At 49.8% G+C, this 140645-nt stretch overlaps 4 protein-coding genes and 1 non-coding gene across 7 annotated transcripts; 2 read left to right on the top strand and 3 right to left on the bottom strand.

Annotated features, from left to right (window-relative positions):
• Window positions 1–39070: 39070 nt before the first annotated feature.
• Window positions 39071–39143, bottom strand: TRNAR-UCG (transfer RNA arginine (anticodon UCG)). Its single transcript has one exon. It is a non-coding gene; the product is annotated as a tRNA-Arg (tRNA).
• A 75-nt stretch (window positions 39144–39218) lies between these two features.
• Window positions 39219–51260, top strand: POLG (DNA polymerase gamma, catalytic subunit). The gene is made up of 23 exons (XM_054214887.1): window positions 39219–39330; window positions 39610–40260; window positions 40580–40775; window positions 41110–41277; window positions 41539–41685; window positions 41909–41988; window positions 42454–42636; window positions 42769–42929; window positions 43149–43272; window positions 43343–43567; window positions 43708–43828; window positions 44019–44090; window positions 44203–44325; window positions 44581–44741; window positions 44861–44914; window positions 45012–45129; window positions 45646–45781; window positions 45885–46131; window positions 46806–46928; window positions 47218–47389; window positions 47660–47868; window positions 49239–49399; window positions 50452–51260. The coding sequence occupies exons 2-23, from the start codon at window positions 39668–39670 to the stop codon at window positions 50511–50513; spliced, it is 3636 nt and encodes a 1211-aa protein (XP_054070862.1). The 5' UTR covers window positions 39219–39330; window positions 39610–39667; the 3' UTR covers window positions 50514–51260.
• On the bottom strand, window positions 50836–75414 carry FANCI (FA complementation group I). 2 transcript variants are annotated; one of them, XM_054214885.1, is made up of 37 exons: window positions 75281–75414; window positions 75029–75101; window positions 74294–74424; window positions 73746–73902; window positions 73608–73665; window positions 73106–73147; window positions 72492–72615; window positions 71407–71492; window positions 71096–71228; window positions 70772–70864; window positions 70139–70275; window positions 69151–69331; window positions 68473–68560; window positions 67387–67517; window positions 66674–66744; window positions 65622–65736; window positions 65115–65237; window positions 63937–64005; window positions 62592–62693; window positions 61608–61787; window positions 61392–61513; window positions 60831–60995; window positions 60101–60280; window positions 58620–58783; window positions 58148–58224; window positions 57563–57679; window positions 56756–56807; window positions 56027–56154; window positions 55840–55908; window positions 55624–55711; window positions 55133–55317; window positions 54448–54504; window positions 54300–54359; window positions 53488–53574; window positions 52432–52527; window positions 51747–51872; window positions 50836–50962 (listed from the first exon to the last, which is right to left on the bottom strand). In XM_054214885.1, exons 1-37 carry the CDS (start codon window positions 75362–75364, stop codon window positions 50897–50899), a joined length of 4017 nt encoding a protein of 1338 aa, XP_054070860.1. In that variant the 5' UTR covers window positions 75365–75414; the 3' UTR covers window positions 50836–50896. The 2 variants fall into 2 exon arrangements, with proteins under 2 accessions (XP_054070860.1, XP_054070861.1); XM_054214886.1 differs by lacking the exons at window positions 73608–73665; window positions 73746–73902; window positions 74294–74424 and having other exon boundaries at window positions 75281–75306.
• Window positions 75415–79042: 3628 nt separating this feature from the next.
• RLBP1 (retinaldehyde binding protein 1) lies at window positions 79043–83068 on the top strand. Its single transcript, XM_054214963.1, has 7 exons — window positions 79043–79054; window positions 79327–79455; window positions 79755–79956; window positions 81068–81246; window positions 81913–82071; window positions 82689–82799; window positions 82910–83068. Exons 1-7 carry the CDS (start codon window positions 79043–79045, stop codon window positions 83066–83068), a joined length of 951 nt encoding a protein of 316 aa, XP_054070938.1.
• Window positions 83069–86762: 3694 nt separating this feature from the next.
• On the bottom strand, window positions 86763–128477 carry ABHD2 (abhydrolase domain containing 2, acylglycerol lipase). Of its 2 annotated transcripts, none has more exons than XM_054214243.1 (11): window positions 128399–128477; window positions 118056–118133; window positions 116994–117194; window positions 106354–106529; window positions 104726–104893; window positions 101654–101837; window positions 97875–97967; window positions 96073–96183; window positions 94766–94835; window positions 94000–94084; window positions 86763–92978 (listed from the first exon to the last, which is right to left on the bottom strand). In XM_054214243.1, the coding sequence occupies exons 3-11, from the start codon at window positions 117185–117187 to the stop codon at window positions 92782–92784; spliced, it is 1278 nt and encodes a 425-aa protein (XP_054070218.1). In that variant the 5' UTR covers window positions 117188–117194; window positions 118056–118133; window positions 128399–128477; the 3' UTR covers window positions 86763–92781. The 2 variants fall into 2 exon arrangements, with proteins under 2 accessions (XP_054070218.1, XP_054070219.1); XM_054214244.1 differs by lacking the exon at window positions 128399–128477 and adding an exon at window positions 128311–128329.
• Between the last annotated feature and the right edge of the window lie 12168 nt (window positions 128478–140645).

Genomic DNA, 140645 nt, shown 5'->3' with positions numbered 1-140645 from the left:
GAATAAGCTGTAGGCACTGAAGAGGATTCATCTAAGCAGCACACAAAGAAAAATAGCAAAAAATAAAGTTCACGGGGGCACAAGGAAAACAGAGCTTCCACCCACAGAGCAGCTGTGTGGGGCTCTGGGGACAGGCAGGCAACGTGGGAGATGTTTCAGAGCTTGCTCTCAAGATGATGTATTTGCAACCGCTTCCCTTCTGCAACCGGTGGGGGTAAACTGAGTTACCTGCTCTGCAGATACATGTTTCAATCCATATACCTTCGGGTACAGGTACGTGTCCTGGTCTGCTCTAAGGCTGGCAAGGCACCATGGCAGAATGATGCAAAAACTAGATGTGCCTTCATAGGATATGATATCTATCAGGGTATCCCTCGATATCCTGACAAAGGCAAGCAACTGCCCCTCCACAACTGAACCCAGGCGAAGGGGCTGCTCGGTGTTCTCACTGCAAATTCCCACCTGCTAAAGATGGGTGGTGTGGGGTGGGGATGTGGGGGAACACAAGGGCTTCAGGATGTCCTTTGGATCAGGCTGGCCTCAGCTGCCACGCTGGAAGCTGAACCGTTTCCAAGGAGGATACGGCAAGAACAGCGAGTCCTGCCCAAGTGACGGTCCAAAGCGTTGGCACTTTGTCCTGATTCAACCTCGCCCCAGATTCCCGCCCCGGCGTGCATCCAGGTTTCTTTCTCCTTGACCCATCTCCATCAAAAGCAGTGCTGTTACGAGTCTCCGCTCTGAGTTTCTAGTCTACAAATAGAAGCAAAGCAGCCCCTGCTAGAGAGCTGAATATTTCCACTAAACCCTATTTTGATGCCTGTCCCGGCGAAAGAAACCCTCAGGGACCGTGCCCCTTGTATGAGATGTTAAGTATTTCAGCCTCCAGCAATACAAGACACCGATATGATATTAAACTATACAATTGCTATATGTCCCTGCGTTCCCACCCCAGCTACAGAGCTGCACTGTGAAGGAGCACCTCCAGTAAACCTTCCTCCGGACGAGGCCAGGGAGGCGGCTGCCTCGAGCACTGGGGCACGGACGTGCTTATCAGGCAGCAGAGCTGGCTCTGCCACCCCACATGGAGAAGCTGTGCCATGGGAGCTGCTAAAAGAGCATTTCATTTCCAAACAGGGCCCCGGAGACCTCTTGTGTGAGGGTCTCCACGGAGTGATGCGGGGGAGCGCAGAACAAGGAGACGTGACCCCAGGCTAAAAACAAGCCGGACACCAGGTTTGTTGGACCTTATTGCTCTACACCAGGGCTCAGGCTGGCCTATCCGCTTGAATCAGTGCATCTCTCCTGTGCCACCGCTGATGGGGAAATGGTGAATTGGGATTTTTTCACCTCCCTCTTCCCCCCGTCTCCCTCCCCTAACTCTTTTTCCGCATCATAAGCAAAGTCCTAATAAAGCTCCCATCCCCACTGCCAGCCCTGCACCATGCTCCCAGCAGAAAAGAGATGCAAAGCCACGCTTGGAATCTGATTCCCCGGCTTTAAACGCTGCTCTGCCAGCAAAGTGCGACTTGAAAGCTCCCCTGTCACAGTTACAAAGCTCCGAACAGCCCTTCCTCGGATAATCACGCTTATCTCCAGATTAAGAAAGAGAGACCTGCAGCTGAGGCTGGTCACATGGGCTGGGATGTGGGCAAATCTCTTTTAAACAATCCCCATATAGCTGTGACCTCCACCGCAGCCCAAATACACCGTCCCCCGGTCCCACTCGAAAACCAGCTCTGGAGACATGACAGAGCATGCGAGAGGGACCATGCTGGAGAGAGCGGGGGCAGGAGGGAAACCAGGGGGAGGAGTGAGAAAGCGATGGAGAAGGGGAGGATGAGAAAGACGGAAGAAGAAATAAGTCAAGGGAGGATGTGGGAGAGGAATAGGATGCGGTGGAGAGGGAGGAAGAGTGCGTGGATGGAGGGGGATGATGATGAAGGACAGGGAGGTCTTTGCCACTCTTCCTGTTGGGGATTAGTTGTCCCTGCACTGTCCTCAGTTTAACTCTTCCCACTCTGTCCCCGGCTGGCAGCCTAGCCTGATTACGTGACTCCAGCTGTGCCAAGCAGCCTTGGCAAGGCGAGCGTGTTACCTACTTTGCTGCCACGGATTCATTAAGAGGCTTTTGCTTGTGTGGGAATAGTCATCCCAACGGGGAAAGAAAAAAAAACCCAACCCTTCTGCAGATCAACCTGGCGAAGAGCTCTGACAAAGCGGTTTCCATGGCCCTGCCTGGGGCTTGGGAGCAGAATTCAGGAGAGGCAGGGATGTGCAAACAGGAGAGGAGGGTGGAAGGGTGGGAGATCAGCGGGAAGGGGTCCCCAGCAAGGGCCCTGCTCAGGGACAAGGCACTGGCCAGGGAGGGAATTGCCAGCCCTTTGCAGGATGCTGGTACCTGGTTCTACTTTGTGATTAAGGGCCACCTTGCATCTGGGTCAGGGATGGACAATTCATTCACCCTGTGAGAAATGAAAGGTCCGAGCAACAGCAAAGTGTGCAGAGTGGCTTTTTCCAACAGCAGGTTCCCCTCTTATGTCCATGTGAGATTAACACAATTACTTTGCAACGGAGGAGCCCAAACAGCTCCAAAATGGGCACAGATGCAGAACACCGGGGCTGGACCTCTCTGAGGACACCCGCGATCTGCTGGCACCGACTCAGGCTTTCCAGACACGGGGCTTGGCCACCGGCTGCAGCTCGCCAGGAGGGACCGCAGTGCTGCCTCCCCGGCTGCTCATTATTCACCCTGCGCAATTAGGCATCGCTGATAAGTCACACGAAATTGCCTTTGTTCTCCAACTGGATGACCTGCGTTTCACGGTAGTCCCTTTTTCCTGCACATTACTCACGAGTTGTCCACCGTACCTACTGCTGGAACAGCAGCGAGGATTTTGGGGCACTCTTTGGGCTGGCCACAGCCAGATTCACAGATGCCTCATGCAGGTCGATGGGGAGGTGCAGCCTGGCCCTTGCTGGACTTCTCTGAGCACAAAGGAGAGCTGCTCCGCCCATAGGCCACCCTGCCTTGCTGGGGACATGTCTTCCAGGCAGGAGGCTTTGCTTGTCCCTGGCTACTCTATCATCTCTTTGTGTCACTCCCAGGACCCCTCCCAGCAGCAGAGGAAAGCTCAGTGCAGCTGCAGAGCTAGTGGGAGAAAAGGCATCAGCCCTTGCCCTACCCAAACCCCACTGATGCCAATGGCCAACTCACCTAGTTAATCATGACCTGTCCTTTCCTCCCTGGCCAGCCCACCAGAAGGAGTTAACCCCATGCTCTGCTGCTCAGACCAAGCCATTGCCCACCCAGGGTCCTTGCAGGACCATCCTCGCAGCATGGTATCTGCTCCTGTTCTCCGTCCCTTCACTGCCAGTGCCAGCACTTCATCAGGGAAGAGAAGGCAAAGCGGATGGGAGCCAGCATGAAGCTGGATGTCACCAAACTCCACAGCAGACAAGCTGTGCTGCCACAAAACTTCCTGAAATGAGCTCTGCTTCAGAGTAGCCTTGCCCCATGTAATTCCTTGCTCTTTCGGCATCTGGCAGCTGCTCAGAAGCAGACAGGAACACAGCGAGAAATGACATCTTGGCCCATTCTAGAGCTTCTCAGTCTGCTCAAGAAATGTATGTGGGCTCTCAAGTCTTGTTGATTTAAGGGAAAGGATGCAAAATTAATTTAGTTGGGAAATTAATTAGAAGTGAACTGGTATTTACATCCCTACATGTACAATGAATTCTTGTATGAACCTACAGAATGCAGATGGATGGATGGATGGATGGATGGATGGATGGATGGATGGATGGATGGATGGATGGATGATAACAGCACTCTGGGAATGACATTATGTGCTGGTCCATACGCTGGGGATGTAGAAAGACTCTTCTCTGCATTGGTAATTAATAACTCTATCCTGAGCAAATGTTGATAAATCCTTTATAGCGCACGTTATCTCTGCCTCTCCAACTCCTGTTCTGCATTTCCATTTGCCTGTTTCCACTGCTCCACCCCAGCACCCACACGCTTCACTTCCCTCCCATATTTTGTAACTGGTAGTGGATTTGACTCCCTTCCTGGAGAAGCAGGTGGAGGTTTTGTTGCTGGGGCTTTGTGTGAGTGATCGCATGTGTATGTGTATATACAAAGACGGCTACAAATCCATTGGAAATAAACACCTTTTAAGGGACTTGAGAGAGAGACACAGGGCAGAGGAGAAGAAAGAGCCTACAGACCCTCAGCCAGACAATCAACGAAAATGAAGGGAAAGACCCAGTGAACCAAAAAATGCCTCAGTTCTCTTTTAAACGCTCCATGATTTGCAACGAAAGCAGCAGATCCCATCGCTGGGAAGCCCAGCTCCGCCGAAGCACCAGAAGTCACAGCAACCCTCACCCCTTCTTCTCCCAGCTCCGCACAGCTCAATTACCCCAGGCTGCCAGGCTGCACTGAGCACACCCCCGCCGCCCCCCATCTCCCCCGCCGCCGAGACAGCTTTCGCCAATGGAAGGAGTACAAATATATTCATTGGCACCTTATCAGACATGCATGCAAAACTAATTAACATGGGGAGACATGCAAGCTGCCACCCAGCCACAAATACACACCCACGAGCATGCACACACACACGCACGCATGCACAAGGCAACCCTTGTCTAGGGGGGACATTCAAAAGGCTTTGTCACTAATTTAGGCATCTGTCTCAGTCTGGTCTGGTCCTCCTGGCTAGGCTGGAGTTGTGGTTTTTTTCCCACTCTGTTTGACAATGCTGGGAACATGCCCGGAGACCCCTCATTCAAATCACCCCTTGACAATGGTCTCATTGTGTGAGCATATAGAAAAGGGAAAGGATGGGGGAGAAGATGTGGAAGGGGGGTAAGGAATTAAAATGTGAACCCAAGGAAGTGTTTACTAACACAAGCCCCGCAGCTGCCCCGTCTCTCCTCCACCCCCTTCCGCCCCCGGCCGCTCCAGTGGCCCAGCTTGTCCCCAGCACGAGGCGGGCAGCGGGACAGCGGAGTGGGAGCAGGAGCAGCAGCATGGCAGACTGGACAGGATGAAGCCTCAGGGCATTCGAGTCTTTGGCATCGGGGGGCAGGTACGGGTTTGGGAAGAGAAGATGGAGCCAGAGATGCCTTGGCGAGGATTAGTGACTTAAAATGTCCTGGGAAGGACATCCTCATGAAGGAGTAAGGGATTTATTGGTATAACCACTCCAAGGCTTTCTAGGCAGGGACAAATAGTGTTTAAACCTGGCCTTGTGGATTAGAGCGAGCGAGCAGACTCGCTGCGCGCGGTTTGGACTGCTCTCTTTGGTGCTGCTGCCAGACACGCTACAGTGCGAGAAGAAAGGGAGGGAGCAGCAGGGTGTCGGGGCCGGGGGCTCAGGGAACAGACCAGACTCCCTTCAGGACCCGACTGTCTGCCTACTGCTAGTTATTAAATATCAGGAGAAAAAAAAATAAGAAAAAATGCCCCCAATGCCTTGACCACCCCCCAGCCACGCCTGGGGGAAGGAAATAGCGAAGATGCAGATGGGGGGTGTTAGCCCCCAGCCCCATCACGCTTGGCTGGCCTCGGCAGACACCGTTCAGCTGGAAATGCCCACGAGTCGGCAGAGCAAAGGGAACAGAAGCTGGGGAGGGGGAGAAGATGATGACAACGTTTTCCATATATGCAAATGCATCCGCACAAGATACCCAGAGGGAGACAAAACAAAGAGACCTCAAAGAGGCTGGCTCTGAGACCCGCACAAAGCCAGATACCTCCGTACACCTACGGTGTTTGCACGTGAAGACCTGCATAACACGAGATGTGATGCTGCCCAGAGGTTCCCCCCATGTGAGCAGAGCCCAAAGAAAGCCTGATTGAGAAGCCCAGTAAAAGCTGCAAACACAAATGCCACAATCCCACGTCCTCCTACACAAACAGATGCACCTCAGGAGTACAAAACTATTCCTGTCCATCAGCTTAGTCAGAGAAGAGGAAAGCTGCGATGCAAACCCAAAAGAGCTCTGCCTCTGTGTGGCAGAGGTGGCCCGGCTTCCCTGACATTGCTCCTGCAGCCAGATTCACCACCTGGACCTTTGTTTGGTTTCCCTAAGAGGAAAGCTAAGAGATTTCTGGAGATCGCTATAAACGAGGCAGAGCAAAACGTCACACAGAGACCCAAGAACATGCATGACAGCGAAACGTTTCCTTCCCACAACCACTGCGACAAAACGAAAGTCACTTGTGCAAACATTTCTGCTTAAAAAAGGGAAGCTCCTGCCAAGTAAGCAGATCTGTGCTTTTTATCCAAACAAGTGGTTGTGAGCAGTTTTATTGCCATATTCCTCTGCCCCAATACACAGGGATAAGCACTCGACATACAGGGACACGGAGGGACTTGGGGACAGAGCTGTGGTTTTAATAGGGCAGTGCAGACACCGAATGAAATAAAACCCTACAGAGATCAGCTTGCCAGGACTCAAGGCTGAGAAAAGCTATTTTGAAGGTAAAGAGAAACAAGGACACTCAGATTCTGCTCTCATTTCCACGCTGTAAATTTGGGAAGCTTTCACTGAACACAATTAAACCTTCACTTGGGATTTAACCCCGATGAAGCTGAGGGCTGACCTTAGTACAAGAGCCACCTCTGGGCTCTTCCCCACAATTTGCTCTGCAGAGGTCAGCAGGAGTTGTGAAAAAGTTGAGTGAAAAAGCAGTGGGATTCGTAGCACCCAGCCAATGTGGCCATTTCAAAGCCCCCTCCAGCTCTGTCTCAGCTGTTCCTTCCTTCACTGGTGATTTGCCGCTTCGCTCACCAAGCCCTGGCTGCAGGAGGAAGTCAGTACCATCCTCGTAAACACAGACACTCAAAGGGATTTGGGCATCTCTTTCCCTTTACCTCTAACAGGAGCTGAAGACCTCAGCAGCCCTTCAACACATCCATTCCCTGCCTCTGAGGGCTGATCCTTCTTTTCTATTACCCGAAAGGTCCCAGTGTGGATCCCATGCAAGAAACCACGCAAGACCCCGCATTATTAACAGCTATTTGACTATTCTTTACATTTTACTTTATTCTAAGACAGAGCATTTCAAAGGGTCTTTTGTTCACCAGCAGTTTAACACTCTGGGTTTCACAAGCAACAAGTGATAAAACTCAGCTACTTGCACCACATCGGTAAGGTCACTTCTGGGCTGTGACCTTAAATCTATACATGCTTTTTCCCTCAGATGTTGAGAGGTGTAAATCTCAACACCTCATTAAATAGCTCTGCAGATCACTCAGAACAGATTGCCTCACAACATAACTTTTCGGCTGGTCACTACCCACGAACGGATGATTTTACATGACATTTATTCATGCAAATTGCAGAGACTGTAGTCTGGTTACCCAGCAAGAGCGTAAAAAATTACAGTTTAGTGCATAAATGCTGGCACCATCATAGAAGGCACGACGAGACTGGAAACACATCCCTGGGTTTCAAATGCAGCGCAACAAAACCCAGAGCGAGTCCCCATCAGATGGGGGTTTATCAGGAATGCCCCCCCCCTCCCCCCCGCAAATGACCCAGGGGAGGCAGAGAAGGACATGTGCACGGCTGCAGGGGCTACGGAAAAATGAACTTCTCCTGCTGCATGTGCAGGAACCTGCCATGGGGAGAGCACACGCGACATTTTACGTCACTCACAAAGCCTACTCTGTCCAATAAAGTGTGGAAGTAAAACAAAGCATGAGATCCAGGCATAAATTAGCATCCCTCTAGTCTAGCTTTATTTGTGCTGCTGCTGCTCTGGATTAGCATCTAGCTGGCTGACAGGCTGATAGGCAGACAGAAACAGGGAGAAATAAAAAAAAATAATAATCAGTGGGTGTCTTTTTTTCCCTATGGTTCCTGGGATGTCTGCTGTCAAAGTGCAGACAGTGTTCATCCCTTTAGGACCAGAATTTTTCCATCTTTGTGGGAGAGCAATAGGCTCTGCAGGAAAGCAAATCCCCCTGAGATGTTTGTGCCTGCACCCTGCGAAGCTGGCACCCGTCGTCTGACTGCAAGCCCAGTGCAAACCCGTCACATCCTCAGCCGGCATCTCTCCGGCATCCTCAGCATCACTCCGCCAGTGTTTCCAGAGAGCCACAGAGCCCCAGGAGAAGTTACGGTGCGGGGCTGGGAGACCTTGAGGGTAGCAGCTCGCTGCAGGCATGTGTGGGGAGCAGACACCCCGGGATTAGCTCTGGATCATGTTCACCAGCGCTCGGGGCAGCTGCTTCCTTCACTGCTTGCAATCACAGCCGGGTTTGGTACCTGATCCCAGATGACATGACTGGGATCTCACGCCGGCATCTCTTCTCAGTTTGTGTCAGAAATGTGTCACCGCCAGCTCCTCAGGCAGGAGGACCTGCAGAGAGCTTCCATCGGGCTGTCACACAGCCTCCCTGCTCCTTAGGGCTGCGTGGCAAAATGAGTGGCCATCACCAGAGATGTTTCTTCTCCCCAGGCTCAGTGGCCTCACTCCCACCTGCCCTTTCTGAGCACAGCCACAAAGGGACAACGCTAAAGAGGTGCCAGTCCTGATGGCCACCACCCCAGTCCTTCCCAAACCAGACAGCCCTGCCAAAGGACATGTTGCTGTCCTAGCAGCTTCAGGCAGCAGAGAGGAGCTGGGATGCTCAGGGAGGATGATACCAACGTGGCACTCGTGCCCAAACTGTGGGAACAACAACAGCAGCAGCAAACTTGACTGTGTTCAAAACAAACTGCAAATCCCATTTCCACCCTCACTGAGCCATTCACAGCTTGGTTGGGACTCTCAGGTCACAGATCTCTAGTCCCTGCCTGTCACTTAAGGAGCCAAACAGAGAGCTCAGTTTTTAGGCTACGGAAAGCAAATTTTCAGCCACTTTCAAAGGTGGCCTAGAAAACATAGACTAATTCTGCACAGCCATAAAGCGAGTCCCTCAGGAGCACAGCACACAGTTCGAACACCCCGGTGTCCCTCTGCCTGCTAGCGTGACACTTACTCAGTGGGTCTGATCAGAGGATGCAGGTATGAAAATTCCCCAGAATGTAGTGAATCCCTCCTTGGCAGAGCCCATGCAGCTCCCGGCCCTGCAGCCAAGTGCACTGGCCCTGTTCAACACTGGTGCCAGCAACCCTGGGCAGACCCCAGCATCCAGGCTCTGCCTTTGCAGCAGGGAGAAGGCAAAGCCTTGCATGCAGCAGGCATCCATGGCAGGCTCTGCATGGCCCACACCCAAATGGGTCAACAAAGGCAACTCTCCCTGAAAGGAGGCATCTGCAAGGCCTTGAGACAGCCACAGCTGGGAATAGCCCAAGCAACGGGGATGTACCCTTGTTCATCCAGCCATGCCACTCCCAGCGTGCATGGCCCAAGGCTGGAATAAGGCACATCATCACCATCCTCATCCCACCGCACACAGCAAGACAGTCCCCTCCACACTCACGCACCCACAGAGACACCTATGGAAACATCCCGTGGTATCAGCAGGGCGGCTTCTTCTAGGGGCTAGGAAGGGAAGGAGAATGAAGACAGTGCAGAAACCCAAGCCTTTGTTTCCCAGCACTCAGCTATGTTGCATGCTGTTGATCAGGTACTGGAGACCAGGCACTTCGTACCACATCCTCAAGCTCTTGCAGCAACAGCAGGCACTCCTTTAACCTCTGGCATTTGGGGAGGGAAGGAGTCAGAAGTCAGTCAGAGCCTACAGAAATAAATGCAGCAAGCTGCAGGAAAGATCTTTCCTTTGCAAGGAAACAGGCCCCTAATGGGCTCCCCAGCCAGCTGTTATCTACATGAACCATTTGTTTCCTCCCCAAGCTCTCAGCTTGCTCTGACACATCACCCATCCACCTGATCACAAGCAAGATGAGTCTGATGGGTCCCAGCCTAGCACCCACTCATGAGCCCTCTGTATGTCTGCTCTGCTCTGTTCTACCACTGCCACACCATCAGAAGCCCAGCCTGGGGATGGTGCAGGACCACAACTGCTTTAAATGCTTGTACATGTCCAGGCTCATGCATGCAGTTTGCCCTTCACGTTGGAGAACTCCAGTACACTTCTGCGTAAGATATATTACAACGTACACTGGTTACAGCACATTCAGGCAAGTGGCCACTGGGGCCAGGGTGATGCCTATGAAATGTATCACAAATGGACTGAAGGAGCACATTCCCCTGAGACATGGGCCTGAATGGCAACGGGGGACATGTCTGCAGCAGCCTGGGGAGATCCTGCATAGTCCCATGAGGACACCAGAGAGACAGCATCTCCTCCTCTGGCTTTTAAGCAGAGCCTCCACAGCACTAAACACAGTACATGACCTCTCAGTTAAAGCAAGGACCAAATAAATTTAAAAAGGCATTTTTTTCCCTAGTCTCAGCAGTGGGGAAGTCAAATGCTGTTTTGCAAGCTGTCCCCAGAGCGAGACAGACCTGTACATGTCCACAGGCACAGCCAGCCTGCGTCCATACAGACTCGTCCCCACCGCCTCCACAAGCACATACACAGATGTGCATCCCTCACTTGGTCTCTACAGAATAGGGCACCAGGGACAAACATCACCAATTATTACCTTCCAGAGGCTGAAGCACACACAACACAGACATTCGCTTCCAAGTTTCTCTGTGCCCAGGGCCATATGACAGTGGCGGGGACCACTCCTGAGAGTCATCAGAATGCCACTAGGCTTAAACAGGACACAATCCAGCCACCATCCAACCCAATGTAATCCACGATACTTTGAGTTGTCAGGCTCCCTGTTCAGCATTACGCAGCATCCTAGACTGTTAGCCTTGAGCTTTGAATTCCAAGAGCCTGGATCTCCAAAATTACTAAGCCCCACTCCAAAAAATCAAGTATCTGGAGGGATTTCTTTCAGATCTGTAATGCCTAGCCCTATGAGATCTTTGATTTATTTCCAGAGTTTTCCCTGCAATGATGATGTCCCTAAATACATTCCTTGTTAGCATCATTTCATTACTTTTAAGTGAGAACTGAGACTTTCAAATTACAGTTGCTGGGGGTTTGCAACAGACACCCCAAATCCCAAGCCTTACGCTAAACCCCCTGTCAGTCATTCTGGTCCAGCCTTGGCAGCTGCTCTGCTACCCCAAAGGTGCCTGCCCTTGAGAGCAGGCTAGTAGAAGAAGGGAGAAAAGCAGGAAAACCACCATTTCTGGGACTATAAATCAGGAGGAACAGCGCCAGAAGCCTCTCCTAGCCTTGATCACCAGCAGCAGCTATCCGTGAAGCTCCCACCAAATTTGTCCAAGTGAGAGCCAGAGGAAGACACACATTGCTCCTGCCTTGCTAGATTTTCCACCAGGCTTGTCAGCAAGGCATGCTCAGCCGTGGCTGCCCAGCGTATGCAAACCTGGCCTGACACCCTCTCTTTTGCCTGGCTTTCTGGACACCTCCCTCTGCCCTCCCTAAATCACAAAGCCAGCAGCATCACTTGCAAGGTGCACGCCATGCCAGAGGCAGCAAAAGCGTGCTCCTCGCAGCTTGCCGACCCCAGGCCTTCTGCCAACACCATCCCAACATGGGGCACGTGGGCAAAAGAGCTGCCGGAGGAATCCACGCCAAGCAGCGCTGAGCACGACCTTTCTGCTTTACAATGGTAACCTGAATCCTAAATACTGGATTTCTAGGCATGCATTAAAGCCATGAGACAATGGAGACGGCAAAGCTGGGGCTGGCTGCAAGCCAGCTCCGCGCCGGCCCCGCCAGCGCCCAATGTTTCCCATTTCCTTCTTTTTTTTTGCCCTGGCAAATAAGCAAAATCCCCGTAAGCCAGGAGGCAGGTGCATCCACAAGCTCACCTGTGACTTGAGGACTGTGCATGACTCACCCCTTATGGAAGGTGGATGCCCGAGAAGACCTGGAGAGGTGGCTGTCTTCCTCCCTCACTCGCTCTCTCATACGAGCATTGCTTCTCCTTTAATTGGTTTCATTCATGGCGGCCCTTCGCTAAATGTAATTATGCCAGGCTCTCTCCATCTGTCTGCGTTCAGGAAGAGCCATTGCTCTCAGTGTTTTTATTTTCAATCTTTATTTCTGCATTAATCCCCCCGCTCTGCAGCTCACATGCACAACAATGTCCAGGACCTCCTGAGGACACCCAGGCACCAAATGAAGAGCAGGGTTTGTCCTTGGGTCTCTCCTGACTGGAGGACATCTTTTTTTCATGGGGAAAGCTCCATACCTCAGTCGCTCTTTGTAACCACCTCCACCTCTCAATGATACCTGCACAAGCCTGTAGACACTCAAAAGCTATCTGGGAGCCCAGGCAAGAGGAGATAGCTTGATTTTGTCTGCATCCACAGACACAGAGATTTCTCTGCCCTGTCTTCCCCAGCCCAGTACCTAAAGGTAGCAAGGAGATGTCTGCTCAACTTGACATGAACCGCTTTTCACATGAAGACAGCATTCAATCCTATACAAACTAATGTCCTAATTTTCCTACCCAGGAGTGCAGGCGGGGCGAACACAGCTGAGCACAGGGATTAACAAACTCATAGCTGCATGGCTGAGCCTGCAAGGTGCCCAACGCACCCAGAAGCATTTCGTTCCTTGGGGTACATTACCCATGGTCCTTACACCTTCCTCAGCTAAGGTAGGTAGATCTTGGGGGAAAACACAATGCAAAAAGGAGCTGTTGGTTTATCGAGAGACCAAACCCAGCGACACAGACCCTGGGCAACCAAGCACCATCTGGTGACCGCCGGCTCCCGACACAATAGCCCACGTTGGCATGTTTATGATAGAGACCAGAGGCGGATTCCCATTATCCCCATCAGATCCTGTGATGTGGTTTCAGGAGAAGGACCACGAGAAGCAGATGGGATGGCAGAAGAGAAAAGAACGCAGCGAGACAGACAGACAGGAGAGATTTATATGAAGCTAAAGCGCATACCCATAAACATGGGATAAGTAAATAGCATGTAAGTATGAAATTAAATGCGAGGAATCCATGGCATCCAGTAATCAGTCAAATATCTCCTTCACCTCTTTTTCAGTTTATCATCGGCATTTTAAAATGAGATATTTATGCCAATAAGTAACCCAATTGTATATTGTAACCCTGCAAACATTGGCTGGGATCTGAGAGATTCGTCCCGACAGACAATTCATTTTTACAGTTATTTTTGGAATCCCAGCTTTCGTGGAACACCGGCTCTCTGTGTTGGATTTTATGCCCCTGAAATGTATTTACAATGCATGGCATCTGTATTGTGCATTACACACTTAAATCATTGCTTTTCATTCATCGCTTATAAAAAAAAAATATTGCAATATCCTGGAGCTCCAAATACTCAAATTCAAAATATTACTGCTGCGTTTTCGGAGTAATACTATAAAATAACGTTGTGTTTTTCGATAAAGGAGGGAAAATTGATCACGAGGAACATGGATTCCCAAGATCTGGGAAGAAGGGGAGTTTGGATTTCACACCATGATAAATGAAAAAAAAAAAAAAAAAAAAAAAGCTGAAAACCCCACAAAGGTTTATTTTCTAAACAAGAACATAGAAACATTTTGTCACTTAAACAAAGGGAGGAGGGCGGGGGAGGCTCCGCATCCCTGGCTTGCTCTCTGCAACGGACAAATACTATCAGAAACAAAAAGCATGGCATAGTTAGCAGGAGCGGAGCTCAGCGCTTTAGATTTAATGATATGTATTTAAGTTCCTTTTAGGGGAAGCCTTCTGCAATCGTTGGGGGAAAAAAAAATAAAAAAATCATGGTTTTAAAGGCTTCTGTCATTGTTGCCTACGAGCCGAAGAGAAAGGCGCTTTCTTTGTCATCCGGGGGTTTATGGAAACACCTTAATGTGTCCTTTTCATAGGTGAAGCAAGGCGCACAAAGCAGCCGCGTGCCAACGCGTCCCCCCCGCCACCCGCAAAATAAATAAATGGAGGAACGCAGGGACGGCGGCCGTCATAATCCCCCGGCAAAGCGGCTGCGAGGATGGTCTGGTGGGGTAAATATCGCACGTCTCTTGCCAAACCCCGCGTGGGCTATTGTCCTGCCACCCTTTTTAGATGTCATTAAGGATTTTTCGCATACAACCAAACGAGCGGAGGGGACGAATGCGCTCGCTCATTCCCCACCAGTTGGAGAAGCCATGACGAGGCGGCTGGGAAGATGGTGCGGGGAAAACACAGGGCAAATTAGGAAGTATGTTAATTCAATTAATATCACAGAGGGGCTGGAGGGTGGGGGTGGTGGGGGGGGGGGGGAGGTGTGCGCGCAGATTTTCCGCCCTAGGAGGGAGGTGGCAGAGAAAGAACTGGGGCATGCCAGCTCCCGTTATTGTTCTGCCTTCATCGGTAATTAGCAAGATAAGGAGGGGATGGCGTGAGGGAGGCAGCGTGGCGAGGACGAGGCAGCGCTGCACCCCACCTCATGCCCATGCGGCCATCTTACAGGCGGCGCTTGCCTCCTGCAAAATGGCCGCCGGGGCCCATGCTGCCTCAGGCCCGCGGCCAGCCTGCCCCAGCAGGCTCCCCTCCACCCGGCCTGAGGTGGCTGAGGAGCAGCGGCAGCCATCCCACAGAACCACGGGGAAAAAGGGGCCCTGGGAGCAAGACAGTCGCCATGGTGGGCCAGTGTGCTCCCGAGGCCTGGCGAGCGGCCATCTTAGCCCGGGCCCTGCTCACGGTGCTGAGGCGCTGGGCGCGCAGCACTTCCACAGCTTTTACCCTGCCCCTCCTAACTGGAAAAATCAAAATACGCTTCTCCTTCACAAGGCAGCGCACATTGCCCAGGGCCTGCTCATGGCCATGGAGGCGGCTGCGCCCTTGCCATGGCTTCCCCCTCAGACGCGAACGGTGCGGGAGGAAAGGCAGGGTTAGCCCTGCACTGGCAGCCACTTTTGGGGCACAGCTGCCTGCCTGAACGTGCCCCAGTGAGTCCTGTAAGCTGCCAGGCACTGGGCTGGCACCCTGACTGGGGTCTGACCCTGGAAGGGTACAGCAATACAGGTTGGCAGCCCGAGAACTATGAGGGAAAACATCACCCGTCCAGCCACCAGTTGTGGGCAAATTCTGCCTTTCTCCTGACCGAAACAAAATAAATCCCAAACTAAAACTGCAGAGACACCAGTAAAGAAGATGAGAGCTTCCTAAATCTGCATTTAACGCACATTTAAAACAAGATCAATTAGAAAGGAAGAGGCACGGTTACACAGGAAGCATGGACAAAGCTACACCTGCATTTCCCACTCCACATGAGCTTCACAGTGGAAACATCAGTGTTGTTCAGTTCTCCAAATGAGTAGTACCAAATACCAACTAAGGAACCCTCATCCTTGGTCCCGAGCTGTCCTCAGGACAGTTACAGCAATTACTGACATTAAAGCAGTATTTGGGATGCCTTTCACGTGTCTTTAGCCATGATGGGGCTATTTCACATGGTGTGATGGGCACACAATGCACATTGAAAATTTAGCATCTGCTCCAGCACTCTGCGGAGAACCAGAGCACGAGGGTGATTGCAACCGCACGCAGACAGGGCCGTGTTATACATCTTGGTTAGACAGTGAAACATAAGGAATGGCAGGCTAGCTGCTCCGCTCCGGGGTTGTCTACATGGAAAACCACACCATTATAATGACAGCGCTATAGGTCAACTGCAAGTGCTCCTCACCATGCTGGTGCACATCTCTGCTCTTACACTGGCTTTCTCCAGTTTAGCTTAAACTGCTTCCAGCGTGACATACCCGGCGTACAGGAGAGTCCTGCCTTCTGCTAAAGTAAATATCCACAGAAGCTGTACGTGTACAGCTCCTTGCTTTAAAATCCGCCCCCCAACCGTACATCTGTAGCTAGACCTGCCCTTCGGCTAACCTTTCTGTACTCCGCACACTTCTGGGCTGTTCACAGTGCCCGTGAAACACTATTACACCCTGCTTCCCTTGGGTGCTAATCCTGCTTGTCAACCCAAAGGCAGAAGCAGACGGTGGCTTGGCATTTTGATTACGTTGTGATCTGTTTGAACCTTCCAGACTCTTTTGATGTCTGTGTAAATTTGAAAGGGGGAGCCTTCATCCTCCACAATGAAACTCCGCTATCGCGCAGCGAAACATCTCGGGACTCCTACGTCTGTAGCCATCGCTAGATTTGAAGCGGGGAGGGGAGTTATGGCTCCTCCAGGAAGAGTGAATTTCAGACTAACCAGTTCTGGCCCTGAGCGGAGAACACCACGGGGACAGCGCGTTGCTCTTCAAACAAATGCATGCGTAGGGGAGTATGCGCATGCACAGAGACACCATATTTATACAAATAGATGCATTCATAGGAAAATGCAAATAGCATCCTCTTCCGTCCCAGGCTCCCTTCGAGCTCCTGACATCCCAAGGTTTCAGAGGAGTACAACCGAGCTTCAGATCAAACATTAGCCCTGTGGGGGTTCCCTCAGGGAAGCAGCCATGCACCAGGGTCTTTTCCCCGCTTCCATGCAAGGTTTCCCGACCCGGCCTTCCTTGGGTGCTCTGTTCTGACACACGTACGACACACACGCGCGCATGCAGAGCCTTGCTAAAAGGCGTTCTGGGAATTGAGCTCCGCTTCCGCCTTCTTCTAAATCAATTGTCATAAACCAGCTTTTGTTTTATTTTTAACAAAGCGACAGAAATAATCCCCATGCACAGCCCTTGCCGCTCTCACAGCCCCGTCCTTTGGCACAACAAGCTGCCCGGGGCCCCCCGAGGACACAGTCACGGGAAGACAGCGGGGTAAGAAAGACCAGGAGAGGCTGCTTTCTGGTGCACAGAAATCCGCTCTTCCTCTCTTGAGCCCTGCAGCAGGATGGGAAGGGGACTGGGTGGCAAGTAAAGCATTCCCAATCTCCAGCTGGCCCCTTCATCCCCAGCCCACTGAGCTGCCTGCTTTCGACCTGCATTTTACCTTGTGCTCTGCAAACCACGGTTTCTCTCGCTCTTTGGTACCAGCAAGAGATGACCCCCGCAGCACCATTTCAGCAGTCGATGGGCTGATGTGCAAATTGCGACAGCCTGAGCTCTGCCTGCCTGAGGTGCACCCCTCTCTCCAGCATAGCCAAGGACCTGTCCCTCCTCCTTCTCCTCCCATCCCACTCGCCCAGGTCCAGGACTCAGACATCTGGAGACATTTCTTGATGAAACCTATCAGTGGGTGAGTGGCAGCTGAGCAGGTACCGAGCAAGACGTGGGGCCAGACAGCAGCCAGGGGGGAAGGCAGCGGGTAGAGGGAACGTGCCTCGGGAGGAATACTCACAAAGGGCTGCTTTCATTAATAAAACATTCCCCCCTCGGTCGCCTTTTGATTTGGGTGTAAGAATTAACCCCATCTGCCCAACAGCATGCTACCTACCAAGTCATCTCTGCTGAGGAAGGCTGTCTGACGCGTCTGCTCAATTGCTACGCTTCCCCCTGCCTGCGCTCCTCGGCTCTCCAGACCCCCTCGAAACAGCTCGCCAGCCTCGCTGGGTCTGCCCTATTGAAGAGATCCTCTTCCCACAACATAGATTAGACCCAGTGAAAATAGGCTTAGTGAAAATACCATTTCACTATTAATGCCCCCCCCGCCTTCACACCCTCTCACACCCAGAAAGATTATAACAAATCCCGGTCACCTTTTGCCCTTGCTAACTACTGCTCCAGTCTTTGCACTGCATGCTTTCTACAGCGAGTAGAGAGCCGGGCACAGGGTAGTACTTATACACACACATATATCTCTAGTCAGCATTGGAGATGTTCAGCCGCAGAACACAGACCTCCCTGCACAGCATCTCGCCTTGTCACAACACCCCAACCAGTCCCTCTCCGCTGCAATTGCAGCGCCTGGTCCTTGGGCATCAGCAGAAAGTTGCAGCAAATCCTGCGTTGGTTTAAGCACAATCTATCAGTTCAAAATTGGTGGGGGGTTGCTTTTACATCACTGAGACATTTCTATTCTCTTTCTGTTTCAAGTAAAACCGAGATGCAGAGATGCTTTCGAACAGACAGCCCCTTCATTTTTCCAGAGGTGTGTTTTAATGAGTGACTCGCCTTCCAAAAAGGGGCCGGCAGAGGGGAAAGACGGCAGATTCTCCACACAAATTCAATAGCTGGTAGGTTGCCATGGGCTAAAGCATTTCTTTGCACACATGAAGGGAAGGGACTCCAGAGCACTAAGGGTTTTGCCTCCCATGAGTTATAGCTCTACCCTTCAAGAGCGGAATAAATGCTTTATCCCATTGCAGCCTGCGATGTATTCTACATAGATGGATTGATTTCCCCTATTGTTCTTAATAAATCCTGGCGCATGAAGAAACTCACTGCACAGCCATTTTTCCTGCCTTGTTCTACCTTGCAGAAGTAATAAGGGTCAGATGTGACTGCGGTGGGAAGCAAAGGCCATACACGAGGCGGTACTTTGCTGGATACAGCGGGTGTTCTCGCAGGGGCTCGGTGGGTGCAGACAAGCAACACCCTTTTCTCTGTTTATTCCCTCTTCTAGTCTAAGCTGAGGAAAAGGAGAACCACGGCTGGGTACCGCAGCATCGGCATGGCTCCGAGAGGAGCAGCCCTTCTACAAGCTGAGCCTGCACAAGCCACCCTGCTCTGCACAGGGAGAGGCAAGGCTCTGGCCCTCTCTGACCAGAGCTCACACAATGTCTGGTAAATACAGGGCTGAGCCCTGTACCGCCGTAGAGCCTCCGCAGCACACACTGCTCTCTGCCATGCCCTGTCCACCAGAGCTGCCCCTGCCCATGTCCCAGCTTAGAGGAGCCCACATTGCCATCCTGGGGGCTCCTCTGATTTTTAAAAACCAAAAAAACCCACCAAAATGCCAAACCAACCCCCCTCTCAATGACTCCCAATTGCACAGTTCAAACACCCAGGTTGCTGAGAGGCTCTTTCCCTCGCTAACACCTTTTCTCCTTGCAAGGTTGACACCCATCCTCTTTCCCTGCTCCAGGAGGCTTTTTTGCTGGCCACAGCTTGGTTGGTGCCCAGCAAGGAGGCTGTGCTGGGCTCCAGGAAGCACGTGTTTTTGCACAGACCTGCCTTGGCCACCTGCTTCCAGCTCTGTCCAGGCTCCCTGGATTATCACTGCTGGCCTTCTCTAGCAGCAGCTAACAACTGGCCCCGTTACAAAAGCCTGGCTGGGGAACGTGGGAGGAAGAGAGGGATCAGGTAAAAGAGGTGGTCTCCCATGCACGAGTTGGACTCGATCCTTCAGCAAGACTCCCAGGGACTCACCTCTCCTTGCTCAGGTGCAGACGTCCCAGCCCTTCCCAAGGCATCCCACTCCGCGAACTCGCAGTCATGTCTGATTAAGGAAAAGAGAATTTGTCTCAATTAGAAAGAGGCTCCCATATGCACGGACGGATGTCAAGTAATTACTGAATGTCGCTCACGGCTGGAAAAGAGACCTTAAATTTGGGACCGTGCAAACTCGCACACACAATTGCGAGTGAGTTACGGACCTTGGCATGCTTCAGAGCATACCTTGTGTGGATGCTTTCAAGCCCGTCCCCTCGGCTGAAATACACCCAGCCCCGTAAAACACAGCCAGACACGACCCTGTTCTCTAATAAGGAAATAAAGCCGAGCGGACCTACGTTGCCAGAGCCCAGAGAGCAACACTGTCTCTTTAATTTTCTCCCTGGCTATCTCATCCTTTGCACAAACTCTTTCCTCCCCGTGGCTTCTTCCAGCCTGGTGGGCAAAGTGGGAAAACATCATTAGGGAGGAAAAATAATTTAGTTTGTTAATCAGTATCCAGTGGTGGGAAACAAGAAAGACAGAGAGCAGGGCTGGCGGTTAGGGCTTAGGAAGGGCCAGCACAAAGCCCACCATTCATGACATCTGGGGCTGGGATTCTCATTGAATTAAACAGACACAAAGAGCAGAGGCATTTCATGCTCTCTTCACAAGAATTATCATATCTCCCTGGCACTAGGAAACCTTCAGCACGGGAGAGGGGGAGAGAGAGAGAGAGGGGAAAGCGGGCAGGCTGGGTAGAAATATGGGGCAGGGTAGAGGAGGCTTTGTTCCAGGGTTGGATTTATGGATGGGATGCGGCGCGTTGCTTTGCGGGGAGAGACAGGGCACTGGCGCGCTGGGTCTAATAAGAATCAGCAAATGTGAAACAGGGGGCCCCTGTGTACCATGAAGCAGGGAAACCCGCGTTTGACAAGCCAACAGAATAACCGCTCGCGTCTCAAGGCTGTGGAAGGATGCTGACGTTTGTACGAGATGTGTCGTCTTGTGTGTGTGTCAGCGAGGAGGGGGGAGAAGGGGAGCGGCGAGGAGTATAAACAAGAGACCAGGCAGCATCGTTCAGTCATGAAAATTAATTAGCTAATGTGCAAACCATGGCTGCCTCTTCCCACTGCCCTGCAAGCATTCCCCATAAAGCTACGGTGTGCGCGGAGCCTGTGACTGGGAATGACAGGGGCAGATTAGGCAGCTCCTTGGGACACAAGCCTGGCAGCAAGAAACCCACAGCCCGTGAAAAAAAGTGAGGAGGGGACAATTAGGGTCCTTGGGGAAGGGGCAGAGCCCAGGGGCCAGAAGAAAGAGAAGCGGGAGAGACGGGGCACCAAGCTGAGACCAGGCATCGCGTTGCTGCAGCAGCATAAATTGGGGTGGACCTGAAAAACCAGCCATTAGCGGGGTCTGGTGGAGAGCAAAAGCATTTAGGGTTTAAACCACAAGCTCTCTGGGGCAGGACCTGTCATCTCCTACAGGCTCACACTGCAGAGGCCCATCCTACTTGGTCTCTGGGCATCACCAGCAGATCCGCTTTAAATACTAATTGTTCCATGACCAAGACCTGTGAGCTGCTGGGAGCCTCCCTACAGCATTACCTGTCGGAAGAGGGGACAGATCTCTGACCTCACGTCCCCAGGGTAATTTGACCCCGTGCTCTGGTGCCACAAGTGAATATTGCTACCCAGTGATGAAGATGAGAAACTCCTGACTGACTTTTTGTGCCTCATCCCCGAGCTTTTAGATCCCGCTACGTTATTGTGCTTATTCTTGGCTGGGAGCAACCACAGGAGAATGAGGGTGCAGGTGGCAATTACCCAGGGGAAAAGGGCACAAAAAGGGAATGAGGAGATGCAGAAAGCGATTGGTAGAGAAAAAAAAAAAATAGAGAAGCTTCTTCGACATGGGATGTGCACAGAGAACAAGGAGCGCACTGGAAACAAAGGGATGCAAGGAGAGAGGAGAGGCTGGGATGGGCATCTCGGCAGACATGTAGGTAAAAGTTGAAAAGGAAGCACTAATTAGCACCCAGACCATCACTTTCCATTAATAGCTTGTCACCGTTTCCTTGATGTTGCTGAGAGCAGGAAAGTTGGTATGTGTGATGCTTACCTGTCTCTATCTCATTAACAGAAGTCAGGGTGAGAACAGACGTTTATTGCCTGCATCCAGATAGACAGGCCCTTTGCTGAACTGAGATGCAGGAGAGAGGGGGAAAGTTAGGAAAAAGACGCTCGTGAAACACAAGCCCATACCCACACGACGGAAACCCAAACCTAGGACACTCAGATACCTGTGCCAACGTGGGAACACCCCCAAGCAGGTATCAGGCTCTAGAAGTCCACAAGGCAAAAACGCGAGGTTGTATATTATAATCCAGGGCAGATACACTGCTGGCCAGGGGAAAATGCTACAGTATCAGCACAAGGTACGTGCAAGGGGCCATGACGGCCAAATTTGCTCAACCAGAGTCCACTCTGCTAGAAACCAGAGACAGCCAAATGTCTTATAGCAAGCTAGAATGCAGAAACCCCCCCGTAAACAAAGAAAAAAAAAAAAAAGCCATTTCAAGCAAAGATAAATCTGCATTGCAAGTAATCACCTTTGAAGTAATTCTTCCAGCAGTTAAAAAAAAGAGATTACATCTCCTATGTAATACACAAAGGCCTCTCCTTTCCTTCCAACATGTGCCATGGCTCCCGTTAGCGACACTGGGAAGAGGGAGTGAGCAAGGCAAGGCAAGGCAAGGCAAGGACGCCAAGCAGCAAGTACCTGCAAGCTGGTAGCACACATCTGCTGGTGCGGTGACAGGAGCGTGCCTACACGTGCACGTTCCCAGGGACACCCTCATTTTCACAAGCACACAAATTCACTATGCGAGCCGAAGGTTCCTCAAGAGCAGGAGCCCAAACCTCCCTAGGAGTGAACGAGGCAAAACCAAAGGCACAGAAAACATCGAGGCTGGTGCTGAAGGAACAAAGGCTTCCCCCTCTCAGCTTGGGGACATCTTCTTGGCCATTTAGCTCAGATCAAGTGTAGGCTCTGTTGACTCCCCCCATCTATTCAAACGAGCGCTTTCAATAGTCTGATAGGTCTTTTCTGCTCTACGGCTTCTCTACCCCTGTATTTTCCATCCCCGACTGATGCAGTTAATGCCACATGCAGAAATACTGCCCTGAAGAGCCCTCGTTTAGATTGCGTGGTCAAGCACTTCAAAGTTAGGAAGTGTCCAATTTATGGCTGTCCGTGCAACCTTAATTCCACCTCGCTGTGCAGCCACCCTGGTCAGGGAAAGAAGGAGCGAGCTAAAAATAGGCTGTGACCGTGTCATTACAGCCTCGTAAGGGCACGGGCAGGGAGAGGCTGAATGAACGTCTCATGGTCAAACTGAAATCGGGTACCCCCCGACTTGCCAGTGCTTGCTTTGGTGCCTTCAACCGTGTACATTTTTAATATAGAGAAATCACGTGCATTCTAAACATACAGAAAAATGCATTATTTATAACTAATAAATAATAGATTGTTTATATAAGCAAAAAGAAAAACAATTGTAGGCAAGTGTAACAAATTCCCCTCCCTCCACCCCGCACCCATCCCTGCCTTCGTCCTGCATGGGCAGAGGGATTTCAAGCCCCGAGCCTCGGCACAGATTTCTGCCACTATGAAATACAGGACTAATGTTATCTGGCAGCGGCAGAAGGCTGCTCTCCCGGGGCCGGCGAGGAAGGGGGACCGCTGGGGCTGGCAGTGCCCAGGCCAACCCACCCACATCCCCTTACGTTTTTTCCTCACGGCGCCAGAACCCAGAGGAGTTTGTTCCCAGGAGATGGGGCCGTGCTGGAAGAATATGAGCGAGAGGTGGAAGGGGGTGGTGGAGTTGGCCGTGGCTGTCCCCCCACCTACCCTGGCTGGTCCAGAGCTCTGCAGCACGGCGGTGGGAGCCCAGGGCTTCACCCTGCTCATGGTTTGTTATTATTATTCCAGGGAAACAATAAATTTTAATATTTTTCCCCCCCTCCAAGAGGCAACCAAAGGGAAATCATGATTCCGAACAATTCATAATTCAGCTAAACCTGAAAGGAATTTAAGGGACAAAGAACAGGCATTTTTCCAGCCGAAGAGCTGCTCCCGGCCGAATTTCAAGGGCCCGCAGGGAACAATGAGAGTGTCAGAGGTGCTCAAAAAGAAAAAAAAGTTCAAGAATCTTTACAATAAAAAGTGTTAGGCAACACAGAGGTCAGAGCCAGCTCCTCCTATAATAAATAGCACGACTATCCTACATTAACTATAGCAGACATTTTAATGCAGTGCCTCGGCTTCGTGCTAATTATACTTTTTCACCATATTTTGAACCTAAGAAAAAATGTCATCAGTTAATTATAACAGATGAGGGAGTGTGAAGACTTCCTCAATAAATAATGCCTTGATATCTCATATCCAACAAGCTGCACGCACTGCTCTGAAGGTGCCCAGAAATATGTCCTCTCAGGAAATATATCAAGAAGTGATGGTTCCATAAGCTGGCTTTGTTTCCAAGCCTTGATTTTCGGCCCAATAATTAAGTGATTTTTATGGATCAGAGAGAGTAAAGGTCGTGGGACCGCTGGAACCGTGCCAGAGAGACTGAGTGTTTAAAAATAAATAAATTCCCAAATCAAAATGAGATACAAGAGACCTCGGCAAATTCCCCCCACGGCCACACACATGAACACACAGAAGCTATTTGGTTTCTAGACCTGGGTCCCATCCTTCCTTCGCTCTCGGCATCTCCCCGGGAGCCTGGCGTGCACAGAAAAAGTCTGGGTTTAATGAAACCAGGCCACCACTGCCAGCGTGCCACTGGCAGCCAGCCACCGCTGTCCACCTGCCCCAAGGAGGAGGGACCCCATCCCTTGCTACCGTACCACCCTGCAGACAGCCCCCTGCTTCACCCATCCCTGCCAAGGCCGGTGGGTGTCCGGGCCGTTACGAGGGTTCCTCGACTAAACCATCTTTCTTTCAGCTCCTTTCCCCACCCCGCACCCCTCACTTCCCCCTCTGAAGAGCCGGGATTTGGCGTGGGAAAGATGTCTTTGGGCTTTTCACAAATCCAGTATCCCCTTGAACCAAAACCAATTAGCCTGGCCCAAGGTCCTGCCATTGAGGGACTGTCCCTTCTTTTCAAACCCCTGCGGGCTCAATTGCTCTAAGGAGCCTGGATGTGAATGAGCAAAGCCCACTTAAAGTGGTACTTAAGGCCGGACCAGGGTGAAGGAAAAGAGAAAGCCTCTATAGGAACAGCAAGCGAGTTTCCAAGAGACAGCTAACTGGCGGAGATTGTGTTCTTTTGCTCCCCCCCATTTTCTTTTTTGTACCCCCACTCCTGATCTTTCAAGGCAAACGCTCCTAACCAAACCTGAGCCTCTGAATAAATATTAGACGGCACCTGAAAATGTGAAAGACAGAGCCCCATCCTGACTCTTTGCGGATGCCAGGAGCCCGGCGGCAGGCAGCGTGATGGCTCGGCCTCGTACCGGCACAAGCTCCGTCCCGAACACGTGTGCCCAGAGGGACGGAAGGAGGGAAGATAAGCAGCCTGAGACGATGCTTTTGCAGCTGGGCTCTTGGCAAATGCCTCCTTCAGGTGACTGGACTCATAGGCATGAAACACCAAAAGCCCCGACCTGGAAAGGGTGACTCCCGGCACCATGTGGCGGGGAAGCCAGCGTGGGCAGCCACGTAGCCATCTTACTCTCATGGCCCCTGAGGACTTCTGGAGGCTCAGGGCAACCGAGGGGCCATGATGTGGCAGTGCGGCTGGGAAGGGTGATATATGGTACCCACACCACGAACAGCAGGAGAAACTCGTGTCACCTGCACAGATGCCACTTTAGCACCTTCTTTCCACCGAGACATGAGAAAGCGTGTTTCCAGCATGCAGCCGCACATCCCTCCTGCAGCTACGGGCGGGATGGATCCTCTAAGCCCCCTGAGCTCTGCCCCTTCTCCAGTGGCACGGACAAAGCCAGGGCAGAACAGCAGGTAAAAGGAGGCACCCTCCACCCGCATCAAGGGTGCAGGGAGGGGGTGGGAGCCGAGAGAGACAAAAGAAATGGCCGAGCTCAGTCGAACCCGCCATTGCCAGGCGATTCTGCAAAAATGCCCATTGATGGGATTTCATCCATAACCAAGCGGGAGGGCTTGAATGGCCCAGCTCCCAAGGAGGATCCTTCGAATAGCGGGGACCGAACAGCCCCTTCTCCACCTACCCGCTAGCCTGGGCAGGTTTGGCTTGCCCGGGTATCTGGTACAAAGCCCCTTCACCTTGTGTCTCGAGCCAAACCCGCTGCACAGCAACCAAGTTTTAGGAAAAGATTGGAAATAATGAGTTGGAGCACACAATGTCCCAGGGCATCATTTCCCTGAGGTGAAACCCACAAATGATATTTTTCATTTATCCCCCAACGGCACATGCCAGTTCTTCCGTTTCTGGCTCCCTCTGCCCATCCCCAGCTCTGCCTGAAGAACAAAGACATCACGGCCCAGCTCCAGAAATCTCACCCACGTCTGGCCTATGCTGCATCCTATCGCTCTGCCGGGAGAGTCCCATCGAGAAGAGAAACCCACCGGCAAGGACCGCAAATGCCAGGACCTGGGCTCATCTTCCTGCACAGCCAAAAAAGCTGTCTTCCCTTCTGGGGTTGGGCTGTGGAGGGGGAAAGATCCATCCTAAGCCAACAGCCACGCAAACGCGGTGAGGGACTAAGACACAAAGGGACTCGTATGTAACCAAAATCCAGCCCTGACCCAAAGATGGACCTTTGGGAACCCTCCTTCCACCATGGCACTTCAAAAAAAAAAAAAAAAAAAAAAAAAAAAAAAAAAAAAAAAGAAAGCAGACACCTGACATCGGGCTGCCAGGCACTCTCTAAATGCAGCCGGTATTTCACAAGCAGAGATTTACCAGGGGGGCTTTATCCATCTCCTCACCCCCCAGCCACGCACGCACGAGCTGGCGATGCTCGTACCACCGTCCCCCATCACTCACTGCCACCTCCCTCATTAATGGGGGCGGGGGGGGGACACGACAACTCCACACCTCCCCCAAACACCCGCAGGTTTGTGCCAACAACAGGGACAAAAAGGAAGAATTTAAGCGCCGGGAAAAACTCAACTGCAGTTTCTCTCTCCTGGAAACTAAAGGCCAAATTGTTCAGTCTCTGTCTCAATCCCCTCTGGGGGGAACTGCTCTGGGATAAGCTAACCAAGCCCACGGCCTGAAAAAAATACATGAAAAATCAGCTCAGAACAGGCGATTTTGGGGGGAAAAAAAATTTAGGAGTCAAGGGTGGTTTCTGACCAGCAGATCCAATAGCAAGGTGAAAAAGCTTGCATCGATCCTTTGTAAGAGTTCACATGTAGGCACGGATTCCCACACTTCCATTTTATTTCATAAAATTATATATATATATGTATTTATATACACACAGAGACATTTATTATAGGTGTGTGTATATATATAAAAATTTTTTTTTTCCTTAGATTTTTTTTTTTTTTTATATTTTCACCTTTTGCAATTACAAAAGCCAGGGACAGAAATACCTCCTGGGTTCTGCCAGTGCAGAAACACTCCCACCAAAGAGATTTTCTCTAACACGCTGGTCGAATGATTCCTCCTGAATTATATTCATTAGGAATTTGAATGTTTCTTTCCTCCATCCCCCATCAAATCATTACTCCGGAATAAATGCATTCATCAACCACCTTGCTCAGCTCCCTCCTGCTTTGTTCGGTCTAGTTTTAAAGCACCTCCGCTGAAACTGTTTGCACCTGACTCGATGCGAGCGTACGGAAGGGGAAAAAATAAAATAAAATATAAATATGAGAAGAATTGAGTGCCACTCACAATATTGTGGAAATAATTGGAAAATTATTTCTTAAAAATAACCAACATAATAAAGGAGGGAAAGGACTACATTCCCTCCTCCCCACCTCCGATCTCTTCCACAATTTCTGGGATTGCATCGAGCATACATATTCCAGATGGGCTGGAGAGAAGGAGGTTGGTTCTTAATGACACGTCTTTCGCTGCCTTTGGAATGAATGATTCATTCGGATCTCGCCGAGACTCGGTGCCACAGTTGAGTTACATTTCTAGAAAATCCGTATCTTTAATTCTGGCGCTGCGTGTGGGACCCAGCAAATCATGGAATTACTGCTGTAACTTCGGATTAGTAACGCTTTCTAAATGATAGTCTAATTCCAGGCCTTCATGCTTTTCAGCGTTCACACTCACACAGCCTTTTCCCTGGGAGGCTTCCTGCGGAATTAGTGCTGGCGTCTTCGTCTTTCTCTGCCCTTTTTAATTTCTCCAATGACTTCTCATTAGAATATATAATAACAACAGCTCCTCAGAACTTTTCTTTCTCCCGGTATAGCCAAATTCAGGCTGAGATCCTTTTTCCTTACTGTGGTTATGGCAGTGCTTTGCTGGCCCTGGAAGGGTGCACAGGCGTATTTAGCTTTGCGGGCCTACGTGGCGTCTGACGCCATTACCCCGTGCAAGGGAAGGTGGAAACCTGCCTCCGAGGCGCGCGGGGCTCCCACCTCTCCCCATCCCTGCACAGCGGTGGGCACGGGCGGCTCGAGTCCTGCGGTGCTACCCTCTCCCCTCGGCAAGGGATGCCCAGCCGCAAGGGATGGAGCGAGTGTACCCGCGCCGCACCTCTCTGAGCAGCTGGGGAGAACGGCAGCATCTTCCCACCCCTCCGCATCTCCCGCAGCATCTCCCGGTGTGGGGGGGGACGGGGACACAGAGCCGGCAAAGAACCCACTCGCAACCCCAGCCACGGGAAGCTTTTTCCCTGTAGCCTCCCCGGCGCTGTCACGGCCCGCCCGGGTTGGCGGCAACGCGGGGATCGGCCCGGCGGGATGCGAAGGGCCAGCGCCGGACAGGGGGCTGCCGGCAGTGCCCCCACACCCTGCCCCGGGGTGCCGGGGCGGTCCGGGGGGGCCCGGCCCGGCCAGGGGCGCTCGCCCCACGCCAGCTGGGAAAACGTGCCGGGGAGGCTCGGCGGAGAACGCGGTGCTTTGTGTCGCCATGGGAACGGAATGCAGATTTGCCAATTGCTTTTTTCCCCCCCCTTCTTTCTTTTTTTTTTTTTTTTTTTTATTATTATTTGCCAGACATTGTAATACATATTATGTTTCAACTTCTGGGGCTTGCAGCGGAGGTGAGGGAGGCTTTGTGCTTGCCAACCCCTCGGCTCCCAAAGAAGCCCCAGGGTCGGAGGCTGCATGCCGGAGGGGTGCACCCAGCAGCAGGACCCCTTCCCTGGGCATCCCCCTCCCCGGAGACACCCACCCACCCCGGCTACGGGCAAAAGCAACAGCCACCGCACAAGAAAAGTGATCACATTATCACCAACTTGACCTTCCAAAGGGAGGCCGGGATCAAGCCCAAAGCCGAAAAAATAAAAAGACAGGAAGGGAGAGAGGAGAAGAGGGAAGACATCCAAAAGCTGGGGGGTTTCGAGGAGGGGACGGGGGAGCACGGGGATTCATTTGAGGAGGGCGCTCGCTGCCTCCGTCCTCCCCGACCTGCGGCACCCCGCAGCGCGGGAGTGAATTTCGAGCTGCGCTTAACCGAGTGTCAAACCCCGGATTCCTTTGGCAATGAAAGCATTCGCGCGGGGCTCGCCCGCCTTTCCCCGGCCCCCCTCCGGCCCCCACCACCACGCCCGCTGCCGCGGAGCCCCGGGCGGCCCGAGGGGGTGGGCGCGGAGCCGCATCCCTTACCTGGAGCCCCGAGGGCGGCGGGTCGGCTCGGGTCGGCTCTGCACCGCCGGTGCTGCTTTGCGGCCGCGTCCCCCTGGGCGAGCAGGTCTGGAAGTCATTTCTACTTTCGGTTATCTAGCTTTATGATGGCTCCACAACACTCATACAGCTAGATAACCAAAGACAGAAACATCCCTCCGTCGGGGATGCCGGCCATCCGTCCGTCCGTCCGTCCGTCCGCTTCAGGGTGCGGGCACGGCCGGGGCAGGGCGGCCGGGAGCTGCCACCGGGAACCACATACACACACACACACATATATAAAAAAAGAAAAACAAACAAAAAAAAAAAAAAAGAGAAAAAGATAAATAGGAGGCGGAGAGGGAGAGCCGGGGCAGATCCGCGGGCGCACAGCCGGTTGCGGAGCTGCCGCGGGGGGCTCGGGTCGGGCTGGGGAGAGCCGAACCGACCTGTACCGAGCCGGGCAGGGCTGTGCGGGGCCGCGCCGAGGCGTTGCCGTGCCCAGCCGCCGCGATACCGGCCGGGGCGAGCGGCACCCGCGCTCCCGCCCCGCTGCCCAACTTCTACTCCCCTCGCATGGTAATCGCCCCCTTTGGGAAGTGACGTCACGCCGCGCATAGCCAATCCCCGACCCCGCATTTAAATCAGCGCCTCCTTTCCCGCGCTTTCCCAGCCCCGGCCCGACCGGCGGGGTCGCGGCTGGACGGGGCGGACCGGCACCGGGCGGGACGGGCACGGCACGGCCCGGGCACGGCCCCCCCCGTCGCCCCCCGGCACCGGCCTCCCCCCACCCGCCGTGCCTCGCCCCCCCCCCCCCCCCGGCCTGTGTTGGAGCGGGGGGGCAGCGCTGCGGGTCGGCCTCCCCCCCCAACTCCGCCTCCTCCCGCCCCGCCGTGCCCCCGCGGCAGCTCCGCCGGGCCGGCAGCGAGGGGGGAGAGAGGCGGGCAGCAGCCCTGCACGGCCCGGCGCGGGGAGGGACACACCTGCAACTAACTTCCCTCTCCTTGGCACTCCCCTCTCTCCCTTTCCCCTCTCCCCTTCCCCGGCCTTTCCTTTTTCCCTTCCTTTTCCCTTTCCGTCCATTTTCCTTCCCTCTTCCCGACCACTTTCCCCCTGCCTTCCCCCGCTCCCCACCACGCCGTGCCCCCCCATCCAGCGTACCCCTCTCACACCTCCTCCCCCAGCAGCGCCCGCCCCGTCCGGGATCTGCCCCCGGGGGACGCCCGAAGGGCCTCTTTCCCCGCAGCCGGACGCGGGGCCCGCCCGTCCCGAGGCGCACCCAGGGTCTGCGGACGCACCCGCGATCCCGCACTGATCCTTTCTGCTTCGCTTTCCCCTTTATTTTAGTTATTTCCCCTCCAATTTTTAGCTATTTCCCGCACAGGTTCTTAACGCAATGTGCGTGTAGCGGAGAATCCGGCATGTACAAATAATAACAACAACAACAATAATAATAATAAAATGCCAGGAGATAAATATGATTATCTGGGGTGCTTATCTGACTTACTCCGCATTAAAAATAAAAATTAAAAAAATAAAAATTATAATCCCTCTCCGCTTCTAACCATCCCTTTGCCTTAAATCCGAGGCGAGGGTAAAATGTGACCTGCTGGAAAACGAGGGATCCGCGGAACGAAGCGATCGCGGCGGGAGCAGCCGCGGCTGAGCGCAGGCTGCCGCTCCCGCCGGCTCTCGGCGAGCTCCGCTCGGGTTATTTATTTCTTCCTCTCCTCGCCTCTCCCCTCCCCGCTATTCCCTTAAAAAAAAAAAAAAAAAAAAAAAAAATCTACGAGCTCAATTAGGCTAAAAGCTAAAGAATCAGCGCTGCCAGCCCCGCTGCCAACCGGCGCTGCTCTCCGCGCCCGGCCGAGCCCGGCCGCCCTGCCCGGCTCCCGCTCACCGCCGGTTCCCTTCTGCCTCCTGCCCAACGAGAAACGGGCCCGGGGGTGCTCCGGCCGCCCCGACGGGGCTGCGGAGGGTGGTGAAAAATCTTTGCTTCGTCCCCAGACCCTCGGTGCCTTCCCTGCGGCCCGCGGCCGCTCGGGAGGGCTCTTGGCTGGGGTTTATTTTAGTCTGCCCCAAAGAGAAGGGGAAAAAAAATATCGCCAGGAATCGGATCCCTTTAATTTTCCACCCCTGGATTTTCTCCTAATTTATCGCTATCGCTGTTAGGGTGATCGCTGCCGGTCAGGGCGGGGGAAGGCGCCCGCGATGCGGCCCCGCTCCGGCCCCGCCGTCCCTGTGGCGGCGGTGGCGAAGGGGCCGGGGCGGGCAGAGCCAGCCCCGCCGAGCCGCAGTTCTGCCCGGCTGCCGCCGTGCGAGGTCCCCGCCCGCCGTGCAGAGTCCCCGGGCCGCCGTGTCGGCTCGGGCGAGGATGCTGCGGGTGAGGCACCGCACCTCGCCGGGGTGCTCGGGGCTGGGGGCGGGGTTCCCCCCTCTCCGCCGGGCAAAGGAGGTGATTTTCTTGGCAGAAATATATATAATATGATTTTTTTTCCCTTGCTCCTTTTCGGCAATGCCTTGCTCTGCTCAGAGCCCCAGCTTCGATCCGCTCCGTGCAGGCAGAGCCGCAGCACCTGGGAAAAAATTGCACCTTGCTCTTGGGGTATTTCGGGGGGTTTTTAGGCTTTGGGGGTTTTTTTGGTTATTTTGATTTTTGGGGGTTTTGGGTTGGTGGGTTTTTTTGGTGCAATTTTAGCAGGATACGTACAAAATGGCTCCTTGGCACAGCGGCAGAGCACCAGCGAGCAGCGTGGGGAGGGATCGGCGGGGGTTTGCCGGGGCTCCGGCGGCCGCAGCGGGCAGCGCCCGGAGGCAACCCCCCCCTCCTGCCTCACCTGGGCTGCCCTCGGGGGAGGCGGGGGCAGTGGGACCGTCCTTCCCCTGCGTCCTACCCGGCAGAGAAACCACCCGGGGGCTGCAGGCGGCCCGACGGGACGGGGAGGGCCGGCGTTGTCGGCGCGGCTCTGGCCATGGTGCTGCACCGCCCGCGGACTTTCCGCGCCCACCCGCGGGTGGCACCGCGGTCCTGGCCGCCGCCCGCTCCCTCCCCGGCCGACTCCGGCGCCGGGCAGGGCGGGGGGTCCTTCGGGGAAGATCCGCGCTCGCCCAGCGCCCGTCCGGTCACCGGGCCGGCCCTGAATTATTTAACGTGATCGCCCTGTAACGAGTCCGCTGCCTTCCCCTCTTCTACGTCCTGCACGTCTGACGTCACTTTTCTTTAATTAGGAGAAGTTATTTTTAGCCAACCTGGAGTAACCCCCCGCGCCTCGCCACTTCGAGCTGCACCTTCTCATAATTGTTGTTTGTTTTTTTGTTTTTGTTTTTTTTTTTCTTTTTGGGTGGTTTTTGATTTTGGTTTTTTTTTGTTGTTTGGTTTGTTGGTTTTTTTTGGCTTTTCCTCCCACAATCGGGGCTTCGCACAGAAGCGGCAGCTCCCGACGGGCGTGAGGGAAACGCGTGGCTTTGTTTAGCAATTAAAAGCCGCCTCTGAGCAAACCCCGGCGCTGAAAAGGCAAAGCAGCGGCGTCCCAGCCCCCGGCTGCTCTTTTTTCTCTCCGGCCGTCGGGGGCCGGGACCCAGGCGGGGACGGTCCCGAACCCTCCTGGCTCGGCGGGGCGAGGCTCTGCCCGCCCGGCCGGGGGCCGGGGGTGGAGGCACGTCGAGGGGATCCGGCCAGGTGCGGGGTCTCAGGCCACCTGCACTGCTATGATTCGGGTTTCCTTAAGGCTGAGGCCTAAAACGCATTTCTCTTCCAGCGAGATACGGGGTGGTGGTGGGGAAACCAAACCAAACCCAACCAAACCCAACCCAACCCCCCAAAGCCCAAGGAAATAAGCGTTCGCGGGAAGGGGGGGAATAAAAGGGAAGAATGAATGGGAGAAAGAAAAAATGGAAGAGAAACAAAGAGATGAAAGAAAGAAAGAAAGAAAGAAAGAAAGAAAGAAAGAAAGAAAGAAAGAAAGAAAGAAAGAAAGAAAGAAAGAAAGAAAGAAAGAAAGAAAGAAATTAAATAAAAGAAAATATTTTTTTTAAAGCCAAGAAAAGAGATACAGCAAATGAAAAATAAAATAAATCCTCCACCACCAGACGGATTGGGGCACGGGCAGCCGTGGCCCCGCTGCTGCTCCTCGGCCGTAAATCCAAGCAGGGGGATCGGGGCCCCCCCCTCCCCCTCCACCGCAAAATAAGCCCCCGCTGCACCGGGAGGAAGAATTTCCCTGGGAGCCCGGGATTTCTCCCGCGGCCTAAAGCCTGGGTACCCCGGGAGGCTCGACCTCGCCAGGCGTTTTGTCCGGTGCCGACTTTCCGGCCGGCGAGCGGGGAGGTTTGGCGACAAGCCGGCAGCCCCCCGGCAGCGCTCGTCCCCTGCTCCCCGCCGCCCCGTCGGGGCTCAGCCCGCCCCACGTCCCGATGCCGAGCTGCAGCGTCCCGGGCAGCCGGGGAGACGCTGCCGGAGCAAATCCATCCCCGGCAGCAAAAGGTCCCCCGTGTCCCCCGCTCGTCCCCCGCCACGGGTGGGCCGGGGAGCGGCGCGGGGCTGTCCCTGTCCCCGTCCCGCGTGGTGCCGGCACCAACTTCCCGGTGGGGACCGGCCCAACTCCGTCTGCCCCCCTCCCTCCCTGCCTCCCCACCCCCCCGCGGCAGCCGGGGTGTGTGTGTGTGTGTGTGTGTGTGTGTGTGTGTCCCAGGGGAAAAGTCCCCCCCGCGCCCTCCCGCCTCCCCAGGGCCGCCCCGCCGAGGCGGGGATGCCCGGCCGCGACACTCACTCTTGCAGCCGTGCCGAGGGCAGGACGGCGGTCCCTGGGCGAAGCGGGCGGCGGGGGCCTTCACACCCCCCCTTCCCCATCCTCCCCGGGGGTGGGCAGAGGGGCGGGCAGGGCTGTCCCCGGCCCGAGCAGCGACCCCCAGCCCCGGGCCGGGGCGGCGGGGGCGGCTCTGCCCGGTTTCCTCGCATCTTCCCGGCGGCTGCCGGTGCCGGCTCTGGTTGCTGGCCGCGAGCTGCCGCCGGCGGCAGGCTCTGCCCGCACTGACGTCAGCCCGGCAGCCTCCTATTCACTCCAACCATGGCGGAGAGGAGGAGGAGGAGGAGGAGGAGGAGGAGGAGGGGGAGGGGAGGAGGCGGGGGGAAGGAGGGGGGGAGGACGGGAGGAAGGCGGCGGCGGCGGCGGCGGGGGTTGGTGGCTGGCAGGCTCCGCCGAGCAGAAAGCGCAGCCCCTCCGCCTCACCCCTTAATTACCCCCCGGGGATGGGGCTGAGCGGGGGAGGGAGCCCCAACACCCCCACCTCCCCCCCCCCCGCCAGTGAGACACCCCCCCACACACACCGCCCGCTCCCGCGGGGCCGCCGCCCCTCACCTGGGCGTCCCGCCGCACCGCTCTGCCCTCCCCCCCGGCCCCGGGGAGCGCTTCTCCTGGAGGACAACCACCCCCCCCCACCCCACCCCTGCAGTCCGGGAACCCCCTCGGCGATATCCCCGTGTCCCCGTCCCCCGCACATCGCGGCGAGCTGCGGCCCTCCGGTGCCCCGGGCAGCTCCCCGCCGCCCCCCGGCCGCCTTCCACCGGCACGGCACGGCACGGCACGGCACGGCACGGTCCGGCACGGCCCGGACCGTGCCGTGCCGGACCCTGCCGTGCCATCCTCCCCCTGACGTCCAGGCCGAGCCCCGGCGATGGCTTCGCCCCGACAGCCGCAGGCGAGCTGGAAGCGGGGTACGGGCACGGCAGGTACAGCCTGCGCTTCCCTCCTCCGCTCCCCCTCCATTTCCATCTTCCTTATCTCCTTTATAGAATTAACACACATATCACTTCGCCTGCAGCCTTTGCAGCAAGGGCAAAAAGTCCCGTCGCCCCCCACCCCAAAAAAAATAAAAATCCCCTCCACCACCATAACCCTCCTGGCACACCTTTACTCTGCTTCCTCCTCTTCCTTCCTGCGTGTAACCTGGCTCCTATTTTAATTTTTATTTTTTTTTTTAATCTCCGATTCATTCCACCGATGCCCCGGAGCGGCTCTGGGGAGTCTCTCGCCGCCCCGATGAATACACAGGGATCCCCAGACGGGTTTTCTATGTAGGAAAAAAACAAACCGATCGAGCCCGAGAGATCTGCAACAGCCGAACACGCCGCCTCGCCTTTACATTCGTGTTTTTAAATTCCCCCGTTATTTTCCTTTTTTGCATCTGCGAGTTGCCACGAAAGGAAATATAACCCCAAATGCCACCGCCAGCAGAAACCGGAGCTCGTTGCCAAATTCCGTAGTATTTTATTTTAAAAGCAATTAAGTAACACCATTAAAAAAAAAAAAAGGAAAAAAAAAAAAAAGCGTCTTCTCTTCCCGGGGAGTGTAAGAAATCCTTTTGCTCACCCAGAGTCGAAAACCTAATGGCATTGTCGTTAAACACGAAAAGGAGAATATTAAGAAATTGCAACACTCCCTCCCGAGCGCTCCCCCCCCCCCCCAGTTTATTTGCCCTAATAATTAATTCACAAGAGCTTAACTTCGGTGTAACCCTGGCGGTCTTTTCATTAAAAAATCCCCGCGTTTCCTATTGAATTAGCTCTGCTCCATTGTCGCTGAAATGAAGACGCCAAACCAACTTTTACCCTGAGCATTTTCTCACCAGCCCAAAGAAAAGTCTCTCTCCTTTTTCTTTTCTCCGATTTTTTTTCTTTCTTTCTTTTTTTTTCTTTTTTTTTTTTTTTTTTTTTTTTTTAATTCAAGCACCCAGGCGATGGACGTGTCCTGCAATTTAACTACTTTCAAATTCTTTGTTCGGGTCCCACCGGGGCTCTATTGTCACCCTATTGAGAGAGCTTATTGCCAAGTCAAGCCTGAGCGAATTGAGACACACACGGGAGGAGCCCCGGGGGCTGGGAGCGGGCTCCGGGGGCTGCTCCGCCCGGGGGGACCCCGGCCCAGCCCCGAGGGAGCGGGCAGGGAGCGGGGCAGCGGCTGCCTGCAGTCCCCGGGCCGGGATAACCGGCACCGATTTCTCCAGGAGCCGCCGCCGCCGCAAAAGCATCCCCGGCCCCGCAGGAGCTCGGCCCGGGGGTGGGAATGGGGCAGCACCGGGCCTGGGTACCCCCCAGGATCGGGCTCCTTTGCACCCCCAAGGCGTCTCCCCCCGTGCCTGCAGCTCCCGTGCTCCGGTACCACCGCTGCGGGCAGGAGGGCGACTTACCTCGGATGCCCGCCGTGCCGCCAGCCTCCCTCCCTCGCCGGTTCTCCCTTCATCCCGAAAAGGAGGGTGCCCTCCCTCTCCTTTCCATCCCACCCCCGACCCCTCCACCTCGGAGCCGGCTCCCGCTTGTCTCCCCTCGCTCTCTCCATCGTTCTCTTTCCCAGCTCCGGGGCTCGAAAAGAGAGGGATGTAAGGGGGCTGCTTTTTCTTTTCCCTTTTCCTCCCCTCCCTCTCAGCTTGGAAAAAGGGGTGCGAGCTGGAAAAAGGGGGCACGAGCTGCAGGGAAGTGTTATTTCAGGAGAAAAAAAAAAAAAAAAGCTGGAAGAGCGGTGCTGGGCATGGATTCCCACGTAAGCCCGTACGTCACCTATAAAAATTGCCCGTTTCTCCCGTTTCTTGGCTCCCGGGAGGTGTGTGGGGGGGGGCAGCTGAGATACCTCTGCCTGCGGAGTTGGGGTTAAAACCTCGTTAAAACCGGTGTCTCCGGTGATGGCGATTTGCAGGGTCCCACGCCGGTCGCACCGGGAGGGCCGCGGCGGGGAGGGGGGGGGGGGCGGCGGCCGCCGCCCCCCCCCCCCCCCTCCCCGCCGCGGCCCTCCCGGTGCGACCGGCGGCCTCTCCGGGGGAAGAGGAAGCCCTTGACCCCTGGCCCCGGGGGCAACGGGGTTAAACAAAGTCCCACCGCCCCGTTATCCGACCGATGGCATCGAGCTCCCGGCGGGGAGCGGGTTCTCCAAGCGATGAGGGATGGGGGGGGGTGAAGTCGCATCTCTCACCGCCCGTACCCCAGCCCCGACGGGGCGCACCGGGGTGGGGATGTTTCCCCAAGAGACAAAGGAAAAAAAAAACAACCCAAACCCTACGCACCCCATCCCGACTTATGCATTGCGACCAGCCCTGCTGAAACGGTGGGTTTTGGGGGTTATTTCGGGGTTTTTTATGATGGTGATTTATTTTTTTTTCTAGCCTTACCGAACCTCCCTGCCCGCACCCGGGTGAGGTACAGGCAGCCCCGGCCCGGTCCTCGCTGCGGGCAAAGCTCGTTGTCATCCACCCTTCTCAGTGCGCTGCCACCCGGGAGGACTTCAGAAATAAGCGTGGAGAATAATTTCGGGGAGAATTACATCTTTTTTCCCTCTTAAGGGAAGAGATTTTTTTTGGTGGGGCGAGTTTGCATTTTTTTTAAACACGCATTTCTTCGCCAAAACGTTAAAAAGAAGCAGATCAAAGCCCCTAAATAAGAGGAGACCGGCGTTAATGCAATGCATCGGAAGGAAGAACAAGTCCCCCGCACCCTGGTCCTTCCCCAGAGCCAACCCGTAGCAGAGGGTCCCCAAACCCTTCCCCGCTTCCCCCCAGCGCAGCTCAAGGCTCTTCCCTCCCACCCCAGAGCACCCGCAGCCCCGGAGCATCCCTCCCTGCCGGCTCCGCACTTCAAGAATCGGGGGTGGCCGTGCGTTCTTCACTGTCTGTTTGGATAGGAGGGGGCATAGCTGCCCCCCGCCCCATCCTGCACCCCCGAGGGGTGGGAGCTGTGGGGCCAGAGGCCGCACAGCTCCCACCCCTCGGGGGTGCAGGATGGAGGTGGGGGGGGAGAAGCACCTTGGGGTCCACCACGCTGCCGGCGGGTTTGGAGCTCCGCAGGGGTCGGGAGGGGCGCGGAGGGGTGTGTCTCAGTGCCCGGTGCCCCTCTTCCCGGTGCCCCAGCGGGAGGGCAAAGCGGGATGCGGTACCCGCGCCCCGACGGCCCCCGGTCCCCGTGGGAACCGGCCCGGCGCGGCCGGTAGCGGCGGGGCCGTAGCGCCACCTGGCGGCTCGATGAGGCACAGCACGGTTCGGTCTGGCACGGCTCGGCAAGGGCAAGATGCCAAGGTCAGGTTGGCCTCGGCCGGGAGGCCAGAAGAGCCCCTACGGGGGACAGGGAGCCCGCAGCCACATGCCCTGGCCTCGACACCTCCTTATCCCCTTCCCCGCACCCTGTAGCCCCTTCCTTACACCCTATGGCCCCTTCCCTGCACCCTTCAGATCTTTCCCTGCACCCTTCAGACCTTTCCTTACACCCTATAGCCTGTTCCTTACACCCTATGGCCCCTTCCCTGCACCCTATAGCCCCTGCCTTGCACCTTATGCCCCCTTCCCTGCACCCTGTAGCCCCTTCCTTACACCCTATAGCCATTCCTTACACCCTATGGCCCCGTCAGCCCTTTCCCTGCACGCTATAGCCCTTTTCTTACACCCTATGGCTCCTTCCTTGCACCCTATAGCCTTTTCCTTACACCCTGTAGCCCCTTCCTTGCAACCTGTAGCCCCTTCCCTGCACCCTATAGCCCCTTCCTTGCACCCTAGGGTGACCTTCTCTGCACCCTACAGACCCTTCCTTACACCCTATGGTCATCTTTGGCTCCCCAGCTGCTGCTCCATCCCCGCTGGCTGAGCTGTCCCCACCCGTGTCACACGCCCCAGCAGTGCAGTCTCCTGCTGTCCCCACACATGTCCCATGCCCAGCTCTCACCTCTGTGCCCACACACCACCCACCCTGGCTGGGCGAGGGTCCCTGGACCCCACCGCTGGTCCCGAGCCACCCTCAAGGCCTCGGAGTTTTAAGGTGTGAGGTTTTGGGGTGCGGGTCCTGGCTCCTGGTGTGCTGGCAACCCCCAACTTCATGCCCATGACGCTTGCCACGGGGTGACACGTACAGGGAGGAAGCTGGTCTGCCACTCCGTGCTCGCAGCCGCTCTCACCCTTTTTCCCCTCTTCGGTGAAAAAGACGAGCAAAACGCGGCCGTGGGTGCCATTGACCCCACCGCCCTCAGTCCCGGGCTACGGCCGCGAGGGGCAAAATAGCCAGCGCCACGACAGCGCGCTTCCGCCGACCGCGGCAGGACTCGAACCTGCAATCTTCTGATCCGAAGTCAGACGCCTTATCCATTAGGCCACGCGGCCGCCGCTAGCAATCATTTCCTCCGTGCACTACTGAGCCCACCGTCGGCGGACTGTACCACGCATATGGCGGGGGGGCGAATACATACACACACGGGACGGGACGTCAGCGCGGCCGGAAGCTCCCGCGGGCGCCCCGGTTTGGATCCGCCCTCCGGCCCAGGCCGCGGCGGTGCGGGCCTGGGAGCAGGTCAGTGAGGGGCGAGAGGGGTGGGGGGGCATGGTTGTGTGTGTGGGAGTACGGCCGTGTAAGGCTGGGGGGGGCATACTTGTGGAGGGTGTGCACGGCTGCGGGGGGGTGTACGTGGCTGCAGGGGTTGCATACGTGTGGGGGGGCGGTTGCAGTCCTTGGGGGGGTGCTTTCCTTGGGGGGGGTTGCATCCTGCAGGGGGTGTGTGCACGGCTGTGGGGGGGTTGCAGGGCTCCCGGGGGTGCAGCGCGGAGCTTCACCCTGTCTCTCTCCCTGCAGCTCTGGCCGCCCGGGGGGGGCAGCCCCTGCTGGAGGCGCACCCCCAGAGTAGGGGGAGATGAGGCGCCTGCCCTGGAGGAGATCAGTGAGGGGCTGCACTGCAGCCCACAGCTCCAGGCCCCGGAGATGCACCTCCAGCTCCTCCGCCAGCTGCCCGCTGCCGGAGAACCCAGCCCAGGAGCCGGCCAAGGGCCAGCGGCGCATGAACCCCCTCAACATCCAGATGCTGTCCAAGACCCTCCATGAGCAGATCTTCCGGGGGGCCCAGGTACACTATTCGGCGGCTGAGATCCAGAGAAGTGTAGAGCACCTGCAACGCCATGACCTGTGGGGCAAGGAGACCTCCACGCTCCCCGACGTGGACCTGCAGCTGCCCCGCATGTACGGGGACAACATCGACGAGCATTTTCGCATCCTGGCACAGAAGCAGAGCTTGCCCTACCTGGAGGCGGCCAACGAGCTGCTGCGGTGCGAGCTGCCCCCCGTCCCTGCTCAGTGGGCATGGCAGCTCGGCTGGACCCGCTACGGCCCTGACGGGCAAGCAGAAGCTGTCGATTTCCCTGAGGAGCGGGCGGTGGTGTTGGACGTGGAGGTGTGCGTGGCTGATGGCCACTGCCCGACGCTGGCTGTGGCGGTCTCGCCACACGCCTGGTGAGATGTGGTGCTGGCAGTGATGCTTAGGGTCGTGGTGGTGGGGGGAGACAGCTTCGGGAAGGATGGGGATGCTCCCAAACAGAGCCTCTTCCTGCAAACCACCACTGGCTTGCAGGGAAAACAGCAAAGCCATGAAGCCTGGCTCTGGGATGTGGGATGTCTGTCCTGGTTAGCAAGCACAGTGCACCCTGGCAGTCACCTCCCTCCCTCCCAGGGTGGGATCCTGCTCAGAACCCCATGTCACAGCAGGTGCTTTTGGTCCTGGGAGCCCCTACTTTATTTTTTATGGCTGTGGGGTGCTGTATGTCATCTGCAGGTACTCGTGGTGCAGCAAGCGGCTGCTGGAGCAGCGTTACTCCTGGTCCAGCCACCTCACCCTGGCTGACCTCATTCCCCTGGAGAGCCCGGCAGGCGCCAGCTGTGCTGGAAAGCAGGACTGGCCTGAGAGAGTGGTGGTGGGGCACAATGTGGCCTTCGACCGGGCATTCATCAAGGAGCAGTACCTTATCCAGGTAATCTGCAGTGCTGTTGCTTTGTGATAGTCATTTGTGCTGGCTTTTCAGGGTTATTGTGGCACATGCTTGCAGGCTCTCATCCTGCTGGGGGACTTCAGCCACCCCGATGTAGTTGCCAAGGCACTCTCCGTGATATTTGAAAAGTCATGGCAGTCAGGTGAAGTCCCTGGGAACTGGAAAAAGGGAAACATTGCACCCATTTTTAAAAAGGGTCAAAAGAAAGATTCTGGGAACTACGGAGCTGTCAGCCTCACCTCTGTGCCTGGAAAGATCATGGAACAGATCCTCCTAGAAGCTCTGCTAAGGCACTTTTTCCCCCAATGTGTCCCAGGGCTCCCGGGTGCGTTTCTTGGACACCATGAGCATGCACATGGCCATCTCGGGGCTGACGGGCTTCCAGCGCAGCCTCTGGATGGCTGCCAAGCATGGCAAAAGGCAAGGACTGCAGCAGGTCAAGGAGCACATGAAGAAAACGCGCAGCAAAACGGAGGGGCCAGCTGTGAGTAAGGGAGCTGTGGCCTGGGTGGCAGGGGACTGTTTGATCCTGTGATGGGACTGTTTGTTCTGGTACCGGGACCGTCTGCTCTGTACCAGCAGAGTAGGAGCTGTTGGAGCGTCTCTGCTGGGTGAATCTCTCCCAGCGCCTTCCAGATGACCTGGCCTTGGTTTAAAATGGAGCAGGGGGCATCCTTTACTCCTCCTGATCCCAGCTGCAGCCTGTCCTCATCCTGCACCATCTGACCCCTCTTCTCGTTCGCAGGTCACTTCGTGGGACTGGGTGCACGTCAGCAGCATCAACAACCTGGCGGACGTGCATGCACTGTATGTTGGGGGGGAGCCACTGGAGAAGGAAGCACGGGAGCTCTTTGTGAAGGGAACCATGGCCGACATCAGGAGTCACTTCCAGGTGCGAGCGGCTGTCCCAACATCCTGATGGGCAGCGGGAGCTGGAGGTGGGAGAGGGGCGGGAGCAGCTGCTGGGATAGTTTCCATTTTGCTGCCCTGTCTTGTGAAGGATTTGGGTGTGCGTGGGGCTGTGGTGTCCCCCATCCTCCTGCAGCCCCGGTGCCTTGCCCTGTGCTGGCAGAAGGGTGGCTGCTTTGCCTACTCTCACCTGCCTCTGCCCCCAGGACCTGATGTCGTATTGTGCCCGTGATGTCCAGGCCACCCACGAGGTGTTTCAGGAGCAGCTGCCACTCTTCATGGAGAGGTGAGAGCCACCAAGCTCTGCCTGGCATTGGCTGTGGTCTTGGCTGGCAGCGGGGAGAATTGTGGTTCCTCTGGGGACGGGATGCGGCTACTCTTGTCCTTGGGGTGGCAGTGGGAGGTTGGGGAGCCCTGAAATCCATTTCAGGGGGGACCTCAGACCCCCCCCTTTTGCAGGTCAGAAGGAATAAATGTCAGCACAGTGTGACTGGAGGAGGAGGTGAGCAGACAATGAGGCAGATGAGTGATGCAGCTTTGGGGTTAGTTCATGGGGTTGTTTTTAGGGGAGCAATTTATGTGCAAGGCAGGCAGAAGATGCAGGGATCCGTACAGGTTTAGAGGAAGAGCATCAAGAGGTGTGTGGGGCTGGGAAACGAGGTGAAGACACGTTTGTGTCTGTTGTAGTCTGGCACTTCCAGGGCAAATGCCCTCCAGCAGTTACCTAATTCCTCGCTGCTTCGGGTTCTAGGTGTCCCCACCCTGTGACGTTTGCAGGGATGCTGGAGATGGGGGTGTCCTACCTGCCTGTCAATGGGAACTGGAAAAGGTACCTGGATGATGCTCAGGGCATCTACGAGGAGCTGCAGAAGGAGATGAAGAAGTCCCTGATGAACCTGGCCAACGAGGCCTGCCAGCTGCTGCACGAGGAAAGGTACCCGCGGGCTTGGGGAGCAGGTCCTGCCTCTTTCAGGGTGGAGGCCAGATCTTGAGTGGTCCCTGGGAGGCTATGGACGGGTGCTGGAGAAGGGAACAAAGCTGCAGTGTGACAGCGGTGTGTTGGCAGGTACAGGGATGACCCCTGGCTCTGGGATCTTGAGTGGGACACGCAGGAGTTTAAGCAGAAGAAGAATCCAGGAAAGAAGAAGAAGAAGGGTCAGGACGAGAACAACAAAGATTCTGCGGCAGTGGCAGGCACAGATGGGTCCGTGGAGGAGTGTCAGGAAGGTGAGCAGAGGTGGTCCCTGGGGACAAGGGATGCTCAAGAGATGCCTTCTCTTGGGCACCCAGACAAAGGGATTTGGCTTGTTGGCACTGGCAGGGTGAAGCATTGCTGCCCTGTGTCTCTTGCTGGGGTGTGTGGTGGGGGAGGCTATCTCAAGGTCCCCGTCCCCAGCAGGGTGGCATGGAGGGCTCTTTGTCAGCCAGTCCTCCTTGCCCCACCAGACCCTGGCCCCCCTGGGGAGGATGAGGAGCTGAAAGCCCCCGCAAGCCAGGTTTGCCTGGAGCGTCTGAAGGAGACAGTTGTGCTGCAACCCAAGAGACTCCAGCACTTGCCGGGCCACCCGGGGTGAGTTGGGGACCCTGGGTGTCCCCAGGGGTTGCCTTGCGCTCTCTGACCCATCCCTGCTGCTCCCCAGCTGGTACCGCAAGCTGTGCCCGCGCCTGGAGGAGGCGGGATGGGTGCCGGGACCCAGCCTCATCAGCCTGCAGATGAGGGTGACCCCGAAGCTGATGCGCCTGGCCTGGGACGGCTTCCCCCTCCATTACTCGGAGAAGCATGGCTGGGGCTACCTGGTGCCGGGGCGGCAGGACAATGTGCCGGAAGGCCCCTTGGAGTTGGAGGGTCCTCCCTGCCCGCACAGGTGAGGGGGATGTAGTGAGGTTCTGAGCCAGGGGCTGCCCCATGGAGGGGTTCGGGAGCTTCCCAGGACCCTGCCCAGGTGCTGCCCCTGAGCCTCGGTCCTTGTTGTGGATGCGGGAACCCTGCCCTCTCCCCTGCCAGGGTGATCGAGTACCTGTACAGGCAGCACTGCCTGGAGAAAGGCAAGGAGCAGCCCCCGGGGCCGGACGCCGCCATGGAGGATGAGCTGCTGGTGATGGATGGCAGCACGATGTGGGAGAAGGTGAAGGAAGGGATGGAGCGTCCTTCGGTGGGAAGGAGGTGTGGGGCTGGGCTTATTCCCATGCGCCTGTGAAAACCAGCCCTGTGCTTGGCTGTGGGGACTGAAAGTGAGAAATTTTCTTTAATAAACATTAAATCACTGTAGAAGTGGTGTTTTATCCGGTTTCCCCTGTGGTCCCTCTGTCTCGCAGGTGGAGGAGCTGAGCCAGCTGGAGGTGGATGTGGAGGAGAAAATGGGCAGAGCAGACCAGAGCCTGGCACAGGTAGAGGAGGTTTACAGTGCTATGGGGTGGCAGATTGGTCCTTCTTCCCTCGATTTCCCCTTCCTCCTGTGCCAGGGGGGTTCCTGACATCACTTTGCATTGCTGGTTGCAGGAGGAGTTGGATGTGCTGTGTGAGCCAGTGGAGGCGAGGAACCAGCCTTCGTACCACCATGGCAACGGTCCCTACAACGATGTCAACATCACTGGGTGCTGGTTCTTCAAGCTGCCTCACAAGGCAAGTTGGGTGTTCCTGGGGTTCTTCCTGGGGGCTTCCCAGCCACCCTGCATCCCAATTCCCGTGGTCCTGCTGGACAACCATGTCATCTTGTCTGTCACCCCAGTGCTGCCAGGACTCCTGGGACCCCTGTGATCTTGTCCCATGGGGTATAGGGGTGGAAAGGCATCTCTAGCTGGGGCAGGAGAATGCACAGCGCTTTATTGATGTTGAGTGGTGGTGTGCTGAGCCCTGGCGCCTCTTTTGCTGCTAAAGGATGGGAACAATAACAACGTGGGAAGCCCTTTTGCCAAGGATTTCCTGCCCCAGATGGAGGACGGCACCCTGCGGGCTGCTGTGGGCCGCACCCATGGGACCAGAGCCCTCGAAATTAACAAAATGATCTCATTTTGGAGGAACGCTCACAAGCGGATCAGGTAAGCAGCTGTCTTCAGCTGAATCGTGATGTTTCTGCGGGTGGAGGCGGTGTGGTGGCCGAGGGAGGTTGTGTGGATGCAGGGGGGCTCAGCATCTCGCCTGCCGTGTGTCCTTCCAGTTCCCAGATGGTGGTGTGGCTGAAGAAAGGGGAGCTGCCTCGTGTGGTGACCAGGTACGGTGAGGAATGGCCCCAGCTGGGACCACGATCCCTTCCACACTGCGCCGGGAGGGCTCTTGCAGCATGATACTCACCTTCACTTCTGTCCCAGGCACCCTGACTATAATGAGGAGGATGATTATGGAGCCATCCTGCCACAGGTGGTGACTGCGGGCACCATCACACGCCGGGCAGTGGAGCCCACGTGGCTGACAGCCAGCAATGCCCGGGTATGGCCGCGCTTGGGTCCTTGTGGGGGTGTTTTGGGGAACCCTCTGTGCGTTTCGGACTCCTATTTCCAACCCAGGTGGGAGCAGCCTGGGTTAGAAATAGGAGTTGGGGCTGGATGCTGGGATTTGAGGTGGCAGGGCTGGTGCTGCGGCCCTTCTCTTGCTGATGTGCTGCGGCCCTTCTCTTGCTGATGTGCTTTGACTCTGGGAGAGGGGAAAGAGCCAGCAGAGGCTCCTGAGCTTCAAAACTTGGTGAAAAGAGAAGAAAACAGCGAAGCACCGTTTTCTGTCCTTCCCCAAACTCCCCTTCTGTGCTGGAGGAGCGCGGGGCAAGTGACCAAGTGATTGATGCCCCACGCGTGTGTTAAACCCGGTTTTTACTTCCAGAGCAGAGTTTAGGGCATGGGGGAGCGCCGTGCCAGCACGCCACGGCTGCAGGAGGAAGGCTGCTCCTGTGCTGCTGAGGAGGAGAGGGAGGTACAGGGCTTGTACTGAGCTGGGCATTGTGTCCCACAGGCCGACCGTGTGGGCAGCGAGCTGAAAGCCATGGTCCAGGTGCCACCTGGCTACTCGCTGGTGGGCGCGGATGTGGATTCCCAGGAGCTCTGGATAGCTGCTGTCCTCGGCGAGGCTCACTTCGCTGGCATGCACGGTGAGCCGGGGCTGCACCGTGGGGAATGGGTTTGCTGGGTTAGCGGGGTGATCCCCTGAGTCCGGTTCTGTGTGGTGTCCAACCCCTGCTCCCTTCCCGGCAGGCTGCACGGCCTTTGGCTGGATGACTCTGCAGGGGAAGAAGAGCAACGCCACAGACCTGCACAGCAAGACGGCCGCCACGGTGGGCATCAGCCGGGAGCACGCCAAAGTCTTCAACTACGGGCGCATCTACGGGGCCGGGCAGCCCTTTGCTGAGCGGCTGCTGATGCAGTTCAACCATCGGCTGACACAGCAGCAGGCGCGTGAGAAGGCTCAGCAGATGTATGCTGTCACCAAGGGCGTCCGGAGGTGGGTGCCGTCTGGGGAGGTGGAGGGTGAGTGGGGACGGGGATGGTGGCCATGTCCCATGGGACCTGGGAGGTGATTCTCCCCCTCTACTCTGCTCTGGTGAGACCCCACCTGGAGTACTGTATCCAGCTCTGGAGTCCTCAGCACAAGAATGACATGGACCTGTTGGAACGGGTCCAGCGGAGGGTCACAAAGATCATCAGAGGGCTGGAGCACCTCTGCTATGAGGACAGGCTGAGAGAGTTGGGGTTGTTCAGCCTGGAGAAGAGAAGGCTCCAGGGAGACCTTATAGCAGCCTTCCAGTACCTAAAGGGGGACACAGGAAGGATGGGGAGGGACTCTTTACCAGGGAGTGTAGTGATAGGACAAGGGTTAACGGTGTCAAAACTAAAGGAGGGTAGATTTAGATTGGATATTAGGAAGAAATTCTTTACTGTGAGGGTGGTGAGACACTGGAACAGGTTGCCCAGGGAGGTTGTACCCAGGGAAGCTGTGGCTGCCCCATCCCTGGAGGTGTTCAAGGCCAGGCTGGATGGGGCGTTGAGCAGCCTGGTCTAGTGGGAGGTGTCCCTGCCCAGGGCAGGGGGGTTGGAACTGGATGATCTTCAAGGTCCCTTCCAACCTGAACCATCCTATGATTCTATGACCTGGGTGTGGGTCACTGTCCCCTCCAGGTTTCATCTTTCCAAGGACGGGGAGTGGCTGGTGAGGGAGCTGAACCTGGCTGTGGACAGGGCGAAGGACGGATCGGTATCGGCCCAGGATGTCCAGCGGCTCCAGAGAGAAGCCATGAAAAGGTGAGATGCTCCGACCTTGCATGGCTCTGGTGGCACTGGGGTGTGAGGAGGAGGGAGCTGGAGCCCTGCAGGCGGAGAAGGGAGACGGGGTTGGATGGTCCTGATCCTCCCTCCCTGCTCTCCCAGGGCTGAGTCTGTTTGATTTGGGGGCTGCCAGTCTCTCCCAGTGAGCAATTAGCAGCAGGAGGCTGCAGGGGCTCATCTGGCCGCCCCAAAGCATTTGAGGCTCTCAAACAGGGCTCATAGCCCCGTCCCTTGCTTCCAGCAAACCTCCCCTCTGCCCCACCAGGTCCCGGAGGAAGAAGAAGTGGGATGTGGTGCAGCACCGAGTGTGGGCTGGAGGCACTGAGTCCGAAATGTTCAACAAGCTGGAGAGCATCGCCTTATCCCCGTCCCCGCAGACCCCGGTGCTGGGCTGTCACATCAGCAGGGCCCTGGAGCCCGCTGTGGCCAAGGGGGAGGTAAGGATGGTGCTCTGTGCTGCTGAGCTCTCAACTTTGCTTGTCTTCTCCAAAATGGCAACCTTAAGTTCAGCCCTTCTTAGATAGCGGAGGCCCAGTAGGCTCTTGAAGCCATGAAAAAAAACCCCTTCCCCTATTCTTTATCTGCATGCTGTCGAGAAAACCCAAAACCCCTGAATTTAACAGACTTCTCCCAGGAGTTCTCTCCTGTATTGGTACCAGGCCCTGGACCCCGATGTCCTTGAACATTTGTCTGTTTCCTTCCACCAGTTTCTGACCAGCAGAGTGAACTGGGTGGTGCAGAGCTCGGCTGTCGACTACTTGCACCTCATGCTGGTCGCCATGAAGTGGCTCTTTGAGGAGTTCGACATAAACGGGCGCTTCTGCATCAGCATCCACGATGAGGTGCGCTACCTGGTCCAGCAGCAGGATCGCTACCGGGCAGCCCTGGCCCTGCAGATCACCAACCTCCTCACAAGGTGAGGTGGGACGGCTGTGGTGCCTCCTGGGGACAAGCACCAGCGCCTCTGGGGTGGGACAGGGCAAGCTCAGGGGACTGGGGTAACAGCAGAGGGGTTAGCTTTGCCCACACCGAGCTGGTGCAGAGGAGTTTTCTGCTCAAGGGAAGTGGGCAGCACTGGAGGTTGCAGTTCCTTCACATATGATTCGGGTGGCTATAAATGGAGCTCGGCTTTGATTTCCAGGGATGACGTGCTGGTAAGAGGGGGATATCTTCGGCTTTTGGCTCCTGCCAGTCATTCCGCTCCTCTGGGATGCGAGTGCATCGTGTCCTATTCCCTTCAGGTCTGCGGCCGTCACATGGCAGCAGCCCTTGAGCCCCTGGGAGCCTGAAACTGTCCCCATCCCTCCTCTCCCCCTGTGGTGTATGAAGGCACGGACTCCAGCTGTGATAAGCATGAAATCATTTATTGCTTCTCAGGCCTCAGCTTTTATACCCGAGCTCTAAAACTTTCCATGCACCTGCTAGGCAAGTAAACACATATTTCGGATCACTAACCCAGTCACCTTATTCAGTTCCCACCAAGATAAGCCCGCGAAGCTGTTTTCTTGTTCCATGTTTATATTGAACCAGTTCCTCTTCGTTCCATCAGTATCGATATCTGCGTTCCTGTTTCTGTGTGCTCTGCTCGCTGTCCTTGGCCGTACGCAGGCCTCTGCTCGTAGCTCTGCCACATCCCCCTGCCTTCAGGGGACAGCGAGGGGCACGGCCCGTTGTCTGTGCTGTGAGCACCGGCGCTGTTGCCCCTTCTGCAGTGGGGGGTGTTCCCGGAACCTCCCTGCCCCATGCAAAGTAAAGCTCAGCCTGGAAAGCTCTTGACCTCAACGGCCTCCTTTCAATGTGGCTCCGGCACAGCCAGCTTTGCCAAATCCCCTTCCTGGCACCGTGGGGTATTTGGTTATACAGGAGCCAGCCAAAGCCAAGCTGTTTTCTCAGATACAGCAGACAGCCTTCCTGTGCCGGTGCGGTGGGCGCAGCGGGGGCAGGCACCCTGACGTTCGTACCTTTGTGCTGGCTCCTGCGTGCACAGGGATTCCTGCTGGCAAAATTCAGCATGGGCTCTGCCTGGGAGGATTAGCCAGCAGCGAAGGGCCGGGTCCTCCCTTTCTTCAAAGAGGCTCAACGTGCTGTTCTCTGTTCCTCCCATGTACAACTTCAGCAACACTTGACCCTCCGTCCACCCAGCACTTACAAAGCACCTTGTCCTCCAGCCCCAGAGTGACATGGGTGCAGAGTAACCCATTAGCGATGGCTGGCTGGTCAAAGCCAGGTGTGACAAGGCTAAGGGCAATGTCTAGCACTGTCCCACCTGGTCTCTTGTTCTTCCAGGTGCATGTTTGCCTACAAACTGGGCCTGCAGGATCTGCCACAGTCGGTGGCATTCTTCAGTGCAGTGGATGTTGACCAGTGCTTAAGGAAGGAGGTGACCATGAACTGCATGACGCCATCAAACCCAACTGGCATGGAAAAGAAATATGGTATCCCTCAAGGTGAGTGGTGTCCATGCAAACTCACCGCCCTGTAATCCCCTCTGCACAAGCCCCCTGGCTTAGGCAGAGCACTTGGCCTAAGCAGCCCTTCCCTGTGGGGCCCTCCCTTTGTGGACCCCCTTGCTTCCCCACCCATCAGCTGCTCTGCAGGGCAACCATGGCCCTGGGGCCAGCCCCTCTCTGCTCCTCTTTCCTTTCTCAATTCACAAGTAATTTGTGCTGCTGCTTCAAAATATTTCCGATAGCAATGAGTCAGGCTCGGCTCTGTTACTGCATGCCCTCAGAGAGGAGCCCTCCTGTGCACTTTTAACACAGCCCAAGATGGAATTGCTCCTTCTCTGAAATGAGAAGAAACAACCTCGTATATTTTACCCTTCTGGTCTTCGGTGCTTTCTCTCCTTCCCCACTCCCCCTTAGTTCAGTGCATCTCTGTTCAGAGACCTTGGCATTGCTGTCTTCTTCCCCAACAATCCCAAGGTCTACACTCATCCCTATCTGCACTGCATATAATCCTGTAACTGCTGCCAACAAACATTTTTAACTCTTGGCTGGGAGCTGCATTAAACAGCTCCTCCTCGCTGTGCGGCAGCGTTTTCTCAGATAAGAAAAACCCGCCCTCAGATTCGTTCTCTCAGTCACTGAACACATCAGACACTCCACCCTTAGGTGACCTTTATTAGGCATCTTACAGGCAAAGGAAGCTTTTAGAAACAAGATTTGTGTTCTGCGGGCAAAAAGGACACTTCTGGTCGCACCAAGAACAAGGCAAATTAAACAAGTGCATCGTGTCAGGGTCAACAAACAGGTAACAGCACAACCAGCCTCACGTGAGGGAGCTATCACCTCTCTGCTGCTCAGGCAGCAGCACGCTTCAGCTCCGAGGCAGAACAACTCATGTTCACACCACCACCCAAAACAGAAGTTTGAATAAATTTAGGGCTTTTTGTGTTACACGCTCTGAATTAAAGCAAATCACGACTGTCACTGTTATGTTACACAGTCTCTGAGCGTACTGCAGAATGAAGGGAACTGATTGTCCCATTGTCTTCCAGGAGAAGCACTGGATATATATCAGCTAATTGAAATAACCAAAGGTTCGCTGGAGAAGAAGTGATGACGCTAGAGTGCCAGAATGACAGTTGTCCAGAGAGCGTGCCAGAGCCTGGCTGTCCTTTCAGAAGGAGATCTTTTGGCGGGGACTGAGCCTGGTCACTCTGTTTCCTTTTTGCTGTAAGAAGGGATGTTCCTGGGGAAGATGATTTTGATAGCAGCACATTCAAATAGCAGAGGAGCTTCCGAGCACAGCAGCCAGCTGTAAAACCTGAGACAGTGGCCTGAGTTGCTGCTTAAACACCCATGAGCACAAAGGAAGAAGTCTGAAGTATTTGGCAAGAGAAACAACAAACCATCATCTCCCTACACGCAGTTCTCCAAGACCAAGGTGAGCCTGCCACAGAAGAGGCACCATGGGAAAAGGCAGCAGCAGCAACCCCAGCTTTATTTTTTTCGCCGTCTTTTCTTTTTGGGTTCCTGGTTCTCATCTGTCTGATCTGCGGTGCTGCTCTGGAGGGGGAAGAAGAGAGCAGCAGCACAGAGTATGATTGGTTTTGTGTCATTAGTCTAAGGAATGTTTACCTAAAGCAAGAAACCAGACGTGCAGAACAGGATTTAGCTCTTTTTCCTCCCTAACAAAATGATGTGAACATGGGACTCCTCTCACCCACTGAGACTTTCCCCGTGGAACTCAGACCACAGGTTATGAATGGCACAGGACAGGGACTGTTTGTGCTGGGTTTTGGTTGTTGAAACACTCAGGAAAATACAGACAGAAGCACCAATAAAAACCTGGACAATCAGCAAAGTAGATTGTTTATCTCTCTATCCAGCACAGGTTGTGCTACCTTCCCCGGCACTGTGTAGTAGAAGAGACGGGCGTGAGGAGAATGATGCCTTGTAGAGTTTGCCCCGCCAGCTGTTTAGCTACAAAAGTTAACCTAGATGCAAAGCCACTTTGTATCGTGCTGCAAAGGTCTGATCCTGACCAGCCAGTAGGTCCTCAAAGGTGATGCTGGTAGACCCCTCTGCTTGCTGAGGCAAACAATGAGGCTGTAAGAGCAGCCTTAGTTCCCTAAGACCAGAGATACAGACATGAAGGTCACTCAAGGGAGAGGGCTAGAGCGTAGGGGACATTAGCCAGATGAACTGTTTATCAGTGTAGTATTAGAGTGAGAGCCAACCCAGGGAAGTCAAACTGTCCTGATTTCACATATACCTGAACAGGTCACAACTACAGCTGGCCTCAAGAGAGGGAAAAACCATCAGTAACAGCAGATAAATGAGTTCTGACCTGGTCGTTGTCTGGCTCGTTTTCAGCATCCTCTGTGTTATGCTCCTGCAAGGCGCTGTCTAGCATGGATGCGTTGATGCGGAAGTCCCGGGAGGTGCTTAGCTTCATATATTGCATCAAGTTCACCTGCAGCAACCAAGGTGAAACCAGGGGGAGAGGACATTATGCCATTAGCATCTTGGTTTTGTTTCCTACCCTGCTTAGCCCTTTGCACAGCACTGGGACGGAGCCCATCACAGTAATAATGCAGGATTGAAGCAAAAAGTCCATGCAATCCAGTGGCGCATTTATGTTTTCATAAGAGACAAATGATTACCAGTTATTCTCACTCTGGTGTAGTATTTCATCGTGGTACACTTCCCTCCTGCTTATGAAACAGACTGGGAGGAGTGGGATGAGGAAAGCTGGCATTAGGTGTGTAAGTATCTGCTCCACCAGAAACCCCAGAGAATGCTGGGTCACGGGCAGTACTGCCACTGCCACCTGCTGGTACCAGCGTGACAGAAATTCAGTAGTGTTGGGCCAGGAGCTCACGTAAAGGCTGGAAGAGGTATAAGGTCCTTACGCCTCCCAATTGGAATAGCAGTGGAGATTTGAAAAGGTGGAACTGCAGTAGCCCTCTACTACATCACAATACCACTGTTCCACTCAGTTCGGGTCACAGAAGGGCTCTGCTTTGCATTACCTTTGATTTCTTGGAGAGATGGATAAGGAACTTCTCATATTGCTCTATTGCAAATATCAGATTTGGGATTGGCTTGGTCTCCCGAAGCACCTTCGCCTGAAATGGAAAAGGAGAGCAGAAGGTCAGATTTGGAAGTGAACGGCCTGAAGATACCCTGGTGCTAACATCATTAACAGGCACGCCTGCTATGGTGCTAGTGTGGCACCGATATTTGTATCAGCAGCTTAGACTCCCACAAAAGACAACGATGCTGTAGCATGACTCCAGTTTAGAAAAGTGTCTTGCTCCATGTCAGTCCTGCCCCAGCAAACCTTGCCAGTTTGTTACTGGTTTGAAATTGACTCCCACGATGGTTCTGCAGTGAGGCTGTCCCGTGTATTGTCTTGTACTCGGCCTGCAGTCCACAGCCCTGATATGCCTGACAGCCATCGGAGCAGATCTTCCCCTGCCCCAGCTCTGCAAAGGCATCGCAAGCGCGTGCCTGCCAGGCAATGAGCACATCCCTGTTTCAGCACATCTTTGCCCTGTTTATTTACCACCACTGATGTTTCTTCCCCATGGTGACAGAGTGGTAAAAGGACACGCAGCATTTCAGTTCATTTCCGTACGCTCAGGGAACAGCCAGGAAGATCATGCTTGTGGCTTTTAAAACCTTAACATCAGAGGAATGTCTGGGACAGCTGACGAGACAGAGGAAATGCTGTCCGGGAGCACAAACAAAGGACATAAAAGACCAGGAACCTGCCAGCCTGCTCACTTGCTCCCAACCAAAGCAGTCATTGTCAACTGCCTTCCTTTAGTGGAATACACTACTTTGTCTTTAATGTACTGATAAAATTAAGAAACACTTAAACAGAGTGCAGTATTAGTTCCAACAGATTAGCCCATTTCTGTAATTTCATAGCTTGCCCCAAATGATAACTAGTTTTTTACTTAAAGGCCCAAATGTCAGTTTGTGATTGGTGAAGCCACCAGGTAACACAGACCTTGCGGTACAATCCCAAATTCAAATGCAGGCCCTCTCCCTTGTCCTAGTAGAGAGTGAGTCGATCTTACCATGACTGTGGAGACTGCAGCAGCTTCATCCTCTTTCTTCTTCTTTTTCTTCTCTTCTGCAAAGCTTAAGCTCTCACTGTGGATGTTCTGAAGGAGGATGACGAGAGATGAGGCATTAGAGGACAATTAGAGAAGAAAGGCCAGGCAAGTAAAGACAGAGAAGTCTACTCTGGCCAACTAACAGCATTACCAGTTAGATAACAGAAAGGTAGTAATACAAGGATGGAATGGGGGGGTAATCTCAAAAAAATAAGGAAGCAAAAACTAATTTCATAATTTATACATTCAGAAATATGTATGTGTGTGAAGTCCCCAGGAGGGGTAGCTCTGCACACCACTACACCTTCCCTAACATGCCACGTCTGTTCTGCAATTCCTCACTCAAGCACCCAGTTCCTCTCCAAACAGCTAAATCCCATCTTTGGCACTGCAGTCTTTGGCACCCACGTTACTTCACACTGTGATGACTGCAGTGGTGTTGACCTTTATTTGCCATTGTGGCTAACGGCAGTATTAATCTCATCCAAAAAAAAAAAAAAAAAGACATGAACAGAGAGGGGAAAATAAAAGCCAAGAAGCATCTCCCCAAACACTCTCCCTTCCCCGCTCAAGCAGAAATCAGCATGCTTGGTCCCAATAGTGCTGAAATGTCTTATAATATTATTAGACATAGTAAAGCTTGAAATTTAAGAAACTCAAATCGTGTCAAGAAGATTAATAATCCCCCAAAGGTGCCCACGTATTGTAGCGGATACACCACTCAGCATCAGAAAGACCAACTGTGATTTTGCCACAGTTAATTTAGGCCTTACCTGTACATAAGTAATGAATGAGTAACACTGTGGGGTCAAATGGGAACCCGAGAGCTTCACCTGCAAAGCAAAGCACCAGAGAGGACGGTGTTACTCCCAGCTCAAGGCAATGAGCCATTTCCTCCTCCCGCAATTCACTCACACTCACCAGCTTTTCTAGCCTTGCTGGAATCGTATTTGAGGTGCTGCGGCAAGCTTGGATATACTGCAAGGAAAACATAAGAGAGTTTCTTCTAGATACGCTGTTTCCAGGCAGGGCTCAAGGCAGTTTGTCCAACGGCACAGTGGGGAGGGCAGGATTTGCAAGAACTGTCCTCCCCAGTGGCTTGCTATATCCCAAATATCATGTCTGCATTCCAGAGCTGTGAGAGAGCTAAGGGAATTCACCACCTTGTCTCAAACTAGCTCCTCTGGCCTGTTTTCATGTCCCAGTTCCCTCAGGTCCGATGCTTCAAGCCCTAGATGGGAATGCATAGCAAAAGCAGGATTACTGAGAACTGCGCAAACATCACTGGTGTCATCTACTGTGGCACACAACTGCGTACAGAGGAACCTACAAGATACACTGGAAAGAGACGCTCCAGGCCACGCGCAGCCAAATTCAGCTGGAGGGAAGCTTTCCTTTATCTCCACTGGTACAACTATCACTGCTCCAGAAAGGTCACGAAATTGAGGGCATGAAAGCCAACAGAATAAGGACTTAACTCCTGCAAGAGATCAACAGCCCAGTTCTGAGCGTAGCTGCTGCCAGGGGTCACTGTGAGCTTGCTGCAGCAGATGGGGAAAAAGTTTTTAGATCCCAGCCAGCCCACTGCCAGCAAAGCAGCACTCACATGTTTGACGAGGGAGGTGAGAATTGCGTATGTCTTGCTGAGGCTTCTCAGCAGCGTGTCCACACAGCTCCCTGCAGGGAGTGCTGTCTGTACCAGCTCATGATAAACTGTCAGCAGAGTTCCCAGCTGCAGAATTACACCTTTCTCCAGAGCCTGGGTTTGGTTTGATGCCTGAGAAGAGTCTTCTAGAAGAAAGAGAGGAATACCTGGTAAATGAGTGTCTAATGAATCCAATTATGCAGGTGGGAAGTTCAAAAGACCCCCTTTGCATCTGGTGCACAAAGCACCGGTCTGGCACAGGGAAAACAATCGCTGGAGGGATTTTGTGACAGCACTTTCTATCTTACATTGTTCATGTCGAACCAGCTCAAGGGAGAGTTTAACCTGCCCTCAGATGATGCTACCTCAAAACCCCCAAATATCTTTTTGCTCTCTATCTTCATCAGGTTTTGACAAAGGTGTAACAGTAAGAAATGGATCACTTTTATTACCTGATGTGTCTGATCCCAGACTAGTGAGTTTCTTGATAAGCCAATCCACCTCTTCGAGGACCTTATCTGCCTGACCCAGAACCAGCAACTAAGACAGAAACACCAATAACAAAACAGGTTCTTGGAGGAGTTTGGCACAACAGGAATCTACAAGCCACTTGTAGCAGAGTAGCCGGGGACACTACAGGTCGTTCCATACACACTATTTTGACTCACACAGACAGTAGGGGCTGCAGTCTTGGCATTCACTATGGCGAAATGGGACCGACTCTCCACTTCAATGTCCTGGGCAGAGGAGAGAAAACAAATTCTGGTGAGTAAAACGTAATTTGTGCCAGAGATGCACTCAATTCTGCTCTGACAGCACTAAGTGATGAAGAGTTAGGCTGCTTCTGCATCATACCTGATCTATGTCTCCCAGGCAAGCGTGGATGTCTTGTGCGAGTTCCCGCAGCAGGCTGACAGGACTCTTGTACAGAACATGGAGACTGAAGAGCAGAGACAGCAAACCCTTGCAGCAAGCGATATCCTCTGTGGGGAAAGGAAAAGAAAACAACACATTACCAGGTGCAGAGCTCCCCTAGCTATTTAGGGATATCAGACATCCAGTGAGGGAAAGTCTCAGATTCAGTACGGATTTAACAGTGTGCCTTCCCAGAAACAATACACAGTAGGTGAAAAACCTGTCAAAATACTGCAGATACAAAAGCAGAGTTTACAACATTGGGCATCACATATAATACTGCAAGGAGAAGTATGGCACACTGGAGCCCTCGGCCCATTGAAAAATGATGACCAGAAGCACTGAGGAAGCGCAATACAGACTCTGGTGAGAGTAATATCTTTCCAGAGTATAAATCCAGATTTGAGCAACAGATGTGCTAAATAACAAGGGAGAAAACTCAAGTAAGTGGCTTCTCTTTCTTCAGCAGTGCTAATATTTATAGAGATGGAGTTTCTTCCCTAATACTTGTGCTAATAACCACAGTGTCACGGCAATCTGCCACAGAATGAGACCTGACTATACCTGTAACAAGGAAGTAAAAACAGGACAGACAACAGCAGAGCATCTAAAGGTCCGATATCAGACCTGACACATCACACCTAAACATGCTCCCCAAAGCTTACTTACCAAGAGCATTTTCTTTGCAAATTTTGACTGTCCAAGTCAGGAACTGAAGGAACTGCATAAGGGGAGAAACGATATTACATCTTTGAAAGAGAATTCACAGCACAAAAACTAATAATCAGAAAAAAAAACCAAACCCCAACCCCCCAAATAACCAGCAAAGGGAGACCAGCAGAGTCCCCTTCTGGCAGAAAGGCACGCAGCCATGCTCTGCAAAGTTCCACAAAGGACACTTAACCTACCAACAAGTGAAAAGCTGAGATCCAGGACACGGGGAATGGCTATACATTCCCTTGGACAGAGTAACAGCTCCATTTAATTTAAGGTAAATAATAACTCCAGACTTCTGGCACATTTTTATTGCAGTCCCTAGCTTGTAAAATTGGGGCACTTTAGAAAATGCCTCCTTGCACAGAAGGAATTAGACACTCAGCCACTTTGGAATAGTCACAAGTCTGTTGGCCTTTTTTCGCTCTATTCCCATGCGGAAGCCATACCACAACTAGGCTCTGTTAGGAGTCCCTGCTCAGGCAAACAAGTCATTCAAACTCCAGGTGCCCAAAGGCAGGATCAGAATGTTCAGGAGCAGGGTGGGAAGACAAGTTGTTTTTAATTGCCCTTGCAGGCGTGAGACAGGAGAATGCTGGCAATGTAACAAAACTGCCACTTTGACATGGTGTGCTCCGCAGGAGAAGGCAGAACACGCACACACGGCCGAGCCCTCAGATGTCAACCCAATCTGATAAATCTTCTTGCCACACCTATAGCTATGCCACCCATCCCTGCCACCCCATGAAGGTTGTGAAGTACCTGCTGAGAGGCTGGATCCAGGAGTTTGGACAAAGTGGAGAGAACTATGATGAGTGACTGCGTTTCCTTGGAGTTGAAGTCATCTTCAGCATTGCTGAACTGGTTCACCAGGGACCTCTGATCATGGGAACGAAAGAGAGAGTCCCTGAGCGTGCATGGTTGTCGCTGGGCCATTTTAAGAAGCAAATAACTAGAAGCTGCAGCAGATAAAGGAATCAGCAACAAGGAGAGTGACAACGAATATGAAAAGAGGACTCTTCTAAAAAGCGAGTGCTGTTTTTTGTTATGAGTGCTTACATAGAGGCCTGCATATGATTCAGTGCGACTTCTACAACACTCAGGGAAGTTTATGCTGCACTGAAGGACCCTATTGCTCTGTAAATACACGTGCACTTCAATCTAGCTCTGCAGAGCACCCTGAAGAAGCTCTCCTTAGGGATCAGAAGCTTTTCTGAACTGCCAGTGAATCAGTGTCACCATTGCTATCACATACTCGATCCTGTGGTCAAGCAACAGAGAGCTAGCGGCTTTTTCTGCCAGAATTACCAGTGCTTTGGAACACTTGCAGCACACAGTGGTACTTACCTGAAACTGTCGGATCTGGAAGGCAGCTTTCTCCGTGACATTAATATCCGTTTCTTCTGCGTCACCATCAGTAATATCTGGCAGAGACAGAAAGGTGCAGAAAAAAAGCTAAATGCCAAGAGCAGCATACAGGATTTATTTCCAAAAGTGGGAAAGACTGCAACTGCTCACAGCTAGGGGAGGAATACAGACTGCAAAACTGTGGTGAGCACAAAAATGTGTTAAAGGCAAACTTCAAATAGACGAATGCTATACCAGACCCCAGCTATCCTCTGCTGACAGACTGAGAGCTCTATAAAAGCAGGTAAAGATATCTCTGGCATGAAAATCAATGCTGCTAATCTCACCTTGTTACTGAGAGACAAGGACCAGACCCCTCACTCTACTTACAGATAAAGAGCACTGGGTCCATAACTGCCCGCACTGGAACACAAAGGCTGGAAACCAGAGCAGAACTGTACCGTGTGCCTACCCAGGGCTTGTAGAAACTGGGGGATCCTGGCAGTATACAGCTGCTGCACCATGTTGAAGATCCGCAGCAAACCTTCCAAGCACAGAAGTGAAATGCTTTTGCCCTTCTTCTTCCCCGACTCTTCAACAACAGTGGGAATTGAAGTGTACCTCCAAAGCAGAACCCTAAGGGACGGGAGACGAGTTAACATCACATGCTCCAGTAAAGCTGGCTGCGCGGTGCAAGAACGAGAACAGGGCTAATCACAGATTCTGCTCTTAGGATCGTATTTTTAATATAACTAAATTGGAAGGTCTTTTTCCTATAGGGAAGCGGGTGGAGAAGAGATCCATTTTTAAGAAGATTTTGTTTCGCTGTCAGCAAAACAGCTATTGCATTCTTCCTGCACAGCTAAATAATTTAATTCTTTCCGGGTGCCAAGAGACCTTCCAATCCCATTTCAAGTCCATCTTTTTACGCTCATTTTTTCCACCTGGCTTTCCTTCTACTACCAAAACACTGACCACTGGTGTCAAATCTGTCAGTGACAAAAAGAGCTTTTCTCTTGGCAGTTTGAATTGGTGAAATGTCAGGTATCTCTACAGGGCTCTGTATAAATAGAATGGTAAAGGCAGGCGAAGCAAAGGGAAAAGCTTTAAAGAAAGCAAAATTGTTTGGCCCAAAGGAGACTTTTCTATTTGTAGGCAAACATCTTTTTCCTGCTCCCCTAAGCCCACTTCTTCCCTTTTTTGTTCCCTCTACTTTCTTCTCATTAGTTCTGTCTCCTGCACAGATGATCTGATTCTATTTCAATGTCCAATCACGCAAAACATGTAGCTCACATGTAGTCCTAATGACTGCAGCAAAAATAGCCTCCATTATTTGGGGCGAGACACAAAACAGGCATTATTCATGGAAGGGGTAATTTGCATTTTGTGCTCTCTGCTGACTGGGATCTGAAAAGACCCCATGCAGATATGACCTAGATCCCAAAAGACATTTAGATGCTTAACATTCTTGGATTTCCAAAGGATTAGATGCATGAATGTCTTCAAGCATCTCGCAAAAGTCCTAAACAAATGTTTTCTAAAGCCTGTGTCCCTCTTACATCTGTTTTATACTGTATCAAGAAGTGAATTTTAACTTTCTTGCATCCCAGAAGCCTCAAGAATCCAGCCTGTAACCATCCTACCTCCTCTGTGACAATGAGTGATGAGCCAAAAGTCAGAAAGAGGCTGAAAATGAGAGTTTGATGGCGTTTGGTTCTTCCAGGCCAAGTACTGTTATTAGAGTTGTATCACTCACTCTGGCACAGAAACTGTAGTGCCTCCACTTGATTTCTCAGGAGCAAAGAAAGGCAATGATCTCAACCCAGTAATAATAACTGTTTGAAACAGTTATAGACTGCATTATTCTTTCAGAAACCTACCTAAGAATCAAAAATTCCCAAAATGCATTGCTGCTTTTTAGGGCTGATGTCTTCACATGTCACAGTGACTCACCGTGTGATTTTGCAGAGGTTCTGAAACATTTTCTCAGGATTTTGTCCATCTGGCCCATCAGTTTGCCCTGTCTCCTCCAGCTGCTGCACCTTCTGCAGAGCTACACTGACAGCATAGCGCAGGAACTCTGTGCTGGAGCGCAGAACCGCCAGGCTCTCCTCATGGCTTTGGGCATTGTCCCTGAAGGATCAAGAGCACTGTCACAGAACTGAGGATTGCACTGAAAAAGCACAGGGATGGCCCACAAGATTCAAATTCTACATATGCATTTACAAATAAAATCACTAGCTGAATTCAGGATGGAAAAGACCCTTTGTTTTGGTAGCTTGTAGTGAACACTTGGATAGAGTTCCACCAGCCTTTCCAAATACACTAACAGGCACGGTTTGAATTGATGTCTGGCTCTGTTCCATACAGAACTGGAGCTTAAACACTGGAGTTTGTTGTCTGAGGCAGCCCAGGACTGGAGGAGCAGAGACCCTCCGAGGTCTTACAAGTCATAAGCAAGGTCTGCGAAAGCTGGTTTGTCAGTACCAGGAGTTGCACAGCTATGGTTCCTGCCTGGACTATGATTCCCTCCAGACAAGAAGTGCTATTACCATGCATGCTTTGTACAGAAATGAAAATGCCTGTACTGTGTGTGCAGTGCGCAAGACAGCCAGCATGCAGACACCACAAAACCAGCTTGTGAACAGGCCTTAAAACTACTCCAGGTGTGACAGCTTCTCACCTGAACAGAGCTGTGAGCAGAGTAGATACAAAACCCATGGAGAGGAAGCTCCGTGTAGTTTTGTTCCCCAAGGTAGATTTGTTCTTTCCAGCTTTCTCCTTCAGGATTTCAGAGAGTTTGTTGTAACATGTAAACAAGCCTAGGACATCCTCAAACTTGTTCTTACTGCAATAAAGTAGTAGAAAGCATTGATGGAGAAAATCCAGTCTTATAGTTTGGAATATAATTGGAAACTTCAGTTGCCAAATGAAACTTTCTAAATTGTAAAACCATGACATAGGACATATCTCTGCCTCCCTAACAGTGTATACCTCATCCATTCCTCCTTGACCGGCTCTTCTACAAGACGTCACGTCCCATCTCACACAACACACAACGTTCAAAAGGAAGACACTCCCCAAGGTTCTGTGAATGTCTGTGCCACAAGGCACTCATGCTCGGAAAACACCATTCTGATGCTATGTTGGCACTATTATCCTGTGCTTGCAATGAGGCTGTACTCTGAAGAGCTAGGCACAGTGTAACACAGCTAGCGCTGGAGGGTAAGATTTGATGTTTTACCTGAAATTCCCTATGTTGAAATTGTACTCAATCAGGACCTCACAAATTCCCATCACCTGAATGGCATAGATGTTATTCTTTACACCAACACCAGAAGACAGAGAAAAATCTGCTGATTTATCCTAAGAGGTAGAGGAAAAAAGTGAAAAATCTCTTCAAAACCTGGTGAGAACTCAGTGCCTTCTTCCACTGAGTCAAACTGAAAATCTGGTTTACCAGTTCAAAGTCTTCCAACTCGCTCTTGATCATTCGTCGTGTGACAGATTCTAGCATCTCTTCAAAGCTTTGCTCAAATCCCACATCCTCCTCCTCCTCGTCATCTTCAGCTCCTTGGCATAGATGCACAGTGCTCTTATACCAGGCGAGACAGTGTTGGATGCAGCAGAGCAGATGGGCCTGAAGAAAGCAGCCACACAGTCACACTCAGCCTTCTTGCTGGAGGTCACCGGTAGAAGTGGACACAGGCCAGATGCAAAGAGCTGTAGCTGCCTTCGAGGTTCACGTGAGTCTCAAGAACATGCGTCCTTCCCAGAATGAGGGGATCTGTAATCCCACACACAGCTACCCAGTTCTAGCTTCAGACAATGTTGTCTGCCTGAGCTCACCTATATGGGATGTAAAGACTTAACTCCCACTGCTCCCTCAACCCAGCTCCCTCAGCTGCTGAAGGAGATGGAAAGGGAATTTCCAAAAGGGCTCTCACTCTAGCTGAAGTGTCTGCTTCCTTCCTGGGTATGCTACTGCAGCGCAGCATGGAAGCTTCCTTAGGGGAAAGCAAAGTGATTAATTTGAGTTTGCTCCTTCAGAAATCCAATGAATCGTTGAGGTCTCATCTCCAACGATATCAAAGGAGCAAAACCAAAGGGAAGATTTCTCCCCTTGCTACACAAACACTGAACAACTATTTTATGTGGAATTAAATCGGAGAAAAAAAAACCCAGAGTGAGCTCAACAGAGGATAACAGAACTACGCTGTAACTGGAGCATTTTTCACACAGGTTCCCCAAACTACTTCGCTATCGGAGGTCTAATAGATAGCCTGAGGCAGGGGTGAGATGTCCAGCTCTATTGTCATTAAAAGGATTGCTCCAGGCTAGAAGAGGCTGAAGAAATACAAGGTATTCAGCTCATGTAGCAGCACAACTAAAATGCTATGGAACAGACGAGCCTGCAGCTATGGCCAGCCAGTATAGCTCTTACCAGTGGTTCTTGCAGAAAGATTTGATCTCCTTGAGCCATAATACATCCCTCAAGTTTCAGTGGAGGTAGGAGGTCGGGCTGGGGCAAGTAATACTGCTTTATCTGTCACAGAAAACCAGAAATAAAATAACCAGTTACTTGGTAACTGAGCCTCTTAAGTCGTTTGAAAACAGAATGCAATAATCTTTGTACTCCATTCTACAGAGTGAAAACTGGCACTATAATAATGGGATTGTACATGTACGTGAGCCACGTCATCTGTTCTATTGGTAATTAAAATCCCCTCTTGGGTTGCTTATGTACCTCTCAGCCAGGACACGTCACTGCCCTAGAACAAGTTCATCTGACTACTTGCTGTTGTGTTGCCTCAACATGCAACATCACTTGCACTTCACCTGCAGTGCTACCCAACCTTTAAACAGCTAGGAAAAATAACTGCTTCTGCTGCCCGTCACTCGTACTGAACGCTTGGCCTTGTTATGGAATCCAGTTTCCTGGCCCAAGGTGCAGACAGTTATGAAGGTTACACTTAGCACTAAACCAAATCCATGACAGACCATGCTTGCACCAGTTCCTGGCCGTTTGGCACAACACAGGAAGGAAATATGTTCCGAGTACTGATACAGGATCAGAACTGAATAGGGAAAGTTATATATGTATATATATAATGATGCTATAAAATTTTATACATTTACACTAAGTTCCCATTAAGTGCCCTCTGCTACCCACGTTCCTTTCTCAGACCCTATACTGTCATGGGAAAGCTGGAATTAGTCAGCATGAACTCTATGGATGATTAAAGGGAAGAAAATTACTTGTCTCAAAGAAAGCACAGCCTGTCCAATGGATTGAGGAAATGTGATTGTCTTGTTGCCATGAGCAACACTGTTGGGGGATGAGTTAATCCTCCCAGATCCTACATGGGCTTGGGTATTCTCCCGATGGGAGGACAGCAATAATAATTACTGTGTCAGCACACATCCTTGGGGAAGTACGGGAGGGTAACTGCTGTGCACTGCTAAGGAACAGGGAGCGCACAAAGCACTTCTCTGGGCTCACACTTCTCACAGCATCTCAGAACTGAAGGGCTGGAAAGAGCTCCAAGAGATCCTTTCTCTTCCACCTTGTGACAGGATATGAATGAGTCTCCAGACATTTACCTAGTCTGCTCTCTCAACATAACAGGGATTTGAACACCTCCTCAGAGAAGTGCCGCAGCACTTAAACATGTTTCCAGTGTAAGGGAGAACTACTTTCCCAATATTTAACCTGAATTGCTTGCTATACTGGTTGCAGTGCAGAATTCTTAGAGCCTCTGCAGGCATGCCACAGAGCAGTACTTTACCTGGGACAAGAGCGTTTCCATTATAGAGCTGGCCAGCTGGGAGTTCCTGCGAAGGACGTCATAAAAACCCTGAAGACAGGAAGGAAGGACAAGTTGGCTTACACAACAAAGCAAATGAACCACATGCATAACAAGTTGGTGTCATACGACAGCAACGACACTTTGGCACCGCAAGGAACCATGAGGAAGTAACAATGTGCTCAGTGTAAAATCCCATACCTGGCAAAGCAAAGGCACCACAGAAATAAGGTATGAATCAGTAAGAGTATGAATTTCCTCACAGGGGCCCTCTCACAAGCTGTATCTCCCTAGCAGGAGTGGCATCAAGCCCAGAGTGACTTTCACTGCTATTTAACACTAGCACTAGATCCAACTTCAAACTGTGAATTCCTGCTTCAAAGGCAAAACAAGCCAGTGGGGAAACCGTAGGAGGCAAAAATCCTTCAGACGGAGAGAAACTCAGTGGATGGATGAAGCAAATGCAAGTCTTAAAGCAACAGTGATGAACACACCCAAAACCTGCAGCTCACCAAAGGTCAGTCCAACCAAGTCAAGAAGGAAACAAAATCTCTCTGATCTGAACATTTTTTCCTCAAGGCGGTACCCCACAATTACCTCAGGAGCTAAGATACACACCCAAAAATGGCTCTTTATATTAGGCCATTTATCACAAGAAATCTAAGGGACAGACAAGCCTTTACAGAAACTTGCAAAAGGAAGAGGAGAAAGACAGATCCCTGATGCAGTCTCTAAGAAAGTTTCCCCATACTCTCCAGTCAGGGTTTTCTTTGGAGCCCATCATTAACTCCCAGCAACTCTGCATCTATCCAGTGCCCGTTATAACACTCCTCCTCACTGGGCATCAAACATGCTTCACATTTCCTAGGCCACATCACAAGAAGAGAGACTTTGACACATTTTTGCCCTTAAGCAATGCATGAGATGAGGAAGATACATAACTGTGTCTTTGGGCTTATAATGGTCCAAAATCAGAAGTATCAGAAGTATTGGGGGAAAAAAAATAGTCCTTGGTATGTGTGTGTACCATGAAGAACATAACTGAGATGACAGGTTGTTTTCCACAATAACGTGATCATTATTTACCTGGGCCTACAGTAGAACCAGACTACAGAAGAGGTAGTGACTGTTTAAAATGAGATTGAAGAAACCGTGTTTACCTCATATAACATGAGTCGAACATCCGCTTGCTGGCTCAAACATCGCCTCAGGCTGCCCAGGATTTCAAGGCAGAAGGCCTCATTAGCTGCAGAATTATAGCAGGCATGAACATCTGCCTGGACCTGAGAGGGAATATTAGTCACGTTATACTGGTTACAATTCTCAAATATCACAACACAGAAGCAAGGTGATAAGGGGCCTAGCCCCTAAACAATCATTGAAATAGTCCTTAGTGTGCTGCTAGGCTCTTTATCATCATGATGGAGCAGTGTAAATGCTCCCCAGAATACTGGTGCTGTAAGAGAGAATAACTCTGAGAAGCAACGTCCCTAGGTCAGCTTCTCTTTGAACGTTGCAATTCACAAAGCTTTCCTTCCAGGGCTAATCCTTACTGGTTATATTTCCATTTTGGGGAAACACTCTGCTCTTGAGTTGTTTGAAACAGTGCACAGTAGACATGAGACTGTCTCGTACGTCCACATCAGGGACTGCAGAACAGCACTTACCTGAGTGGCACCAATGGCCTGGCTGCACTGGGAAGAGGACAAGCTGCCCAGAACCTTAAAATTTCTTAACAGAAGCAAAAAGCCAGCAACCGCAGCTTTACGAGCATCGAGCTGCCTGTGAGTCAGGGGGAGAAGAGAGAAGCATATGGAAAAATGGAAGCAAGAAGCTCAGAAGTAAAACCAAGATCAACTCAGCAATGAAAAACGGTCCACAAATACAGAGTGACTGGGTCCAGTGGAACTTTATTTCATAAGAGGGCAGCACAGTCCCAAGCAGTGAAGAGCTTGGCAGTTTGGTGGGAACTCCTTTGCTCTACACTCTCACAACATTCAATTTCCTTTCTGTCCTTGCAGCGGTCACAGAGGGAGAGCCCCAGGCCAAGACCCAAGCATTAAATGTCCCCTGAAAACTGGAATAGGATAGTCTCAGAGGTCTTCTCAGAGTTGGAAAATGCCTCACAAAAAGCTGGTGTTTTGCTTTGCTCATCAAAATCCTGGGTCTTTCTCAAAATCGAGTCCCTTGCCTTGAATAATAATCCTAAATTATGAATTCTGTATTCGTAACCTGGCAGCCACTGCCCAATGAAATACAGTCTACAGTCACAGCATTATGAAGACAGAAGGATGGTTTGCTCAAAGCATTACCAAGACAACAAGCCTGGTTCTCTGCCACCTTGCAAGGGATGAGAGGGAAGGTGGCAGCTCAGTATTTTGATCAATGGTTCCTTCCAGACTCTCCTTAGCATCTGGATGTACTCGGCTATGTAGACACACGATGGAAATGATTTTAATTTTGCCTGCCTATTTGGAGTTCCCAACAGCTTTCTGAATTTCTGAAACCTATTAATCTGGGGATTGGGATTTGCATCTCAGTGGGTAGAGTTGTGCCTGTCAAGGCAGTCCTAGGGCTAAAGGGGCAGGAGATGTCACCACCTGGTTATGGGAAGAATATAGTAAGAATACACCTAGCCAAAACCAACAAAAAATACTTCTGCTCCAAAACCATAAATGAGTTGTAGAAATCTTTTCAAAGAATCCCCTTCCTAGCTTACCTGGAAAAGATAGCTTTTTGGAGAACAAGTATCAGGGAGTCCCTCACCGACATGCTGACTTTGAGCAGAGGCTGGAAAGGAAGACATACTTTGGAGAGAAAAGCACTAAGGCATGCCAAGCCCTTGGGGCATATGAGCTCATCTTCCTCAGGCCCATCTGGCCCTGAATTTCCAATAGTGTCATCAGTACAGTAGGAGAATCAAAACATTTTAAAACAACATAAAATTAAACCCAGAGAGCTGTAGCAATGAGACACCTTAGCAGGTTAGTGAGGACACGGAGCAAGGGTTTGGGAAAATAACTGTTATCCCCAGATTGGATGAAGCAGGTAAAAGTGTAACATCAGGGTCGGGCAAAGGCAAATACTGACATGGAGCTTGGAAGGAGAAAAATCAACCTGACAGCTACAGCTGTTCAGCTAAACATTGTATACTTAATTTTCTACACTGTGCAGCATCTGGGCATCTTCCAGATGAAAGGTCAGCACAGAGCAGTTTCAGTACCACCCCAGACCACACCATATGCTTTTTGCTAGAGGGCACGTGCAGATCCATGCTTGAAGAGCAGTTCCACGCTACACTGAACAACCTACAGCAGAGTATGAAGGCTTATTTTACGAGGAGGGTTATTAGATCATGCATATAATTGTGCCCTAAAGCTGTCACTGGAACTAAACTAGCAAGGATATTCATGAAGAAATGCAAAGCTTTACCTGTACTGCCCGGAGGAGCCCCTGCACAGTGTCAATGGGCAGAAAGGACAAATTGTCAAAGGTCTCTGTGACTTTGGAGGATGAAGTCTGAAGCACAAGAGGAGCAGACACAACAATATTGGACAGCAAGTCTGAAAAATAAAAGGACAAAAAGAGCAGCTGCTGCCAAGGGGTCAGAAAAGTCTGAGCAAAACATGTCTATAGAGCTAACAATTACAGAATAATCAAAGCCCTTCCATCACATGTAGAGGTCGTGATAGGATGAGCATCGAAAATCTGAACTCTGCTGCAGGCACAAAGTGTAAACTGCTGACAACCAGGCTGAAGGGTCTCACCCCACCAGAGGGCACTGAGGTATAAGAGAAGAGGCTGCAGCATAGGCATCACAGCAGCCCCCCGTGACACCCAAGCACCTGCCCAAGGATGAGGAGGAAGGCAAGGCTAGGAACATGTAACAAGTTACTGACTGATGGATAGCAACTTTCTGTGTGTCAGCTGTTCCATGGCAACTGCCTGCAAACATATTTTTCACCTGGGATGAATACAAGGTAATCTGATGCAGCTGACACCTCAGTAAAAGGGGAAGGAACAACTGATTTTCTTGGCTTCAGGTCACTTCATCAGGAACTTCCAAAGCCAACCATATCCTGGGCTGCATCAAAAGAAGTGCAGCCAGTGGGCCGAGGGAGGTGATTCTGCCCCTCTACTCTGCTCTGGTGAGACCCCACCTGGAGTACTGTGTACAGCTCTGGAGCACTGTGTACAGCTCTGGAGCCCCCAGCATAGAAAAGACATGGACCTGTTAGAGCAGGTCCAGAGGAGGGCCACAAAAATGACCAGAGGGATGGAGCCCCTCTCCTATGAGGACAGGCTGAGAGAGTTGGGGTTGTTCATCCCTGGAAGCGTTCAAGGTCAAGTTGGACGAGGCTCTGAGCAACATGATCTAGTTGAAGATGTGCCAGCTCATTGCAAGGGGGTCGGACTAGATGACCTTTAAAGGTCCTTCCAGCCCAAAATATTCTATGGTTCTATAACTTGTTCTGAGTGTCCACAGAGCAGGACACATTCCTTTCTCTTTCCTGTTACCTATGAAGTGGCTGACAGGAGATGCTGCTTTTGTGAGCACTCTGTTCAGGACCTGCTCAAGAATATCACTTCTGATGGGCTCATGAACCTGAAATGAGAAAGAACAATAAATAAAAATCAACCCCTACATAAATTTAAGATATTCCTGTACCTCACAGCACAGGCATCATGCAGTGCAAAGCAAATCCAGATCTGACAGGTAAGCTGGGACTGGTTGCCAGAAGTCCCCTTTCAGCTAAATTCACACAGATCGATTCAGATTTCATCCCAGGCCAATCAGAACCAGCACATCAGAGAGGCATACACAGTACCCTCAAATATAATGGGTCAAATCGTCTGTGGAATGCAAATTTACCACTTCACTGAAGATGCTGGTTCCAGTGCCACCTCTGGCAGATTTTCTTTGTACCTCTGAATTTCTCTACCTTCTCTGCAGCTTCTTGCAAAATGTAATAAGGATTACATAAGTATCATGGTAGCTGGAACAGATTAGGATTAGGTCTTTATGAGGATGGCCTCTTCCAGATGGACAAGGGCAAATAGGAGACTAAATCTAGTATTGTTTGTAAAACACTCATGATGGATACAGCAGACAAGGCTTTGACATCATTTACCAAGAAACAATAAGAACAGAGTTCTCTCCCCCTAAAAAACACCCTCTCCAAAACATACAATTACCTTAAATGTTTCCAGCAGGATACTTGCTCCTAGTCTGCAAGCCTGCTGGGCTGGCATTTTTGAAAGACCATAAGTGGTATCAGCAGCTTTTCCTCCAAAGGGCTTCCTTGGTTCATATGATTCCATTAGGCTGAAGCCAAGATCCACCAGGCCCTGAGTAACATGGTCCCAGCCAAACGCACTGAGGAAAACATTAAATAGACCAGGAAAGAAACAACTTAGTCACAGGAAAAGTTTAGATTAGAGCAGTCTAAAGTAACATCTTCTGCAGTCATTCCAGGGTCCAAAGCAGCAGTGAGAGATGTTCGATCACTCTAGAGATGACATCCCTCACAGCCCCATGACTGTCTTTAGGCTGAGGTGCTCAGCGCAACACATCTCGGAGTCCTGATTCTCCAACAAGACTTCCGTTTCAGCCCAAAGGTTTCCTCGCTATGGGGAATGACGTGCACTCAGGTCTGATCTGGATGTGACAGTAGGCTACAGTCAGGATGCACAAATATCCTACTGATGCCGAGATCTTCAAATCAGAGAGGAAGGCAGAAGAGGAAGTCCTCAATCAAACTAAAGGACAACTGGTGACAGATCACAGAGCTATCCCACAGGATGTTCAAAGGACTAACCATGTCGGGGAAGAAAATAGTGAACCTATCACTCATCCCTTGGTCAGAACACAAACCACAGCCAGCACCATGACTCATACCATCAGCTGCTTTACCAATAAGAAACAGACAGGGTCCTGATCAATTTAGTCCTTCATACCGCAAGATGCGAAGATTTGGGGTAGAGGGGGCAAATTTATACAGCTGCATTTTTTTTGCTTTTTTAATTCACCAATAAAAAACTGGGATAAAAATTTTGGATTTTGACACCGTTCCCTGCTGGCACCTGGTCAGCAGTATTTAGCACCCCAGAGCATTCTAGCAAGGCTGAAACTCTCCCCTCCCAAAGCCCATTGAGTGTTCTGCGGCAGGTGGCAAGAACTCACCTATTTTTCACCACTTCCAGAATTACAGTGGTTACATCATATTGTTGAGGAAACAAATCCTGCAGAAACTTGGAGGCCTGAAGGAACTGCAGGTCCTTGCAGCTTCTTGTGATTGATGTTTTCAAGAAATCAAATATCTGGAACATAAAACCATTGAGTGTGAGGAAATGATCTTTGAAATGGGACCTGTATAGTCTTGGGTATGTTCCAGTAAGAGCACCAGCCAGAGCACAAGTTCCAGTACAGCCTGCCAAAAATCTTACTCACTTCTTTCTCAGGACAAATACACCAGCCTCATTAAGTGCCTCAAGGAGGGTAACTTGCTGCCAGATGCTCTTCAGGTGGCCACCACAGAGCCAAAACATTAGAAAAAGACGACATTGCTTTTCTTCTCATGCTAAAACCAACTCACAGGAATCACAACTCTGGAAAATTCTGATATTGCTCTGGGGTCTTTTATAGTGTTCAGTAAACTACAGTGTACCACTGATCTAACTGCCTCCCCATGAGCATTATGAAACCATTTTAAGCCTAATTCTGATGGGACTATGACCTAACCTCGCTTCCTTTCCTTTACAAGGAGTGCAGTGTACATCCCCACAGAAGTTCTCTGCAAGCTTATCACCTACGTACCTGCTCTTGCAGCCTGTGTTTTACTGCAACCGACAGCAGAAGAGCCACACTGAAGGGACACAGGGCTCTAGCTGGATCCTTCTGTTGCTCAGTCTAGAAAATGGCAAGCAACAGTCAGAAAGCTTGTTATCTTTAACTGCAGCATCCCACAAGTTCAGGCAAGCCATCAGGCACATGTCTCTTCAAACATACCATGGCGCTTCTTAAAGTGAACGTGATTGTGATCATAAAAATTATTAAATCCCTTCTACAGGCAACAAATAAAGTTTTAAAAACTCTACTTCGACATCTTCAAGAACAGTGCCTGCTCTATCTTTGTCATACCTTTAGATGTCTGATTAGTTCCTCGCTTAGGTCCTGATCCAGGTTGATAACAGAAACAATATGGAGAATAACGGTGCCTTCCACATGGCGGAGTTGGTCTAGGGGCACTGTGGCTACCTCAAGGTCCACTGATCTGTAAGTTTTATCAGAAAAAAAGAAAGCCATCCAAAGTCATAAATCATTTCTCATGTATCAAGGAGGATGTACTTTTACAAGATTTTACAACTCAAATTTAAGGAGCCCTGGGCAGGATGAGGGTGATTACAAATACCCAGGTAATAAAGAAAGGGGATGACAGAGAAAGAACTTACTGTGGAACCCTCTGTTCTTCCTTTTGTCTCTTATCCAACTGATTGAAAAAACTGATGATTCCTTCTAGAACAGTCTTCTTACTGCCCTGCAAGGCGGGACGTTACATTAAGCCACTGCAGGGCCTGCAGTATCCCAGAGAACTACACTCTATTACAAATCACAGAATGGTTCGGGTTGGAAGGGACCTTAAAGATCATGCAGTTCCAACCCTCCCGCCATGGGCAGGGACATTTCCCACTAGAATGAAACGGCATCCTTCATTTCCCTTCATAAATCACTGAGGTGGGGAAAGGCTCCTGTGCGACTCATTTCCAGATTAAGATTTAGTTTGCATATTTCTTTTGACTGCACTTATCGAAGAGTTGGAGAAGTTAAAGCTTTCAGATGTTCTGGTTGTGGTTTGTTTTTTTTTTTAATTAGAAAGGATCCTTTATGTTATAATCAATTGGGAAGGCTTTCAAACTCCTAATCCTTAAATCTAACAGTACATTTTGGCCAGTGGACACAAATGACCTCCTATAACACACATATTAATTTGTCTTTGACTGGATCATTTTGGCATTGACTCGGTCACAAATGAAGCAAGCAAAAGAGCCAGATCACGCTGTCAAAGGGCAGAGACGTCATTGGCAGCCTCTGCTTGCAGGAAGAGCACAAGGGATGAGACATTTCCAGGACAAGTCAGACTACAACCCAGACTACAAACCAAGACAAGTCATACTGTATGAGCTATTATTATAGTTTGCAGACCACACAGAGTCAGCAAAACCACACTTAAGAAGACTTTAAAACCCAATCCTCTCTTCTGTCTGCTAGGTCTGTGCTCATCCCTTATTTCCCAAAGGTTTTCTTCTTTCCCCACAAGGAAGACCAAGATTGTATCTTTCTCTGAGCAGCAAGCTTCTTCATCGTACAGGAATTTAGAGAAAAAAAAACCCTACTGATGTCCTGCTGTGTCCTGCTTCCCACAGCAGTTTGGGAACAATCAGAATCCTCACCAAAATCCAGCCTATAGCTCAGTCTGTGCATCTTTTTTTCCTCATGGTATATACATAGGGGGAGGCCAGCTCCCGTGAGCTTTTACCTTTGCAGAAAGCAGCAGCAGCTGATAGACCAGAGGGGGAATTTCCTGCAGATCTAATTTGGAGAACATCCTAAGGACCTTTTCCACCACAAACTGCAGCTCCTCTCCCGACAGTGGAATATCCCTGTTGAATCAAAGATGCAGCCTAATCATTTTCACTAATTTCCTTCAGAATCCCACAGCAGATTCAACCCATAACTAGCCAAAGGATCTTAATGTACACACAAGCAGCGAGTGCTCCCAAAGTCCTCACCAGAAGCAGTTGCCACAGATCCCTCAATACCTTTCCACTGTCCCAGTATACTCTTCAACCTTCGGTGTTTAGATCTCCTCCACATTATGCTTGCTCATTAATGTATCATTAATTTGCCAAGGCTCACTCACACATGGAACAAAAACCATGATGCCATGCCAAGTCTTTGGGACACACCTGCCCAGCTGTATTTTGTATCCAAATGGATCCAATGTGGATGTTCATCAACTCAACCATCCATGGGGCTCTGCCTGGTATGGTCAGACCTCCTATTCATACTTGCCCCAAACTACATGTGAAATAGGACATGGACATGACCACAGCACAAGAAAGCGTTGATGTTGAAGGGAAAAAGAATTACCTGAACATGTTGGTAAGATGTATTACACTCTGAGGGTCCCACCTGGTAAAACAAAAATACATCAGAAAATTGAGAGCACGCAGAATTATCTCTTATCGCTTCTCTCCTTATACGCAATTATTCATTGTCACCAATTCCCTGTTAATGTTCTGATATTAAGATTAGAAGACAGATTTCCACCAGAATCCATCACCACCACCCTGACCCCTCAAACTTATAATGATTCTGAACTGCCCCAGCCCCCACAATAACAAATACCAAGAAAGGAATAAAAATAAGAACTTCCTCAGACCAGTTCATAAAACACTATGACAAGATCTGGGAACAGGGTGTTCCCTTGCCTTTCCAGCCAGAGAAGACACTGTCACAGAGGACACAAATTCAAAGATGGTAGAACAGGACACAGATGGCGAGATCCAGCTCATCATGATGTCTTTTTCAAAGCACAACATGAAGCATATTGTTTTGCCATGTAACTAAGAGCTGGTGGAGATGTACCTACTTGCTGCAACAGAGGGTATTTATCAGCTGTTTCTTAAACTCTTCCCCATTCAGTTCACCTGAAAAAGCAAGAGTCTTTTAGGAACTGATTCCCAAGGAAGGGAGGACAGGATGGGGGGAAGGAACTGAGAGCGGCTACCTTTCCCATAAACCAGGCTCTCCTTCGAATTGGGCAATGCAGTGAGAACAGTGGCAAACAACTCCAAGGATTTCCCGTTAGACAGGCTGCCGCCTTTAATAACATCAACAAACAGAGTGGCAAGCTCAGCCAACGCATGGCCTGGCAGCTGGCGAGCCTGGGAGGAGATACAATGACATGAAAGAGCCTGAGGCAGTGCAGAGGAAAATTCCACATATATGTCCAACTGTCACCAAAACGCACAGACATTTCTTACAGTGAAATGTTCCCCTAAAAGGGGATTTCAGCCCTAAGATCTCTATTTTGTACTGTCCTTTATAGAACAGAGCAGTAAATCAAGCTGGTGTAATTACAGGTTTGGAGTCTAAGTCCAAATATACAAAGATAATCACATTTGCACACACAGCAAATTCCAATATCAGCTTAGTCCAGGGCAGATCCATGGAAAGGACACAATTCATTTTCCTCAGTGGCCTAGTGAAGTATCTCAATCAACACAAAACGATACCCATCAGGCTCCAGGAAAGCCAGCCCAAAGGAGCGTCTACCTCCAGCATCAGCAGTCCTATGATTTCAGACGCCTTGCCCAAATGCAGGTCCCCTGACTCCACTAGCGGGATGCAGTGCTTGTAAACCTGAAGCCTCCTGAGAACACCACTTTGCTGGGAACAGGGGGAGCCTTATAGTGAGGAAATAAAGAAAACACAGAATGGGAAAGGAGTTACACAAGTAACATGTTGCTAAACAGCAGGAAGTTGGCAGGGTGTTGTAGTTTGGCTAAACTGTCACCTGACTGAAGCTCCCTAATTTACCTATCTGACAAAACAGATAAAAAAAACCCAAAACCAGAGCCCAGGAAATGAGAATCTCTTGAGAAAAACAGCTGAAGCACTCAACCCTGTTATCACACCCTGTGCTTCACTGCTGCCGGAGATCAGGAAGTGTCAAAATGTTGAGAAGAATCAGCTTGGCAATTAACTGGCCAGCTCAGTTCTACTCCGAGGTACCTAAGGGCTCCCAAAAGTAAAGCTCACTGACAGTAGGTTCATTAAAAACACATTAGTCTAGTTTCCCATTTCCCCATATCTATTTTCAGATGTCATGTTTCCTTGTGACAACCCTGTCTGGCTGGTTTTTACCAAAAGTGACAGTTCCTTGTGCTGCTGACCACCTACTTCACACAGCTGGCCTGTAACTCACCGGCCCATCGGCAACCAGCGGGGCTGGGGCCACAGCCCCCCCTCCCCACCCACCCCGCAAAGAGCAGCCCACAGACCACCCACCTTTGAAGATCCCCCTCAGCAAAGCCGCCGTCTCACTTCCCTTCAGGGCCTGCCTTGTCACCATATCGCCCAGCTGCAAAGAGAAGGAGACGCTGTGAGCTGCGCTTCACCTGAGGAGAAGCCACCTCCGCCCGCCTGACAGGGCCTGACAGGGCCCGGCGGCGCCTCGGCCCCCTTGACAGGGCCCGACGGCGCCCCCCCGCCCCAGATCTTCCCCGCACCCAGGGCCCAGCCCGCGGGACCCCCGCGCACCTCGCGCTCCCCTAGGCTCTGCAGGGCCTCCCGGAGCCGCTCGGGGCTCTCCTCGGCCGCCAGCGCCAGGATGCGCTGAGCCATGGAGCCGGGATAACACCCGACCCGGCCGGGCCGCCGCTCCGCCGCCCCGAAATTCCCGCCCGGAAGTGCCCGCCCGTCACCTGGGCAACAGCTCCCGCCCCCCCGCGCTCGCTTCCCTTCCGCACCACCCGCTGCTTCCGCCTCCGCCGCCCACCCCGGGAAGCCGCGGGTTCGAGTCCCGCGGCGTGCAGGCAGCGTGGGGTGCGCACGCGTGGCGTGCAGGGTAGCATAGGGTGCAGGGCAGCGTGGGATGCACACACATGGGGTGCAGGGCAGTGTGTGGAGCAGTGCAGCGTGGGATGCAGGGAGCGTGGGGCGCACGCGTGGGGTGCAGGGAGCATGGGGTGCACACACATGGGATGCACGCACATGGGATGCAGGGAGCGTGGGATGCACAGGCGTGGGGTGCAGGGCAGCATGGGGAGCAGGGCAGGGTGGGGTGCACACACATGGGATGCAGGGCAGTGTGGGATGCAGGGAGTGGGGGGTGCATACACGTGGGGTGCAGGGCAGTGTGGGGTGCACACACATGGGATGCGCACACGTGGGGTGCAGGGCAGTGTGGGATGCAGGGAGCGTGGGGTGCACACGTGGGGTGCAGGGAGCATGGGATGCACGCATATGGGATGTGCATACCTGGGGTGCAGGACAGCGTGGGGTGCACACACATGGGATGCGCACACATGGGGTGCAGGGCAGTGTGGGATGCAGGGCAGCGTGGAACGCAGGGCAGTGTGGGGTGCGCACATGTGGGATGCGCACACGTGGAGTGCAGGGCAGTGTGGAGTACAGGCAGCGTGGGGTGCAGGCACGTGGGGCGGGCAGCCAAGGCGGGGACTAGGGCACAAAGTGGCCCATTCAGGGCCACCCCGCAGCAGCAGCGCTAGCCCCTGCGAGTGCTACCCACGTGGGGTGCAGATACCTTTGAGTAAACCCCTTAATTCCCGGGGGCACGAGGGGCGGCCTTGGGCGCACGAGGAGGTTTAGCCCGCCTTTAAGCAGCGGGATTTATCCGTGAGATCCGGTGCCAGCACAGCGTGGGAGCTTTCGCAAGCCCCGTGCTCACGGGGAGCAGGGGCCAGCGCTGCCGAGCGAGGGGAAGCAGGTTCGCATGGGGTCAGGGCCCATGAGGAGGGGCATAACTGGACCTGGCCGAGAGATCCCCTAAGGGCTCCAGCCACAACGCCTTGGGGTGCGTCCTCTTTGGGGTGGGTCCCTCCTGGGGCTGCCACCCTCCCCTGTGGCTTTTCCTGGGACAAAGCACCCACTTGGTGGTGCCGGGGGTTGTGCGTAAGTCTGCAAAAACATTTCATCTGCGATGAGCATGATGGCCAGCATGCCCAGGTGGCCAGGGGAGCGCAGGTCCCCTCTGCCACTCCAGCGCAGGGCCATTGGGTTGGTTTGGGAGCTCCCATGCTGATGATGTCCCCCTGTTACACACCGTCTTGCTCGCAGGGCTGCAGACAAAGGTCCAACGAGCTCTAGGAGGGAGCTGAGCCTTGTGCCAGGGCTGGCATGGGAAGGGGACAGGGAGATCGGGAGGTCTCCAGTGGAGAGCAGTGCCCCGTGTCCTTGGCCACGGCAGCATTGCTCAGGGCCTTGGCACAGGTCCGGGTTTTCCCTCCCGGCTCCCCCCTGCCCTTCATCTGGAGTCTCGTGCCTTCGTCCTCCTCCCTCCCTCGCAGCGGGGTCTCGGCTCTGTTTGCAGGGCAGCCCCGTGGAAATGAAATCCGTAAATCCCAGTAGTATTACAAAACACGCCTTGTGTAAGCCCCTTCAGTCCTGCTCTGGTGCTTAGCCTGGTCCCACCACCTCCCCAAAATCCCCATCGTGGTAAGAACACAGCTGAGCTCCTCTCCTGGGCTTGGGAAAGGAGCCATGCACAGCCCCGTCCTCACCCAGCTCCTGCAACCCTGGGCCTGAAAAGAGTTAAAGCTGCAAGGGCTCCCCTGCCCATGTGGCTTCAGCATGCTGGGATGTGGATGTCCCAAAAAAACACATTTTGCCATTCCAGTACACTCACATGTGGGCTCAGGACCATCCCTGCCGCAGTGTGGGGCTTCCCTCCCTTGTGGGTCCACAGCATCACCCTGGGGATGGACTGGATTCCCGTTCCCAAAGCTCCAAGCAGGCAACCATCACTCAGGGGCATTGTAAAACAAAATATCTGCCCATATTTTTTTTTATTTTAGAGGCTGAAAGGAGTCCCCGTATGGATACTTGTTTGGGTGGCCTCGTTGGGGAGGAGCTGGAGAGCCCCAGGTGGGACCAGCCCTAGGAGCATCCTCTGCTGTGGACTGGTCCCCGCAGCCGAACCCTGCCCATGTGGCCAAATTCACAGCGGGACCTTGCCAGGCTTTTCAGGGCAGAAGCTGGGGAAAAGACCTGTCTCGCTCTCCCCAGGGGAGCAGGCCGGGATGGCAGGCTGCCCACCGCCTGCCTCTGCCCCTGCTCCGTGCTAATGAGTGAGTTACACAACGAGAAGCTTTTATACTTTGTTAATCGGGTCCGGCATCCCATCCCGCCCCTCCACGCACGCTCTGGCTGGCCGGGGGAGCCCCGGCTCCCTCCTTCCCTCTCCTCAGCTGCCTTTTGTAATGTTTTAATGGGGTTTCTTGCCTGGGTTGTGCTGACTTAATTACAAAGCTGCAGTGAGTTGATGCCTTGTGACGGTCTAATCCCAACCCGGTGACTCTACAAAGCTTTCGTCCGTCTTTCTTGCTGCTCCACTCTGGCCTCACCATCCGTGCATCCCTCTCGGCCCTGTGCACTTGACCCTCTGCGGACGGTTCAACTTTTCCTCTCCCTGTGAGTATCCGGGACTTTTTCCACTCAAAATAACTGCATTGGAGACCATCATCCGTCTCTCCCTTAACTTGGCACCTCCGAGGCTGGGGTTGCTTTTAGTGCCTGGAAAAAGGGGATGCCCGTCCCTTCCTGGGAACTGGCAGGGAAGGGGATGCCCCTGGGAACTGGTTGAGCTGGACCCAAGCATCCCTCGCGCAACCTGGGCTCAGAGCTGGTGCTACGGCCCGGCAGGGGCAGGGTCAGGCACTGGAGGGAGGATGAAGGCAGGCTTCCTCCTCCTCATGCATAGGAACAAGGTGTTTCACCCAGATGGCGTCAGAAAGATGCCGAGAGTCTCACAGTCCAACCGTGCAGCTGGTGATGGGCTTTGGGCTGGAGGAGCAGGGCTCGAGGGTTTGGGAAACACCTTGGGGATAACGGTGTAGTGGAAATAAAAGGCATAAAAGCATGAGCTGCTGCCCACCTGGCCGGAATTGGGGTCTCACCTCTGCCTGTATGAAGGTGGTCTGAGATGAAATGGCACAGGGCATCTTCATGGAGTTGGGGATCCCCATGAGATGCCCCCAGCCTCCAATGGAAAGGCAGACCTGGAAGAATGGATGAAGGTGTCAGACGATCGATACCCACATTTTTAAGCTGCTTTCGCAAACACCGCTGGTGTTTCTTAAAGCTGCTCAGCCTCTGGCAGGCAGGCAGAGAAGCAGGGAGAATGCGATGGAGCAGAGGAGGGCTGGGGTGCCCCTTCTTGAGCAAGAGGGGCATGGGATGGGGCACGGGGAAGGGCTGCGAAGGCCATTGGGGATCCCCACTGCTGCTGATTCCTCCTTCCGTCTCCCAGGGTATTGTGGCCAAAGGAGGACAGAAGACAAGATGTCTGCGGTTGTGAGTACTGTCCCCGTGCTGTCCCATCCCCCGGGCTCTGAGCATCCCCTCCCTGCAGCATCAGGATGGGGCAGACCTCATGCACCCCTTTCCCCCCCCAGCAACTCTCTGCCCGTGGCGGGGAGTCTGGGGGTCAATCAACCCTTCCCGCCCCCATTGCACCCCCTCGGCTGCCTGCGTGGAGGCTCTGCCCTTCCCCACGGGGAACCTGTGGTGGGGCAGGGAGTTGGGGGTCTGGCTGGGGAGCCCCTACATCCTCTCCTTGCCCCCAGACGGGCACCTTTCGCATCGTCTCGGAGGAGGAGCAGGCCCTGCGCACCAAGCTGGAGCGCCTCACCACCAAGGACCATGGCCCCGTCTTCGGGAGGTGTGAGAAGATCCCCCCGCACACCCTGCAGAAGGTGAGGGTGGCCGTGGGAACCGGGGGGGCAGGCGCAGATGGGGGATTCTGCTCCTTCTCGGGGGCTGGAGGAGACCCTCGCCGGGCTTTTGTCTTGGGGGGGTGGGATGCACTTACCCCAAAGGGTCTCCAAGCAGGGGACCTGGGTGACCCTGCCCTCCCTGTGCTGGGATGCTGCAAGGGGCATCACTGCACCCCTCCAGCTTTTGGGTGCCTAAATGACCCCTGGAGTGTTTTGGGGTGCACGGGGGTGGAGGGGGGGTCATCACTGAGCCAGGTCCCCTCCCTGCTCCCCACCAGGCAAAGGATGAGCTGAATGAGAAGGAGGAGCAGAGGGAGGTGGCGGTGAAGGCGCTGCGGGAGCTGGTGCAGGAGCGGGCGGGCGGCGAGGAGGTGTGCAAGGCGGTGGCCGAGAAGGTGCAGGGGAAGGACGACGCCTTCTTCCTCCGCTTCATCCGTGCCCGCAAGTTTGACGTCCACAGGGCCTACGACCTGCTGAAAGGTGGGGAGGGGTCCCGGGCTGTGATGCTGGGTGAGGACAGGGGTACACATCCACCAGCAGCTCCCAGTCCTGTGCTGATTCCTTCCAGCCCCTTGGTCTGGGCTGTGTCGGCAGAGTAGGACCCTGGCACGGGAAGGGGATGAGGAGAGAGGATACATAGAAAAAGGCAGGGCTGGGGGCTTGGGATGGAGGGCAAAGCGCTTGGATGGGGAAGGAAATAAATGAGGGTGGTGTCAGGCATCCTGCAATGCCAGGGCAGTCCCATTCCTTGCTGATTTACTGGACAAAATGGAAAAAAACCCATGTTTGGCAGCGGCAGGCTGTTTCATTTGTGCAGCAAACCCAGCTGGTTTGGGCTGCACCCCCTCCATGTATCCCTATGGATACTTGGTGTGTATCCACGACCTATACTCACCCCCTTGTACCCCTGTAAGGAGCTGGTCCTGCACCCGCCCTGATGCTTCTATGCATGGTGCCTGGTGGGCTCAGCACTCCTGGAACCCCCCGAGGGCTAGGGGCAGGTTGGGGGGGCTTGTGGCACCCCCTCCCCTCATTGGGGGTGACCCGTAGGGATGGAGGGGGAGCGGGAGGGCAGCCCAGGGGGTGGCTGCCGGCAGGGACCTGCCTGGCTCCGGCTCCACTCTTCTTTGTGTCAGCTCGGGGGATAATGAGTTGTAATTATCAGCGCTGGCTCCCAGACAGCTGTTTTGTTCGCCCGCATTTTCCCAGGACGAGATTCCTTATTTCGTGCCTGCAGGGTGCCAAGGGAGGGGAGCTGAGGGATGTTACCCAAATGGGGAGGAAGGAGAGAAGAGAAATGAGGGGGAAAATGACTTTATCTGCTCATTGAGGTGTTGGAGAGAAGGCAGGCGTGGGAAGCCCCTGGCATGGGGAGAATAACACTGAGTGTGCTGGGATCAGGGCTGACCTCCTCTCCCCACCTTTGCTGGAGAAGACCTGACCCATGGGGACTCCGGACACAACAAGTCTGCAGCTCTTGGGCTCAGGACTGATGTTTTACCATCACTAGCCCACCCCATCTCTGGTGGCTGCCCCAGTGCTGCCCTGGCTTCCCAAGCCATTGTCCTACCTGATTTCTGCCTCTCTCCAGGCTATGTGAACTTCCGCCAGCAGTACCCCGAACTCTTCGACAACCTGACCCCCGAGGCCGTGCGCAGCACCATTGAAGCCGGCTACCCTGGCATCCTGACCAGCAGAGACAAGTACGGCCGGGTGGTGATGCTCTTCAACATCGAGAACTGGGATTACGAGGAGATCACCTTCGATGAGGTCAGCCCAGCCCAGCCGTTACTCCCGGAGCAGAGTGGTCCCACTCCCGGGCTTGTCCTGCTTGGCACACCTGAGCGCAGCATCCCTTACACACATATACATATGTCCGGACACAGCCTCCAGCCACTCAGATTGAATTTATCCTTCCAGGGAGCCTGGGAGACCATGGTCCATCCCAACGGGTTCCCCTTCCTTCCCCCTGATGTGGTGCAGGCCAAATTCAGGGTGTGCATCCCCCAGCCCAGGTAACACGGGGTGAAGAAAGGCACAACTCCATTAAATCAAGGTGCTTTAGAAACAAGGGATACACAGGGAAGAGGAGAAAACTGAGGCATGGGTCACAGAAAGGGCTTCTTGGCAAAGAGGTCTCCAGGTGTGTAACGCCCAACTTCTTCCAGCTCTTTTTTTTGCTCAGCTCTGAATTTGGTGGCAAGTTATCATTGATCCAGATCGGAAACGCACCCGCCTTGAAAGGGGAACGTGGTTGTTGTTGAGCATCCCCTGAAATGCCCTCCCTGCTCTTAAGTCCTGGGGCTGGCTGTGACAAGCAGGCTGGAGTCAAGCAGACCCCGGCTAACTCTCCATGGGACCCTTCCTGGGAACCTCCTGGGGTCTATGGGAGGTGAGACCTAATACCAGACCTGTTGTCTCTCCTCTCCACATCAGATCCTTCGTGCCTATTGTGTTATCTTGGAGAAGCTGCTGGAAAACGAAGAGACCCAGATCAATGGGTTCTGCATCATTGAGAACTTCAAGGGCTTCACCATGCAGCAGGCATCAGGGATCAAACCCTCTGAGCTCAAGAAGATGGTGGACATGCTGCAGGTGAGGTGGCAAAGTCTGTGGACAGCAGAGTCAGAGCGGGTCCAGTGGGATCAGATTGCTCAGGAAAGGGTGAAGGCAGGGCTAGCAGGGTTTGGGATTGCCACCACAGTGGCACCATGAGAAAGCATCGTGGAGAGGCTCTTCCCCATCACACACTCCTTCCCTTGCTGGATAATTGGCTAAATCCTGCAAGAGGGACACTATTTTTCCAGCCCCAGCTCCCTGCCCTCTCAAATGGCCAACGAGAAGTATCCACCACTCCTTGCAGCATCCTGCAGCATGGCCTGGAGGACTTTCCTCACCATCCTCTCAGCCCAGCCCACTCACGGGCATTCCAGGATTTCTGCCCTTGGACCAGAGGCCAAAGACACTTGGCTCTCTCCAGGGAAGGAGGACAGCAGAGATGTAGTCCTTCTCATGGAGTGGGAGCAATGGGAGCACCAGGGAAGCTGAAGAGCCTCCCAACTGGGACAGCTGATCCTGTGTGTCAGAACAAAAAACAGGCCATCACAGAGAGAAGGGGAGATTGGTGAGGGGAGCTGCGGCAGTGCTGGGGTGTCCATTGCTGCCCGCCCAGCTCTCTGTGTAACGACCTGTGTCTGGGTTTGGGATCCTAGGACTCCTTCCCAGCACGATTCAAGGCCGTCCACTTCATCCACCAGCCTTGGTACTTCACCACCACCTACAACGTGGTCAAACCGTTCCTGAAGAGCAAACTGCTGGAGAGGGTGAGTGTGGGAAAGGGACCTGGAGGCAGAGGCCTATCCCTAGGTGAAATAGAGAAGCTGAGAAGAGTTGCCCAGGTCCTCTGCTGAGGGTCGCTCCTGTCTCCCGCCAGGTCTTTGTGCATGGGGAGGAGCTGGAGTCCTTCTACCAGGAGTTCGACGCTGACATCTTGCCAGCAGACTTTGGTGGCAACCTGCCCAAGTACGACGGCAAAGCAACTGCAGAGAAGCTCTTTGGGCCCCGCATCGAGGCTGAAGACACGGCTCTCTAAACCGGGGTCCGCTCCTCTCCCCTGTAAAATAGGATCAGAGGTGGCCCTCTAACCCCAACCACTTCCTTACTGTAGCATTGGTTGAATGACTGCTTGTGATGAGGCACTCTGGCCGCGTTGCTCCACGCCTGTCCCTCCCCTCCCCAAACCTGGCAGCAGGCTGCCTGGCAGCCCTGTCCCTCCCGGGCAGAGCATCCTTCCCTTGGGAGCCAGCAGAGGAAGCAGGTCACCATCCCTCTCCCGCAGCATGCCCTGGAGCTGCGGTGGGAGGACAAGGAGAGCGTCTGCTCCGGGAAGGGAGGGCTACAGCGAGGGAGAAATAAAGTGTTCAACAGTAGAGCTCCGGGGTCCCTTGTGGCGTGTGGCAAGGAACAGGGGTGCAGCTTTTTGGGCACAGTTGCTGGCTGGTTCTAAGGAGGCCAGGAGCGTCAGCAGTGTCCCCCCATCATTGACCGCCCTTTGGTACAGGGGCCAAAGAACCAGTCACCTCCACCCTCCCTGCATCCCAGAATGAGTCCCCCCATGTCTGGGCAAGGAGCCCCAGTTATCAGTCATCTGCTCTAACCAAGAAAGAGAAAACAGCTCAACAGAGGCAAACAAGAACACAACAAGGGGCCCAGGTGGAGCTGGTTGCCTAATTCCAGCTCAGCCAGACAGGCAGGCAGGAGGAACAGAGGCTGCAGCAGCAACTAGGACTAGGAGACAGATTTCAACCACAGGATGGTGTAAGACAAGCAGAATATACCCTCCTAAATCCTCCAAAAGCCTCAGCACAGCTGTTTCTCCTAGTACTGCATCATGAGAGGGAGCTCAGTCAGGGAAGCCCCACCAAAAGCCACAATGGCAAACAGAGCCATGCCTGATGCTAACGCCAATTATCCCTTGCGAACGTGGAGTCAGCAGGACCAGGGTGGGGAGGAGGGAGGCAGAAGTAGCTGTGTCCCAGGCAAGGCAGTCTGTTCTGGTTCACGAACCAGGCATCTCCTCCAAGCAGCTGATCAGATACCCGTTTCCAGGCTATCTTCTCCTCCCTTGGCCAGCAGTAGGGCTTGGAGAGGAGCAAGTTGCTGGTCTCTGCCCAGCAGAGAGGTTACCACCTTCTCTATCAACCTGGTCCTGCAGCGTGCCCTGTGCCCCCTCCGTCCCTCTCAGCTCTGCAGCTGCACACGGGTGCCTTTCATCAGCCAGAAGATCAGACCCCTACCTGAAGCCAGCCGAGGTGGAGGGTGCTGACAAGAGCTGCATTCATCAGGGCACTGGCTCAGGCTCAAACCAAACAGGACGCCGGCTCCGAAGCTGCGGGGAGGATGGGGCCTCTCTGGGCAGAGGCGACTGGGGTTAAATCTGTTTTCTCCAGCCTCAGCAGCACGTCTGATCCACGCATGGCGAGTCCCAGCCTGAGGCTGTGGCAGCCTCGTGTGAGAGCCCAGAGGGAGAGCAAAAGGCACCCACTTTTCTGCTGCATTTGGCTCTTTACTGTGCAGTGCCCTCCATGGGGCCAGGAAGCATTTGGAGCCATCCCAAGGAAACCACGTGTGACAACCCTACAACCATCAGGCCAGTGCAAACACAACAGCACAGCTTGCTTGGGAAACAGATCAATTGCAGCTCACTTGTAAAAACAGAGAAAGACAAAAAAAAAAACCCACATGCACAGATGGGAGCACCACAGTGCTGCCTCTGGGATTTGGACTGGGACAGTCACAGCTCTTGGGAGGTCCCTGTGGCTGCTCACCACTGCTGGGACAAATTGTCAGCCAGTAGCCTGCTTTGATGGGGAGACAGAGAAGAGCACAGCAAACAGAGCAGGAGCATGATCCATGCCACCCTCAGCTTCCTCCCAGAGTGTCTCTGACCAAGCCAGGAAGGAGTTTTGTAGTAGATCTAACAGCTAAATCACAATGGCCAATAAACTAGAGATGGCGCCCGAACACTGTCTCCCACAGAGCAATTCTCATTACAGGGGAAGAGCAGCAATGGTCCCGGCCCGGCCCAGCCCCCCTGGCGGCTCACCAGTCCCAGTTACCCTCCACATCTGTCTCACTTGGGCTGTAGGTAAAAAAACCACACACCTGTGAGCTCTTAGTGTCAGTTGAGTAGTACTTTTGGCAGGACTTTTCTATGCCCTGGGCTCAAAGATGTCAGTGTCCTGGCCGGAGATGCTGTTGTGTGCTTCTTCTGCCAGCAGCTGAAAGATTAGGAAATCCACTCACTCCCAAGTAGGGAAAAATAACAGAAGATGATTTCTGCAGAAATGCATGAGCCAAAAAGCTGTCATCCCAGAGAAGAGTCCTTCTGCATGCTGCAGGACAGGCCACAGCTAAGCCCTGCTTTGGCTCTTGGTCCTGGCACAGCTGTAGGTCTGGCTCTGGAGGATTCCTCGGGCCAGCGACCTAGTGATCCTAGGTGAACCTGGGGGCTGACACAGGACTGTCACAATGTGCTCTCATCCACTGGAAAAAGATAGCCCTTCTTCAGTATTTTCAGGGCAGGCATTCAGCTTTTTAAGCTGATGCCATCTCTGTTCTTCACCATAACATCAAGGACCTCGCTTGGCCAGAAGACAAAAAGAAACTATGAAAGGCTTGAGCACCCCTAGTGCTTGTGTCACATGCTGCAAAGACAGAGGGAGAAGATAAAGTTACCCCCTGCCCCCACGCCAGCTACCTCCCCAAGTTGGGCCCCAGGGAAAGCTGAGCTGCCAGCTTCTGTCAACTGCCAGGAAAGCCACATGCTCCTTTGCTCAGGAGCCTGCTTGACACCCCACACTTAGCCACCAAGCCCTGTCCCAGCAGATCCCAGAGCCAGGGCAATTGTTAGATGGCTCATATATACAGCAGGAATTGTTAAGACTGACTTCTCCCTAGAGGCCTTCTGTAGCAGCTCAGTCCTTGTTCTGCTCTCTATAACACAACAGAGGCAGGGGAAGGCTCCAGTTGGAGATGACAGTGGTGGCAGGGGCTGGCACACCATGCACGTGTTGTTACATACAGCCCCCGTGCAGTGTTCCCATTTATCTACTTGACACTCACTTCAGCTTTCATGGGCAGCAGAGCCCGGTCTTCAAGAGATGGGGTGCAACAAGTGAAAGGTGAAGACAGCCCCCAACACTGTCACTCCTTTTGTCCTCCCCCTGCCAGAAGTGCGGAAAGAGTGCAAGCTTGAGGTTTCTCCCTCAAAGGAGAGGTTCATTCATGTTTCCTAGAACAATTACGGCCCTCGCATTCACCATTAGGATAGCCAACTAGTGGATCAAAACGTAGAGGCAACACCAGAGTTCATAAAGAAGGAGTTCTGACAGAAGTTGTCCTGTCTGGAAGCAAGGGATAACAAGCCAACTCCTGCCTTGGTGTATTCCACAGGGATAGAAGGACAGCCCTTCCCCAAGGCAGTCTTGTTTCAGACAGCCCTAGTGAACAGAAACCAACATCTAATACTAATTCACATGTAAGGGCTGGGGCTAAAGGATTCATCGTGTTCCTCCTTTAGGTAATCCAATTCTCATAACTGAGAGAACGTGTTCAGGTATCCAGTTGCATTTTAATCAGTATTACCTTGTTGGCCCAATACGTTCCCACATCAGATGATCCCCTCCCCACTGCAGAGGAAGCAAGTAAGAAGCATGGTTGCTTTGCCTGTCAAGAGTGACAGCTGGACTTCATCACCCAATAATATCACACACAGTCACTACATGTAGCACTGACTTCAATAAGTCCTTTATTTTTAAATAAAGAAATCCCACTGAATCAAAGATAACAAAATTACATTTTGTTTTGCAATGACTTCCATTTTACACCACACAGAAGAACAAAAATTAAAGAAAAAATTCAAAGACACTGTTTTATATATATTTATATATAATTTTAAAGGTAAACATCAGCAGATATAGAAAAATTGCATTGCTAGTTGCAAATCATCTCCCCTGCAGCTGTCAGCTCCAGAGAATCTGACTCAGAACATGGCAGCAAGGAGGATGTCTCAGTATACAAGCTTTTTCAGGGCAGCATTTAGAGATGGTTCCAGAATATAATTTTACTATGAAAATATTTTCAAATTGGCAAACTGCTCACCAAGAACATCAGAAGTCACTCAGCCTGTTCTAACACAGCTGCATGGGCAAAACAAGAAGGGCACAGGTCTATTCTTCCCGAGATCTCCACAGACATCTTCATCTTGGGATTTTCAGAGAAAGAGGTTATGCTTTCTTAAGAAGAGTGCCTAGCGATCTGTCACTGGGAATTACGGTCAAGCAACACAATGAGAAACATGCTCCTTTGGAAAGCTGCTGACTTGGGCTAAGCAGTAGGGTTTAGTTTTATCAAATAAGAGTGGGTTTTGTTTGGCTTTCCCCACCCTCCCCCCAAGACTTCCCAGTTGTCAGGAGCCATGAGAAGGGTCAGCATCCCAGTAGAGCTATAGTGGAGATCCTAGAAAAAGAGTTCTGTATCTAATCAAAGCTCTTGCATGACCACAGATAGACAATGCAAGCTTGTCATTCAGACAGAAGCAAAAAGGCTTTCTGTAGAGACACCTTGTGGGATCTGGCACCTTACTGGCATTGAAACTAACCTGGTTAGGCAAGGCCATTGGGTGAGATGGAAAGAAAGTCTTTAACCAACAAATGATGCAGGGTTGGAGCTTTTGGAGAGTTATCAGATAGATTTGGAAAAAAAGCTGTTCAATACCAGCAGAGCCAACCTGATAAATGCTGCCCTGGATTGCAGTGTTTGTGTCCACTGGTTAACCAGCAAAACCAAGAATACAGATGTTCAGGATAACATTAGAAACCCTTCTACAATAGCATGGAAAGCTGGCAATTGCTTTGCCTCCCCCAACAGCTGAGAAAGTCCAGGTCAACATAACACATACTCCCAGCGACAAAAGGGGTACAGTTACAAGGCACCCCTCCCATGGGCTGGTGTTGCTCTGAGGCATTCTAACCTTGGTGAAAACTCAGAAAGTCCTCACACCAAGAAGGGCCATTTGCTTTTCACCTAGAAGCCATGAAGGAGACACTGCTTTGAATCACTGTGGCTCTGGGACATACCCAACCAACAGACTCATCTAAGGAGTAAGGACACATGGAGCATGACTCAAGCCAGAAACAAGATACTCTTCACAACGAGTTACTTATACATGCAGCACAAGGCAAGAGCCTTTTCTGGTCTCTTAGAAAAAGGCTGTGAAGAATTTCTATAAGCTTTGGACAGGCATAGTATTTCTAGAAAAAAAACTTGGAATCAATCCAGGTGACTAAACTGTTTGGCAATTAAATCCTGAAGTTGTTACTCTCTGCTCTTTATTTTGAGATGTAGTCACTTAAGCAACCTACCTCCAGCTCTGCTGCTGGAGAGTTAATAGACACAAGAACTTTGGGATTGTAAGGTGACAAGTCACCTATTAAGCAAAGCAAACCCTCCTATGACTCAATCCCTACTGCTAGAGGAGCAGAGAGCTGAAAATCATCCACTGCTTATATATATATTGTTATTTTAAGCCTTGAAAAAGGCTAGCTAGTTGTAGGCTGCCCACAAAGTTCCTTTAAGTCAGCGCACGCTTGTACATTGTACATCGCCAGAGCTGCCTCACTACCTAGTGTCTGAAAATTCACTTACTAAAAGTGAAATTCACTTACTAAAAGAGCCCCAAAAGCTCTGACAGATCTGTTACTGAAGTCTCTAGATATGCTGATGTCAAAGGAGGAGGAGAAAGAGGGCAAGGCACCACGTGTCAAAGGGCTGTGGTCTAGGAACTTGTGACAGACCCAGGACAGATGACACACAGCTCAGCCAAATTCAGTACTGGAGCTAATAGTTCCCAACATCTTTGCTTAATGCCCCATCTTTGTAACCTATATCTTCATGAACAGGAACTGCAGAAAAATGCTCAGGAAAGAGACTGCAGGGAAGTTCAAGTGTCTGTCTTTACAGTGCAACTACAACACTGCCAGACCCATCTGAAAACACCTTCAATTTAGAAGCTAATCCAGGGACCGTTAAAAACGCTGGCAGATCTGATCTAAGTTCCTCATGTTCACTAAGAGCAAGTCCCAGTGCTCACCCACAATCTTCAGATCTCTCCAGACACTGACAAAGGCGATGGTTGGACCAGCCTAACCGTCAAAGAGTAATAGTTCTGCAACTTTCTATCCAATTGAGAGAGTCCTTGGGGTTTATGACAAAGTGCTACTTACATCCAATGAGGAGAAAGATGTGTCTATGTATACCACATGAGACTACCTGTGGAAGAGCTCTGCTAATGGTTTTTCTAATCCCAGTTTGAAACTAAAGAGAGGACACGACAGAGTCACTGTGCTGTAATCTTGAGCTGCACTATCAGACTACTGTAATAATCTACAAGTGCATACTTCAGCAGCCTCGTGTGTCTTGACAAGACATGAAAAAGATGACTTCACCTCTAAGACTCAAAAAAAAATTCAGATTGCATTTAAGATTGAGTTCACTGGGCAAATAAAGACCACCCGCCCACATCACAAGACTAGTATTGCCTTATTTTGGGAGAAGAGTATTTCAGATTAGGATTGGACAAAGTCCCATGCATCTCGGGGTACTGACACTAGGTATCAGCAGCTTAAGCTTTCTCCTCTCCCACTTTCCTAAGATATCTTTAGGCTACTGCTGCAAGTCTGACACCACAAGTCTTGCTTTGAAAGCAGCATCAAGTTGCTGGGCATGAGGAAGAGAATAGTTCCTTTTCCCACTGCTTCCACCTATAACAAGCTTAGTAAGCTGAACCTCAGGCTCCAGAAACAAGCCATGACAAAAGCTCTTCTTCCTCCAAGAGACTAGAATTAGTTGGTCAAGTCACAAGTGGTTGGAACAGCTGCAGATGCAAGTGCAAAAACAGGTCAAAGGAACAAGACAGAGACCCATATTACTTCTGTAGTTAAGAGTTTCAGAAAGTCCACAGCACTGGTAATTCTGAAGTACAAAGGCCTGGGTTGCAGGGCAGGAAGGAGTATCCCTCAAAAAGACCCTCCAACTTTAAAGAAAAGAAATTTGATTAGACAAAGCTACAGCTCTTGCTGCTTTGAGAATTGCCCAGTCGCTCACCTCATTCTAGGAGACTGGCTTAAAATTGGGACTTTGATTGACTGGACATCTACTGTAGTAAAATCAGTTTTTTCAAACTTGCTTTGCCTCAACATTAACCTTTCCAGACAGTACCCAGTCACTTCTTAGCTTTCTGCCAGTCTGGGGTCCTGGGGAGGAATGCAGAGCTTCAGTCACTTTTGGAACTGGGCAGAACATCCCTGCTTTTGATAAGGCTTTCAAGTTGAGGAAGGCAGATATTTTGCTCTCAAAGGAGGTCAGATGCGCACTGACCTTTCTTTCATAGGTATCCACATGTTGGGTCATATGACGGGCCCTTCACCTCAACAGTGGTATTGGTACCAAGGACAACTTCTGTTCCTCTAGAGCTGTCTGAAGCTGATACTCAGCACAGTAAAGCTGGACTGAGGAAGGACCCATGAAGCACGGGAAGGGCAGTTTTGTTTCCTCAAGGCAGACAGCCATGGACCTGTGTAAGCTAAGCTGTAGTATACTATGAAAGTTGAAACGCTTTTAAAGTTGTAACTCACTGGAGATAAAAACCATATCCCACACACACCTAAATTTATACCGTATCTATTTGATGTGTACAAGTGTTGTTTACACTCCACTTCTGTTGAAGTGAGAAAATATTTAAGTCATATCCAATGAATATTACATGAACAGCTACTTAAGCAAAAATCTGAAGTGTCTTTTATGACAGATTTTAGCGATATACAGATGCAGTATGAATACGAGGATAACAGAGACAAGATCTCCATCAACTAAGAATACCCTTGCTAACTGATGCCCTAAAATAGTTCTTAAGGAACAGCCACAAGCATAGCCAAGTCTTGCTATAGCTTTACTTGGTAACATCTTTACTTTGAAGAAAAAAGGAAACCTGGATTTACTAACGAGGAGAATGTGCACATATCCACAGTTCATTGTAACAGGCCAAGGTGTCTGGCCTAAGGCAAATGAAAGGAATTTCCTGATATGATAACGCACCTTTGCTACAATAGTTAATTATTGCTTTATTAAAACAAAAACCCATCTCTCCAACCTACTGAAGTTCACGGACAGGGCAGTCCAGAAGGCTTGTTCCCCTATATTACCAGGCTGAAGTCTTGCAGCTTGTTTCATCCTTAAGCTATAAACTGAAGTGCCTGGAACACAGACCAAGGCTGAAGCAATAAAGTGCTAATTGATGTGGGAAGTGTGACAGGAAAAGAACTTCACTGACACTGTGATAGAGAAGTCTGAAGGATGGATTAATGAGACTACAATATTGACAGAACAAGCAGTAAAAAAAGATTCTGACCACAAAGTTTCAGTCTCCAGATTGTCATGGGACAGCTCTCCTTCCAGGGGATAGACTAGAGTCTTCAATAACCATCTTGGCACAGACCATAACAACCACTCGAGGGAAAACCACAAGTGAGTATGCATCTTTCCTGCAAAAAAGCTTTCGCACTTCACACGTTAAAACTAGAAGAGAATGTCTGGGTGTGGAAAAGGACTTCAAGCGAGGAAGAGCTCAGTGTCTTACTGGAGCCAGTAAGCCTACAGTGTTTACATAGATATGGAAGTAGTTAGCCATGCAAAGATATCATTTCAGTTGCACAGGGCTAGAGGCATACAGGTCCCCACCAACTGTAAGGCAAGTCATCCGTCTGAAAACCATCTGATGCCTTGAAAGCTAAGGGGAAGAATTTTGGTATGATTTACCCTGACATAAGGGGAGTAAGTCTAAATAGATACCTCCCCCCTGCGCCAACAAATTAATCCCTAACAGAGTACATAATTTGCTATTAAATATTCTTAGAAACAGATTGAGCTCACAAAGATCCTGTAGATCCTTAATCACTGGTTTCTGTCCGGAAGCCAGAGCCAGCTTTAAAAAGCCCTGGGTCAAACAAAAAAATCCAGTACTGAAAAGATGACTACAATTAAAAAGAGGCAAAGATGCCAAGAAAGTGACTGATCTGGTCTTGGTGCGAGAACATGTTTACATAGAAACATTAACTGATATCGCCAGCCTGCAGCTGTACTCAAAAGTCTCAGCACAAAGACACCCCAATCCACAGATAGCTGAAGCATGGAAAAGTTAAGTGTTTTTCAACTAATTTGCTTGTGTAAGTGCATTCCTAGGAACTAAAAGGCTTCCCTTGAGATGGTGCAAGGCTGGAACTCCACTTACAGTCAAGCATCTGTCTTTCCAAGCCACATTTTAGTGGCTTACAAGACTGAACCACTCACTGGCTTGTGGCTTGGTACAGGGTTTTTGCAGCAGCGGGACAGAGGAGAACAGAATCATAGTCACCCTGTCATCTACATCTAAACAAGAGCTGCAGATCAAGTTTTTGACCTGCTTTACTAAAGCAACCAGTCTTTAGCTCAATAACCTTGTAACAAGTCACAGTCAGCAACCTAATTCTTCAAGCAGAGTAGTAAGTTACAGACCCAAGCGGCTATATACGCAAAGATGCTCTGACCAGATATTAACCTCTCCTTTAATTCCAACTTCGGAAGAAAATATTGCGATCAAACACCAGCCATAGGATGTCAAGGAGAATGGAAACCTGAAGCAGCAGGTGAGAGAACAAGATGTTCCCAAAGGGGGAGATATATTGAAGCGATCCAGAGTCTTTGGGTCAATTACTCCTGGCCAGATACAGGCTGCTCTGTATCCGAGCAGTGAGACTTTGTCTTCTCCCACTGGCAGATGGCATTGGCATACTGTACCACAAGCTTATCCATCCAGGTAAGAGGTTCCGGGAATAGTACAGACCCCTCAAAAAATCCCAGGTGACCTCCATGAAGGGGCAGCACATGCATGACATTTTCCCTTTTCTCTGTAAAAGAAAAGGAGGCAGAAAATTCCAGGAGCTTAACATCTTGGTGATAATCAACTCTACCCTCAGCATAACATCTGAGCCAAAGGAGCAATCATACACAGGAAGCAGAAATGCACTGACAAAGGCCACAGCTACTTTGAAGTCTAAAGCACAGAACAAGACAGTCTGGAGGAACCAATCCCAGTTAGTACAAGGTGGTTGCCCAAAAAATGCTGCTGGGCCCTTATGAGCCCTTACAGCAATATCTGTATTGCCATAATAATGCTCATTCTTTAATGAACAAGCATCTTTAACTCACATACACTGGAACTAGGACTGTTAGCATCATATCGAGCTGCATGAGCTCTGACAGTACATCAGCCACCTTGTTCCATGTATAGCGAGAAAATCCCTGTGCTTCCTTCTGTCTGGAAACAGCTGTGGATAAATTCTCTGCTCACAGCTCTCAACCAGGAAAAGAATGAACCCTGCTTCCCTCCCTGTGCACCCAGTATCTGTGTGACAAAGCAGCAGCCAGCTCCCTCTTCTGAGCTCTAAAGGTAATTTGCCTTTTTTGTTTGCCTTGGTTGAAGATAGACAGCTTGCAGAACACCTTTCCTAGTCCAGTACCAAGTAACACAGCCATGCACGTGTCCCGCTGTCATCAGCAAAGGGGGCTGTTCATCTGTACTGGATCAAGACTATCACTATAATAGCCCACTTTTCTACTAAATCCCAGCGAGGAATGAAGACAGGAGGAAGCATTTTTCTATTCAAGAATGTAACCTGAGTGTAACCTGCTGGCTATCAACATAAGCCAAAACAGCAGAAGGTGCCTGAAAGGACTCAAGTTCTTCCTGCTCAAGGTTAGCCTTGTTACTTCTAGCAACTGGTGATTTAAAGAGGCTTATTACACCTCCCACAGGATTACAGGTGTAAAAAAGCAGCTTGACTTGCTTCCTAAGTCATGGATCATGATATGATATGGAGGCTGCAGGTACACGAATATGCACAGCTGGAGGAGACTGTTTCAACATACCTGAAAGAGCTCTTGGAATTGATAGAAGACTCTCATGCACAAGAGGGTCATCAGCAGCATTAACCAACAGAAGAGGAACATAGATCTGCATGAAGAAATATGTCAGGAAAGAAAAAAACCACACCAGTCTACCAACTGTAAAAGCATGTTAGCTTAACTCAATTAAGACATCTTATTTCAAAGTTGCCCTGTACCTAGAGAAGCATCAGAAAAGCAGAAAGAGTAAAAAATTAAGACTGGGGGCTTTTCACCAATTAATTACTCCGCAGCACTTTTTTTTTTTTTTACTCAATTGTATGACAGGGGCAGAGATGCATCAGAGCAAATACAGACTGAGTCACAGATCTTCCCCATTCTCAGAATTCAAATAGTTACACCCTTTCTTGCTCTGCATTGCTTTGCACATGAGACAGCTAGTGCCAGCTGTTATGGACACCTTGGTTAAAGTCCAGGAAACTCCCTTGGAACGTCTCCATCCTCTGGCTCAGTAGATCAAGGAGAAATTAATCTTCCAGTTCTACTTTTGAAAAACTTTGGTCTGCTAAGCATCTGCCTGACAGATAGCATCCTGATTCTCATCCATACTATCTATTAAGCCTTTCTTCCTTGAAACTGCAGGGTCTATTCCACCACCCATTTTCCACCTTGTCCTCATACATTCAGAACAGTTCAGCTGAATGCTGAAAATCTATATGATATCTGTAACACTTGGGTGCTACTACCTGTCAGAGTTATAAGCTCTTAAGAGCCTAGAGCAAGAGCTTACCCTGTGCAAGTAATGCAGGCAGCTTTCTTCTTCATAGTATTCCTTCAGGGAACTGTAGCCATGGAATTTCCTGAAATAGAGAAGACTGTCATTGCAATCATCTGCTTCTAGTACTCATATGACTTACTTTCAAGCAGAGATAGGAACGATGCCTCAGTTTTCACAGACGATGCTTTTTTCCTACCCAGTGGCTCTGCAAAACTCACCTTTGGCAGCACATCCCTTTATGCTTTCTGTGCCTAAGCAAACATTGTCAGCAAGTTAAACACACAAGCTGAAGTCCAGCAGCCTTCAGAGCATTTCTTTTAAAGTATCCCCCTTCACTGAAGTAATTGTACATATGGAAGAAAGAAAGAGTTATGATTTTGTTCGTATTTACCTGAAAGCCTTTTCAAATACAAACCCACAACAGTTTATGAACCTCAAACATACCGGACAGAGCCTGTCTGCCAGCCACCCAGAATTCACTGTGGTTCCAGTTCTTCGCCAAATCCTCAGCACTCCATCCCATACCAAGAATTCACCAAGCCTACACTCAAGTGCCCTTTTTTTTTTGTTGATATAAGAGACAACATAGCTGTTGGCCCAAACTAGGAAGGCTTCAGGGACGATGGACAAGGAGGGAGATTTCCCTAGGAATGGCTTTTTAAGAAGCAGCCAACAATACTCCCAGTCTGCCAGAAGTGTTATAGCTGTATAGCCCACAGTTTACAGCTTCATTTTGGAAAGGTGTCAATGCCTGATACTGAACATGCCACGATATGAACACTGCCACTGAAGAGAGTGCTATGTTGTTTTCAAGGACACAGGCAGTAACAGGCTACTGCTAAATAAAGCAGAGAGCTTAATTCAGGTGTTATTAAGTTATTAAGTTAAAAAGGTTGTATTATCACAGCTAACCCTAATATTTATTGGGAAGACAGGAGTATTTTTTGGGGAGAATGTTTGTTTGTTTTTCTTCTTCAAAATTCAAGCAGGGCTAAGGATATTCACAAGCAGTTCCGAGTTGCTTTCCACATTCCATACTGTTTTTTGCTAGAACTGGCCTCTTCCTACCTTATTGAAGGCTGAAGGTTCAGATGTTACTGATAAATAAATGCCTCCTGGATGATTTTACAGAAGCTGTGACTATAAATAGTAAGTTTTTTTTTTTCTATTAAGTTTTATTTAATGTGAAGGCAAGGAAGAATTTGAGGCTGTCAGCACTGTATTTCAGCAGATTCCTAGAGCCGCAGGAAGGAGCATGCAAGAGCAACACTTGAAAGAGAAAGTACTTTCAGAGTTCTCCAGAGGATCAGAGATCATACCTCATAACGTTATCATCAATCTGCATAAGGGATGTTGCTGTATAGAGTTTGCTCAGGTCAGCATCTGACAAGCTTTGTGGCTTCTTCATGTTATCTCCAAAAAGAACTTGCCTGAAAAAGTAACATTGAGAAAAACATCCAAATAAGACAAAAAGGGCAGCAAAGCCACAACCTGTTCAAGGACAACTGAGTTTACCAAGTCTGACAAGATAAAACTAGAAGTGGGCTATGTATATACAAGGCTTTCTTGGGAACAAGCACAACTTATCTGTCCACCTCCTGTTGCAGCAAGGCATAACAGAAACCCTATTAGCCTCTTCACAGAAAAAAACAAGTTTTCCTGTTATACAGAAAAACTGCGTGAGGGGCCTCTAAAAAGAATCTTCCCAGACGAGACAGCACTAATGGTATTTGGAACAGAGGCTGCATGTTAGAGGGAGGGTCCTTTGGCTTCAGGCCAAACCCATGGGTGGCTTGGGTGAGACCACTAGCAGTCTGGGGCATAGCATCTCCTTCACCATCTGGTCCTACAGTCTCCCCAACACAGATATTAGGTTAGCTCACACAGCAGAAATTACTTGGGGCATTACCTTAGCAGAAAGCTATTTACTATGGACACTTGTCATAATTAGTTGTTGCCCTCAGGAGAGGATGTGTTTCTTTACCAGAACAAACAGAACAAAAGCCACAAGTTGGAAAGGGATTTTTATTCCCTTTCAGAGGCAGCTGCAGGGCAGAGTAGGAGGGAGGCTAGGTTTGATTTGGGGGACTTGCCTTAGAGCACAAGTGATTATGGAAAAAATGTTTAACAGACTTGCCTTCAAGCCAGCACTGGCTTTTTCTGGGTTATGAATGTAAGTACCTTTTAATTGGGGCTTGCCTAACTTCACGTTAAATTTGGTCAAGTTGTCTAAATATTTGTCAATCTGGAATGAATTATGTGGATCATCCTACATGTCAGCTGCCCTAATTCCTTCTACAAGTGTTCCATACTGCACAGGAATATAAACAATGAACCAGAAGTCTGCAAGTGACACATGCTCTTAATTGGAACAGGTCTTAGATATTCCCCTCCTTTTCCCTTGAGTCAGGCAACTTCAAATATACACAGATGAGGTACTTACACATTTACTGCCCTAGAAAGAAGTACCCAGAGAACCTTTTGGTGGAGAAAACAACAATATTGAGCGTGTCACCTGTTTAACACACACATTCCTTTGTTATATGAGAGCCACTGATCAGAACCGAAGCACAGGGATCCTACAAGTACACCTGCACTCCAGGAAGAGTAACACTAAGTATTTTGCTAGCTACATGCTCTATTCTAGAGGAACAGCCAGAAGCCAGAGCTACAGATTGACTATTTGCTTATTTGATAAAAGCAGCCCCATACAGCAGATCTTGAAGATTAGTCCTACCTCAGGTAGGCGGCAGAACAAGAGGCTCCTTGAATAGGGAATTCTTTGGCTAGAAGTGAAACAGATGCAGAATACTCCACTTTGAAGTCTAATTGCAATGTTTTCCTATGCACATCTTGTTTATTCATTACACAAGTTTCCTCAGAAGGCAAAGAGACAAAGCCTGCTTTCTTCTAAAAAGATGACCAAGACTTATTTGTATATTTTACAGCATATGAATGAGATTGACATGGGCTCCCCTTCTCTATCGGTTCATCTAAAGACCACTGAGCAAGGAACTGGTGCATAATCTTTCAGGAATCCTATTTTAAAGGACTGAGAAGACAAATCCAATATTACAATTGACCAATCAATACTATGAGTTTAAGTGATGTACTGCAGTACCTGTGAGAAAGGATGATCTTTTTCATGTTGTCTGCCATGAGGAAGTTATAAAATCTTCTACATTGATCCCACTGCATGAAGGTTTCCTGTGCCCTGAAAAAAAAAAGCCAAACAGTGCAGAACAATTAAAGCTATTAATGGAGATCTTGAAAGACCAGATTAATACATTGTAACACCTCATGGCAGCCTGGAGGCTATGTAAACAAGTATCCAAGCCTTCCCTGACACAGCTTAACCTTTTCCAGGAAATTACTTCCACTTTGATGAAGTTTGGTAGTATCAGAAAACAGATCTGCAGTCTTATTTTGCAGAATGCAATTAGCAGTTTTGATCAGAGCATTTAAGTGCCATCAATCAGGATCTGCAACACCGACAAGAGGATTTTAGTCTCCCTTTGTGTAAATTGAATGTAATTTACCTAATGGGACTACCAAGGAAAGAAATAAAACCTGTTGCTGAACAAAACGTTGTCTGCTTGTGTATAGAGCTCTGCAGAGGAATAATTTGTGCAGATGTTTGCAATAGGTACAGACACTATTATTTTTTTAGCTTCATTGGCAGGAACTGCAGGAATAAATATTAGCTGCAGCTGCAAGTGGCATCTGAGTTGAAGTCTTTACCTATTCTCCAAGCAGAATAGCACTTCACAGCTTATCTGTTGTTAAAACAGAATTAAAAGTCATCCAGATTTCTGTGAGCTCTGCCAGATACCAGCACTCCTTTGCTATGCAGGGTCATGAGCAGGTTACAGCTTTACTCTTAGCAGGATTTGCTGTTACTGAGGAAACACACTATCATTTACCGAGCAACACAAGAATGCAGGGAGCAGTGACAGCTACTGAAGTACTCCTACCGTTTAAACATTAACATACCATAAGAACTACAGCATATTTAGCATGACCTCCCAAGCCACAGCCTGCAAGTCCCCTGCCAGAGCAAAAGCAAGCTATGTTTTCTTGTAGTAAGCCAAGCTGGAATATGGAATTTTTTTTAAAAAAACTTCTGTATTTTTTGTCTATCCAGACCATACCTACCATGTCTATGCCAGAGCAGAGGAATGAAGGAAGACAGGAAGATGCACGCTTCTGTCTTCACAAAAGATTTTCCAAGCAAACCTATTAAGTTACTACAAAACATTTGAAGTTAAAGCTACTACATTTCCCTGCAGTTCCTGTGGTGTACAGTAGTACTCCTAATATGAAGACCTGCAAGCACTGAAAAAAAAAAAAAAAGAAGGCAGCTTCCAGTATTTTGAGGACTGCACAGGTTTCAAAGCCGAGGTCTCTCCCCACAGCCTGTAGCTATGGTGAAGATGCATTCCACGAGATCAAGAAGCAGAATCAGGCCTGTGCAGGCAGAGATTAAAGAATAAGGAGCCATGTCCCTATTTAGCCTCAGGGAACACATTCCCCAGAGTCTGTGTTAATTCATTAAACTAAGAGTCTCACGTTCTTCTAGTAGATCCTACTATTGATGTTACTTTATTATGCCCAGGTATGGGACTCATGCTTAATGCTCTGGAAAGTCTTTCATATTTCAGATCCCTGGTTCACCTTGCTCACCAGCAGTTTTCCTTTACTTCCTAAAGTTATTTGGAGGATAAAGGCTGTACAAGCTAACACAAAAAGAAAGTGGATTTGTAAACTAACTGGTCATGTCTACCAGGGTAATCCACTTTCACATAGCCCAGAGGGATGAGGCTAGTTATTTTAGCCTACCAGACCAAGCCCAGGAAGGCTAAGGCTTAACCATTCCACCTGGAGGTGCTTTGTACCTTCTCCCCCCCACTACTGTAACCAGGCCGCAAGGCCCTCCCTATCCTGTCTCTTGCTTAGTAGATATTTATTGGTGTTGCTTTCCCCTAGCTCTTCAGCTAATTAGCATTTACAGCAGAAGTAGATATTAGGTAGGGAGACACAAGATGTGAAAAGCCATCCTGCTCATTGCCTAGTAATACATAGCAGATGTTTTGAGACTGGAGATTTGCTAGATGTTCACCCAGCAGGTGGAGTCAAGAGCTCAGTAATCCACACAACCCACTGAAGACCTGCATTAAACTCAGACAAGCAGCTGTTATTTTTCCACACAAATATCCAAGTGGAGTATTGTTAAACAGGTTGTCCTTGCCCTGCTATTCTACCAGCACATCATGACATACTCCTACAGAAATCAGCTTAGGGAACAGCATTACTCACAACATCGTTTTGGAGACCAGAAATACAATATTGCATAATTGCAGAAGATGAACCAAGTGGACAGCAGCCAGATGTGATCCTTGCAAACCCCATCTGATGGTTGCAATTGAGGAGCTGGCTTCAAAAGGATGCCTTGTGCTCCACACCAGAACCCCAAGACAACTAAGCACATTTTACTTAAAAAGGAACAGAAGAACCTGTTCCAATTCTGTTTCAATTTTAAAGGTGTGAACTCAACAGGACGTAGCAGTAGATTATACACACTTTTAGCAGTAGGCGTATCTGACCTCAAAAGGTATTTGATATGCTGGAATATTATTGACATGCATATCAAGCTTTTAGTCATATCTTAATGCTTCCAGAAAAGTTTCTTACTTTCACCTGTAAGAGCTTAACTCATAAAAGGTATCTTCAGATTGCCTAATATTAACCTGGTCCCTATACAGGCAGGGCATCATCAGCATGAAGAGTTCCAGCTACCTTGATCAGACTGGGAGGCCAAATTACATAGCAAGCCCCTCACAGGGCTGCCATAGCTTCACCACTTTTATCTGCTCAAAGGATCTTGACCCAAATACCTTAGTCTCAACAGCCCCTTTTGCCTTTCAAAGGCTCTCAGGGCTCAAAAGTGCAGTTAAGATACTGTAAAGTCAGCTACACCTTAGTACTTGTCCATATGTCCAGACAGTAAAAACTGAAAGCAGTGGCTTAGCCACTTGCACTGTTTTAATCTTCATTAACTGTGCATACATGGGAAGTTACAGCACATTAGTTGAGCCATCAGTTTTCAACCTGTAGTGCTGCACCCAGATCCTCCATCGGTAAACGCAAGTGTTAGCACTAGGTGGAGCTGTTACAGCTCGTGTGAAGTGCCACAGCCTTGACTTCCAGGTGGGGAAACCACAGGTTAACATTTTAGACAGACTTTAGGGCTAAGCCTTCTCCTTCCCACCTTGCAAATTGCATAGAGTGGTTGCAAGTGCCTCTCCATCTCCTAACCAGCCCACAGCACTGTTTCAGTGACACACACTAAGCGGGGAGCATGGACTGACAGTGTATGAGCTGTGTCTTTTTCCAGTCTCCTCAGGTAACAGCTGCCAGATGAAACTGCACACTGAAGCCAGAAAAGCTATTATGAACCAAGGGATACTTCTCAGAGTGAGGAGAAAGCGTAACCTATTGCTTGAAAACCTGGCATCATCTCAGTAGTCTGTCATGCTGCCCAGCCTGCCTGGTTAATTATACCAGGATTGCACAGGTGATGCCTCCTCTTAGGATGCTGTAGTAATGAGACAGAGTTAGGGCAGCTCACACACACAGACTAGACGCTGCCAGCATGTACCTGGCCAGGTACAGAAAACTTATTTGCATTGTTGACAGAAAGCTTATTTGTGCTGCCAAATCAACAAACCTTTGGCTGCTCCTTCAGGAAGGTGGCATCCTGCATGCTGCAGTCTGTCAGGCCAGTTCAAGGCAAGGGATGCAACACGCTCTTCACCTTGCCCTTCCACACACACCCTGCCAAAGATGTGCCCCATCTTGCACCCCCAGAGGAGACCAGTGTGGAGAAGTCTCTAGACCTACCTTAGTGCACTGTAGCCCTGGCACACGCTCACACAGCACAGGACACGCTCCTGGTTGGCCTGACTCTCTCCCAGGTATTTGCACACGATGTTTCCGCCCAGGCTGAAGCCCACGACAACCAGCTGGGTCTGAGGGTAGGTCTTCTTGATGTAATTAACCATGGCACCAAATTCCCAAGTGCAACCTAAAAATAAGGACAAAGTCAAGAATCATCTTCTAACCTACCTAGATTCCCATTCCAACCTTCAGTTGCATGCTTTAAGTTCAGCTTCTTACCCTTTCTGACTTTTCAATAACCTTAAGGTTTTAAGAGCTCTGATTCACACATGTGTTCGTGTATCTGTTTTATAAGTCCTGTGGACCTTAGCTCATGCCTAATTCTGACAGAGTGCCAAAGTAAAATGAAATTAACTTGCTTAAAAGTCATGGCAACAGCTAATCTGACAATCCAAACTGTTCTTTCTAAAGCAGCTTGAAGAGTCCAACAACTCTGGCCTTGACATTACTATTTAAGAACAGCACACATCACAGAATCTTCATGGTTGGAAAGGACCCTTAAGATCATCGAGCCCAACCAAACAACCTACAATCTCTGCCACTAGAGCATGCCCTGAAGTGCCACATCTAGACGTTTCTTAAACACCTCTAGGGATGGTGACTCAATCACCTCCCTGGGCAGGCATTATTACCTTCCCCAGGCAGTTTGTCACTTCTGAACTTAAGTGGGATGTCCGGAAAGCAACTTGCTCCTCTGCTTTTAGCAATACTGCCATGGATCCTTAAATCCATGCTGACGCAGGGAGGTGATGGAGATGCAGAGCTGGCTTGTCAGGACAGAGCCTCCGTGGATTGTTGCAGAGGCTGACTAAGCAGCTGCTTTCTGGAAGCAGAGGGAAGGGTTTAAGCAGAAGCAGCTAGCCCGTTTTAAGCACTGAAGAACTAAATGCCTCTACACAGATCTGTTCTGCTCTCAGCTAGCATTCACTTGCATCCCACAGGCTGCAGGTTCTGAAGGATCCAGCTTCTGGCATTACTGGGGTTCTCTGATTGTTTGACAGACTTTAAGGCCTCCACACATGCAACATGTGAGTACCTACACCTATTTCTCCTGCCATTGAGTTTGGGAAAAGGAAACATGAAGAGAAGCAGCTGTAGGACTTACGGCATTAGTACACTGGTATCAACTGTCTATGCACTTTGTTAACTTTCCCATTGGATTTAAGACTGCAAATCGCACAGGAGGCACCACATAAACAGAAATAAAACTCCAGCTATTTATTCCTCAGCTCTATCTTGTGGAACTTGTCCAGGAAGATAAATCTTAAGAGCTGGGATTGTATCCTGTGCCAACCTAACAGTGCTCCACTGTGCTTCACCCCAGCTGTAGCATCCTTGCTAGGCATTGGGCTCAGGTTTTGGCTAGTTCTGGAGCAGACTGAGCACCAGGGTTTGCATTTATTTCAGTGATACAGCAGGCTTCTGGCTGAGCATTTCAGCAGGACTTGGGCACTTTCTTGTGAACATTCTTAATGAGCAATTTTCCTCAAGATGACAAATGCTGCCTTGCTCTAGTTTCCTCTGGAAGAAGCCAGCAGTCAAAATACTTGAGTGTTTGATTTTAATAATTTGAGGGCAGCTGGCAACTAGTTCAGAAATCCTAAACTAGAACAGCAATAGGTCAAGCTCGATGTAAAGATAAGAGGATTCAGCAAGTCCCAAATTTAGGCTATTTGTTCCTCAACAAATATGTCAGGATTCCAGCAAAGGCTAGAAGGCCACTAGGATATTTGGGTTGGAGACAGAGTAAAGTCTGCTTATGGTCTTGCTGGCACTCCATTTAACAAGCAACTCTGCCAAGTGATTTACTGTCTTACTCAAAGGAAGTGCTAGGCATTCCTTGCCCTTTCCAAGGCTATAAAAGACTCAGAAAGGTATGTCTCAAGAGCTGCACTGCAGAGTAACTCCCTAAGGCCTAAAGCAAAGCTCCATGGAAGAAAACTCTTGATTTTTATAAAAAAAAAAAAACCACAGCAAATTCTCTTAGGAGGCCAAGCTTAGTTCCCAAGACGTGGTAGGCTTGAAGCCATTAACAGCCTAGGACCTCAATACAAGTTGAGGCACTTGCTATTCCTGAAGTGTTTTCCACTGAGTAGATTTAATAACTATATTTATATTTTGGAAATTTAACTGTCCAAGATAAACATTCAAACTGTTAATCCAAAAACTCTTAGCAGTAACTATCTTGCTTATCTTTAAAAAAGAAAAAAGAAACCTAACACCAGTCTGCTAAACCCACAATTTGCTCATGACATAATGTACCTACAGATGTTTGCAGTAAAGAGGGACATGAGGGCTCAAGAGAACTCAAGAACAAGCGGATCAGGTCGCAGGCAAGAGGGCCACATTCTACCAAGATCACATTACTCACTAGCAGGGCAGTTAAGAATAGCTAGAGTCACCCTTAACACAGTTCCAAATCCTTTAATTAATTTCTAGGTTTAGAAACATGTCCCTATACTCCAGGAGAAAGCCCAAAATCACAGCAGTTAAGTGCTACTGCTTCTGTAGCTGTACTGTCATACTGTAGAATTGTTGTTGTTCCTTGACATTTGTGTTACATCCAGGGACTTCAATCCTCATGTGTCCCTCCTACGATAGAAATATATGTTCTGGATAGGCTGGTACAAACTCCTCTCTTATTACATTTTACAAAGCCTCAGAAATAGTGTTTATCCTTCAGAGCCAGGTTTGCGTCACATTCCACTAAACTGACATTTCAGCATCTCCAAAATCATCTCAGCAGGCTTAGTAGCCACAAGAGCTTTTTTTTTTTCAAAACTGCCTCCTTGATTAGGATACATATAGTAAGAGCTGGGAGAAGAGACAAGCAAAAGCGAATCCCAGTATTAGCCTCCCCTCTTCCTCACATGTAAGTTCAGTTTAGTTCCTAAGAAACAGCACAAAATTATCCTCATTCAGATACAGCAGCTGTGTTATGCTGAAGGAGGCTAATCAAGGCCTAGAAGTTCCACAAGCTTGAAAATAAGTCTCCGGTTGCCATAAAGTACCTACCGTATGTGAACATTCGTGGAGAAGTGAGCTCAATATTTGGTAAGGCTCCTAAGTGATTCAGGACAGCACACCTGTACCCATTTTTCTGCGCATAGTCAACAAAAGTACGGATATACTGCTTTTCACTGTGGTTAGCAATCCCAGGGCAGATTACCATCGTGACATCCTCTGTGCACAGAAAGAGAGGGAAGTTAAGTAAATGTCACTTCATGCAAATTAAAGAGATTCAGAAGGTTTTCATTTCAGATCCGTGGGAAACCATCTACCAGAAGCAAGCTAAAAATCCTACCAGTCTGCCAAAAATCCAGTACGGGACAGGAGACTAGCAGCTATAGTGCTACAGATGTGAAAGAGTAATTCACATTACAGGAGATGAACAGTTTTCTAACTTCAGGGAAAGCTGCCCAAACAGTTCTACAGGCACTGCCTAGAGACCAAGAGCAAATTCTTCCCTTTGAAGGATGTTTTTGACATTACACACGTTCCGCCTTCTGATAGCCTGTTGTGACTGCTAAGCATACAGAAGCTCTGGTGCTTGTTCATGCACCAAGTAGACTGGCTATGCTATTTTCCCCCCCCCTCATTTCCTGTGCAGAATTGGGTGTAACACAGATCTTCAAAATGAAGCTTTACTAAGCACAGACATTCTGATCGACTGACATTAGCCACAAAGCAGATGATGGCTAACCTAATGATATTTGATCTGCTGACACTGATCACTAGTTTAACAAGGTTATAATTTCATCAGCTAAAGAAAGTAATTGTTGTAATTCAAGTAAGCACAATAAATTACATTCAGCATTAGCATATGCGTTTCAAATTAGCCATCAGACTTTGCACTTACATGCAAAGCTCTGACACTTAGCAGCTCTAGCCACTGAATTTTTTGCCTCATTAGGAAAGCACTGCTCAGATTCTCTTCGGTGATAAAGATAACAGTAACTATGAGGATCTCAACATCGCCATACTTAAGAACTCTTTTTCTGAAGGCCACAGTAACTCAGTTTTAAGTGTTGCAGTTACTACTAGTAACACTAGTAGTAACACTCACTAGTGAGTTTGAAAGGTAAAGAACCACCATGATTTTCTACTTTTTCATGGAGTTCTTGTCATATCTGGACAGTGTGCACATAGAGTTTGTTTTCATGCAGATCTTTAAACAGTCAGTAAAGACTACCAAAAAAATCTCCCTAGGGGTGAGATAAGGTCTGGTTTCTTTTCCATACACACCAGGCTATGAATAATCCCATACTGCTAGCCTCTGTTTTATGATCCCACAGCCTTAACAGGTAAAGGACACTCCAAACACAAGGCTTACCACCAAGCTTCTCTCTGCCAGCCTCTACTTGAGGCAAAGGTTACGGAACATTTCTTCTGCTCCTTAGTCCCCCACCCCTTGCCACAAAGAGTTAGTCTAGTATGGTCTCTCCTGCTGTCCAAGATATAGGTATACAGCAAGACGGACTCCCAGCCTCCATGTGTTGGTTAGTATTGCTTAGCAGCTCCCTTCCTTTGACAGAATGAACATCTATCCTTTCTGCTAAATCAAGTAGCAGTGTCCTCATCCATCCCCCAGAGCACAGAACCAGGGTTAGCAGCTAGATGCAGGCAGCAGGTGTTTGACTGACCTCCAATGCAGTGCTCAGACTGCGGCTCAAAGAGATCAAAGGTGGCTGTTGCTCCATCTGGCATTGTGAGGTACTTGCGAAGTCCGTACGGATGTGGTGATCTCACTCTCCCCATTTTTCCATAAAGGGCAGTCTGGATATGTCCACTCTTTCCCCAGATCAGGGGTGGAATGTACCTGGAAGAGGCAGTAATTTAATTGCTTATCCCTGCTGTGTTAACAAGCATTGGAGAGCAGATAAGCACCCCCATAACAAATCTCCCCCTTGCTACCAAACATAGTAATAAATACAAAATTGTTTGTGCTATGACTGAACTGGCAGCACTGATCTTTGCAGCCTTACAGAAGGGAGACTGATATACTTTCAAAGCTGAGAAATCAGCACTGACAGCAGCAGAAGCCAAAATCCAGATATTCTTCTGTATTGAAACGTTACATACACAAATGCTTTCCACCAAATACACGGAGATCTTGTGCTTCAGTGAGATTGGGACAGCATGTTGCTAGCTGTAAAAGAAATAGGCTTGTAGACTCCTAGGCAACGCGACAGCTAACCATGACCAAGCTTAATTTTTAATACACAGAATAACTATATATCAGTGAGTAGATAGACTATCGTATTGTAGAATTGATTATTAATATGCAGGTGGTAAGAACAATCCTAAGCAACGTACTGCTCATTTGTCCTTTGTATAGCCCTTACCATGGCCGGCTTAAAACCCAGTCAGGCTGAATCAACAGAACAGTGAATGTAGATAGTAGGCATAAGACAGAATAACAGATAGGAAATAAGTGATTAACTTGGAAAAGGTTGGGCATTCAAAAATACGCATAGGCTAAAGCATATAATTAATAGAATGTCTTAAGTTTCTAAGAAACCTACAGGTAAAGATTGTCTGAAGATGACAAAAGACTGGTGACCAGAGACCGTGCCAGTGAGCTGCAACTTCAAAAGGGGAACTGGAACGAGACGATGAAAAATCACCTGAGGCAGAGGAATTGTACGGACTTTTGAAATTGCTAAAGAATAGAGAAGTGAGAAGCTGTAAGGGAACATCCAGACCCTCTTGGACAGAAATACCAATTATGTAATGTTTGTTTTAACTGTATATATATATGAGATTATTCCTTGTCAGTCTTTGACACTCACTGAGGTGATGGCCCAACTCTGAGTTGTTAATACAGCAAACCTAGAGGTACCCACCGAGTAGTGAAATTCTTTAACACTAGCCAACCAAACTGACTGCCAAAACCTGTAAAATGTTGTAAATCTAATTTAATTGAAACATTGAAGCTGGCTGGGTTGAGCCACACGAACTTGTGTAAACTCTTTACCGTACAAGCCAGTGGCAGAATTCACAGAATTTACTGAAAGTTCTAGAAGACAAAGCCCAAGACTTGCTGGTTGGGATGATTTGACACAGAACTGCTTTTCCCAGTTAAGTGAGGAGCTGGGTACAGGGAGATTTTACCTCTCAAGCAGAGTACAGTAAAGCTGAGAGTGTTTTAAAAGGACCCACCAGAGTTGGCCAAACTCCACTGAATAGTAAATCCCTTTCAACATAAGAAGGGGGACTCTACCAATTATGTTTATTAAAAGCTAGGTGACGAAGCAGAGCAGATTGTCTTCCTTTCCCTGGTTTACTGGCCCTCAAAAAGAGACATGGGGGAAAGACAGCTATTAGCTGGAAAGGGTTGAAGGCTTAGTTATCAGGGTTTTTTTTTTTTTTTAGTACAAGTAGAGCTGCAAGTGGTTTAACAGGAGACATACTGTTACCCACATGGTGCTGGGTGGGGAAGTCACCTGGCCACTCTGCAAAGGACAGGCTAAGCCTATGCCTTGAAAAAGATACGCTTTCCTGTTGAGAGCTGATGTAAGTAAGTGATTTATTGTTTAGGAGAACAGAAGTCCCAGGGGACATGATTCCAATTAAGGAGCTATAAAACTGCTACACAAAGGAAGGTAACCAGAAGAAGCTTGAGAGCTGCTGACACCACCTCAGATCCTGAGATATTAGCGACTCCCTCCCTGTTGTGGTTTTTTGGGCTTCCTGCAATTATTCCTTTCAATTTCCTGAGACCACATGAAGCAGAAATCATGTTCTTTCATGTTTTTTCCCTGTTCACAGAAAACTAGGCAGCTCAGGGCTCAAATTTACTGCTTAGCCCATAATCCACTAGAACGTGACAGAAACCTTGCCTTTGTGCTCTGACACTACCTACTTACACAGCTGGACCTTCTTCCTATGCCAGCTCTTAGATGTCGTATCCACAACTCCCTGTCCCCCCTACACACTCCTCAAAAAAACCCCTCTGTATAAAAATAAGAACTATCTAGGCTCGCTTACCAAAACAAGAGCAGCAGTATGCTCTTCCTCCCTGTTCTCTTCCCTTATCCGTGACAGATTTCTTACAGTCAATGCAACACAGCAGTTCATTGTACAGTTTTACTCTGTTTTTGCAAGTGCTCTTCCCAGGCCCAAACCAGATTTCCATAGAAGTAGACAGCACTTCAAAAAAGGCTACAAGAGCTGCCAACTGATGCTTGTAACCTTGTAAATTAGCCCTCAGTGCATCTTGAAGTCAATCACTCAATTATAAAGCTTTTCAAAAGAATCTATGTAACACTAGTAGCATTATCTATCTTTTATTAGCCCAGCATCTCTGCACTGGCAGATACGTACTGTAGGTGGCTCTTGCCAGGTGCAACGTGCAGTATGCCAGCCGTGCAGAGATTCCCAGCAATGATGGGGACTGTACGAGCTCATCCTCTGCCATTGCTGGTAGAGATGGAAAGTAGACAGCGGACGCATTCTCATGATTCAAAGTAGACATGCGTCAGGATACTGCAGTCAATGTAAACAAGGCTGCACAAGAAGAACTACAGATGGTTCTGCTCAAGTCACAGCTCACTGCAGAGAGTTTTCAACAGCAACTATTGTGGCAGATAGAAGAGACACTGCTCTTCTAGCATAAGAAAAAGCAGCTAGCTTCACCCCAGTCATTTACTTTACGACCAGTTCAGGTCAGTAGCCATACCCAACACTAGACAGTGCTTGACTAGTTTTTTTTGTCTTCTTTCATAGAAGTCCTTTGCAGATGGGTTTTGCTAGCAATTTTTTTGAAGGGACCTGTCAAATACAACCTATAGTAAGAATTTGCAGCTCTTTTAGAAGACTCAGACATCAACATCGTTGCATGGTTTCTAATCTTAGGTTAAGCACCACACACTGGAAAGTTTTGGTGATTCTGTTTCTATACAGTGCTTTTTAAATCAAAGATTATCCTAGGTAAAAACCAAAGTCTTACCCCTTAAGGCTAAGAGGAAAGCAATGTCTCCATCTACAACAGCTAAGTTATACAGCTGTGACTGATTACTGCTACCACCTTGATAAAAAAAAATAATCAAGGTTCTCTGCAAGCACCAATCCTTTTCTCGTGATTACCTACAGGTCAGTTTCCAGCTATAAGTTACAGTCATTCAGTGAAATAGATGCAGCAGCACATAGCACAGGATGCTGTTAGAGAGGTAATTAGAAGAGTCTTCAAAGCCTCACCACTACTGCTGGAGTTTAAACGAAGACGAAGGGCTTCAAGCATGCTGCTTAGCCAGAGTGCACTACTTATCACAGTGTGCCTCCTCTCAGGTCACAGCTGGTTTCCTTGGGGGAAAAAAACCCCAAACTTGCCTTCAAATAACCTGACTGGAAGTTACCTGAAGCACTGATCCTCAGCAAGTCAAACCTTTACACTGCTTTTACATAGGCAAACCCCACATGCAGTTTCATTGAAATGTTCTTCATTAAAGGAAAGACTAAGAGCAAGGCAGGAATCCCTGTCACTCCATCCATAATGATGGACAGATGCTACCTACAGGTTCCGCATTTCCATCTGAAGGCTAGAACTGTGTGACATCCTATGGACAAGGATGCATTCACTGCTTGCTCCCTTCAGAGCGCAGAGGCTAGTGTTTCCGAGGATCCTATGGATCAAGCAGTTAAAATGCTCAGCTTATCTTTTACGTTAACTCCAGTCAGTTCTTTAAGCATCACACTGCCTGTGGCAAAGATGTGCTAGTGTTAGTCACTCTGCATGTAACTACACTCTTCTAGATAAATATTCAAAGGTCAAGTTCCAGCATGAGTAATGTGCTTAGGACAGTACTCTGATGCAGAGAATTGTTACTTCCACTTAGTCAGACTTAACCACGTTAAGTATATTTCTGCAGTTTGCACTCAAAGCAATTAAAGCTCTGAAATACATGCAAGTGTCAGAGCAGCAGCTTTTTATTTCGCTTATATTTTCTTTTACTACTGCCCATCAGCCTTTAAGCAATAAGCATATGGCAAGATAGATATCCTAAAATCCCTTAAGTATCCAGGCTCCAGGAGACTGAACATCACAAGACTTCAACAGAGAGGGGGGAAAGAAGTTGCCCAGGTTGTATAGATCTTGTGTAATCCATGAAAAACTAAGACAGGTTAAAACTCATTTTACCAGACTGATGCAAAAGGAGGCAGCTTTTAATTTACTAAGAGAAGTTGCCAATCTAACCTACTACAAAGCCTTCACAGCAACAAAGCGATGCTTCTGTACCACTGCATTCCAGTAAAAGCTGTCCTCATCTGATGAACGAGTTTGGCTTTGCAAAGCATCCTTATAACCTACAGCAGAACTGGGCACATGATCTGTCTGTCAGATTATTTCTGTTGACCCTCCATTCTGTCAATGAACAAATCTGTTTTTGAAAGTCTTCATACGAGTGACTTTTATCTACATTTTTGAGACTAAGTCTACAAGAACTTCCAAGACCAAGTACTGAGCATAATAGTGGTAGACTGTAAAGGACTGAAGGACAAGATGTCTTTTTAACCAGAGTTTGTGTGGACCTTCAGCTTGCTTTTACTAAAGCCATACAGAGAGGAGGGCATAAAAAGAACTCTTCAGTCATGAAGGTCATGATACCACACTGGTGAGACAAAAAAGCTAGACAGGAATTATGCAAGTCCTCACCCTCTGAAAGCACAGGTCAGAAAAGCTAAAATTTACTTCAGCTGTATTATGCTAAAGACAATTCTGGAGACATTTTCATACTCAATCCAGCTGAAAAACCCAGCTACCCAGTGCTGACATAAATTGCAAAATAATCTGTGCTAGCTATGAAGCCAACATTCCTCATGGCAAAGAGCTGAAAAGAGATACTCCTCTGAAACAATCATCCCGTAGGCAGAAGAACATGTACTCAGGCTATTTTTCTTATGGCTTACCTTAGCAAAACAAGCTCTGCAGGGTGTGATACATGGCAACATCAGCTAGATATCATGCAGACTGAGCAACTAAGCAGTATCCATTTTAAGGAGCATTCAAGCGTTACCCCTTAGATTTTTATGCTAAAACTATCACTACTGCTAAATTTAACTATGTCTTCCAAACAAGGGCCCCTCACTCATAAAAGCAGGTGGCTTCCCTCCGGCATTGACATTAAGTAGAAACAGGAAAAGTGTTTGAAGACATGGCAGACTTCAACTTCTCTATAACACCTGCTATAAACTAAAGTGGTTTTGAGAAGCAGTATACTGTAGAGATGATTCCAGTGCAGCAAGTTTCACTGTATGGAGATGATTCACCATGCATTCCTTGGTGTGCCCTGTTCCAGCGAAGCTGCTCACAGATGTACAAGAGCCCAGGCACAGACACCACATGTATAAGCAGTATTTCCAATGTTCTGCAACAGCGGTTTAGAGATGACAGGAACTGAGCAACCAGCTGGGTGGTGAACAGCAGTCAGGAAGACCTCTTGCCAAAGAGATATATGCATGCCCACACAAGGATGAGGATGGCGTACCACAATAACACAGACAAACAAGTACTGATAACATAGGAGATCTGAAGGCAAAGTTGTGTTGTACTGGAAACAAAAAAATCTCAGTTTCTGTGAAACAAGAATGGCTTCCCAGTTTGCTCCACACCCAGAGGCTTTCAACTGACTCATTTCCCTGTTTTGATCTGGTCACTGCAATAGACACCAGGCACTGTGAGTAAAGACAAATATTTGAGGCAGTTAGCGATGGCTTCCAGTAGCCAGTCCTATAACTTCCAGTTACAGGATTCTGCAACAGCAGGCAGAGAGGAGAACAGGTCTGGGGATGCCAGTTACTTATTATGGAGGCTGGCTTATACAGCAGAACAAGCACAAGAGTTCATCAGTCTTAACTGGCTAAGTGAATTCACAGCCAGTTACATAAATCTGTTCCCAAATGTTTATGTTTTAGCTCCAAATACTGCATTTCAGCTGTGCAGCACAGCCCCACATCTTGATAGGTGGCTGTCCACAACAATGCCTGAGAGCAAGAGAATTCTTAAGTGTTTCACAAACATTCTCCTAGCATTTTAATATTAAAAACAATTCCAACATGTGATTGTAGATTAAGTTTTAGTGGCTCTCAGGCAGCAGATTATGATTTTAGAGCACATACATCACCCAGTATGCAGGAATTTAGGAAAGCAGCAGCTGTATAAGCAGCTCACGCAAAGCACATAAAAACCGTGCTATTTTTATTAGCAAGCATCAGCATTCAGGTCCTCAAAGATCTGAAGTGGAAGTTCAGCAATGGGCTTATTTCTGGAGCATTACTTCATTCCATTTGAGGAGATTAACACTTTAAACGTTAACTCTTACATCAGCTTTGATGTGCTGTAGCACACTGGATACTGATGGCAAGAAGGGCGTCTACAATTTGTGCAAGTCAAGGGATGCCCTGAGAACTGCCACCTGCTTTACAACAGGTTGTTTTTCCCCCCCTTTACATAGCAGTTTGTAGGTATTTAAAGGATGCTTTACAAATCAAACCTTGTTTGAACCTTGTCCCTTATATGATGCTAGGGAATGCAATTTGAATACTAACCAAGAAAGCTCATCTAGAAGTCTGCAAGGTTCAACCCTCTTCCCCCCCAAATATGTAGAAAGCAGTTTCTTCTGCATCAGCTTGCTAGACTGTTCGATGTGATGAATACACAGCAAATATGGAAGACATCTTCCTTGCTGATGGAAGCTGGAGAACACAAGACTGCTGTCAATGCCACAGCAGAGCACCTAGTGAGGACTCAGATACTCCTGAGGCTGCTTTTCTCCCCAAGGTCAATGCTTCAATTTACCAATAAGGAGCTGCCATTCTTCTCTACCTCTCAACATGTTCATCTGCAAAAGCTTCACGAGTAATACTGTTCTTCTAGTTTATTATTCTCCTGAAAGTGTTTCTCCCAGGGTAAAACATTAAGGAGTTGACAGGAATCAAACACTGTTTGCTATCAGATGGAAGAACATTGAAAAGCTTGAAGCCAGCTTTTCTGACTACTTGTCTCCTCGCATCTAGGAGAAGAGCAATGACAGTGCAAAAGAGTCGTCTGGTACCAGGCAGCCTTATCCAGTATAGGTTACTGTGCAAACAAAGGATAAGAAGGATCTAGGCTGGATCTTTGACAGTGTTTACCAACAGGCTTGACAGTCATCTACCTCAATCTTTGAGGAACTTGCCTTTATTAATGATAAAACTGTGCAGACAGCAAGGATAATTATTTTCTGTAAGGATAACACTTGTCCCACAACTCTACAGGAATACAGATACACATGCACACTTGATGGCAGAAGAAATTGGGAACAGCCAAAAAGAGTCTCTAGCCTAGTAAAGCAAGCACTGGCCAAATTTGTCTTCATGAACCAAAGAGCCAATGCTGCATTTCTACAGGAATAAGCAGATGGCAGACTTTCTACATCAATTTGAAAGACAGGAAAAGGAGACAGCTGCAGCCAGGGGTCAGGCCCGAGTGCTTGAGGGCACCAATAGCTGTGCTGATTTGCAAGAGCTTCCATGCAAGAAACAGTTCTTTGAATGGAAGAGGGTCCAATTATGCTACTCTACTTGGTAAGCCAGAGCACAGAGCTGGACAAGGCAGAAGGGAAATAAAGAGGTAAGAAAACATGAGCTCTAGAAAGTCAGAGTCTTTTGCTTACCAGCGTTTGATCGATATGTAGAAAGCTTCTAGCAGTTTAAAGAATTGTAAAAAGCAGTACTAACATCTGCAAGTACAAGGTACCTGGCACACAGCCATCTCAGGCAGTTTTACTGTCCAAAGCTCTTTAATTATTCATCTACCACCACTTGGCTTACTGAATGACACTACAGGTACAACGTACTGAATAAGTCTATAGGTGAAGATACTGCCATGAGGGGGGAAATAAAGTCCAAAAATGTTTTTACCAAGTATTTTTGAATAGCTGCACAGATAGAATAACTTTACTTACTTCTGCTTTCTCCCTGCCACCCTGTTTTTCCCAACAATAGCTCCACCCCTTCGACCCTTAAAAAATATGGGAGCTGAACAAACCAGGTCTGAAAGCCAGTTCACAGCTGCCCAGAAGAATTGGTCTCATAATAGATCTTACAACAAACCCAGCCCTGATATAACAGAAGGCATTGCTGGGCTACTTATTTTGCTTTCATGGTAGAATTTGAAAAGAGCTGCTTAATCAGCTTTCCTAACACTCTGAATCATTAGCAAGTAATCAAAGCCTTACAAGATTTTTCAGTGGAGTTTGGCACAAGCCACTTTCACATAGCTTTTTGCTAATTAGTCCTACAAAATATTCAGGCAAATTGCAGGAATTTAAGTATATTTGTTCCCCTTTAGTCTCCAGGTGACTTTCATGCCTAAAGACAGGGTTTCTTTGATTTTTCTTTAATTTCTATATTGAAAGAAGTCTGTGATAACATCAACAGAATAGCAAAAAAAAAAATCACATACACATGATCTTACAGAGCTGTCTTTCCTGCAAGCCCATTCAATGCCCAACAACAATTATATCCCTGTCTCCCCTAAATAAGTATACAGGTAATAAGACTGAAAAACTACCTATTGATACATTTTATTCTAGTTTGTTTCAGCTGAGTTTGTTTCCTGGGGTCACACAAGCCCTTCAGGCAATGTTCTGCCCAAGAACCATGTGTTGGAAATCACTGCTATGGTTTTCAGAGAAGCTGGAAAGCCTGAGTCCTGAGCTGATCCAGAGAAAGCAAACAACCCAGGGCTGCACACTATTAACACAACACTAGGGTTCTGCAAGAAGCTCTTCACTTCTGCAATTAATGCACAACAGATGTATCGCAAGTTTTAGACATGTTCTGCATTTTCACTCCTTTGGGAATGCTTTGTTCTGCAACTGAGTGAAAGTCAAGAACATGACTGTAATACAGTAGTGCTAGGAGCTCGTGCCATGAGAACAGAGCTGAAACAGGAGTAAAATGGACTCTGAATTAGCTTGCAGTCTGTTTCCAAAGATTAGCTTGATACTAATATGCCTTCAAGACTGGTAATCAGCACGGCTTCATGCTTGCTCTTTCATTGACTAGGGACATGTCAATTTGGAGTGCCAACACTGAGAAGACAAGTGTCTAAGATAAACTAAGGAGGTTCTAGTTGATTGGTATTTTCTAGGGAAGTAACTGCTTTGCAGTTAAGTCACTAGTCATAATCAAGAATCCAATTTCAATGCTCAGCTTTAACACATACTTATGTTACTACCAAACTTAGAGTGCAACAGGGAATGCTCTTTTTGTCTTTAAAACAGCTAATGCTTTGTTTCCTCTAAGAGTTTACAGATCCTATGGCCTAAGATCTTACACCTTATGTAACCAAGGCAGCAAAACCAGCACCACTAAAAGCCTCTCATCTCCCCTAGAATGACTATCCTTAAGTCAGCTTGACTTTTGAGATCCAAAAGGAAGGTTCATGCAGCTGCACTGAGTGCTTACTAGATAATTGATGTATTTAGGGCTTCTAAATAGGACTTGCAAGTTTTCAAAGTGATTGCAGAAGAGAAATACTGTAATCAAAGTCCTTGTCCCTCCAAAGCCTCCTGAAATTGTAATAAATGCTTCATATTATTGGTGAAAGTGAGGGCAGCTGCACTGATTCTGGAAGTCCCAGAATGGAAGGTCAAGGATCAGCCTGCTCAAATACACAGTTGACATAAGGTGAATTTGAAAGTGGACTCAAGAGGCTTAGAGCTGGCCAGTACATCATTACTTTATTAAACTAGTTATGATGATGTGCTCTACCCAGTAATAGGTTTCATTAGTCTTCAATCAACTTAAGATAATTCAAATAAGAGCAGGCACTTTAAAACTAACAGCCATCCCCGTGTTCATAATAAGTGCACAGACACACCATGAGAACATTCTCTTCCTGTGAGCCCCAACAGATTTCTTCCCTCATAGAAAGGGAAGTACCTGAACAGGAACAAGTGCTGACTGTATCCATCCCTCCCCCATTTCCACAGCCAGTGGGCTATATAGTGCTGGTACAGTACAATATTAGCACACAGCTACTATACAGAGAGGCAGGGATGACTTTTTCCCATATATCCATAGAGAGCCCAGCACAAGATGACTTGGTCCTAAACCCAAGTACCTGGGACACTAACAATAATTAAATGCTTCACTTGGAACATGTTTATTTTCTCAAGACAATACTCTAACATTCACTTGTGCTCAGGTTTAAGAAACACACTAGGCAGAAGAATGGTTAAGTGCAGCTCTTCTCCCTATAACACAGGTCAACATGGAAAAAAAATATACTACTTACTCTTTGGTCAGAAGTGGGCAGGATTTGAGTAGAAAGCGGGCCAAAGCAGAGTCCTGGTAAATGAGTTCAGGAGGGGCAGTTGGGCTTTTTAAATTTAAGCAGCGAACAATAACATAAAGAACAGCAGCAACTGCAGCTAGCTTTACCCCATCAAACACTGCTGGCAGCTCAGGGGTTTCCAACATTGCACTCATTCTGAGCCTGGAGATAAAAAACGATATTAAAGCTTTTTGCAATATACTGTTGGATATTAACATCAATTGCCATGTTAAATATAAGACTGTGCCAACCAACTAAATTTGTCAGTTAACACTGCTACAAATATGCTAGCATATTAACTCAGACTAGCAACTTTTAAGATGAAAGGAAGTTTATATTGTACTGTTTTAAAAACCCTGTCCGCCACAAGAAATAGAAACTGGATGGAGATTTATTCCTAATCAGTGCTGCACTAGAACTGCAACAGCGTCTCAGGTGTCAAACCCTACAGTCTGCAGCCAGTCGATACTTTCAGGATCTTGGCCAAGACTATCCAGCTCAAATAGAAGCCAAGTGAAAAGCCAGGTTATAGAGGCACATCAGCAGCTTTGGACATGTGTTTCTTTCCAGATGTACAAGCCAAGCTTGAAAAGGAGAATTTGAAAGAACTACTGCGTTAGTTCCTCAGCCTGAGTTTTGCAACTCCATGACAATACTGGTACTAACTCCTGCATGTATTTAAAGTGGTCACTTTATGTACCACAGAGTTCAGCATTTCTTTTAATTCACTGTAGTTCTGCAGCTGAAGGAGAACTAGATTAATATCTAGCCTGTCAAGAGCTTTAAAGTAAAGGAAGTAGAGGATGGGAGAGAACTAAAACCCTTACAATATAACAACATCCTTCCAGCTTGAAATCAAATTCTTGAACTGATCCAGCTTCTTTTGAACCTATGGTTCAATAGCTGGCTGCAGTTATTACAGGGACATTTCATCCATGTTGAAGGGGCAGGTTTTTCCCTGGGTCTTTCCTGAGCCACATGGGTAACCCAAGTAAGATAGTAAACTGCTGAGTCAAGTCTTACCGATTTCACTTTTTCTTCAAACTAGAAATAATTGCCAGTCCTCAGTAGAACGGTCACCGTCTGGATCTACGTGCTACCCTGTGAGGAGAGAAAAAACAAATTGATTATTACTGATAAGGCTGCATCTCTCAGCTGGAAGGAAAAAACATAAGTTTATACAGAGGTCCCATTGCAGACATTGCAACTGATTTGTATATTCAGTCACAACTGCTCCAACTCTGATCCATCTGCATCACAAACCTCTCCATAGGCAAGAGATTCCAGACTACATCAGTTGCCTCCAGCATATTAGTTTATCTGCAGTATGCAAATACAACTTCATGAGTAGAGACACAAAGCAATAATGAAAAATCAGTGCAACTTCAGAGGAAAGCCAAGCTATGAGCTTCCAGAAGACCACACAGTTACCATCTTTGCAAGACAGTGACACTGTCCCCAGCTGCAAACACTATTCAAATCCCTTCCTATTTAAAAGGCTAGAAGTGACAGGCTACTGTTCTTCTCAACTTTGTGCAGTATCTATGCTGTTACTGAAGTGTGAAGCCAGTCTGAAAGAAGTTTCCTGCTACTTTTACTCAGGCTTAGACAGGCAGCTCACTCCTACAGATGGAAGCTTGTAAACAGTCTCTGCTTGTTCCCACACTTGATTTTTTAGGAAGTTACAACATATCACACTTCCACAAGATGATAAGAGCCACCAGGAGACTCAGATAGAGCCACCTAATTAACACTAGTGCACACACACCAAGGCTTGTTACAAGAATTTGATGATGCCAGTAACGGAGAGACAGCTTTCGGCCTTTAACCATAAAAACGTAAGCAACATTTACAATTAGAACTGTATTTCCTACAGGCACAACTAAACCAATGGGGAATCGGAGCTTCCAGGAAAAAGCTCCAGAACAGTCTGCTCTCTACTGCAGCTGCTGCTTCCAACTCAGAACATACACCAACAGCGCAGGCCATACCAAAGCCTTAATAGTCCTCCTAGCAGGAAGAAAAAAGCTCGCAAGTACATTCTGTACTCAATGCTGCTACACCAAAATCCCTTGGAAGAAAACAAGTCTGACATCAGCTATTGATTAACAGCATGCAGGCAACCTGCAAGTTTTTGCCACCATAACCGTCTGCATTGCAGGAGAACAGAGGATGAGGAAAGCAGAGACATTTAATATTGGACAACTCTGAAGCTTTTATTTTCTGATTCTGAGCTTCATAGTAGCAGGGAGAGAGAAGCAGGCTACAAAGCCGTTTATTCTTCTAATCAGAAGGTTGCATTGGCATCATGTGTCTCAATGATGAGTTCAACATTCAGCTATAGTATGTTAGCTCACTTCCATGCTTAGTAGACTTTCACCAACACTACCACCAACTGCATAGGAGACAACAGGCAAACTACAGCAATGGCTTCTCCAGGGAAGGTACAACCAGCAGAAGAGTGGATTGAATTCCTGAACAATTGCTGACTCAAGGACAACCAGGTGCTTGAGTAAGAATTCCCCAGCTAAAACTCCCAGAAGTTCTTCCGTTGGCACCTTCCCTTCCTTGTTTTATTTAGAAAATTAATAGAGACGCTGATACAAGAGTTACCTAATACCTTCCTGCCACCTGGATTTTAGTCTAGTTTGCTGTTTACAGCTTTCACAGCATTAGTGAATTTGTTAAAAATAAAACTGGGCATGATTAGTCATTAGCATTTTGTACTAGTGACTCAGTATAACTGATCCAACTAAGCTGTATCTCGCTGAGAGTCTTCTCTCCCACATAATCTTCAGATTATAAACATACGACCTCTCTTTGATACTTCTATATCTAGCTTTTGCCTGTTGCTACCTTAAAAAAGCATACCAGCTTGGAGTTACTTTCAGAAAAAACAGCTGTTGGTAGGCAGGATTATGCTTTGACACTTGCGAACTAGTATTTTTCCCTTTTAGACAGTCTGAATACACATTCACTGAACATACACACTTCAAACAAGTGCTAGAGGTTCATGTATTTGTCAGGATCTTTACCTAAAAGCTCAGGTCAGCCTGTGTACAGCTAACACGAAGCTGGCACTGCTGTTGCACAGCTGTCTGCAGTGATTAACTAGGCAGCAGGTCTCATCCAAGGCAGCTAGATTGGTGAACTCCATGCCCTATGGATCCAGCTGTGGCACTTCAGGGCCTTCCTCAAGAGTCTGATATTTCTGAAGACCTAAACAGACCTGTCTCAGCCAGGGAAGATTTGCAGGGGCTCAGCCAGAGCACTTTGCTCTAAAATTTTAAGTGTTTAGCTTACCGAAATGGATTAGAGAGCTCTGCTTCTAATCACATAGGACAAATGCCTCCGTATTTACGAACAGGGATGAGGTCACCTTGCTTCTGTTTTGTTAAACCCTTTTTGCATTGACCCAATAAACTTTTCTGTTTACAAAAAAGGACAGATAACCAGTGTTGAGCCAGTCAAATTTTAATCTAGAATCTCTTCTAAATGGGTCAGCATTAATATAAACAGATAAACATTTGTGCTTTTCTGTACACAGGACACTAGATTCACTTTTGGCAGGCTAGACAAAATTAGCAAGAACCAGTAAGTATATTACTGGAAGCAATCAAGCCTGACTTTTCACCTGTCACAGGGTTTGAGATCCACATTGAGGAACACAAAGAAGTTGAAGCTTTTGAGGCCAACAATGTTATTTTGAAGCACCTGAAGTATACAATTCCTTTTTTAAAAATCACTTAAAGGCATGACAGCCCCAAAGACTGACAGTCTTTTCAAGCAATATTCTTAAGTCCCATTTATGACTGAGGAGTAACTTTAAAATCAATTACTGGAGAGCAAGTGCTGGATTTGCAGAATCTTTTCATTTGCCCTTTCATCACAGAATAAAAAGCTGAAATTCATGTTAAAGGAAACACTTCAGCACTACTGTTAGCAGAGTGCACCTCACCTGTGCAAGTACAATGAGAGAAGTCCCATGTCTCCCCTTTCCAGACAGGAATAGAAACAAGTACAACAAAAGCTAGTAGAGCTACAGCAAATTCCTTTTGTATCCTTTCAAAGATGCTGAGTTTTGGAAAAGCCATCACCAAGATATTTACTTGTACAGTAAGATTTGTTGTCAGTCATGACTTCACCGAGACCCGTATACATTTCTGTTCCAGGTTGCCTGAGGAGAGGAGACACTTCCAAGGACAGAAGTCACTTCACCCTGTGACTCATGGCACACACAGGATTTGGTAGCTACCAAGCATTACTGCTCCTCCACCCATGCCAAAGCTGAGTCTGACTCTGCACACTGGAAAGCCAACATTAAAAAAAAAACCAAAGACATTAAAGGAAGCCACTCCCCTACGGTCCTTCCCTCAGGCCTTTTAATGAGCAACTGAAAGCCTGGGAGACTCATTTCACTGAAGCATTACAAGCGCTTTGGGCTAAAGTGAAGCTACAACTATATGGAACTGCCCACAGACAAGAGTAAAGACAGCCTCTTTAAAAGGAGCTCCACTAGCAAGACATTTATGCTCCATTACATTCACTGAAGAATCTTGAAGGAATCCTGTTTCCAGGAATGGCAGTTTGATACAAAAGTCTCCTGCATGCCCTCCCACCAGTGAGTGTTCTGGCTCACTAGTGCTTTCAGAGCTCAGCTGGACACCAAAACACTGGAGCATACCTGGCCAACACTGAAAGCACTTAAAAATCCCCTTTCCTATCCTTTTACAGCTTCTACCAAGTGGTGTAACACCCTCTCTCTTCCCCACTAAGATTCAGAAGAGCCAAAGAGGCTGTGTCTAGACAAATTAAGCAGACAGACTTCGTTAACTAACTTATCAGACATTTCTTGGACTGGTTTTGCTTATTTGTAGTGCCTGCTTGGAGAATAAAACTCTGAAAGCAAATCTGCTAGACAAGAGTAAAGTAAAAAAAACCCTGCTTTAAAGTAGAGCTGTGTCTAGGCAGATTCAGACCAGAAATAAGCGGTGTTCCCCCCAGCTTTTTGAAGGGGGAAGAAGGACGGCTGTTTCACTGAAGTTAGTTCTTTAGGGAACGTTTCCAGGAAATAAATCATCTTTAATATCAGCCTAACTTAATGCCTCTTATGAAAGATATGCTGCAAAATCAAAGTTACAGGCCTGTCACTACCAGGTAAGATATTTAGAACCACATTATGGAGAAGGGAACTTTATTAAGGAAAGGGTGGAAAGCCAGAGCACTACAAAAGCTTTTAACAAAGCTGAGTTTTATGCCAGCATATTATTCGAATCTCACGCCAGGAAGTGTACAATAAGTGTCACACTGCTGAGCCTTCAATGGTTTAAATGCAGAGGAAGATGTTTAGAGACCATCCAGTTGAAAACATACATAGGGAATTCCCCACCTGGGAAAGGCTCTGAAGCAATGTGAATGACAGGAAAGGCTGCCAGACCAAGTTTTTGTAGAGCACCAGAGGACAGTCTGAAGTCACACAAGCTACATAAGTACAAGAATCTGTGCTAGAGGAATCATGAAAAAACTCAAGTTTTATTGTGGAGCCCTATACCCTGCTTTCTACCCAGCACTTTTTGTGTATAAGAGGCTTTCATTTTTTATGGAAAAAAAGTGTTAAACCTAAACTGCTACTTTAAGGTCTCCAAAGAATATTAGGGCCACACTGGTCTATGCCTCATCAGTTTCGGCACACAACGCAAGGCATCACAGTGCTTATTTCAAGACTGGCATCTAACCAAGCTTACCCCAAGCAGAACCTCCTATTATCTTCAGTCATAGCTCAGAAGCAAACACTGAGATCATCTCGATGTATCACTTGGTACTTCTGGCCATTTAAAACAGCCAATTAAGTCTCAGACCTCAAAGCACAGAGGGTATAATTAAGAATTAGCTGAGCACTTCAAGCACTTAAGCTTAGGTTTTCAGGAGATGTGGCCATGAGAGATAAAGTGCAGTCCTCACCAGTCAGCAGGAGTCTGGCAAAGCCCACCACAGTTTTGTTGTCAAACATCTGACAGATTTTTATCTCCAAATAAAGAGGTCACACTGACATGTCCCATCACAAGGATGCTTAAAAGACCATTACTTGGACAGCACACAGAAGTCCTTGGTGCAAATCCCTCTGCCTTGTGCCAGAGCCAGCACCCAGGCCAGGATTTGGCTGGTCAGTGAATATACAAAGCAGCAGCTTCTGTTTACACCATGTTCCAACAAGAATTTCCTGGCTGGTGCCTTCACTAGAATTTGACCTTTTCATCAGATACATTACTTGGCTCATATACAGAATTTAGAGGTACTCTGAGGTTACAGAGACAAAGTTCATAGCATCAGGTACCACGGGCACAGCCAGAAAGACAGGTGTCTTTAACTGGAGCTTTTTCTCCTTTTTTCACTTTGAGAAGTCCTACACCTTCAGAGCAGAAGGCAAGCACCAAAAGAGGGCTGGGTGTACATGCCAAGGCAGCTTGCTTACAAACGCACCTGAGAATCATTCTATAGGGCCAAAGACTCCTTAGGTCTTTCACTTCCCCAAGAAGGCTGATGTAGTCAACAAAGCCTTGAATTTCACTTCCTTCCAACTACATGAACTGCTTTTGTTTCTTCATATCATCATTTTAACTACTCAAAATGGCTCTACTGCATGACAGGCAGCTTTTGTATATTATCCAAGAAGAAGGTTGCTATGTAGACTCCCTGTCTGTCACCTTATCTGGTTCCTGCTTATCACAGATGGATTGAAAAAAACACTGCATTAGCTTTTATTGCACACACCTGACATACAATATTAACTAAGAACAAGACAAGGCTCAGATGACTCCACAGAAATCAATTAATTGCATCTTATCTTAAAGGAAAGGCTCATGTTATTTAAGCAAACAATTATTGGATTACTGCAGAGACTTAGGACTTTGTCACACCCCAACCGCTGCCTTATGGAACTACATGGCAGAGCTTCAGCTCCTTGTAGAAGACGCCAAGCTTACTTTTAGGTACTGAGAGAAAAGAAATACTGGCTAACACCTTTCCAGTCTTACAGCATTAGCAGGTGCCACTTGCCTACCACATAACCCTGTGTGTCACCAGGCAGCATTAATCTCAAGGGAAGAAGTGGAATAAACACATTGCAGACAACTCAACAATCTATGCTCAGTAGTTTGAGGGAATGCTGCTAGCATCAAGCCACAGATAGCTAAGTGAGCTAACACAAACTGTATAACAGACCAACCTCCCTGAAGGAGTCTGCTCTATTCCTTCACTATATTTTGAAATGCAGCATCATACTGTTAAAGCCTCAGACTCCAACCCCTCCATCCCCACAGGGTCACAGAGCTCAGGTGTACATATCACAGGAGCAGCCCAAAGTCCAAGCACATCACAGCTGTTTGCTCAGCTACAGGGTACACAGCTGAGTAAGTGGGGAGTACACTCCGCACCAGACTGGCTGCACAACAGGGAAAGACCTTGTATCAACAAAGCACACGTTACGACAGCTAAGAGAACTTTATTCAAGACGAGTTCAGCTGAAGCAGTCTGAAAACACCTAGATCTGGACATGATCAAAAGCTGAGGTGGCACTTCACCCTCAGGTCTTCAAACACCTTGCTTAATTTCTTTCCCCTGTTGAGCAGCTCTGTTCCACAGCAGTACAGCAGATTTGCAGAGTCATTCTCTCAGAGTCTGTCCATGACAGATAGAAGGTTCACGCTGGAGAAGTTTAATTCACATGATTACATTAAAAAACGAAGCAACAACATTTTAGGACATAAGAACCAAATGCAAAGAGACAGGACCTGACCAACACACAGCTACCACTACTGCAGACTACTCAAGTTCTAGCAAACAATGATTAAAACAGAAGTTTTGGAGCACTGCAGCAGTCACCAGCAACTCAAAATTTGAAGAGCTACACACTGAATCTGAGTGGGAGGTTAGGGATATTACAGGCACATCTTAGGACGTTTTTTCCTTACCTCTTACAAGAATGTTCACTGTAAATGACTGTGGATCTGCTTGTTTCACTTAGTACAATCTTTCATAGTCACATATGCCCAACCAACGCTTTACAGAACTGGGTGTTCTAGTTAAGGGACGGCCAGGCTTGAACACCCTCACCATTAATTTTTCTAGAACCTGCACCTCTATGCAAAAGCATCTTTGAAGACATAAGTAAGTTTAGAAGCAAGACAAATTATTGAACAGTGAACCCCTCACTAGCAGCCAGTCAATTGTCCTACGTGACCCTTTCTATGAGGAGCCCCTATTAAGCTGTTTGAGTACTCAGTGCCCTGAATAGGGCTGTCGCTCAATTATTAGCAACGAGTACATCAGAAGTTTCAAAAGGGTTTGGTGTTTGCAGGAGCTCAGTCCTCAGGAAGTTGTCATTGCCATTTATTTTAGTCATACCGAACCCATGATGATGAAAAACTCAAGTATTTCTCAACAGTAGAGTAAGTGGTAGGCAACCACACTTCCCGATCAGCCTAGAGATACATAAGGAAATCTTCTGTACATCGCAAAGTATGACACTTCCTTCCATTGCCATTACCTTTAACGGAGCACAGGCATCTGGTTTGTACAGAACTGCTTTGCAAAGCATTTTGAATCCCTACTGCCTGATGCTGACAGAGTAAGGCTGGCAGTCAGAGACAATCTTTATTATCAACTCAACTGATATAGCTGGAGAAAAGACAAGCCCTTGGGCACACAAGGCTTCCTAGAGCTAAAAGAGGCTAAGATAGCATCATTGCCACCCACATATGTTGGGCAAGTGGGACTTTGCGTCTCCGTAAGAAGGAGAGATTGTCTTCGCACATTGAAATTAAGTCAACTGTTTGGTACTGAACTTAATCAGCTGAGTTTGATCAGGTTTTTTTTAAATGCATGTAAGATTAATCTTCACAAGCTATTTAGGCTGAAGAAGGGCAAATACTTGCACAGAAGTTCAGCTGATTTACAGTACACATTAAGAACAGCAATTCAGAGCTATAACACACATGAACTATGATCTTCCAGAGAAGCTCAAAAGAGTAGATGAAAATGCCAATATACTAGCAGAAGTATGATGATTTAGGCTTCTGCTGAAAAGTCCAAGACACCAGTTTCAGGCTGGTGTCTGCATCTCTTAACAGGTATTACAAGCACCAAAGACCCCAGCACCAACACCTCGACTAGAAACTTTACTAAATTCTGTTTTTTCTTAACTTAATCCAAGTTCTGGCACTACCAGAACTGGCAGCATGAAAATAAGGATGAAGAGGCCAGAGAAACAGAGCAAGAAATGGGAGTAACAGAGCAACGTGAATCCAGCAGCACCCCAGACATTTCCATTACTGAGTGAGGTTAAACTACAACTACAGGAGGTTTGAATCACCGTGCTAAAGCCACCATTTTCTATAGTACAGCAAATCACATCTAAAAGTACAGTTGGTACTTAGTAGATTTGGATAACCTCTCCATATGCCTGTGTCAAGGAAAAATGATGTTATTCTGCCATCTTTCCTTCCCAATACCACATCCCAGAACACTGACTATTTCAGTGTGTTAATCTCTGCATTTTCACATGGCAAGTTTAATAATGCAGCTTTATGAAACACTAAAAGCCTAAGCTGCTATTCATTCCCTGAATAGAAAAATATAGCTTTTACAAGAGTAGAACAAGTTAATATTTAAGTTTAACTTCTTCAGAATCAGTTTTGCAAGATGGAAGGTTTTATCCCCTGCCTCCATGTCTTTTCCACCTCTAGAAAAGGCACAATCTTAGGTCAGCCTCATGCTCTATGCAGCTAATTCACTCAGTAACTCAAAGGACCTCCCTGTGCAAAAGCTGAAATACAACTATTCTTAAGAATAAGGCAGGAGAATAGAAGAACCCAAATATTAGCTCTTTTTTAATAGCCTTCCTGTTTCCAACTCTTGACTTTGAGACCGAAATAAACGATGGCTAGAATAATAAGAAAGGCTGCATGTCCACTGATACAAGAAAAGACAAGAGAATTTATTCAGAATTCTCTTGTGATATGAGAGCTAAGCAAGCATCTAGGAATGAAGGTGAAGTAGATGAACCAAGAAGAGATAACAACAGAACAACCAAAGACTAGTTGTCAATAACACAACTCCCTGCAAAAGAAATAAACATTATCAAAGAAGGTCTGAAAGTGAGATATCACAAATGCAAACAGCTGAACTGTGCATTCTATAAACACCATATCAGTGGTGACTAGAACACGTCAACCTAACCAATATTACAAACATGGCTGAGCATGATAATCATTGATAAACAAGGCATGTAAGATGAACACACTGTACCACTTAGCTGATTAATAAGCCACAAACATTTATTACAGACGCAGGCACCAGTGCTGTGGAAGCCAAACAGCAATTTGTAACAGGCGGACAGGAATCTTTAGCACTTACCACACCAGTGACAATTGTACATCAACAATAAGAGGAAGGTGTTATGAATTCTCTGAAGAGACCTGCATGAGAATGCAACTACAGAATGCAATCCCTCCAGTCATAACTGTGGGGATAAAGCTGCTGCTAACATACCCCTTTTAAAGAGTTAGTGTCAGGTGAGGAATTTCACCAGCTGTAATAAAGCCACTGCAATAGATATAGCTACCTGTCCTGTACTGGAGTAAGTCACAAGCTATACATGAAGTTGTTGAATTAATTGGACAGTATCCTGTCACTCAGGCTAAGAAGCAGGTATATAGTACACACAACAAAAGAAAGTCTAAAGTTATTGCAACACACTAGTAGCCCTGTCAAGACCTAGAAGCATGAGTAAGAGAGAAGAGCCTCATTTAGGGGGAGCCGTGTGAGCTGCCGGCCAGAACTCACCTGGCTCTAACTCCCCTGAGCGTCATCCCCTCGGGATGGGCTCCCCACCTCAGCCTTCACCTGCTGCCAGCACAGCCCGCTCTCACACCACCGCTTTCCTCACCCTGCACAACCTCGCACCTCCACGAAGCCACGGGGAAGGCCGTCACGGCACCACCAACTGCACGGCCCTTCCGACCGGGCCAGGAACCCAACCGAGCAGCACCGGGAAGGGACCGGATCGCAGACCGCCACAGCCAGGCCAAGCCAAACCTCACCGCAGGGCTACCCCCGCCTCCACCCCAGGAAATAAACACATAAGGCAAGCCTGCTGCAGAAAATAAATAGAAAGAAAGCGCCTGAGCGGGCAGGGGGAACCTGAGGAGCACCGCTGACCGCCCGGCGCCTGACAGACTCGGCCGCGGCCCAACGCCCCGCGCCCCCTCAGGCCCCGTACCGCTGAGAGGCGGACAGGGAGGCAACCCCGGCCGCCGTCGCCCCCTCAGCCCGGCGGGGAACGGGATCCCGGAACGGTGGTGCCTCACCTGCGGGCCCAGCCAAGCAGCATAACCACCGGCAGCTTCCACCGTCTGCACCCGCCCCGCTACCCGCGGCCCCTTAGCGACCGCCCTCGCCCTCCCATTGGCCGCCTCGCCGCTCTCGCCCAAACCCGCGCGCGGATTGGGCGGGACGCGGGAGGAGGGCGGGAGCTGCCTGCGCGGGCGCTAATTGGCTGGTGGCGAGGCAGAGGGGCGGGACAGCGCCGTTCCGTTGGCTCGGGCACCTCTCAGTCAGGCGGAGGGTGGTGATTGGCGTCCGCGGGCGGGGCGAGGCTGCCGGCGCCTGTGGGGAGCGGCGGCTGCCGGCGCCATGACAGAGCGGGGCCGCCACGGGGCGGCGGGGAGCGGCGGGTGGAGGAGCAGCCGCATCCTGCTGCCGGAGCCAGCACCCCTGCCGCGGGGGGGAGGCAGCCTGGGGAGCCGCTCCAGCGGAGGTGCATGTTTACCCCTCAGTGGTGTGGGGCTCGGTGGTACTGAGGGCCGGATGGGCCAAAAACCTCTCCAGCCTGGCACAAGCCGCTGATAATCCATCTAAGTGTGCCCAGGTGCTGAATACTGGTCACATAATAGTACCTTGCAATCAAAACTCATTTAGAAACGATATCTTGGAGCCTTAAAAATGGTGGCTGGGCCTTCAAGAGGCAGATTTCGTTTCCTGTGGGCGCCCTGGCCACCTCCCTGTGGCAAACCTGGCAGTGGGGGTGCAAGCTGGGACCATCCCTAGGGCCTTGCCAGCAGGAGCGAAGGGGTCTTCCCCCAGCCCCTCAGAGGCAGAGGAACGCCCACCCAGTTTCATCCCACCAAGTGGGATATGTGACAGGGACAGCAAAATGGAGCCTGTCATCTGGAAGGCACTGGAGGAAAACAAATAAAAAATGCCTGCGATGCGATGTTTATAAACTTGCTTTTCTTGTAGCCTCCCAAAAGAGCCACACGTTATGTTGCTAGTAACATCAACTGTTCCTAACTATGGTAATGGTTGCTTTATATAACTGGATGGAAAAATCCTTTCCCTGATTTCAGGCATTTTGCTTCCTCTGTTTACTGGGAGTTGGAGCTTCCTACGTAGCAAAAGCTCTCAAGGAGCAAGTCACATTTTCCAGAGTTATGTATCTGGAGGGATGACTAACTGCTGTAGACTGAGTCACGGTGAAGCAGGGAGCTCTGAGGGAGGGTGGAGAGGAGATGGCTGAAATGACGGTGGCAGAACAGAAACAGCGGCAGCCCCACAGCGAGCGCTCCTTGCTTGCTACGGATGTGATCCCACGCCACTCATCTGAGAGCCCAATTCCTTATCTCCAGCTTTTAATTAACCTTGTGAAGATACCCAGGGTTTATGGTGGTTGCTAAGCTTGTCAGCGACTCAGCTGGGCTAAGGTTTCGTAGGTCTGAAGGCAGCTGAGTTATGCCTGTGATCAAGCTACGAGATAGGCTTAGTAGATAAACTTCCGGTATCAGCCTCTTAACTAAGTATTTGAAGAATGTGTTTGAATTTGATTACAGAAAATTGCAGTCCAATTGATTCCAGGTGTACCTTGGCTCCTCACCATGGATCTGGCCAGAAAAACACAGATCCAGGCAGGAAAACACACGACTGAAGTGGAGCTGAGCCTCCAGGCAAGGCTTTTACTTCAAATCCCCGAGGCTGTTGGAGATTTCTCTGATTTGAGAGAAGCTCAGCTATTAGAACAAAGCTTTCTTTAGCACAACGTCACAAAGCAAACCAAACTCTTAGCTGCCCTCTTTTTGTTGAGAAGTAAAGCATAGGGTGGTCTTTTATACCAGGGGTGTTCTGTTACATCAGTGAGGAGTGAGAGCTGAGAACCAGATGGGACTGACACTGACGAGGTGGCTGTGGCAGTGGGAGCCAAACTCCTGAGCTGTGCTTATTGTAAGAAGAAGGGATGTGGTGGAAAAGGCACTGTGTCTCCAGAAAGGGAAGGAGGAACCGGTGCAAGTCCGTTGGCGTTTTGCGCTGGACAATGTTGGGGGGTTCCAGCTGCACCTTCTGGTGTGGAAGCAGAGATGGCTGGGCAGGAGCGAGCGTGTTTGGTGAATACAAACCTGGCTTTGGGCTATTAAAACAGCCTGTGAGACGTGGCTTGTAAAGGAAGCTGCCCTCCCTCTGAGTGTGCGGGGAGCTGACGGTGCTTCGGCCGAACCGGTGTGATGGTGAGCACCGCAGGGCTGGATGGCGTTGGGAGCAGAGGTGTGTGCAGCAGGTGGAGCGCTCTGGCCGGCAGCCAGGAGCAAGGCCGTACCACTCACAACAAACAGCTCACACTCAGGAAATGCCGTCTGAGGAGTAGCCCAAACCATCCCTTGAAGGAAGGGTGCTGGGAAGAGCCGAGCTTCATTCCCAGGCTCGTAGGGAGGGATTTGGCAGCTCCAGCCCAGCAGATGCTTCTGTCTGATGTTCCTGCAGAGAAGTGGGATGGGGGTGTCCAGGAACACCCTCACGCTTCGGAGAAAGGATTCCTCTTTGGGTAGCGTGGCTAACACAAAAAAGGCCAAATGTATGTACTGGAAACTGTGGGCACAAGAAGAACACACAGCTTTGCTTTGTGCTTTGGGCAGACATTTACCTCTGTATAATGAGGCCAAAAAAAGCCTGAGGATAATTTCATCTATTTAAACTCAGCAATTGGAAAGGTACTGGGCAGACAGAACTCGATGTGGTGCTGAGCCAGCCTGAGGCGCCCCTGTACACCACCGTGGTGACAGTCACCTTTTGTTCTTCACATCCCTCTCTCTTTTGGCTGTTGCTGCCACAAGGAACTCAGACTCTTTTTCTGCTTCATTTCCCCTGGCCCAGCTTTTCTCCTGCTCAGCAAACTTGCCGTGTGCTGAAGGACTCACAGGGACTTTGCGCCTCTGAGGAAACCTTTTTGCTGGAGGAAATATCGGGGTGCTGATCTCTGCCAGTGTAGCAGGAGCAAAAAGGAAAACATCTCTTATGGCAGGGCTTGATTGCCAGATGAAAATAAGCGAAGTGCCTGTCAGTGACATGTGAGCACAAAAAAGCTTTGCAGATGGAAATAAAGGCAATGCTTTTTTCCTCTTCTCCTACTCTGCCTTCCCTGCAGTGCCAGCGAGGCATTGGCTTGCAGGCTGCAGAGCCGTGCTGTTTGAGAGCCTGTTGGATCTGGATGCACAGTGCTTTTTGGACTCTTACGTATTTTCTGAAAATGGTGTCTAAAAGCGTAATGGGCACTTTGCAGATCTCTAAATAGACCAGCCTCTGTCCCGAGGAGCTGACAACGTAAGGAGACAAGTGCCAGGGATGGGAGAACGGCTGCATCACACAAACCGGGGCTGGGGAGGTGGCACGTGGCCCACCTGCTCAGTATTTTTCCATTGCATTCTCATTCAGCTGCTCCTTGCCAACTTCCAGCTCTGTCACCCTCCTCAAAAGCTTCTGCTCAGGGTTTATTTAGCATGCTATTTATTTCCTAATTATAGCACTTACTGACTAACCTCAGCCCTACAGGGCTACTGCTGTCCGCCTTTTTGTGCCCTGAGACCAGAGGCTTCTTAGGGCTGAAGGCATTTCTTCTGCTGTCCTGTCGCTGGAGACTTTCTGACTTTTTTTTCTGGTTTTCTACCAAACCAAGAGAGCTCTGACTGCTAATACAGGAAACATCACTGATCATTTTGAAGCGGACGGGCTATTGCATTCCCAAATTCTTTAGGCCAGAAGAGAAATGCCACTGAGCTGAGCACTTTACCAGGCTGTGCTCTGCCGCTTCTGTCAACGAATTCCCGACGGCCAGCTCACTCGTTTTACCTCACGTCCAGCCAGAGCTACTGGCTGGAGGAAGAGGTTTTGAAAACCACTCCCCGGCATCAGCCCTGCCGCTGGTCCTGCTTCTGCATGCTCCATGACACTTGAACACTGCCTGGCTCCACAACAAGCCTCAGTGCTCTAGGGGAGGTATCCATCTGTATCTCCCTGAGATGAATCCATGCCACAACACTCCTGAATTTTCCAGGGAGTCCGGTTAGGTGAAATTCCTACCCCTTGCACAAAAAGCTGCCAGGCTAAGCAGACCCGTTCCCAACAACGGCCACCTCATGTTTGCTCATGGCCATTTCAGAACCATTTCTGTAAATTTTGGTAAATCAAGACACAGCTGGAGAGGCTAAGCGGTGCTTTGGTGTGGCACTTGTCCCTAAAGCCAGCTGCCACAGGCAGCAGGGTTACATGCAGGGGAGGGATCTGGCAGGCAGCGGGAGCAGCGAGAGGAGGTATCTCTGGGGGAAAGCAGGATGGATTGGAACAAATGAATGTAGTAAAGCCAGAAGGATGTATGAGCTTATCCTGGAGTGTTTCCAAGATGTCATACTGAATAAAGGAAACTGTTTGTCTTCTGTTTAATTCTGAGTGGTCTGTCTGACATTTGCCATTATACCGTGTTCCTGAGGTTGGAGTTTGGAAAGACTATGATTATCCAGCCTCAGGAAGACAGTGAGGGAGACTGCTAAAGCCACATTTTTTTTCAGTGGCTGCTTGTGAAATACTTTCTCTGGAAAAGTTGCCATAGAATAGAATTGCCATAGAGGAGAATAAGGGGTTGCAATCCTGCAAAATGAAATGCTCAGTGAACCGAATGGTGGGATTATCAGCCCCCTCTAAAAATCAAAATTTTAGTATTGCCTAAGGAATGGGGAAGAGGCTCTTCCTAGAGAGCAATATTTATGGAAATTCTGCGGAGGAGGAAGCTACTGCCTCGTGCCAAAATAGCGGGAATCGGGATATGTCTGGGAGGTAGGGAGCACACAACTGTGTTTGGATCAGGGTGAGTATGAAGGAAGTGGTTACGGTTGTGATTTGGGGGAAAGGGTGATGGTGTTTGCGTGCAGAGAGCCAGAGCTCTGTTTCCTGGAGGTGTAGAAGGAAAAAAAGAGAGGAAACAAGCTTGGTTCTGGTGCGGGGAGGAGGGTTGTGGATGAGGCTGGTGGGAACCACGGGAGTATGGTTTGGGGGGTTGCAGGTGGGGAGGAGGCAGCAAGAAGCAGTGGGATGGCTGGGATGAAGGAATAATCCAGAGCATCCCCATCTGCTGGATGCTTTCCTGGAGCATTCACAGCCAAGTGGGGGAGGTCTGCTGCCACATCCAGAGGCGAGCTGGGGGTGACCACCCTCTTCCACACACAGGGACCTGCCAGGTTGCAGAACAGCCATTCCTCCAGCTGACCTCACCTGGCTTCGCAGGAGCAGCACTACCTTTTTGAAAACCCTTCCCGTACCGCCATGGAATCAAATTATTCTATGGGTGGGAGGAATTAAACAGTGCCACTGACGCTGTGTAATGATCACTTCTCCAGGATGACACCACCTTGGCTCACTGTGGGCTCCACCTTGCAAAGCTGATGTCTCAGCCTTTTGGAAATGATGTCTGATTTACCGCACGTCTGCTCAGAACAGACCAGTTTTAGGCTCCTGATCCCTGAAGTTCCCATGAAATCCATCCTTGGATTTGGCAGTAATGCCGCACTTACGCAGGGCTATGTGTGCTGGAAGTGCGGCAGGACTGGGAGGACGTATGGCTGAATGGTGGTGGTGGAGGTCCTCCTTCCAGACCAGCAAAGAGCTGCTGCCCTGGCGGAGGCTAGAGGGTGCTGTGCTGCAGGGAATGGGTGTCCTCCTCCCTCCCCGCCCAGCATCCCTTCAAAGGCAGGTAAAAATTTGCAGGAAATGCTGCCTTTGAGCTGAGACGAAGACCAAGGTGCTGGCTGTAGTTACTAACAACTTCCAAGGCTTTTTAAGACGAAAATATCAGCCCCATCTAGCTCATTAGTTAACACACAGAAGGCAACATACAGAAAAGGTGGCTTTCCTCAGGTGGGTGAAAAAGCAAAAAGGAGGGGACAGAGACAGGAGAGGGGGAAAAGGAGTGAGAAAATGAGGAACAGATCAGAAGATAAGGAAGCTGAGTGGAACAAAACCAGAGAACAGAAGAATAAAGAAAGAAAATAGAAGATGAAACCAATGGAGAGGATCACATCGTCTGCTGTGTCCAATTAAGGGCTTCAGACCTGCTGAGTGATGAAAAGGGAGATTTGCTCAGGAGAAAAATCAAGGACCCCTTCTTGCTTGCGGTGGCCAAGGCCGAAAAGCCGTTGGCTGATGGGGCAGGATCAGCTCCTGTTTACCCAGCTGAGGTGTGGCTAATCCTGAGCCCAGCAAAGAGCAGAGCTGAGGAGAGACAGAAAACCCCGGGGGGGGACAGGGGAGACAGGGCTGTGTTTGTACAGTGGCTGACAGGCAGCTGCAAGACCAGGCAAAAACACGACATGCTCCCAAACAAGCAGCTCTCTGAGCAGATCGCTGCTCCCTGGAAAGCCTGCCAGCTAACCGCAGGCAGCCAGGGCGAACGTGCCTCCTGCGTGGGGCTGCACGTGCCCTGCGAAACACAGCCCTGCCACCCCGAAGCTGCGGTTGTGGGGTCACCGTCCTCACTGCTGGCAAATCTGCTCTGCCTGGCTGCCTGCAGGCGAGGCAAATGTGCAGGCGTAGCTAGGAGAGAAGGAACACAGGGAGATGTTTTTTTGGCTGCATCAAAAGAAGCGTGGCCAGCAAGTTGGGGGAGGTGTTTCTGCCTCTCTACTCCACTCTGGTGAGACCCCACCTGGAGTACCGTGTCCAGCTCTGGAGCCCTCAGCACAAGAAGGACATGGACCTGTTGGAACGGGTCCAGCGGAGGGCCACAAAGATCATCAGAGGGCTGGAGCACCTCTGCTATGAGGACAGGCTGAGAGAGTTGGGGTTGTTCAGCCTTGAGAAGAGAAGGCTCCAGGTAGATGCTATAGCAGCCTTCCAGTACCTAAAGGGGGACACAGGAAAGCTGGGGAGGGACTCTTTATCAGGGAGTGTAGTGATAGGATGAGAGGTTTCAAACTAAAGGAGGGTAGATTTAGATTAGGAAGAAATTCTTTACTGTGAGGGTGGTGAGACACTGGAACAGGTTGCCCAGGGAGGTGGTGGCTGCCCCATCCCTGGAGGTGTTCAAGGCCAGGCTGGATGGGGCTTTGAGCAGCCTGGTCTAGTGGGAGGTGTCCCTGCCCATGGCAGGGGGGTTGGAACTAGATGATCTTTAAGGTCCCTTCCAAGCCGACCCATTCTATGATTCTGTGTTTCCTTACTTTCCTAGGTCTTGCAGAAAACAACCTACCAAAAAGTAGATGCAGACATTACAAAGGAGAGACACCACAAAGGAGCCACATTTCTACCCTAAAGGGACTACTCCTACCTCCGGGTCATGGGAGGTTCTGGGGTTCTTTTAGGTGAGCAGCATCCATACAGCGTGGTTTGCCCGGGAAGCCAGCCCTGCTCATGGAAATGAGCCACATCAGGTCTCCATGTAGGTGACCTCCCTCCTGCTTTCCACCTTGAGCTTGAGGTGGGATAGCAAGGACTGGAAGGGAGCATCCTAAAATGGATTACCACCCAAGCCCCTAATAACTGCCCTGGCCCCACCATGTGTGCCGAAGGAGGTGCTGGGGCTGCATCCGTAGGTCCCTAGGGAACCCTTCCAGGTGGCACAAACGAACTTGGCCGAGAACATGGACTGAAGGGAATGCTGCAGGGGGATGCGAAGCCCTGTTAGGGCTAAGAGGGGCTGTGAGGTCCACATGCTTTTACTCACTGTATCTACTTTGGATGCCTCCAGCAAGAGCCACTGGTTTTGCTGCTGGGGGTGTCAGAGCAGCAGCCCATTGCCAGCTGGGGACAACTAGGTACTCAGCACTGGAGCGGGGGCTGTTTAACTCTTCCAGGAGACACTGGGAGAATGCAGAATACGTGGGATTTGCATCCAGTATGAACTGGGCCGTGGGGCAGGACAAAGAGGTCAGAGGGAAGAGTAACGTGAAAATGCCTGGAGGGAGTTTGATGGCAGAAGGCAAATTGGTTCATGCTGTAATAAAGGCTCTGGTGGAAGCTGGAGAAGGTAATTGGTGTAGTGGGAGATCCCACTGAGAAGGAGGGGTGATTGCAGGGGACTTATGGGGTATGACTAACAGAATGGATGTCTTAAATTCATGTTAGTATAAATTTCTTGGCAGGGAGGGAAAAACACTTGGGAGACTTTACAGGGGTCTGATACAAAACTGAGCTCTAGGAGATCTCCTTCGGAGGAAATTTGTGAAGCAGCCAGGGGGATGGGTGGATACCCCTGCCCCTCAGGACACTGTTGTTCCTGCTAAGGAGGTCTTCACTGCTCCAAACAATGTGTATGGAAACTGTATGGAGACGTCTGTGGATGTGCAGAGCTATCAGCTGGCTTCTTGCCCAGGAGTTGTTGTCACTGCTGAGACAGGAGGTAGCATGGTCCCAGGCAGTGCGTTGGGGGAGGATGCAGCTGCCCCAGCAGTCCCGTGGTGTCCCTTGCTCCGGCCTCGTGTCCCCCTGGGTGCGTGCTGCCCCGGGGGCTGGCTACGTGCGCTCCTCCATGGCAGGGCTGGACACCCTGACCAGGCAATGGACCCGCTCGGGCTCTCACAGATGGGTTTCATTGAGGACACATGTCTGGCTTGGAGCTTGTTTTCATTTCCTTTTGAGGAAAGGAGGAGCCATGGGAGAGGAGTAACTGAGCGGCTGAGCAGGCTCTCCTGGACACGGACCGCAGTGCCAAACGAGCTCCTGCTGCGGTTTCCGCTGTGGCTCCGGAGGCTGCAGCCCAAGGGGCAGGAAGCAGCGGAGAAGGAGCTTCAACTGGTGTGCTGGTGGTGCAAGATCCATCCAGGATGGGACAGCAGCTTGTAATCACAGGGGGAGGCTCTGACAGGTCTCGAGGCAGAGGGGTGTATGGCTCTTTGCCAGCACAGGAGCTCCTGCTGCAGCTCCAGCTGAAGGCACTGGGCGCCAGGAGCTTACCTCCAGAGCAGAAGTCCTACAGGAGCCAGCGTCCTGCATCCACAGTCCCCAGCCATTCCACACAGGGGCACAACTGGCTCCAGGTGGCCTCTGAGAGCCACTTTGGGCTGCGGGAACCGAGGGAATAAGGAGCCGAGTTTGAGGTGCGATCACCCCGGATGCCCCCGCAGGGTTGCATGTCTGTGCGAGAGAGAGGGAGGTGTTCAGGGACCTGTGCTTTCCTGCTGCAACCAGCCATAGATGTAGCTACTGAAGTGTGTCTTAAAAGGCCCCAAATATGCCTCTCTTCAGGAAGAAACAAATCCCAGAGCTGTGGCAGATCCGTGGCTTTGCCTGCCAGGCTCTGGGGGATCAGAGCCAGTGGGAGGCAACGGAGAATGGGGGACGGGCAGAGTTCAAACCTTCTCATTACGCTCCAAGGTACAGAGATCAAAAGGCAACTTCACAAATTAATGAGGCCCTGGCCTGGGCAGAGCCTCTCCCCGGCACGGATGGGTGGGAGGGGAACGTGCTGTAATGAGCAAACTGCTTCTTCTTCACCAGCCGGTAAGACAGGTTCTGGGCTCCTTGCAAACCTTGTAGCCCAGCTCGTTAGAGTTCATTAGTGTTGTTACATATTCATATAGCATTAGTGCCGTCAGGCCCCCGATGTTTAATCAGGCTGCAAGCTTGCCTTGAGCCTTACAACCTTTGGAGGACCTCCCGTCAAGCGTATGACAGAAGCACATGCACCCAATCGATGGACTGAGTAAGGAGGGGTCTTGTGAGCATGATAACAGGATGAGGATCTGTCCCTTACCACAGAAACCTGGGTTATCAGAGGAACTTCGGTGACAAAGTTATCAAGTACACAATTTAGTGCTTTGTGTCAAGGCAGGAGCTTGCCAAGAGCTTCCTCAAAAAGAACAAAAGAGCCACGGCTTATCTGCCTACGGGATCTGCTCAGTGCTCGGCATGGTCAGGCCGCTCACCGCTGCTAATCCATAAATGGTTTCGATTGTGCATCACGATGTACCACGGAGTGTCAGTTCCTCTCATCGGATGGGTGCTTTCAACCAATGGGCTGGAGAGGGGCAAGGCGAGTCTGGCATGTGGGCTCAGCTCCATCCTTCCTGGGCACTGTTTCCACTGTGGGGAACAGCCATCACCACACAGGGGCTTAGTCCTATCTGGTGCTGATCCATCGCCGGTGGAGAGACAGCTGTTTCCCAGTGCGATTCCTCCTGTAGCAGATACAAATGACCTTTGGAAATGCTGCTGTTACCACCGGCTGCTGAGGAGGTGTGTGTAAGAGGCCAAGCCCGCATGCCTACCTTTTTGATGGACAAAATAAAGGGAGACATGTCCTCTCCTGGAGCCCCTCCAGCCCTTGGTTTCCCATCTGTCAAATGAAGATGAAGGCAACACCTTTCCTGTTGGAGATATGCATGGATAAATCCTTAAACACTGCAAAGCACTTCAATTCAGAGAAGGGGGTTATATAAAGGTGCTTATATTAAGCACCTTACACACACACACACCAGCTCTAAGCTGGGTATAATCTTGTTTACTGAGGTTAGAGCAAAGGCCTTGAAGTTAAACTGGCTGGGATCTCATCGGAGCTCTGACACGATCAGCAGTGGGAATGGAGCAAAACTGGGGGACGGTGCTGCCCTTTGCCTTCTTCCTTTTAAATCACAAAGTTTTATATACCCTGAAGGGCGCTTGGTAGCCATACAGAGCTTTCCATACCCTGAGGATATTCAGTATCTAGGTTTCTTCAGATAGTCCTGAAATTCCTGGTACCTAAACATTAGCATCCCTAAATGTAAAGCCTCAGCTTAAAGAAACTGTCGCCCTTTTGATACAAAGGGCACGGAGTGTGGAAAGCTTTTTTTTTCCCTGGAAAATAAACATAGAAGTCCAGCCACATGCAAAGATTGTCCCGGCCAGTGGATGTTTTCTGCAGCCGTCGGAAACCACGCGCTGGCAGGCTGGCAGGCGCTGAAGGCTGCAGGAGGTTAGAGATGCTGGCACCGAGCGCTTGGTTATCCCGTTAGAGGGATTAGGAGCAGACTGAGACTGGGGCTTAATCCTCTGTGACGGAGCTGTGCATTGCTTCTCCTTCCCACTCGGAGTGGCTCACACGTGTAGCAGGATGGCGGTGCTGATCCCATGGGGCAGGAAACCTTCCCAGGACCCGTGCTGTGGCCTGAACCACAACTTTGGGTGCTAGGAAAGAGCTGTGCCTGCGAGGGATGGGGCTGGCTACCTCTGCCAGGGTTTTTTTTGGGCCCTCGATGCTGGGGTGAGGGAGGAAAACCATATTGCGGGGAGGGTTGTGGGAGCGTTTCGGGTGGGGAATCCCTCTGGGATGTAACGGCTGCCTTTCTTTTGAGATAAACCTAAGCCAGTGAACTTCTTTATAGAACGGATAGCTGAAACAATAGGGGCTGCTACCCAAAAAAAAGATCCATGTGAGGGCTGAGCGGGACTTTACTGGGGTTTGGGGGGGTGTCATTGCTATCTGATGGCAGGGGGAGAGGTCCCATGGGTCAGAGGTGAGTGTCTGAGAGGGAGTGGAGAGGAGGAACACGAAACTGGTGATACCAGAGTTCATCACCGCAAACTCATCAGCCGAGAGACGCACCCTGGCCAGTTTTATGGTGGATGGGGGCTTTATGCTTGAGCAAGGGCCAGGCTGTGTATTGTTTGTCTCTCTCTTTAACGGGAAAACACCCTTGTGTAAGCTTGGAAATAAAGAGAATTGTATCAGAGAAACATGCAGCCCCATCACCCATTTTCCTCTTTATCACCCCAAGCTACGGGAACCAGGATATTGGCTATCTGCATGGCTCAGAAAGGGTTACGGCACAGCAAAGCCTGGCAGATCTCCATGCAGAAGAAACCAAACCCAGTGGTAAATCCTGCTATAACAAGGCCTAAGTAATCCCTGCAGAAGGGAGTGAAATTATGCCTGACCTTCGGCCTACCCAACTCTTTCAAGTAGAGCCATCCCTTGTGAAAACTTGGCGGCTGTATGAACCCGGGGTGTGGTGTACGTCTGTGGGGGCTGTCTCCATTCCTCGCTGCTTCCCTGCCCTTGACAGGTTGCTCCTCTCTCTGCTCTGTCTCCCATAGCCAGAGCTTCCTTCTTCCATCTGGAACAGCATAGGCTTTTCCCAACCCTGGTTTCTTGTTGGGATCCCCTGCTCCATCTCAGGTCTCCATTCCAAGAGCCACTGGTGCCTCCGGGAAGCGCTGTCCCTGTGGAGAGCGTAGCTCTGCCTGGCCTCCGCCACTCGCTTTTTAATATCCCTTCCCATGCATGTTCCTCGGGACATCGGCATTCATGCCCCTGGGGACAGGAGGAAA

The sequence above is a fragment of the Rissa tridactyla genome, chromosome 9 (genome assembly GCF_028500815.1).
Source record: "Rissa tridactyla isolate bRisTri1 chromosome 9, bRisTri1.patW.cur.20221130, whole genome shotgun sequence".
Classification (NCBI taxonomy): Eukaryota; Metazoa; Chordata; class Aves; order Charadriiformes; family Laridae; genus Rissa; species Rissa tridactyla.
This window is presented reverse-complemented; position numbering and strand designations above follow the sequence as displayed.

What these genes read in the sequence shown, in the direction of transcription:
- POLG (XM_054214887.1), top strand. Translation starts at nt 39,668, where the DNA reads ATGAGGCGCCTGCCCTGGAGGAGATCAGTGAGGGGCTGCACTGCAGCC. An exon ending in AGGAGCAGTACCTTATCCAG is followed by an intron (nt 40,776 to 41,109) that starts GTAATCTGCAGT and finishes AATGTGTCCCAG; the next exon opens with GGCTCCCGGGTGCGTTTCTT. An exon ending in GCAGCACGATGTGGGAGAAG is followed by an intron (nt 43,829 to 44,018) that starts GTGAAGGAAGGG and finishes TCTGTCTCGCAG; the next exon opens with GTGGAGGAGCTGAGCCAGCT.
- FANCI (XM_054214885.1), bottom strand. Translation starts at nt 75,364, where the DNA reads ATGGCTCAGCGCATCCTGGCGCTGGCGGCCGAGGAGAGCCCCGAGCGG. An exon ending in TGCTGCTGCTTTCTGCAAAG is followed by an intron (nt 71,493 to 72,491) that starts GTAAAAGCTCAC and finishes CCCGCCTTGCAG; the next exon opens with GGCAGTAAGAAGACTGTTCT. An exon ending in TGGAAACGCTCTTGTCCCAG is followed by an intron (nt 62,694 to 63,936) that starts GTAAAGTACTGC and finishes TTTCTGTGACAG; the next exon opens with ATAAAGCAGTATTACTTGCC.
- RLBP1 (XM_054214963.1), top strand. An exon ending in GGCCTACGACCTGCTGAAAG is followed by an intron (nt 79,957 to 81,067) that starts GTGGGGAGGGGT and finishes GCCTCTCTCCAG; the next exon opens with GCTATGTGAACTTCCGCCAG. An exon ending in AGATGGTGGACATGCTGCAG is followed by an intron (nt 82,072 to 82,688) that starts GTGAGGTGGCAA and finishes TTGGGATCCTAG; the next exon opens with GACTCCTTCCCAGCACGATT.
- ABHD2 (XM_054214243.1), bottom strand. Translation starts at nt 117,187, where the DNA reads ATGAGTGCAATGTTGGAAACCCCTGAGCTGCCAGCAGTGTTTGATGGG. An exon ending in GTCTGAGCACTGCATTGGAG is followed by an intron (nt 104,894 to 106,353) that starts GTCAGTCAAACA and finishes TTCTGTGCACAG; the next exon opens with AGGATGTCACGATGGTAATC. An exon ending in AAGATCATCCTTTCTCACAG is followed by an intron (nt 96,184 to 97,874) that starts GTACTGCAGTAC and finishes TTACTTTTTCAG; the next exon opens with GCAAGTTCTTTTTGGAGATA.